At 40.8% G+C, this 121,896-nt stretch overlaps 1 protein-coding gene across 7 annotated transcripts; it reads right to left on the reverse strand.

Annotated features, from left to right (window-relative positions):
* Positions 1–14,826: 14,826 nt before the first annotated feature.
* On the reverse strand, positions 14,827–121,211 carry CDK5RAP2 (CDK5 regulatory subunit associated protein 2). 7 transcript variants are annotated; one of them, XM_077836192.1, is made up of 39 exons: positions 121,056–121,211; positions 120,446–120,513; positions 117,111–117,178; positions 109,444–109,554; positions 106,815–106,891; positions 105,052–105,175; positions 102,161–102,315; positions 99,709–99,871; positions 98,022–98,075; positions 97,460–97,579; positions 96,723–96,815; positions 94,059–94,277; positions 87,894–88,064; positions 86,747–86,920; positions 78,846–78,943; positions 73,655–73,785; positions 72,333–72,448; positions 69,504–69,632; positions 63,977–64,069; positions 63,172–63,219; positions 61,000–61,190; positions 57,763–58,222; positions 54,522–54,777; positions 52,651–52,767; positions 48,223–48,826; positions 45,100–45,332; positions 42,454–42,502; positions 40,925–41,112; positions 39,596–39,721; positions 35,185–35,301; positions 31,693–31,882; positions 31,366–31,487; positions 28,183–28,431; positions 26,197–26,331; positions 25,832–26,091; positions 23,431–23,577; positions 21,201–21,339; positions 17,027–17,073; positions 14,827–15,480 (listed from the first exon to the last, which is right to left on the reverse strand). In XM_077836192.1, the coding sequence occupies exons 1-39, from the start codon at positions 121,106–121,108 to the stop codon at positions 15,421–15,423; spliced, it is 5,955 nt and encodes a 1,984-aa protein (XP_077692318.1). In that variant the 5' UTR covers positions 121,109–121,211; the 3' UTR covers positions 14,827–15,420. The 7 variants fall into 7 exon arrangements, with proteins under 7 accessions (XP_077692318.1, XP_077692317.1, XP_077692319.1 ...); XM_077836191.1 differs by having other exon boundaries at positions 57,763–58,219; positions 61,000–61,193; XM_077836193.1 differs by having other exon boundaries at positions 26,248–26,331; positions 61,000–61,193.
* Positions 121,212–121,896: the final 685 nt, after the last annotated feature.

A 121,896-nucleotide genomic window follows, 5' to 3' on the forward strand; every position in this document is an offset into this window, starting at 1 on the left:
TGCCTCAGTTCCCCAGCACTAAAATATGGATTAAAAACACTTTTCTCACCACCTTTTATCTCCAGATTGTTGTGTAAGTCCTCTGAGAGATGGCTCGTTTCTTAGTAATATATGTGGTGGCTGCTGTCTTAGCCAGCACACCAAGGACTGAACCAGAGACCATCAGAGCTCAGTGTGTGAGTCTCTCCAGCTTGAGCAAAGGAGTGAGCCAGTTTAGCTGGGAAGCTGTAAAAGACGCTCATCCTCTGTGGGTCGGGCACGGAGCGGGTGTCTAGCACCGTGGCCAGTAGGTTACAGCAGCGCAATGGGAGCGCCAATCTTGGTTGCAACCCCTCGGCACTGCTATAATAATGACTGTCCTGCTCAAGCAGCCTTCATGCCTGTCTGAGGAAACTGCCCCCACGTCCATGGGAGCATTCACTGACTAGCCCTTTATTTGAGGGCCTAGAAGAATGTGTGGACCTGTGAGACTTGGGCTAAAGGTAGGTAAAAATTTCCACTTTTGTGAACATTAATATCGTGCTTACTCTGACTCAGTAGTGTCCAAGCTTTGGCTTCAATATTACCTGTCTTAAGAAGTCATTTCTTACAGTGATAAATCATGCTTAAGCCAAAGAATCAGAAATAATTGGCCATATACCCTATTAGCCATTTTATTCTCTAGGCCTTTCCCCTCTCCATTTATCCTTTTTCCTTCTTTCTTTCGTAGTCATTCTCTGACAGGTGGGGTTTTTTTGTTTGTTTTTGTTTTGTTTTTAATTCTTCACCCACTTGCCTTACATTTGTTTCCCCTCCACCCTTTTTTCATTCTGTTCTTAACTCTACTTAACTCTTGTTTCTGGACTGCTCTTTTCGTCCCCAGAAGGTTTTGTGAAAGCCACAACATAGAAATATCCTGGTTTTCAGAGGTGCTGATAGAACTCAAGCAGGGGTGTCTGCCTCGCTTTAGTGGCTGATCCACCAAACAGGAAAAGAGCCTGCTACAGCTGCTGGATGAGGGAGCTGAGCCCTTTAGCTGGAGCAGTTGAAGTCTGCTTTTAGCACTATGGGTCATTAGAGGCGTTTGAAAATGAGACCTAAGAAGGGAAGTTTGTTGTTCCAACCATCCACAATTCTGGTTGACAACTGGAAACTGCAGCTGCTCCATCTGGCGGCTCCATCTAAGTCTGTCCCATTAATGATGAGCAAAAATGCTGTCTGATACAACTGACCAAGGTGTGAAATCTCTCCCCTGGGACTCCAGTGGGAGTTTTGCCTAAGTCCGGACTAAGGAATAGATCATGCCCCAAGTAGAGGGAGACCCAAGGATGGGCCAGATAAATCCCCAAAATTCCAGTGTGGGGTTTCCATGTAGGTGGGCCACTCCCTGAACAGTAGTACAGATGGGTGGCCCAACTAATGTGCCCACATCCAAAGACCCCATGGAGAAAATATCATGGGTTTAGGGCATCGCAGCAGCAGCTACATTTCTCTGCCACTATTCCCTGGGACCCTGACTTCATAGGAGCCTTGCCCCAGTGATCTCTGTGACTGGTCCTCAGACACCTTCCCCCATGGGTTTGGAGACATAAGAGGCTGTGGAGAGCAGGTATTTCCCAGCTCTGCTTGTTCATCTCCTGCAGCTGGACCCCAGACTCCAGGGCGGGAGAAATGATGCTATTTTGACTCTACCACCTCCAGTAAAGTCAAGCCATTTCCAAGGGCTCTCAGCCCTTCCATGGGAAGAGCAGGCAGGATGCTGGCAGACCAGGTGCTAGCTCATGGCAAAGACCTCGTGTCTTAACTGAACGCTGACAAATACGTGGCTGGAATCCATCTGGCTCACATGTTTTAGTGGGGTTAAAATAGGTATTCGAATTCTAAGAATATGTTTAGACCTTAATGCAGGCAGCAGCAACTCACAGGCATTCAATAATCTCACAATAACAGCTGTATCCCATGTTGTAAGGTAATATTTGAGCAGCTTTTATTGTGCACCTCTATCACTGTGTAACTTACCAGACAGGAGAGAGAGATAGAATCATAGAATATCAGGGTTGGAAGGGACCTCAGGAGGTCATCTAGTCCAACCCCCTGCTCAAAGCAGGACCAATCCCCAATTAAATCATCCCAGCCAGGGCTTTGTCAAGCCTGACCTTAAAAACTTCTACAGAAGGAGATTCTACCACCTCCCTAGGTAACGCATTCCAGTGTTTCACCACCCTCCTAGTGAAAAAGTTTTTCCTAATATCCAACCTAAACCTCCTCCACTGTAACTTGAGACCATTACTCCTTGTCCTGTCCTCTTCTACCACTGAGAATAGTCTAGAACCATCCTCTCTGGAACCACCTCTCAGGTAGTTGAAAGCAGCTATCAAATTCCCCCTCATTCTTCTCTTCTGCAGACTAAACAATCCCAGTTCCCTCAGCCTCTCCTCATAAGTCATGTGTTCCAGACCCCTAATCATTTTTGTTGCCCTTCGCTGGACTCTCCAATTTATCCACATCCTTCTTGTAGTGTGGGGCCCAAAACTGGACACAGTACTCCAGATGAGGCCTCACCAATGTCGAATAGAGGGGGACGATCACGTCCCTCGATCTGCTCGCTATGCCCCTACTTATACATCCCAAAATGCCATTGGCCTTCTTGGCAACAAGGGCACACTGCTGACTCGTATCCAGCTTCTCGTCCACTGTCACCCCTAGGTCCTTTTCCGCAGAACTGCTGCCTTGCCATTCGGTCCCTAGTCTGTAGCTGTGCATTGGGTTCTTCCGTCCTAAGTGCAGGACCCTGCACTTATCCTTATTGAACCTCATCAGATTTCTTTTGGCCCAATCCTCCAATTTGTCTAGGTCCCTCTGTATCCTATCCCTGCCCTCCAGCGTATCTACCACTCCTCCCAGTTTAGTATCATCCGCAAATTTGCTGAGAGTGCAATCCACACCATCCTCCAGATCATTTATGAAGATATTGAACAAAACCAGCCCCAGGACCGACCCCTGGGGCACTCCACTTGACACCGGCTGCCAACGAGACATGGAGCCATTGATCACTACCCGTTGAGCCCGACAATCTAGCCAACTTTCTACCCATCTTATAGTGCATTCATCCAGCCCATACTTCTTTAATAATTAGATAATTAGAGGTGTTGTGTCCTTCCCGACAGGAAAGGTCCAGGGACACCAGGCTGCTGTGAGACGTTAGAGGACAAAAGATTTTGTCTGCTTTCCACCCACTCCCCGTGAAGATGAGTCATGCACATGGATTCCTCCCATCAGCTGAGCTTGAAGCTCCGAGCATGTGGTAGGAGGAGGATTAACAAGTCGGTCATCTCTATGCCACTTAGACTTTGCAGGGCAAGGATTTTCTAGGCATAAGCAAGAGATGCTTAGCCTGGGTTATCCCTAAAGGACATATAGAGCTTGCTTATTATAGAAGCTTCTATTAGTTTTTGACCTTAAGATTGCAATGCATTTGTGTATATATCTTCACTTGCTTTAACTGTAAAGACTAACAGATTTATTTTCTAAGGTAACTCCCTTCTCTTCCTGGGTCAGTATAATAATGCCTGCATCTGTAATTTTCACTCCATGCATCTGAAGAAGTGGGTGTTTTACCCATGAAAGCTTATGCTGAAATAAATCTGTTAGTCTGTATCCACAAAAACAATAAGGAATCCGGTGGCACTTAAAGGCTAACACAGCTACCCTGATACTTGCTTTAACCTTGTAACGAACTAGTTCCCTTTCCCTAATTAATAAATCTGTATGTAGTTTATTAGAGGATTGACTACAAAGCGTTGTTGGGGTGAACCAAAGATCTGATTGACTGGGGGTCAGTGACTGGTTCTTTGGGCGTAACCTAAATATTGCTGTGATCCTTCATGTAAGGGACGAACGCAGGAGACTGTCTGAGATCCATGGTTAGACCGTTACAGTCCTGAGGAGTTTCCACTTGATGATTAGTTGATGACATCGAAGTATAGAACTCACAGCCAATTTGGGGTTTGTGCCCTGCTTCCGAGCTGTCTGCCCTGAGGCTGGTACTCATGCTCTTGGGTGACTGCAGGCAGCATTCCAGAAGGAAGGGTGGTGGTCTGGCTGTGAGTAAGGAGGTCAGGGCTAGGCCTTGGAGTGCACTGATGAAGTCTGAGTCACAAAAGCTCATGTTATCTGGGGCATACCCCTGGCATGTAAAGCGTTCTCACCTCAGCATTCTGCCAGCTCCTACAGGAAGAGACACTGCCCGCCGAGACTGAGCTGTGATAAGTGCATGCAAGCAGCACCACTGGCTGCAGCTGGCATGAGGGTCTTGCTGGAGGAGGCCATCTTGTACTATATGAGAATCCTCCCTTCATCCATACCACTGGGCAGGCGCGTAAATGGCTACGCAAGGCGGTGGGGAATTGGGACCCGATTATAATGGGAGGTTAGCAGCAGCACCACAGTTAGGCTGTGAAACAGGCTTAAAGTGAGGCACATCTGAGGCACCTGTTTGTTTTTCTCTAAAAGTAGCCGGCCTGTGCGTGTGACGTGGAAAATTGAAGACCCATTTCACACAGATTAATATTTTTATGTAGTTTGGTTCCTCGTCAGAATTAATAGGAAGGCTCTGGCATTGGGCTCCGGCTGATATTTGTCCTCAGAAGCTGGTGACAGGGAAAGGTCAGACTGCTATCGCCCCGACGTACCAAACCACCCCATCCCAGCACTGTGTGCACTGCACCAAACACCCACTGCTGTGGTGGGAGAAGGTAGTTGGGTGAAGGGGTGAAACAGAAGATAGATGCAGTAATGGGAAGGCTCATGCCTGTGCGGGGAGGAGGAGTGCATCTAAACTGTTCAAGACGCTTAACTTTCCCATCCTTTGCCTTCATGGATTTGTGTGAGATGCATATGGAGCAACGAAGGGTGGAAGTCACAAGGGGGACTTAGGTGCCTAAAGTACCAGTTTGGGGCCTAAGTTCAAAAGATCTTCAAGACTGCCACTCAGTTGCCACCTAACTTTGTAGGCACGCAAATCTATGTTTCTGCCAGCTGCCTCAGGCCAGTGCTTTGTGAACTCAGCTGGGTGATAGGAGCCGCAGGTTCAAGTCCCTGCTCCATATTAGGCAGACTGGGGAGTTGTATCTGGGTTGCTCAAAGCCAAGCCTGGGCAAATGCTTTAGCCCAGTAGTTCCTTCCTGGTAAAAGATTTGGTGCGCAAGCCAGAGCAGTCTCCAAAGAGGGTTCACAGCCATGACTCCTCGGTGGAGGATGGTGCCACCCTAGAGTTAGGCACCTAACTCCCTTTGAAGCCGGGCTTAGGCCACAGTCCCGTCCTCAGCATTTCCTATTGGCTATTTTAGGTGACTCAGCATGCTGGCTTCTGGGAATCCTGTGTTAGGCTCCTCCCTTTCCCATGCATTGTAGGGGGAGCCTGGGGTTGTGACTTCCACTTGCGGGCAGGGTGCCTAAAAGTTAAGCTCTGCAACACTCAGCCTGGGGTGGGACTCACAAGTCCCTCTTGTGAGTCCCACCCCAAGCCCCTTCTATCACTAGAGTTCATACATAGGCTGTGAATAGGGCTACTTGCTGTTTTGTGCAACAGCAGAATAAATCCGCATAATTTGGGAGCGTGTGTGGTGTGCAGCAGCACTGAGAAATTCTGACTGTCCAGGATTCAAGAGTCAGTGCCAATTTTTCAGTGTGCTTTTTTCTATAAATGCACACATTTTTGGAGATGCTCCTATTCAGGGTTTTTTTTTGTGGGACTCTGACCCCTTTTGAGAAAGGACACCATTGAGTGCAAAATAAAGAGCACATCTCCTGAATAATGCATGTGGCACACGAGTTTAATGCATTATCCAAGTACATTAGTCAGGGGGAAAATATCATTCCAAATATCTTTTCTAAAGAAACAACACGACCACATTAAAAAGGGGCTCTGGTGCTCTTATGAATGAGGGGGGGGGGCCATTCACAATTAAAGATAAAGATTATGCAAGCACATGCTCATTGCAATGGTGGAATCGAAGGTCCAAATGCCATCTAAATTCACCCGCTGTCGGTCTGCCTGTGCGTACAATTGTTAGCTTGCCTCATATATGTAGAATAAAGCCCAAAGGGGCAACACCCACAATTAAAATAGTTCTATCAATAGGCCTAATGGCCCCTGTGATCCGTCTACTCGAGAAGCGACTTGCTTAAAATGGGCAGCTATCAAAGTGTTTTTTTGACGCCTGGTTTTGGAGGTGGTGATACATGTGCCTGTACTTTGAGCCAGACTCTGTCTCCCCTCCGCTCCCCTCCCCTTAGCTGTACCTGCTGTGATGCGTCCCCAGGAGGGGGAGCACAAAGGTGGTTTTACACACCCTTTAATGGCTCCCAGATTCTAGGACAGTCCGGGGCCTCGCTACAGCATTGCTGTCTGTTCGACTTGTCGCCAAAGGCTGCTTTAGCTCATGGCAGCTTCCCCAACCAACAACTGCTACGGGGCAGCTGACCCAGCCTATTGAGTGCAAGGTACTTGACCACACCCCCTCCAGTCCTAGCCCCACCCCTATGGCCGCCTGGGCAACACAGAGCCGCCGGTGCCTTTCCACCTCCAGAGCGCCATAAATGGGCCTTACAGTGGGACAAAATTTTCCCCATTGTGATTTCTTCTTCTGCATTATGTTAAATGGGTGATGTAACTATTCTTGACTAGCAAAACCAGCAATATTTCACGCCCGGGGGGACTCTGCAGGACTGCGTGCCTGCAGAAAATGCCCTCCCCAAATTCCTGTGCTCCCCTGCAGAAAACAGCAGAGAAGCCGCACGGTGGGGGAACAACCATGGATGCAATTTGGGGGTTGGGGGGAATGACCCTGGGTGCAGTTTTGGGGGGTTGCCCCCCCAACAGAGGTGAGGCATGGGAAGCACACAGGGTTGTGTCACTGCCCCCCTCATTTCTGCAAGCGCAGAGCTGCCCAGCTGAAGGAGGCTGTCTGGGCTCCACGGACTCTGCAGTTGAACGCTGCCGCCTGTGTCCTAGTGTGCTCCTCTTCTGTGTGCTGGGAGCCTTCTGTACAACAGTGAGTGCCCACGGTGGGGCTGGGTAGCGGGGAAATGAGGGAAGGCGGTAGGATGGGGGTAAGAGGCAGTGGGGAACAAAGGGAGAGTGAGGGGAGGGGGTGAGATGGAGAAGAAAAGGGGATAGGGGAAGCAGGAGCCCGGCATGTGGCATCCCCTCGGCAGCAGCTGGGGCTCCCCATTTAATCAGGCCCATCGAACCCTTACCCTGACCAGCTCTACACCTGCTGGACCCCCCGACAAGTTCCTTACCCTACTGACCCCAACCAGCTGCACCTGGACCACACCCCAGCAAGTTCCACTGAGCCCCCCCCAACACACACATACCCAGACCCCCTGCCGAGCCCCATCTCCTCACACCGACCCCACCACCACCACTTTCACCTAGATCCTCTGCAGAGTCCCATTGCACCTGAACCCCCCCCCCCCCCAACAAGCCCCCTGTGCATCCAGATCTCCCACTGAGCTGCCCACACTCAGCTTGCCCCGCACAGAAACCTCTCACCCCATACATGGATTCCCGCCCTCCCTTCCCCCCCCCCCCACACACTCACTAAGCCCCTCCATACTTGGATCCTGCTGCACTGAGCCTGCCCACCTCCACCAGGTGCACCTGGTGCAGAGGCAAAGGGCCCCAGGGTGTTTCTGGGGCAGGCCCAGCCTTTACACTGTGTCAGGGTCATGTGCAGCCTCATTGCCAAGTCCCTGTACCAGGGGAGGTGGGGGGCTTCAGGGTGATCTCCCACCTCAGTGAGCCAGGGGCCTATGCTCCCCACTGCCATGCTGGAGCCACATTTATTTATTGACCCAAATTCTGCACACAATATTTTAAAATTCTGCACATTTTATTTTTTGGCACAGAATTCCCTCGAGTAATATTGGAATACACAGCGGAGATTGTGAACTTCCCAGAGACATCAGAATTCCTGGGCTGCAGAAATTATTGGTGAGCTCCTCCAATTTGGAATTTATTCCCTAATGTGGGGTGGTTGTTGTTTTTGTTTTTGGTTTTTTTAATCCAATGTAGGCATCTTATTTTGGATCCAAATGGAAATCAACTTCCCAGCAGGACACATTGTTTTGGAAGCTGAACGTTCTGTTGGTGTTTCCTGTCCTTCCATTTCACTGGTGGGCCTATCTGATCAGAAGAGTCACATCAGCATCTCCTAGTAGGGAAGGGAAGCATTTGCCCACCTTTATTATGAGAAGCAAATCCCTGGTTGGTGGAGAACCAGGTGGGGTGGGTTGTTTTGGGTTTTTTTTCCTGCAGTGTCTGAAGCAGCTTGTATTAACGAGGCTATCTGAATAAATTTCAGATTCACCTTTAGCATGAATCAGGAGCCATTTCAGGATAAGAACAGATGGTATCAGACGCACAAAACTTCAGAAAGCTCTAAACTTGATACCACCCCCTTTTCCAAGTAATGGAAGGAAGGGGTTGGTATTAATGCTTGCCAACTGGAAATGGCTCCCTACGTGATTTCACTATATAGACCACACGGTCTGTTCCGATAAAGGGGCAGGCTCCTCAACGGAGTTGTGCAGGGGGGGAACAGCACAGAGTGAAGAGGACAGGTAGCATCCATCCAAATCTGCAGAACTGTTTCTTGCAGCCCGAAGACCCAAGCGACCCTGGGGGTGTGGGTGATATAGCAAAGTGATATGCCCATATTTGAGTGGCTGGTTTCCTGGTTAACATGACATGCTAGAGAAGGACTACTTCATTCTACAGAGGCTCCTTCACTGAGTAGAGCTGACTGGGAGGGTGGGGGTGTTTTTGACAAACCCCGAACAGTGGATAGAAATGAGATTGGACTTTGAAATCTGTGCTAAGCTGCGTATTTGTACATGCCCTTCCCCTGGAGCTCGGGGGGCTTCTGAGCAAGGATGTGTTTGACTAACATATTTGGTTCCTTATTCTCCATATGGGTGCAGATGTATAGAAAGACAAGTTTTATTTAAGTACATAAGACAGACCAAGAGCCCTGGCACCAAACGTCCTATTTAAATTTCAGAAATTCTAATGACTGGGGGCCTGAGTCTGCAGAGTTAGTAGGGGAAACTGGTGGGAGTAAGGAGTAGGACCAAACCCTCTGTGGTTGAGAATTTCAAAGCAGCACTTCTTTGCTGAAGGGCAGGCACAAAGCTTCCTTTTCGCAGCCTCATTTGAATGCTTCAATGCTAGCTTCCCAAGCAAATGTAACATTTTGTTGCCATCTAGTGGTTGAAAAGGGAAGGCTTTGGGCAACAGGAAAGAAATTGAGTTGGTGTGGGCTAAGGTTAGTAACACCTAATCACGGACCAGGACCCCCACTGTATAAACACAGAATAAGAAGCTAGTCCCTGCCCCCCTGGGGTTACCATCTATGTTTGTTGTTTTTATGGCAGTGATGGCCAGGTGCCACAATCAGGGTCTGTGCCCCATTGTGCTAGGTGCTGTACAAACTCAATGAACACACAGTCTCTACTTAGTAGCCTGTAAGCTATTTGAAGCAAAGATTAGCAGGGAACCATAACTTGAGTCCAATACTCAGCATCAGTACACAAGCCCATGACGCCCGAGAAGCCGGTTCACAATACGTGGTGTTCTGCAGCATGGCTCTGTACCTGCAATTGTCCAGCTACTTTTCAGTAGTGGCAGAACAGCTCAAAACCACAGTGAGCGACAGATACACAATAACACCTAGCTCTTCTCTGGTGCTTTTCACCAGTACATCCCAAAGCACTTTAGAAAGGAGTCGGTATCATTATCCTCATTTTACAGAACAGGAAACTAAGGCACAGAGGTGCTGGACAGAGTACTGGATTGGGCCTCAGGATACCTGGATCCTATTCCTGCTTCTGTCACATCCACCCAGTGCAGAATGCTTAGGGTAGTGACAGCAGCAGCAGAACGAGGTTCTTATGAAACCGGTGTCACAATTTGAATGATTAGTCTCTCATTAAGCCTCAAATAATGTCACTAGAACTTGTATAAAAAAAAATCATAATTTTTTTATAAAAATACAGCTTTTTGACACATGCAAATATTTGCAGAAAACTTCGTTTTGCTTTTTTGTGTGTGTGACAAAAGAATCAGGAAAATTGCAACCAAAATTAAACTTTTTTTTTGTTTTTGTTTTCATTTGTTTGTTTTGGGGGTTTTTTGGGTGGGATTGTTAACTTTCAGTTTTAGGTTTCAAAAACCAAAATTTACCAGATATTGTTGACAAAAACTGAGAAGAGTTTTGGTTCATGGTTTTTCATCAAAAAACTCTAAAAGGACCATGGGAAATCTTACAACCCTCCCTCCCCCAAATTTGACAAAACTTCCTATGAAATGGAATTAGCATTTTTAACCAGCTTTAAATATCACTCTGTTACTGCACTTTACCTGCTCTGCCAAATGCACGAGCTATGAATTTATGACACTTGTTACTTGCCTTCTTGGATTTTATTTGATTTTATTTTAGGTCTCTTTGAGACTTTAACAATGAAATGGCTTTTACGCTGTTAAATGCTGAGTGCCACTGAGGGAGGCTTTGAGGGAGCAGTACGCAGGAAAAGAGCAACAAGGACCAAAGGTATCCGTTGCAGGTCATCTGGCGAGCCAAACGAATTGCTGCACTGTAAGTGGTGGTAGCAGATGAGACTGTAACTGCGGTTACACAGTGGTTTAACCCGACCATAATTACTGCAGTGTTCTAAAGATGAGGGAAAATATGTTTTTTTTAAAGTTAGGGTTTCTTTTTCTATTGCAATGGTGCCTAGGCCCCAACTGAGATCAGGCCCATATTCAGGGCCAGAGTCGACAACAGAATCCAGGTCTCCTAACTCCAGTGAGCAGTGGCTTCATTCACAAACAAAGTGGCTAGAATGGAAATAAACTATTAATGTCTTTGTTTTATGGAATCGAGGGCAGCGATTACAAACAATTCTGTACAGTATTAAAGTATATGATTTGTAATCAGACAATGGAACTGTATCTAGCTGCTATCATTTCTCGTTAACTCATTGTTTCTGTTGGATTTGATTCTACCCCAGCTGTCGGAGTTAACTCAGCTAGTTCTATGCTGCATAATACCTTCCCTCCTGCAGTTCTCCCTCACTTTTGCCTCCCACCATAAGGCTTGGGGCCAGGTTCCTGTGCACTAGTCAACAGCTGCCGTGCTTTAGGGAGAATATAGACATTCTGGATGAAAGTACTTTGTGAAGACACACTCTTACAGCGCACCGAGAGACAGAACATTAACGTTCAGTGCTAGTTGTGGACACGGGGGCGGTCATGTGTTTGAGGTTACAAATCAAAGAAAGGCAATTGTCACCGCTTTGTCCTTCACTGGATGTGTTTCTCCAACACAAAACCCACCCCACAGTGCAGTGTGACTGGACCGCTCTCCTCACATGCAGAGCAGAGATGCAGCATTGGGCACAGGGCTACAGATAAGGGTGTGGAAGGGGGATAGTCAGCCCCCACACTGGGAGGTATGGATGGAGGCAGGCTCGGAGGCAGGAGCTGAGGATGACATGGGGGACACTATTGAAACACCCCGGTGTCCTCAGGCATATATCAAGGCTGATGTGAGCACACAGGGGTATCAGGGATATGGCGGGGGCGTGGTTCGAGGCTGCCTAGACCCTATGGGGGCATGTCGGGGGTGTTTTGAGGCTGCTTCAAGCCTTTGGGGGGGGTGTAGTGGGGAACATGTCAGGGGTGTGTTACGATGATGGCTTGAGCCTATGCAGGTGTGGCAGGGGCCTGGCGAGAGTGTGCCAGGGGAGTGTCAGTGGCTTAGCCAGGATACCTAGAGCCTCTGGGCGGGCCTATCAGAGCACGGCGGGGGCATATTTTGAGGCTACCTTGAGTCTGTGGGAGCATTTTGGGGGCATAACAGGGGGCGTGTCTTTTGACAATGCCTCTCACCTATGGGGGTGTGGCGGGGGCATGTCAGGGGTGTGTCTTTTGACAATGCCTCTAACTTATGGGGGATGTGGCAGGGGCGAGTCAGGGGTGTGGTTTGACCATGCCTTTAGCCTGGGGGTGTGTGGCAGGGGCGTGTCTTTTGATGATGCCTCTAACCTATGGGGGCGTCTCAGAGGCGTGTCAGGGTTGTGGTTTGACGATGCCTTTAACTTGCGGGGGGGGGGGGGTGTGTGGCAGGGGTGTGTCTTTTGATGATGCCTCTAACCTATGGGGGGCATGTCAGGTGCATGTCAGGGTTGTAGTTTGATGATGCCTTTAGCCTGGGGGTGTGGCGGGGGCGTGTCAGGGTTGTGGTTTGACGATGCCTTTAGCCTGGGGGGCATGGCAGGGGTGTGTCTTTTGATGATGCCTCTAACCTACAGTGGTGTGGCATGGGCATCAGGGTAGTGGTTAGATGACACCTCTAACTATGGGGGTGTGGTGGGGGCATGGCAGGGGCATGTCTTTTGACGATGCCTCTACCCTATTGGCGTGTGGCGGGGGTAACTCAGGGTTGTGGTTCGACGATGCTTCTGGTCTACGGAGGTGTGTCAGGGGCATGTCGTGGGGCTGTCTCAAGCCTATGGGGGCGGGGGTTTGTTTGGGGCATTGTTGGGGACATCACGTGTGTGTGCCCCAGCATTTCCAGGCTGCTTCAAGCTTGCAGGGTGCCTCAAGCCTATTGGGGCATTGCAGGGGCATGCTTAGAGGCTGCATTGAGCAAAGGCTCATTCGGAGGCTGAGGTGTGGTCAATGCTGGCCTTTCGTGAGCAGTAGCCAGTTTCTTTTGCATACAGTCCAGTATCATGCCTCTTTGCACATAGTCTGGGCCAAGCCCAGACACCTCTGTGGTATAGAAAGCTGACCTAGCTTCCAGACCATGCGGCCACCAAGTCCTCTACCCACCCTGAGCATAAAACAAAAGCAAGGTCAGCACTCAGAAACCAAATGACTTCTTTAAACCCTTCTGTCTATCCCTCCTGTCTTTTTCCCCCGTAGTTATTTTTAAAGAAAATTTAAACTTGGTTCTCATTAAACAAAATTAACACACCATAAGTTTTGTCTTTTTTGCAGCGTTCCAGCTGGTAAGGTTTTTCTTTTAATTATTTTTAAACTGCCCCAATAAATTGTGTGCACTTAAGAGGAACTTCTCATTAAATTGAAATACTTTGATCTCTCAGGATCGTCTCTTTTTCAAGAGGTAATGATATATTTGAAATTGGGTCAGCTGGAAATTCTTTTTCATTTCCCCCCCCATTTCCCCCATCCAAATGCTAGGAGAGGCACTTGTCCTTTTAAAATGGATGCATCCCTCACAACTGACAGTGGGAGCAAGGGATCAGGAGCAGCGTTCTGGTCTGGGGGAGTGGCAGATCGTCTAGGGGAAGGCAAGGCAAATAAGAAACATACAGATGGTGTGAATAAAAGCTGCAGGCAAACCAGTAGATACCGATGCACTATATATAGCTGCCCACCTGTTTCTTTCAGGTGTTGTAACACAAAAACGTAGGATGATTAATTTTGAAAGTTGAAATGTATAGCGGATTTTGATTACAGCTGAGTGTCTATAATTTAGCTACTTAGTAAAATTAACAATGTTTTTAAAGAGATGTGAGCACAATGAGAGTGAAGTGCAAGTTTGACTATACGCTGTTTTTCCTTTTGATTTGCAAAGGTTATTTTTAACTTTCAATTTTTTCCATGTATTCCTATCAACGCAGCCCAATGAGTTTGCTTCCCCCTGGTGTCAGCTAAAGACAGCAGCACTCCATTTTTGTGCTTTCGCTTCCCTTGCTGGGCTAGATTTCCAAGTACTCTTGAAAATCTGGCCCCAACGTTAGGTGGAGAGAGCTTAGCTCCTATTGAGACACAAAACACCCGTGTGACTTAAGAGCAAAACTCCCACTGAAAGTCACTGGTAAAAGAGAAACACCAATAGTTGCTGGGGTACAAGGGCTTTTACTATGAAATTATTTTGCTGCAGTTTCATACGTGAAATTTTGAGGAAATAAGGTGGTTCCAAAAGGCTCTCCAGGACAGGACAATCTGCAGATTTCCCTGGGGCCAAAGCACGTCTCATGACCTGCTCCAGAAGGTGCTGCTTAAGGCACAAGTCTCTTGGCACCTCTGTACTCTTCTTGCACAATTTACAGATGGAGCATCTTCCTTCATATGCCCCTCCAGCAGGCCCAATAAACACTAAGTGTGTGGTGCGGGGGGAGTCACTATTGAGGACAGCTACCCCACATGATGGATAGTGTTTAAAACCCGGAGAGGACATCCCACCAGGCTAAACTGTACGTAATTACTACCTAACAAAAACCTAAGGATACTACAATAATGAACTATAAACTACAATATAACAAAATCACAAACACAGACAGAAAAAGCATGAGGTCCAGTAGCACACGGAGTGCTCAGACTCAAGGAGCAGGTGTGAAGAAGGAACTGAGGGGGGCTGGGGCAGTGCTGCCCTTAAATACCTGGTGGGAGGGGCTGCTGTACTAGGAGTGCTGCCCCTGCAGCTACTACTAAGCAAAGTTCTCTGACCTTGATGTGCTGGGCACCCCCACAAACCTGTGTATTCTACTCGGGTTTACACTTGAACTGTACTTCTAAGAGGCTTGGGTTATGTAATGCAGAGGTGGTTGGAACTGAATGAAGCAGATCTCTGTCAACCACCTTCTCCAAGTGATTACTGAACACCAGAGGGGCAAGAACGCTTCCATATTTCTTCAGAGAAAACAACTGACCCAGCCAAAAATTGGGAAGACTTTGATCACAGGTGGTTTATGGTAAGATAGTGCTCCAAAAGCTCTGGAGTTGCAAACAAAATAATTAACATGAACAGGTTTAACAAATGTCTGATTTTAATTCACATTTTCAGACCTACCATCAGATTCTAATTGCTACTTTAGAATGTTAGCTCAACACCAGGTAGCTCTCAGCAAAATCCTTCATGCACATATTGACAATGCTTTAAAATACTGAAAGCTTCCCATAGTCCTAAAATCCAGTGATGCAAGGCAGACCTAAAGAAAAACTGTTACCCTGCTGCAAGTATTCATTGTAAAAGAAGTTTGGAGAAGGCTAACTACCTGGACTAAGTCTTTTAGGCACTAGGAAATATCGTACCACAGGAAGAAACAGAATGCATCTACTTAAAAAAAAAAAATTACAGCATAAGAAAAACGTAGAAAAGTTCAGATGAGCCCATTTTAAACACTTTCTGCACTTTTCTCCAGTACCTGTTCATATAATAAATATTCAAAACCAATCTCTACCCTATGTTAAATAAGTTATTTCCCAATAGTTTTGTCAAAGGGTGTCATCTACTGAAGTTCCAAGCGAACCTTTTAAACCAATCAATATTAAGGCTTAAACTGTAAAGAAGCCTACACAATGATCACATGAAGGAACAGGCTTTATTAGTGGAACTTTGTCCTTCACAGAATCCTTTTCTTGTTGGTATGTGAAGCTGCTTTTTGGTTTTCAGCTGGCTGAACCTGGTAAGAAAAGCACTTATTAATACATTTCATAGCACTTTAAACTCACATAGGACTTTCCAAGATCTAGAATAGCCCCCAAATTGACATATCTTATGCTCTAGGACTCTGATCTTGCAAAAGGACCATCTGCAAACATGGCCTATTACTTCTGCATGGAGACCTGCTGAGCGTAATACAATTCCTTGTAGGAATAAGGATCCTTTTGCATGATCAGGTTCTCACCCAGGCAAGGTAGGGACAACAACACAACATCTAGATAAGAAAAGCTTTGAGAAATCATTGGTGAGGGGGCTAATGGAGGAACGATTCATAAAAGATGAGAGTTGTAAAAGGATGGAGGGGAGTTGGTGGCGAAAGTTGGAAATGGTTTACAAGCAGGGGTGTCATTAAAGGGGTGTATGACTAAAAGAGTAGGACAGAGAGGGATGTTAATATGTTATGGTCTCCAGGGTGTGAAGTCTAAATGTGCTTGAGGAAAATCAAATATGAAAGGGTTGGTTTGCAGGGTTTGTTGTAGCCAGGTCAGTCCCAGGATATTAGAGACACCAGGCGGCTGAGGTAATAATTTTTTATTGGACCAACTGCTGTTTGTGAGAGAGACAAGCTCTCAAGCTACACAGAGCTCTACTTCAGCTCTGGAGATGCAAAAGGAGACCGTTTAGAACTCAAACTAATTTAAAAGGTTGCATTAGCAAATGTCTGTTTGCAGAAGCTTTCCCCACTGGGTCCAGATTTTAAAAAACAAAGCCAACTATGAAGACATGTTGAAGGCCGCACAGAATAAGATTTTCTTCATGAGCTTGGGCAGAAGATACGATAGGGCATTGGAAGTGAGGTTACTGGACTGTGGCCTTATGCTGACCGTGAACAACTGGATGAGGTGGGAAAGGATAGGACTACTAAGCTACGAAAGGCATAAGCAAGAAGACAGGGTTGAGCCAGTTATCTGGTAAACACTAATTATAAGTAGGATTGGCAGAATTTGACTGTTTTTTTATTATTTTGACAGATGTTTGATAAATTATTTTAAAGCATTTTTTAAATTTTTAACTTGGGAATTCTTGGGGGGGTTCATCAGTTATTTAATGAAAGTATATATTGAGACTCACAACATTAAAGCTTTATAACTATTAAACATACCATGTCAACATTTACAAGGTAAATATCCTTAAAACAAATGCGAGTAAGTTCTCAAAGCAGCATTTTTCTTACCTTGCCTATCTGTAAATTTAGATTGAAAACTATTTCCATCATCTGTTTGTGTGTGTAAGACAAATTGGCATTTACCGACAAAATCTAATCCTTTCAAGCCTATCATGTGCAATTTAAATTTTAACATTTAAACATTAAATATTAAGGAAAATTTATTAAATGAATGTAACCAACCCCTCATGTTTACACCAGGCCAGTGGGAAATACAAACCAAGCAACTGACAGTAATGCTGCAAAGTATATTACTAACATGGCAATTTATATTAAATGTACTTACAATAGCAGAGTACTACGTACCACAGGGCACTTCATGGAAACAGATTTTACTTACTTCTAGGTTTCCTCTAGCCTTCTTTAAAACATCATGGGTTAAAACCACTGCAAAGAGAGAGTATAGATTAGACACAATACTACTTAGCACTTACACTTCTTTCTTTGCATTTATTAGATGTGCTGTTAAAAAATAGTAAAAACACACACCAAGATCTACAAATTGGGCAAATGACCCACCACCCATCCCATCCACCCTTTTTCCCCTAGCCATTTCAACCTAGTTATCAAAACCTAGGAGAACTGACACCCCTTGATGATATAAATTGTTGTACAAACACTGAGTAAGCTTACAACAACCCTGGGATGTGGGTATAATTTCATGAACAGCTAAGTGACTTGCCCAAGACCAGAGGGGCAGTCAGTGGCAATGCCAGAACTAGAATTCATGATTGCCTATTTCCCAGGCCTGTGCTCAGTCCACCTGACTATTCTGCCTGTCAGATATACAGAACAAAAGGGTGAGAGCTTTTAAAATACTCCTCCCATAACTAGGACTAACCAAGTAATAACATGTATATTGCAACACTGCAAAATAATTTAAGAGAATTATTTTGAGCCATGGATGTGCATAGCCCTCTACAATACTGATCAAATGGATTCCCTGCTCCAAGAAACTTATGTTGTAAGGGCTCAATGCAGCCTCCATGGAAGTCAAAGTCTATGGAAAGGGGAGATGAAGCATGACCCAATTAAAATCAGTTCTCTGAGACTGAGAGGGAAGATATTGGGGGGGCGGGGGAGGAAGGACAGATGGCGAAATATGTACGCCAGCTCCTCCAGCATGAAGGAACTGGCAGTTCAAGGACATGACAGCCTATATACCCCCTGGAGAAATCATGCAAGAGTGACTTGTTCTGAAGGGTTCCAAGTTTTTATCTATTAATCTGGTTGGTTAGCCCCTGAGAGAGAAAAAGACCTAAGAATAGAGTGGGGGTTGTTTATATAAAGAACTGATCTTTGAAATGCCAGGTTAAAAATGTGATTCTCTAAGCTATCGGCTCAACTGCTCAAAAATATTGTTGAAGTAGAAATTTAATATTCCAGTCTTAAAAAACAAACAAACAATTTAGGCATAATAAAGATTTTTCATTACAATAATAAGAACCCACCAACTCCACGGATATAGCTGACGTGAGATAATTATAGCTCTGGCAGATTACAGCAATTTGGCTCTGCATTGTTACATGTTCAGATGAGGTTTATAAGCAGAGTTCTCTCGTCCTAAGAATGTGTAAGAGAGACTCATAGCCATGAGAATGTGCCTATCTGTGCCTCTAAACATATTTAGGAACACTCAAGCTAATAGTGCTAGGGGACTTGAAGGCAGACTGTAGACTTTTAGGGGTGCTACCCAGCTAGCAGGAATTTGGATTGTGGAGAATAAGATGGAAGGGAAGGTCACCCACTTTGATCTTGTGATTTCTTGCTACTTGAAATAGGAACTTTAAGCATGAAGATACAATGTAGCAGCTTCCTCTGATTCACCTAGCTTTCTTTATGCATGGTCAGGAGTTTGTGGAGAGATGCACTTTAGAAACATTTCTGAAATTGCTCTAAAAGGCAACAGTAACCTGACATCCATAATTCCCATAATCAACGAAACTTACAGAAAATTGTATCAAGGTCCCTTTGTGTAACACAGTGCTCTCCGCTCATAAAGAACTGTTAGTAAATTCATTTTACCTGACAAAACTAGATTTTTCCAAATCAAAAATATTAAGTTCCATACATGAACAGAATTTAGAGTATATGAAACGAATAGTAAGCTGCTATTAGCCAGGCAGCATTTTGCATCAGGAGATTTTAGAACATGATGGCTTCATTTTATCAAGATCTAATTCAGAACAGGTTGTGAACTGTTTGGATGTGTTTGGGGGAGGCGGGGGCTGTGTGTGGTTGGGTTAGCCCCAAATCTACACTATTTTACACCCTGTGTAACCGCACTGAACTACCCTAGAGGTCTACACCGGGTGTAAGTCATTAGAAGACAGGGACTGTCATCCCAGATAAGAGAGACTCCATCCCAAGGGTATTTTTTAAACAGACAAAATAATATAACTCTAGAATTCTTTTTGAAATCATAAACTGAGCTATTTAACTTCCAAAAAATTGAACAAAACAGAAATTTGGATTGAATAAAACCAATGTTAATGACATTTGTTACAATGACACTTCTGAAAAGACTGGTCTAAACACAGCCTATAAATACTGAGCTGCAGAAAAAAGATGCAGGTAACTTTTTTTTTTTTTTTTTAAAAACGTTTGCAGTTTTGGAGCAGAACAACACTGAAATGAAATGTGGTTGCCAATGATTTGAGTAACTCATGGCACTGATGTAAGGCCGTTTCAAACACATTTAGCGGATATTAGAGAACATTTTAAATTCTAGATTAATTACTCAAAAGAGCATATATGTCATGCTGGAAGAGACCTTTGAGCCATCGAGGCGATGATGCACCAAAATGTGCCATAATATAGCATGGGGAGAGGGGAGAAGTGGCTCCTTCCAGATCCCTGCTGGTGAACAGATGAGGTCCTGAAGCAGAAGGGTTGTATCCCATTGAATGTTCACCTTGCATTGTGCAGCTAGCAGATGCAATCTGACTGCCAATGAAAGTGTGTCTTGGGACTAGACAGGCTCCTCACCAATCAGCTCATTGGTGGGTAACATCTACATTTCTTTGCTTTAACGTTCACATTTTAAAAAATCCCATAAAACTATTGTAAAGCCATACGTGTGTGCACATGGGACTACAATTTCCTTAAGCCAAAAGTCTCCTTCCCCGCTTCCTTCCCTATTGCCTATTTGCTAATCAATGAGAGTTGTCAAACGAGAATCATTTAGTGGCTTGGAGATAGTGGGGCTTAAAGAATAAGTAGCAGGATGTAGGAGCCCCCCTACTGTCCAAGGGATGAGCAGAGTGGGACTGCCATCTTCTCTTGAAGGCTTGTTACTGCCAATTCACTGAGAGAAGTGGGGAGGGAGCAGGTGGGAAGTGGCAGGCATAAAACAAACAAAACACTGAAGACTGTAAGCCAGTAACCACAGGTCAGAGTTAAGGGTGGTGTAGTAGAGGTTAGTTTGGGTGGTGAATGGCACACATGAGTTAAATAGGGCTGGTTAAAGATTGTGCTTGATATAAATTGTTTAGTTGTTTTGTAGTGCATCTGCCATACCTATACATGTCCTGGTTTTGAATGTTTGAGTTGGCGGCTGTACTTGTGTAATAGTTAAGGTTCCTGAACGTTGTGATTTTGTGTTGGAACTGGACTGTTTGGTGTTTGATACAACTACAGAATATGCAGTTCTGACAAATTTTTGGAAGCTACATTAAAAGCAGGTGATTTAATTCATGTTTCTTATAAGTCTCTGGACATGGCTGTTAAGAACGAAATTTCATGTTACAGCCTGTCCTAGTTTTCCCCATCAGGACTGCCAAGCTTAGTAGTAAGCTCCCCATCCTCATGCTACCGAGTCCTCTTCAATTCTTCTGCAATCCTCTAATACAGTCTAGAGAGTATTCTAGACTCTTCCCAGGATGTTTCACATGGTCAGTTCTGCTGCTATGGCACCTCTCTTTGACTAGCAACTCTATTCCCAGTTACTGTGATAGAGGTGCAACACAGAAACACACCAGAAAACTCTCAATAATTCTAGGTTTACTAGGACTCTGGTATCATCACTATTTTGAGAGGGAAAGGGCCACAAAGATATAATGAACTAGAGAAAACATTGCTTCCCCTTAATAGACAGTCCTTGCAAGATAGGAAATTGGTACATTAAATGAAATAACTCAACAGATCTGTTTTGACAATGAGGATCATACAACAATGGCTTATGGGTGAAATTTCACCCCATTACAACAGGCCTGCACAAGTCCCTACATGACACTTAAGTTAGGGGAGTGACATGGGACATAGAGCTATGTGTCAGCCTGCCTTATGCACTGGGATGAATTTCTTCCTCATGGAACAAAGCCTCAAGCTTTATATAGTATATACTTTAGAGTCCAGGAAGCATTTAACACTGGCTATTAAATATATTCAGGAGCACTTCAACAGAAGTGGTTTTACTAGAAACAGTTTCTTCATTCATTTCATTTCAGTTAGTTAATCATCTACAGAAATAAAATAGAAGAAACTGAGGAACTAATAATAGATCATTCACTAACACTGATCAATGATGACTTTCTCCATGTTTTCCTTCAGCTGGTTTGTAGAGTGCAAGCGTTTGACAGTAATATGTAGCTTCTTCTCCTGCTCAGACAATTTCTTATGGAGTCTAAGTATTTCTGTTTTCATTCCTTCATCCTAAATTGAAAGAAGCAAATAATGACTTCAGAATTCTTATATAAACTACAGCATATAGTTAACTGCTAAACAATTTAGTGAAAGAGCCTTGAAACTTCTTCATAGTATGGACCTCTTAATGGAGTGTCTCATGGCCACCACCCCTCCCAATCTCAACTGTACCATCTGTAACCACAAGACATCCAAGAGGCAACTCCTTACACAGAAAACTAATTTGAGGAAAGTATTTGTGCATTTTTAGTTGTCTTTAATGCAATTAATGTTTTAACCTTTTGGGAAAAGGCTAACACCAATGTCTACTTCTGCTCTTTAATCTTCCATTCCCATCAGTTCTTTTGCTCTCCACTGGAAACTATACAGCAAGCCAGTACCATGTGACCAGCAAGTGCTCAAAAGTCTATAAGTAGTCCGTGGACCACTGTTTGGGAACCTGGTCTACTGTGTATTTCTACTTTCCATATATATATATATATTATAAAATGGCTTTTAATCAGAGGATCTGAATGCATCATAACAGTGACAGGAGCAGTGTGTTTGCAAGATTAGTTTACAATCTGTCCTGTTTATTTAAAGGCTTTATTTCCATCATCTTGGTGTGATTACTATCCTTTGGGACAGGGCTACTAAACGGAACGCCAAGGTCACTTGACAATGTCACTGATCTGGATCCTTGCACAAACTCCAGCTCTAAGTACAAGCTCTCTTGAACTTATGGGGCCAGATTTTGAGCAGGCCTTGATCCTTATCATCATGGTTTGGATGTGCATGCAAATGAAGTTTTTTCTGTATTTGGTGTATTTTGAGAGACAGTGGTGTATGTAGATAGTGTGTGAATGTCTACACATGTGCAGAAATATACATGTATGTTCAGATAAGTATGCGCATGTGTTGCAGTACAGGCTCATACACACACACACACACACACACAACGAACACATTTAAATACACACATACACAGTACTAGCTGAATTACACACCCTTCAAGGCTTTCTGATAGCATCACCAACTACAGGATCACAACTCAAGTGATATACTAGAGAGCACAGGTTACTTTAGTTTATAATTTTTTTAAAGATAGTGCAACATTTTAACAAAAGAATGTTATTAAAATAACCTTTGCCTTCCAACACATTTATTTTTAGTAATGTTCTGTCTCTCTCTCACGCATACACTCACACACAAAACATCTCACGAGAAAAAAAATTAGATTTTACAGCCACAGTTTGATTTTTAGCTTGGAACAGTTCAATGTTGAGTGGTGATATTGTGACACCTATCTATGCATTCCGTTTACGTTAGTTCATTTCCATATTGTAATCCTTTTCAGTTAAAAAGGTTATAAAAGTTGTTTTGGGGTTTTGTTGCACTTTAAAAAAATTTCTGTTTTACAGATCAGATGTGATAGTGATGAAGGTGAAACATAGCATTCTGATTACATCAAAGCCATGAGATAGGGTGCTTATCATTAACTGGAAAGGAGATTCTTACTGTGTTACTGTAATATATAATGACAGGTTTCAGAGTAGCAGCCGTGTTAGTCTGTATCCACAAAAAGAACAGGAGGACTTGTGGCACCTTAGAGACTAACAAATTTATTAGAGCATAAGCTTTTGTGGGCTACAGCCCCTAATAGTCTCTAAGGTGCCACAACTACTCCTGTTCTTTTTGTAACATATAAATCAGACTGAGTATGGGCCGATAATGGGGTGGCCAAATTTTTTCCAGCTGAAAGTCCATTTGCCTAGAACCCAAGGATAACATGTAATTTGCATAAAATAGAGCAGATGATAGCCTCATGATCTGAGCCACCTCTGCTTAGATCAAAATGAAGTATTGCATGCTGTGGACTGTAGTCACCCCAAAGTGGAGATCCATAGTAAAGATGAGAGCTATCACACATTTGGTCTTAAAGTCTTCATAAGCTGCAGCTGCATAGTAAAGGAGAATGTGGCCACAGGCTGCAGGTTGGCCAGACCAGGTTTATAACCTTCAAAAGAACTTCATGATTCATATATGACCGTCTTATGTAACTTTCAGAACAACCTCTGAATGGTTCATTGCTTTTGCCTTTACACTGAAACAACATCGTACCTGACTGCAGTGAGCAGTACTGTGTACAACTTTCATAGGAAGTGAAACTCTCCAGAGAAGTTTTAATAAACGTGCAGCCTCTTCTAAAATCTGCTGTACTGTGTGAATGTTTGCAGAAAAGTTATTCAGTGATTCCTGGTCGGGAACCTGTATAGTAGGATTAGAAACATGATATATTTATCTTTAAAGGATTATGAAAATGTAGGTTTTAATTAAAGGTATAAATCCAGTAGCTATGAATTTCATGTTTAAGATGAGGAACAAAGCTATTGTGTGCCAGGATAAACTAATTTAATAGTTGAGACAGAGAGTGCTGAATTATACATTTTTCAAGAATGGGGAGGGGGGGATTTATCCTAATCAATAATAGTGATTAATAATGGGTTACATTTAGTGTATTTGCTATAATGTGGAAAATACTTGGCATCTCTTTTCCTTCCCTATTTGCATTTCATGGCATGCTATTTGAAAGTCAAATGACTCCAGACATCAATTTAAGCAATAGAGATGTTTCTTCCTTTGCAGACCCTTTAAACTGTTCCATTTAATGCTAAAATAACTAACAGGGCACATTTAAAATGTTTTCCTCTGCTGACAGATGAGAAAACCAAATTGACGAAAACGCATAAACATGAAATAAAGGGAAGAGAGGAGGGAAAGACTGCACGGGGAGCAAATGAATTACCAAAGTGATGGCAATGGGGGGGAAGTGGGAGAAAACCATTTGTTCTGCCTTCCCACATCCAACATGCCATGTGAATGCTTATTTAGCATTGTTATCTAACAACAAGCCTCCTGTCATGTAAAATATCCCATTTGCTAAGTAGTTTGAAACTTCAGAGATGTAAAGCTTGGTGGTAGACTGCAAATTGTGAAACTTATTGCTTTTATCTTTACACCAACAAAACAAGTTACAATCATGCTGGGAGATTACTTCTTCAGTCATTATTAGTATCTTAACTAGGTCATCTGAAAATGTGAGATACTTCAGAGAGTCTTAAGTGTCATGCAGACATGACATCACTATAGTATATAAGCACACATACAATGCCTGAAAAAATGTTCAGAATTGTTATGGGCTCTACATTCAATGTCTTTGCTAATATGAAACTGGTAAAGAGATGCACTGCAATTTAACACGATATAATTATCCCCCCGTTTTTTAAAGACCAGCAGGGATTTTTCAACAACCTTAACATATGTGGTCTATTAACTGAATTTAGTAATGGATGTGCACAGGGTATAAGATTCTACATAGTCAATCAAGCACCCTTTCTTCTTTTGAATAAAAGGGGAAGTGGTGAAAAACTCAATACAACATATTCCTCCTACATCAAACCAAGCATTTTGCTTATTTAAGGAAAAAGCAGAATAGATTATTACATCTAGGAGTATAGCCCGGCCATGATAACTCTATATCAGTATGCTACAACTGGAAGCCTGATGAGTATCCAGTACAGTGTGTCTTGAAAGCTGAAACTTGACCAGTTGGGAAATTCCCAACTTGTTAGACTAGCTGCTGATTTCCCACCTAGACTCAACTGACACAAAAAAAATAAATAAATAAAAGGGGGTGGGGGGGAGACACGGCAATGAAAGATACTGTTTATTCAAAAATCAATTTAACTTAGTATGACAGCCATCATTAATATGTATCAATTATTTTGTGGAGGAGTCATTACAGGGCAGAGTTAAGGCACCCAATCAACTTTAATTTTGCATTTCTGTACTTCGACAAGTTTGGATTTCTTTTAAATTAACCTTAAATCTGAATTACACTCTGTTTCGGAATAGTTACAAAATCCCAATGGGGAACCTAAACTCCCAAGGAGTCATGGTTGGGCCTGGGGCTTGAATTTCCACATTTGCCTTTTTTTTTTTTTTTTTTTAATTTTCAAAACTAAACGCTTCAGTTATTTCAAAACAAAACGTTCAGATTTTCCTCTCCCCAGGGATTTTGAAAATTCTACTTTTTGTTCTGAAATTTCCTGCGGAATGGAAAGTCTGACTTTCAACCAGTTCTACTTTCCACCTTAACTCCATTTTAACATAGTTTGTCTTCATGTTTTCATTATCTGATTTCTGATTATATTTCCAATGTAATAAATCCTAACTTCTATTTTGAAGTAGTAGTTTCACCTGTGAGACACACAGGTTAAAACACATTTAAAGCCACAGATAAAAATGAGATTGTTCACTCAGGCCTAGGAGGAGGTCACTTGTCCACATCATCGTGCAGCTGATGATCTGTGTTCAAAAGGGACCTAGAAGTAGAAGAGCCGGAGTAGGACATGTCAAGGCTGAGGTGCTTTGGTGGAGTTGTTCAGGGAAGCTCATTTATCTGATCTACATGTTTTACACTAGGCAAATTCATTTCCCCCTGGTCATTCTCAATGTGTACCTTTACGCCAGGTTCCAGGTGTTTCATCCCAGTGCTCTCTCTAAGAGGAGCCTCCATTTCAGAAACCAGCTTTTGCCCTTCTGAGATCTGCTTCCGTAGAGCATTATAATCCTCAATCAAGCCAAGGATATGGCGTCCATTTTTGTCTGCCCACATCCGATGACCGGGAACAAGACGAGGGGTGCATGATGTGCCAGTGGATGAGCTGCTACTGCACCGCGAAGAGCTGTCTAAATCTTCTTTAGATGCTAGTTGCATCTCTAAAGTGGGGAGAGGGGAGGGAATAAGTTTAACTTAATTTTTAAAGCCTGATCCTTTCAAAATGTGAAAGTAATTTATACCGTACTAAATCTCAAAAGGCAAACCTGGGATACAGAACATTTGCTTATTTATGATGTTCTTGTCCTTGGGTGTACCTGCTTTTGCTGGTGATGTGCCATGTCCACAATTTTGTAATTCACATACATTACTGCCTGGAGCAGAGAATTTGTGACCAACATCTATACATCCAGAACAGAAAGAGAGTGCATCAGTAAGCAGGTAACCTATTTTCAGTAGAAAGTTCTCATTGGTCCTACTCCCTAAATCTGAGTATTTCAGCAGCAGGAGTCCCCGTAAAGCGAAGCTCTCCAATACTCAGGGCATGCGTATATTTATTTCTCTAGCACATAATCTCTGGGTACCTCTCAAAATCTAATCACTGGAAATGCATCAGTAAAATATTCTCATCCAATCAACAATTACAAACCTCTCACTGACACTCCACAAAAAGTAAAGCACCCTGCCCAGTCATCATAAGATCTTATTGACATCATCCCCCGCAAACACCTATGAGAAAAGACAGCCACTGGAGCATGGCCAGAAGGCTAAGAAATCCAGGCCTTGTCACAGAGCCTTCAAAGCCTGCCCTGTCTGCACTCAAATAACCCACACCTGGATCCTTCCCTCCCAACCCTCCAGTCTCAGCTGCAGCAGTATGGCAGAAAGTAATGGTGTCTCAGATAAGCAGGTCTCTAATCATTCAAGCTGATGTGGGGAGGGATAGCTCAGCAGCTTGAGCATTGCCCTGCTAAACCCAGGGTTGTGAGCTCAATCCTTGAGGGGGCCATTTAGGGATCTGGGGCAAAAACTGGGGACTGGCCCTGCTTTGAGCAGGGGGTTGGACTAGATGACTTCCTGATATTCTATGATAAGACCAGCATCTAGGACCAGTACACTTATCGGTGTTATGGGCTCCCTGCACGACCTACAGTATTGCTCAGCAAGCGAGCAGCAACATTTTGCACCACTTAAGCTTCTGAGTGGCCCCAAGTGGGCAGGCCCATGTAGAAAATGTTACAGTAATCTAGGTGCTGATGGCACGGAAAACCCTGCACAGAATTAACATACTGGTTCTTCTGCATTCAGGGTCTTCCTCACCTGGCGGGGAATAAAACCTGCCATTGTCTTTTCTCACAGGTGGTAGGGGAGGATGGGGGGATGATGTCCATAAGATCTTATTATGACTGGGCAGGGTGGAGAGTCAATGAGAGGTTTTTGATGGTTGATTCGTTGAGAATCTGTGTATCTTATACAGAGTACAAGGAAGATTGGGCTAGATAGACCCACATGGGTGCATGTGTGTGAAACTCTCCCAATCCCCCTGTGGCTGGTGTAACCTGCTCTCTGTAGTGCAGCAGGGTGTTTAGGCAGGCTAGTGTGAGGGAAGAGAGGTGGGTTCATTCCTCACCCCTTTATTGGGTGACTTGTGTCTGCAGGGCACTAAGAGGAAACAGTCTGTGCTCTCCTGAGTGCAGGGTCCATGAGGGACACAGAGGAGACAGGATCCTTGTGCCTTCTGTACTCTCCGTGTAAAATACTTCACTATATTTTCCCCTGAATTCTGATTTGTTACAATGCTATCACTGAACACCAGTGCAAATAAAGATAAAATACTTCTCAAGGTATAAAGGGGACAGCTGATTTACACAAAGACCAGCCAGTGCACTTCCTGATCATTCTTGAGTAATGCACAGTCACCTCTAGCAAATGCTGGAGAGCTCTGCATTAAATAAAGAACCCCCAGGTAAGCAAAATTTATGGAAACTTAACCTCGTCATCCATCCATTCCAGAGACCATCCGCAAACCTTTTTCTGAATGAAAAGGAACTGACAGTTAGAGGCGAACAGACAGTGTTCGTTTCACCTCTGCGTCCACTAATAACTCTAAAAGGAAAGAGATTTGAAAAGCTGATGGACAGCGCTCAAATAACATAGCTGATGTCATATAAGGCCTTAGGAGAGAGAGGCATCTTTGAAGAACAAGGCGCAGGTTTCTATACAGTGTTATAACAGCAAGTACTGCACAGTACCGTTCATTCCCGTATAATGCTGTGAATCTCGTTTGAAACGGTAGTTGATATTCACAGCTGACACTGAGGCTGCTTCTTCTCTCTTTTCTTTTGAAAGCTGCTCCTCCAATTTTTCATGCAACGTCTTGTTTGTCTCTATGCTTCTTTCAAGCTGCACTCGCAAACTCTGTATTTCAGTCAATAGTTCATGTAAATCAAGTGGATTATTTTGATCTTTTCGGAATTCTTCATGTCCAGGATCCAAGATGTCTTTAAAAGAAACACTTAATATCGTTAACAATTAAAATAATGTTAGACATTATCAAAATGCTTAGCAAGTAAATTATAGCCAGCTTTATTCTCAATCTTAAGAATTAACTACAAACAGCGTTAAGATAATGGTTTGACCAAAAAAAAGGAAATCTTAATTGCTTCTACCCTCAAACAATTTAATAAGAGCTGAAAATTATTTTTCATTTCGTCAATGAAAGCTAATACGTCGCACGCCAAAAGCAAGATGATGACTAATAAGAGACTAGAATGGAAAGGATTTATAAAATCTGAAGTGCATTAATGCACAGTCAGGGGGAAGAAAAAAAAGGAATGGGTAATCTTGGCATGAAGAGAAGGGATGGAGTACCACTGACAAAGGGAATTGTGATCACCTGGCAACTAGAGGAACCAATCTGAAACTGACAAACTCTCAGGGCACTGTTCTTCCCTTTCATAGCAGGGGCAAAGCACAAAAAGGGCTTCCTGAGGTCCTGCACCCTAAGATCCAAAAAGGTTCTCCACTCATCAGGAAGGGGTTTGCAGCTGCATGAGGAGGAAGTTTGCTGTGATCCTCTAATTATGTGGATGTTGCAAGTTCTGCAGAGAAATTTAGTTCTATCCTTGAGATTTCTCCCTTTGTCCCTTTGCAACTGGGTTCTTCTGCTGCAGCTGGGCACTAAACCAAACTATAAAGGGGATTCAAGTTAACATAGCAAGGAACAGCATTAATTTCTGCAAAGATTTCCGTTGGATTTTGCAGAAACCGTGCCACGAAAATGAGGGCTGTTCCGTACCTCCACCAATGTGATGTTCATTCAGAAGGGTTTCTGCCCCCTTGCTCCTGGAAGGTGGAAGAAGCAGTCAGGTAGGTTTCATTCCCTTCCCCTACAGCTTTAATAACCACAAGTGGGCAGGGGTTCAATTTTACATACCATTCAAACAATAGTATCTCCAGCAGCACGCTATCCCTGACACAATGTAGGAGATGTTCTCTTAATACTGACTCTGAGGGAAGAGGGCCACTTGCTAATAAGGCTTTGTCTACACTGCCAATTGAATGACAAAACGACAAAAGTTTCGTCGTTCGCAGGTGCTTAAAAAAGCTCCCCCCAACCCCAAAAGACAAAAGTTTTGCACGGGAAGCAGCAGTGTAAATGGCTCGGTGTCAGCAGGGGCGTTCTCCTGTCGACATCGCGAACCCCGCTCATAGGGGGTGGAAGTATTTTGTCAGAAAAAGTGCCGACAAACAGCGTTTACCCTGCCTGACTTTTAGCCACATGGCCGCGTAGCTAAAAGCTGTGTAGTGTAGACAAAGCCTAAACTATCAGCAGGAGCTGACTGAGGAGATAGCTGAGCCATTAGCGATTATCTTGGAGAAGTCATGGAAGACGGGAGAGATTCCAGAAGACTGGAAAAGGGCAAATATAGTGCTCATCTATAAAGAGGAAAATAAAGACAACCCAGGAAATTACAGACCAGTCATCTTAACTTCTGTACCTGGAAAGATAATGGAACAAATAATTAAGCAATCAATTTGCAAACATCTAGAAGATAATAAGGTGATAAGTAAAAGTCCGCATGGATTTGTCAAAAACAATTGTGTCAAACCAACCTGATAGCTTTCTTTGACAGGGTTACAAGCCTTTGGATAGGGGGAAAGCGGTAGATGTGGTATATCTTGACTTTAATAAAGCTTTTGATACTGTCTCGCATGACCCTCTCATAAACAAACTAGGAAATGTAACCTAGATGGAGCTACTATAAAGTGGGTGCAAAACTGGTTGGAAAACCATTCCCAGAGAGTAGTTATCAGTGGTCCACAGTCATGCTGGAAGGGCAAAACGAATGGGGTCCTGCAGGGATCAGTTCTGGGTCCAGTTCTGCTCAATATCTTCAACAATGATTTAGATAATGGCAAACAAAGTACACTTATAAAGTCCGTGGACGATACCAAGCTGGGAGGGGTTGCAAGTGGTTTGGAGGATAGGATTAAAATGATCTGGACAAACTGGAGAAATGGTCTGAAGTAAATAGGATAAAATTCAATAAGAACAAATGCAAAGTACTCCGCTTAGGAAGGAACAATCAGTTGCACACATACAAAATGGGAAATGACTGCCTAGGAAGGAGTACTGCAGAAAGGGATCTGGGGGTCATAGCAGACACAAGCTAAATATGAGTCAACAGTGTAATGCTGTTGCAAAAAAAGCGAACATAATTCTGGGATGTATTAGCAGGAGAGTTGTAAGAAAGACACGAAAAGTAATTCTTCTGCTCTACTCCGCTCTGATTAGGCCTCAGCTAGAGTATTGTGTCCAGTTCTGGGTGCCACATTTCAAGAAGGATGTAGACAAATTGGAGAGAGTCCAGAAAAGAGCAACAAAAACGATTAAATGTCTAGAAAACATGACCTGTGAGGGAAGATTGAAAAAACTGGGTTTGTTTAGTCTGGAAAAGAGAAGACTGAGAGGGGATATGATAACAGTTTTCACGTATGTAAAAGATTGAAAAATTGTTTTTCTTAACCTCTGAGGATAGGACAAGAAGCAATGGGCTTAAATTGCAGCAAGGGCGGTTTAGGTTGGACATTAGGAAAAACTTCCTAACTGTCAGGGTGGTTCATAAACAAATTGCCTAGGGAGGTTGAGGAATCTCCATCATTGGAGATTTTTAAGAGCAGGTTAGACAAACACCTGTCAGGAATGGTCAAGATAATTAGTCTGCCCACAAATGCAGGGGACTGGACTAGATGACCTCTCAAGGGCCCTTCCAGGTCTATGATTCTACTTTCTGTAGCAGCAATGGAAATTTAAGTAAAACCAAAGAAATACTGAATCAGCACAACTCCTGTCTTGTGTAATCGGACAAGATCACAGCCAGAGCTGGTATGGCTGCAATAACAAAGCAGAGACATGACAGTGCATTTTATACCTGTTCTCCTTCTCCTTGCTTCGTCCAACTTTTCATACACCTTTAGCTCAACTCGGAGTGACTGCAGTAATTTGTCATTCTCAGACAGCTGATGTTGCTTTACATTCATTTCTGTCTGCCACCTGTTAAGTTCCAATGTACTCATAAGTCAGAGGTGAACTTTGCTTATTCATTTCTTTAAAATCTAAAATTCCCCGCCCCTCTAATTTTCTCCCCGCTCCTTGAATGTAATTATGCAGCTCTCAGTAACGGCCACTGCTAAACACATGCATGACACACAGTGTTCATTTGGAGGAGAAAATAGTCAAATAGAGACAGGATCAATACCTGTTTAATTCATTACGACTGCTGTAAATCTCGTGAGTCAAATGTCTATTTTCATCCTCCTTTTTGCCAATTTGTTTTTGCAACTTTTCATTTTCTTTCTTGAAGCATTCATAATCCTTGTGAAGATGTTCAATGATTGCATTCTTCTTAGAGAGGGATTCTCTTAACTTTTCATTTTCCTTTTGTTTATCTGCAATAAGAAAAAATACAAGTTGGTTGCAATTCCCACAATGTACTCAAACAACACTACTCCACAAATTCAACTCGTTAAGCATTGGCAGAGTAATAATAGAAATAAGATGCTCTTGTGAGTTTTATGATTTTAGTACTCCAGTTTTCTAATGCATTTTTGGTAGATAAATGTGCCTGAATGGAGTGTAGAGTTTAACCCCTAGAACACTCATGGCCCAATTTTATGAGAGGCTGAGCACTACCTTACACTTGTCGACACCCTCCATCTGACAAAATCAGCAGGAAAAGGGCTGCTCAGTTACTTGCAGGATTAGCCTCCAACGGGGAGCGTATTCATCTTGAGTGCTCTTACTGAGTAGTAAACTTGTCTTCTGTTGAAGGGGAGAAGGTATGAGTAAGGCCTCTCCTACCTTTCTCGCTGTCCCACAATGAACCCTCCATCCCCTCCACTGAATGTTGAAATGCTCTTTCCCAACACTATCCGCATGCATGCCATCAGAACCTTGCCAGTTTTCCCCTGCCTATGACATGACCAGCCTCCCCCACACTGGCTTCTTAACTGAGAACTGTCAGTAGGGGCAGTTGGTCATGTTAGGAAGCTAGTGCTGGTAAGGAGCGAGGAAGTTCCCAGCAGGAGGTCAAGCAGGGAGAAATCATTCCACCTGCCAGCCATTAGAAATCCTCCCTTCTCAACAGAGCAACCTAGCTGAAAGTCTATGAAAATGGAAGTTCCCAAGGGCTTTTAAATGCATGGGTCCCAATCCTCTTACCCCATGATTTAAATACCTTCCATTGACTTCATTGACAGTTACATTCTGCAGCAGGACACCAAGACCTCTGGGAAGTAGCTAGGGTGCAAAGGGTTAATATCACTGGAATCTACTATTCTAGTTTTATATTAAAATACTGGTATAATTCTAGATCCCAGACCTTTGCACAGAGCTATAAGCCAACTATGAATATATGCTAGCAAAACAACAGGGTGAAATAAAATACTGGAATTGGAAAAGGGGTCATTTTCAGCATGGTCGGTGGGGATTCAGCCACATGATTCCCATTCATATTCACATGTATTGTGACTAAATCCTTTTGCTTTGCATTGGAAATAGAGTGCCTTGGTTCAGAAAAATCAACAGGAGGTGCCCATATGGCTTCATCTAACACCACAGGAGTAGAGATAAGGCTGAGACTGGACAGATACTAGGGACCAAAAAACTCTGCAGCAGGAGGTATTTATTCTCAAGATAAAAAGGGGAAGATGCCCACAAACCCGGGGGGAAATTGACTCAGTACTAAAAATAAAAGGCAACAATGCTTTGCTGTGATGGTCATTACTTAGGGCCTGTCTACACTTACAGCACTGCAGGGATGCAGCTGCCCTGGTTCAGATGCGCCGCTGTAGCACTTAGTGAAGATGCTACCTATGCTTCTCCCGTCAACATAGCGCTGTCTACACCGGAGTTCAGTCGGTATAACTGCGTCGCTCAGGGGTCTGGATTTTCCACACGCCTGAGCGACATAGTTAAATCAACATAAACGTTTGTCGTGTAGACCAGGGCTTAGACATAATTCTTACAAAACCTAAGCCCTGACTTTAGAAACATATTGTCAAACAAAGCAACACTAGCTTATGCAGTATGAAAGTGTCATAAATATAAAGGGAAGGGTAAACCCCTTTAAAATCCCTCCTGGCCAGAGGAAAAATCCTCTCACCTGTAAAGGGTTAAGAAGCTAAAGGTAACCTCGCTGGCACCTGACCAAAATGACCAATGAGGAGACAAGATACTTTCAAAAGCTGGGAGGAGGGAGAGAAACAAAGGGTCTGTGTCTGTCTATATGCTGCTTTTGCCGGGGATAGACCAGGAATGGAGTCTTAGAACTTTTAGTAAGTAATCTAGCTAGGTATGCGTTAGATTATGATTTCTTTAAATGACTGAGAAAAGAACTGTGCTGAATAGAATGACTATTTCTGTCTGTGTGTCTTTTTTGTAACTTAAGGTTTTGCCTAGAGGGATTCTCTATGTTTTCAATCTAATTACCCTGTAAGGTATCTACCATCCTGATTTTACAGGGGTGGTTCCTTTACTTCTATTTACATCTATTTCTATTAAAAGTCTTCTTGTAAGAAAACTGAATGCTTTTTCATTGTTCTCAGATCCAAGGGTTTGGGTCTGTGGACACCTATGCAAATTGGTGAGGATTTTTACCAAACCTTTCCCAGGAAGTGGGGTGCAAGGGTTGGGAGGATTTTGGGGGGAAAGACATGTCCAAACTACGTTTCCCAGTAAACCCAGTTAGAGTTTGGTGGTGGCAGTGGATATTCCAAGGACAAAGGATAAAATTAATTTGTACCTTGGGGAAGTTTTAACCTAAGCTGGCAAAAGTAAGCTTAGGAGGTTTTCATGCAGGTCCCCACATCTCTACCCTAGAGTTCAGAGTGCGGGAGGAACCTTGACAGAAAGATAAACCTTGAATAAACTGCTAAAGACCAAGTGATTCTAGATCAGAAAACATGAAACTGGGGGAGAGTTCATGTGCTTCTTTTATGCAAACGGTCCATATACCACTCTGCATACACAGAAAGGCATCTGACCCAAGGATTAGCTTTACATGCTTTAAAGAGTTTCTTGTTAAGGGAGCTGAATTAATTTTACTTTGTTGCTTAGAGCACATGTGGAGCTGAGGAGAGTTGAGAGCCAAGCTCAGAAGGTGCAAAGGGAAACTGATTATTCAAAAATAATGGAACTGAGGTAAAGTGCTTGCAGAGGGAAACTGACTAGAACTAACCAGTTTTCCCTCTGCATCAGGCTCTAGAACCTTAAGAGAAATTAGTCTATTTCCCTTTGCAGCCAGCTCTGCCTGAAAGGAGCTCCATTCAGAATGAAACTGAATAATTTTAGCCAATTTCCTTTGGCAAGATCTTTAAACACAGAGCTTGGGAAAGTGGGCAACAACAAAATGGGGTGGAAGGAGAGAAAATAGCAGAAAGGAAAAGAGGAATGTACACACATGCAAAAAAGAGGGAGAGAGGAAATGAAAGAGGACACAAAAACAGATAATGCTATGGGCAGAGAGAGAAGCAGCACAATACTGGTAGAGTGCTGCTATTCCAACTCCTCCATGCCTATGATCCAGCGTTTGAATACAAAGGCTGGTCATGCAATTTCACGAGTGGGGAGAGCTGTGGAGGCAATTTAATGAAAGAAAAGTAAATACTTTGTTGTTTTCTGATTGGAATAAAAATGCATGGTGCTTTCCAAATTGCAAGCTGCTCCTTTAAAGCAGAGTTTCATATTTTACCTCTAGATCCTTTTGCAAGCATTACATTCAGAACTTGATTTTGCTTCCTCAGGAAATGAATTTCAGAAGTCAGGGAATTATGTTGCTCTGAGCCATGGATAAAAATGTTTGAAGAACCTATAAATATATACATAAAAATGATTTATGAGTCATCTCTAGGTCAGTAAAGATTAAACTTTCCAGACAAGAACAATTTAAACAAAGCAGAAAAACATGTTATGAAAGATATTTATCCACTATATATTTTGAAGGTTATCATTGCTGCAGACTGAAAGGCAATTCAGGTAAACTCTAAGTAAACCAAAGCTCTGCATCCTAAGTACCATCAATCATTGTGCTAACGTTACCAAAACTGCTAAATTATCTCGGGAAGATTTGGTACGCAACCATCTTTGGGCACCAGCCAAAAAACGTAGTGCGTCAAATTGCAAGAAGTCCTGTGAGACCATCACACACTTTTAAATTGAAGAGTATTGTACTGAAATTTAACATGTGATCAATTCCAGTACATCTCCTTTGTTCAAACTGTATTACATTTAGCCATACCACCTCGGCTGAGAGCCATTCAGCTTTCACAAGCTAAGCAGAGTGTGACTGGATTAGAATTGGCATGGGAGTCCCTCAAGGAAAACCTGGGGTGGTGCAGGGAAGTAGTGGAAGCAGAAGTGTCATCAATACCAAGTTAATGCTGAATCATTGACCCAACACAGTGCTAAAGGAATGTGCTGCTGGAGTTGCTGTCCTTTGCCTATGATTAAGAACTGAGATTCTTCCTGGCCACTTGTAGTCACTAAAAATCCAATGGCATTTGAACGAGCAAAGGAATTAACTCTGGTGTCCTGGACAAGCCTGGGGAATCATTCTACCTCCCTAAATGCCACGTGCAGTTTGAACTGGATATAACATTATTCATGTGCCCTACAATGCTGTGCCATGTTCCACTCCCGGGGTGGCTACATTTCAATGAGGAATGAAGCTATAGTCCTGTGTAAAACGCGTACATCTGTTTAGACTTGCAAAGTTCTTCAGGATCCACTAGGATTAATAGTGCTATTTAAAATATATTTTTATTGAATGGTTGACCCAAACGCTACTGCTTTAGCAAAGATCAAGACAACTAAATGGGCGCCAACTGCTCAGTTGATAGACAAATAACCGTGTGGCAAAGAAATAGCTGAATGCAGACAGTGGATGCCTTTCAGCTACAGCAATTCAATCTGACGTGCTGTAGTTTCTCTGACTAACCTCATTTTACTGCAATCCCAACTGAAGCTCTTAGCCACTACCTAACTGGGATGCAGTGTGCCATGAGACACGCTTCTTGTCGTTACTGAAAGATTCAAAGGCTCTAGGAGCCTGGCACTAATGGCACTTTACTATCTATATATTAGAATTAAGGTAGCTATGTGAACTCAAAAGATTTTTGCCTTTCAGATTTTAACAAAGCAATTCAACTTGAAGTGTCTGAACTTGATGATCTCATCTTGATCTCAATTTAATTTATTGCATGTCACCCAGCTCTCATGTTAATTGACAAGTTACAGTGAAAGGCTCTAGACTCTATTAGGTCTCTTACCCAATAAAGGGGAAATGTAGCCCCAATAGTAATAAGGCCACGATCCTGCAATTAGACCCACTAGCACAGAATTCTGCACCTGTGCAGAGCCCCTCTAACTTCAGTGGGGCTCTGCACAGGTCAGGTGTCTGGGTCCAGCTAGTAGATGTGAGTGTAAGATCAGGGCCTGTGACTGCAGTTATGCTGAGGAGTTTTGGTTAAGTCATGTATCGCAACAGTGAACACAAAAAGGTTTGTGGACCTTATAGGTTTCCAAGGGAAGACTGACTGAGAGATGGGCACCATAGAAAATAGCAGCAAAGATAAATAAACATTCCCCCCCCCACAGACAAAAAGTACTCTGAAGTTGCAATTGAAGCATGAGTGTACATATCAGTAACATGAGGATAAAAAGCCTTACTGTTTTTACTATATTTAAAAATGCCGAAACAAGCATTAGAAACCTAGAAAATTCAGAATTAACCGTTAAATGTTTTTAAAGTCTAGCATTTGAAATGATGGAAATATTTTAGTCCTGATTTTAGTGAAAATTTCAGCTCAACTCTGGTTGACTATGGAGTCTTTCCACCACCTCCATGATTCATAAGGTGCTACAAACCCAGAGGCTTCCGAGTACTTAAGACAAAGTAAATATTACAAATAAAATGGCAACATGGCAAAACATGGCATACGTATGTACAAATATAAAATGTTTATTAGACAGACTAAAGTAATTCTTTGGTATTAGAGTCTAGTGAATAAACAACTCGATATAAAATGAATTTAACAGGTTGCCTATCATTTAAGTATATGTTTTATCTTGTTTGTTTTTTAAGGAAAACAAAATAAAGATATTAAATAAAAACATGTTTTAAACCATCTGTTTTAAAAAATACATCTCCCCAAGGCCTAAAACTAGTTCATGTTCAGCCACGAGTTTATTTTAATAGCCAAATTCAAAATTAACACACAAAACAGTGTAAAAATCTTGAGCAACGTGGCAATCATTATTATCTGAAGACAGAACACACATCTCTATACCCAAAACACATCTTTAAAGCAATAGGAAATGCTGAGAGAATAATGTAGAAAAGAGGGGCTTGTTGTAATAAATAGCTACTACTTTTCCCATTCCTCTCCAAATTTTCCCTCTATGCATTGGTAAATCTACTAAAGTAGTAAGGAGACAGATGGAAGGCATAAGACAGACAGTTTATAAAGAAAATATACTTTCACTGAATGAATGGATGCCCTTTCCAGCATCTTTATGAAGCTGTAAAACAGTTGGAACTGTTTCAGTGTGGTTATTTCATGAGAACAGTATGGCTTTCCAGCAGCATAAATACTTCATGAATGAAATGGGTGCCTTTTATACACCTTTCCATCAGTGTAAATTATTCTTGAAAGCAAACTGCCATTTGTAGGTAGTATCCATTTAAATAACAACAGAAATGGATTATGGGGATGATGTAAATGTAATTAATCTAATACTAGTATTCGTGAAACTGAGTACGAGGAAAGCATGCATGTACTTGTTGCCTGCTTCTGATATAAGTAATATTGCAGATTAATACATTGCTCTAGGGGGAAAGTGTGGGGAAGGAGAATCAGAACAAAGCTATGTGTAGAAAAATATGCCTTACTATAAAAGCCTGCTTGGTTAAAGACTGGCTGATTCCTTGTGAAAAAACTTTAAAAATGAACAGTATGGTTTGCAAAGATGCTGAGCACTCTCAGCATCTGTTGACTTACATATTTTCATACACTAACATTAGAGAGATCTGAATAAAAACTGACTTTTTAAAAAGTCCATCCGTTTCTGCTGCGTATTCCTCAGTTAAAGTCATAATACTGTTTTGTTAGGAAAGACCTTCTCATTGCAAGCAATTCTAACAACAAGCTGCAGACAGTGGACCACGTTCTCCATTCCATAAAGGCCTGACTGTGCTGCTATGCAGCACACAGTGGCCTTAAAACATCCAGAGACTTCTGTGGAGAACGTCCCCATCATGTAGGGGACTCTCCACGGACAGAGAACTAGTAGTGGTTGTGCAGCCATACCCTACGCTAACCACTCCCAGCACCCCTAGTATAAAAGGGAGGAGAGGGAGAAAGATGAGCTCTACGATACTCAAACCTCAGGGAGAGTAAGAGACCCTTACGCCATCAGTGGCGGCAACCAGCATTTGAACAGGACTCCTCTTGCTCTAATTTACACCAGAACTGGCGAGCCCTAAAATTAGGTAGCTGCAACTAGCTCCCTGCCTCTGCCCCTGTCTGTGTTTGGATGCAGTGAAGACTCAGAGCAGGTAACTCCAGAAGACTATAAGGAGAAGGCATGCGAAACACAAAGAAGTCTGGTTTTATTCACGTCAACCATAAAAAACAGAAGACAAATCCAGAAAATCTACGTTTTTACCTGACAACAGCGCTGTCTAAAAGCGCTTTTCAGCTCCCAGGATGAAATTCACCCAAGGTCTAGAGAGCTAGCACAAAGCCTTCCACAGCATTTAAACCCTGTTTTGGGAGAGTGTGTGAAGCTGTGGGTGGAACAGCCATACGGGATGCTTGTACACTATAGAAGGGATCTCTGGATTGGATACCTCATGCAATGGAGGAAGTCAAAGACAAGGGTCATGGGATCCATATTTATGGAAATAAACAAGCAGTGTGGTGGGGCTGCAGCTGCTAATCTAGTTCACTGTGGAGTAGTGCCAATGGGGTGGTTGCATGGCACGCATATTGTACCCTCGCTTTGGGTTTTACCCCTCAATCCACCCACACTCCTCCAGCAGAGTTCAATCACTCGGGCTTTAAGCAAAAGTGTATTTCACTCATGATAAAATAAGGTCTTACCTTGATTTAGTTCTATATCTGTTACTTGTCGTTCAAGCTGCAGCCTCAATCTCTCATTAGTTTTAATGGAGTCTTCTAAACGTTGTCTCAGAGATCGAATTTCTTGAAGATGCTCCATTAATAACTCTAAATAAATCAAGAGTTCTCTTTTCATTTTGATTAAATGATATTATTTTACAATGGGTACAGTACATAGAGCAGTGTGTGTGATGTGGTAAAAGAGCTAGAAAATCTTTTACAAAAATCAGTGAGAAAGGCTAAATGAATGGTATTCACAATGGGCCTTTTCGATAACTTACATGGTCTTACTGAATACTGTATTTTGTGATTTAGATTTCAACATTCCTTTCATGAACTCCTTATTCTATGTTCTCAAATAATCATAGGTGCTAGTTTTAATCTTTTCTAAACGTCTATTTAAAAATAGTGTGTGATTACACAATTTTCTAGTTAAACTGTTCTATTTATTTGGTAATGAATCTTAAGTTTACAATACAACTTCATTTCTAGACTTAGTATACTAATTGTATATGATTTCCCATAACAGGATGATCACTAGAGTAACTCACGTATAAAATAAGTCATTGACATACACTATGTTTTATAGACTCCATGCCTTAACAAATAAGTCTATTCTATCTAGTTTCAGTACAGTACCTTTTCCTTTTTGCTTTGCCATTCGACAATTCCTCTTCCTTTGCTGTATGTTTCAGCAATAATCAGGAACGTATTGTTCTAATTGTGACTATCTTGTTTGTCAGTTTATCCATGTCATCTACTGCTGGTTTATTTTGAAAAAAGTTTCCTGAACACCGCACTCTATTTCAGCAGTTAAACTTCCATCTCTGTCTACAGCAAACTACTTTAACAATCGGTTGCACTTACTGAAATTATCCAGGTCGAACATGACACCACTTATTAATTATGCAGCACTTACAATTCTCAAGGAAACACAAGACTGGGTTTTATAAAATTAGAAAATCTGTCTTTTTTTTTTTTTTTAATTTAATAATCTCTTGACAATGTCTGTTTTCCCTCATGACTTGTCTATTTAAGGACCATCTAGAGTACTGTACAAGATGACAGTTCAAAACAACAAAGGCACGAAATATCATAGCTAACTTCATTTCAAAGAGAAGATAGCTTCTTGGTACGCATGATTGTCATCTTGGTACGCATGATTACTGAAATTACAATGATTATGCAAGATACTGGAAAGATGAAACAGATATACATTCCACATTATTTCTTAATTAGTTCCCTTATGAATTTATTTATTTATTTAATTTTCCCCAATATATAGTAAATCTTCAGTAGGGAAAAAATTACCTGGGGGAAACTTGTTTGGCACAAGTGCCAGTTTGTCATGTTCTTCCTCCACTAGGTCTTGTTGATGTTCAGGTGATCCAATAGATGACTTTTCTGACATTTCAAAGTCAGACAAGATATGAAAAGCAGATGGTATAGGTGACTCATCCTTAAGTTGCTGGTACATTGTGGTGGTCTTCTCATTATCCCTTGTGTGTCAAGCAAAATATTTTTAAATGTACAATGATAATTATTGCTTTAGAAGCACAATGAATAGAGAGAGATTGGTGTCAAATTCACAGGATACATGTATAGTAGCAGATTTTTAAAGATACATAGTGATATACCTCCACATATCAGAGATAAGAATCTAGGGTGAAATCCAGGCCCTACTGAAGTCAATGGGAGTTTTGTCCCCAATGGACTTCAGTGGAGCCAGGATCTCACCCTTAAAGTTCATTTTCCACAACTGATCTATTTTAAGTGCCTTTAGTGGCAAGGGGACTTGCAGCTAACTTAAGGCAGTTGAGGATTGCTCCAGCACAAAATAATCCTGGGCTGACATAAAACCAATTTAGGTAACGTCACAGCACCTGCTCTCCGCACCTCTAGTGTAAGGATGTTTTGAGAATGAAGTCGAAGAGCAATGCATTTTGGTAATAAGAACTTAAGAACGGCCATGGTGAGTCAGACCAATGATCCATCTAGCCCAGTATCCTGCATTCTGACAGTGGCAGGCACCAGAAGCTTCAGAGAAAATGAATAGAACTGGGCAATTAATTGAATGATCCATCCCCAGTCGTCCACTCCCAGCTTTAGGGCAAGGGTCAGCAACCTTCGGCACGTGGCCCGTCAGGGTAATCTGCCGGCGGGCAGCAAGAGATTTTGCTTACATTGACCGTCCACAGGCACGGCCCCCCGCAGCTCCCAGTGGCCGCAGTTCGCAGTTCCCAACCAATGGAAGCTGCGGGAAGCGGTGGCCAGCACGCCCCCTGTGGCCCATGCTGCACGGGGTTGCGTCCCTCACCATCTTGCCTAATAGCCACTGATGGGCCTATCCTTCATGAACTTATCTAATTCTCTTTTAAACACATTTATACTTTTAGCCCTCACAACGTCCCAAGGCAACAAGTTCCTTAGCTAGTCCCTACAGTTCAGTCCCAGGGTGAGGGGAAGCAGAAAGATAACTTAAAGACACCTTTGCCAACCCTCTTCTCTCAGTTGTGCTGAGCATTCAGCCTAAATACTTATGCTAATATGTCCTAGTATGTTATTCTAATTTTATTTATACTAGTAAAAGTAACAGAGTCTTAGTAACCTGACACCTCACTTTAGTGGCTCTGCTGTTAAACCTTTGCTGAAAAGCAAGGAGAGACGGCTTGTTTTCTATGAATATTTTATTAACAAAATGGATATTAATGGAACACAAGATGTATAAGCAACAGCCATCTCAAAGAGCAATAGAGTTGAAGTTGGGCTATAAAACATGTAGGCTTTTTATCGTTTAAATACACAACAAGTTTAATGCCAGTCTTCAATGATACTCTTACCTTTGTGCTAATTCATAAAGTTTGGCAACTTCTGCATCCAATGATTCTCCTGCACAATAAAAATATGTTTTTTAGAAGGAAGAAAAAAGTGTACTCAAAATAATACTAGTTATCTAATCTTTTTCTCTGCATTAACGTATTTGAATAACTTAAGTGCTAATTGAACAGTGACTTGGAAAGCACAAATAGATACCAGCCTAGGTAAGAAACACACACTTGTTCACAGTGCTAAGTCTCCATGTTATTAAGCACAACTGGCAGTCCTGGGTCAAGAAAGGCGCAGAACTTGAATTTCAGAGGTCTGTAGTGAAGGTCAGGATTGAAATGCACAGGCAGAAGGCTATTTATGCTACTGCTTTACAGTCAATTCTTAGTAAGCCGAATGTTCTTTATAATCCTATAGACCAGCGGTTCTCAAACTGTGGGCCAGGACCCCATTTTAATGGGGTTGCCAGGGCTGGCTTAGACTTGCTGGGGCTTGGGGTTGAAGCCCGAGCCCCACTGCCCCAGGCTGAAGCCGAAGCCTGAGGGACGAGGCTGACGCCTTTGGGCTTTGGCTTTAACCCCTTCCCCACCCAGGGCAGTGAGGCTCAGACTTTGGCTTTGGCTCCCCCACCCGGGGCAGTGGGAATCAGGCGGACTTAGGCTTCGGTCCCCCCTCCTGGGGTCGTGTAGTAATTTTTGTTGTCAGAAGGGGGTCACGGTGCAATGAAGTTTGAGAACCCCTGGTATAGACATTTTATTTTAATGTGTGGTTCAGTACAATACCATTGTGTTAGATGTATTGAACTGTCTCAGTTGTCAGTGACTTTTCATAGTATATAGGATACCATCTGCTGGTTGGGGCAGGGGTTTAAAACATTTTAATGCTTATGCAGTACAAAATCTCCTGATTTGTAATGCAAATATCCACTGAAATGACTGAATACACTCAATCTTTTGTTATATTGGTATGACACGCTAGTTACAGCATCTTTTTCACGTATACGGCCTCTTTAGTATGAGTCATCAAAGCTACAACATGCTGAAGCTATTTTTAAAGAAGGACAAGACAGGGACCATTGTTTGATTGCCTGCTGAATGTTTCAGAAGAAAGTCTTCTACGGGCAATTACATAAAGATGTTGGGGTCAGTGTCCCCATTTTAAAAGACTACCTCAAGTGTTTGCTTGAAGATAACTTTGCAGCTGACACCTGCAAAAATGCTGTCAGTTGACTGAGATATACTGGGAATGGCCTTCCTTGAGGAGCTAGGAGAAAGAGCTTTCTTGGTGGACTTTGCTCTCTTAGTATTGCTTTTTCTCTTTGCCATCACTTTGTCACTCAAACTTCCTCAGTAACAAAGAATGAAGATTATGATAATGGCTATGGCACACTGTTCCTTTGGGTGACAAATATCAATTCCAATGACTATTTTAGGGAACAGTATTGCATTTTAAATAGCTATGATTTAAGGTGTAAATCTGTCTTTTCTTCAGCATGCTGTTGCTATGCTTATGTCCCCAGGGACCCTTCTACAATAAGATTCTGGATCTCAACACACCTTCATGATTAAAATAGCCTACAAACATAAGGAACAATACACAAATGACTGACAGCTTCTGAGAGCTCTACTGCTTGGATGTTCCAGGCACCTGCTCTGCAGCCTAATGCCTTACTGCAGCCTGGGTGCATGGAGACTGAGACTAGACTGAGAGAGATCTCAGAGCACCCAAGAAATATCTCCCCGCAAAAGACAGACATTTTTCAGAAGGTGTATAAATGCTCATTCTTCATAGTATAATCCAACCTTCTAACTGATGACGGTTAGGGAGGGACTTCCTCTACTGTCAGGTCATTCCACAGTAGTCCACTAAAGGATTTCTTGCACCTTCTCAAAGCATCTGTACTGGCCACAGTCAGAGACTAGATGGCCCAGAGGTATGGCAATTCCTGTATTGCAATGGAAAAGCTCTACCTTATGTAATGCATTTTCCACATTTATAAATGACAGTCTGTGTTTATGATTTAATGTATGTATAGCCTTAAACAAAAAAGGCACATTTTTCAATTATATTCTAAAACCTCTGAACTTTCTATGGGCCCAATCCAACTCCCACTGAAGTCAATGGAAAGACTCCTATGAATACTTCAATGGGAGCTGATCAGACACATAGGCATGATTCAAAAGGCCTATAAGTCAAAAGTATTGCATTGACTTTTACTTGCATTAACCTCAATGGAAGCTGGACTGGGTCCTATATTAAAAGATCCTGGAGTCCATTTGTTGTTGAAACGGTCATTGGTTTTGCAGTACCATGTGGCTTTAGTCCAAGTAGTTTTGGTTGCTTGGTGTGTTTGTCTTGTGACACAGGAACAACTTGAGATGGAAGGATCCAATTGCAATGACAATTACAAAGTTAAAAATCAACCACTGCATGAGCACTAGAATTAAATCTGCCATGCAGTGGCAGGGACAGCAGCTGTCTGCGTGCCATTCTGACTGAAAGAACTGTAGCGGGAAGGTCCCACTGTGAGTGACATGACGACAAACATAAGAAAAACACACAGAAGTAGATATGCAAGGCAACAATAAAAATTCTTCAGATTTCAATAAAATATTTATGTACCATAGACAGACAACAGGCTGGGAAATATAACTACATACCATATAGAAACTTCTTTTCCAGCTTTTCAAAAAGTTGCACGCTTTGATTCAGCTGTTCACGGAAACCCTCAGCAACATAATAATCAACATCACTGGCTTGAAGCAGCTCCTCAAAAGCTTTAATAAGGCTGGTTAGATGTTGATGATAGGTAACACAGATGCTGTGGATCTCTTTAATTTGCTGGCGTTGAAAGGAGAGCTCTCGAGCTTGGGAATGAACTAATGAATCATATCTGTGAAAATGAAGTTATCTTTTAAAAGAATTTTTTGACCATAACTACCATTTAAAAAAAACTAAAATGAATTACAATTCTAGAACAGAATATCATGTAAATCCAATTTCTCTAAAAATGCCCTATAGCAACAGTGACAAAGATGTCTTGCCCTTACTACTAGGCAGACAACTATTCATGCAGACAACTTGCAGGTTATTATGCATTATGTAACTGCTTAATTTAGAAGATAGGCAGGAATTGAAATGATGAATTGGCTTGTAGGCCACCAAAATACCCAGTATTAACCTGATTCTTAGAATCTGACAAACAAGCGAGTCAGATGGCACCTGAAGGAGTTACAATGAAATAAATGGGAAAGAATGAGTAAAGAGGCTAAAAATATACATTTCTACAATGGTTGTCTGTGACGGGCCAAGGGAATCAGTTGGGGTCCACCTTCTTCTGAAACATTAAGTACTGTCGACTGCCAGAGGCAGGATTCTGGACTTTGTGGACTAATGGTTTCATCCAGTATGACAAATTCTAGGTTACTATCTCCTATGTTTATTACTACAGATGTGATCATGACAACCAACTTACTGCCTAAATTCTTGTACGTCAATAGGCAGGATATAAATTTCAGCTCAGAATAACTGATTTGATACTGCACTTGTGGATATAGATGTCCACTTTATATTGCAATTGTCCCTGTCATTGATATGCTTCTTTCTACAGAAGCATGCACCTTGGGGGAGGAAGGGACTGAAAAAGGAAAAAAACATGAACAAAATATGGGGCATAAACAAAAACTATGACAGTGTGGGTTGCTATAACATTTTATTTCTACTTGTTTAGGGAGAGATGTGTAACTCCTGTGTGGCACTCCCACTTGTGAGTCATGCAGTCATACCAAATCCATGGCAATAAAAACTTTATGCAGCCCATGCCATCCCTTAGATTACATAGTTAGATTCATATGTGTGAAGTGTATTTTCTAGGCATGCAAGTTCATATATTTTATGGAGCAGGTGGGTATTTTTCTAAGCTAACATTAAAGTGCCACATCAAGGGCTTGCAAGCATCATCAATCATGAATTATGGAGAAACCTAAAGGGTTGAAGATATTTCTGTGTTCCACCTGCTGCCATCAGGTATTCCCTAGGGGGAAGAGTGTCTTGTTGCTAAACCACAGGATTGGGTATAAGGAGATCCAGATTCTAGGATGGAGAGTGTCAGTCTGATTTGTGGATAAACTACTTAACTTCCCTTGCCTCAGTTTCTACATATGTAAAATGATGATACTTCCAAGCCTTAAAAGGAGGATCCACTGGTTTAAGAATTTCTGCTGTAAGGCTTCATTCATTAATTTCAATGTATAGTGCTTTCAGATACTTGAATGGAAGGCACTACTGATATAAGTGCAACATATTGTCATTGTAAGTGCTAGCATTACTATTGCATACATAAATGTAGACACACAGCTAAGAAGGTTCCCAGGAATTTGGCAGCCAACTGCCCATAGACTTGTTTCAGACTATTTCAGATCTGATGTAGAATGTCCTTACTCTTGCCACACAAATTAGAACGTGAGTGCTGCAAAATTCCAGGAGCATTGATTGTGGCTTATACTCATAGACTTTAAGGTCAGAAGGGACCATCATGATCATCTAGTCTGACCTCCTGCACACTGCAGGCCACAGAATTTCACACACACCCTCCTCTAATAGACCCATAACCTCTGGCTGAGTTACTGAAGTCCTCAAATCATAAGAGCATATGAAGAACATATGAAAATAAGAATGGCCATACTGGGTCAGACCAAAGGTCCACCTAGCCCACTATCCTGTCTTCTGACAGTGGCCAATGCCAGGTGCCCCAAAGGGAATGAACAGAACAGGTAAACATCAAGTGATCCATCCCCTGTCACCCATTCCCAGCGTCTGGCAAACAGAGGCTAGGAACCATCCCTGCCCATCATGGCTAATAGCTATTGATGGACCTACTCTCCATGAATTTATCTAGTTCTTTTTTGAATGCTGTTATAGTCTTGGCCTTCACAACATCCTCTGGCAAAAGAGTTCCACAGGTTGACTCTGCATTGCGTGAAAAAATACTTCATTTTGTTTGTTTTAAACCTGCTGCCTATTAATTTCATTTGGTGACCCCTAGTTCTTGTGTTATGAGAAGGAGTAAATAACACATCCTTATTTACTTTTTCCACACCAGTCATGATTTTACAGACCTCAATAATATCCTCCATGAGTTGTCTCTTTTCCAAGCTGAAAAGTCCCAGTCTTATTAATCACTCCTCATATGGAAGCTGTTCCATACCCCTAATCATTTTTGTTGCCCTTTTCTGAACCTTTTCCAATTCCAGTGTATCTTTTTTGAGATGGGCTGACCAGAGCTGCACGCATGATTTAAAGACTTCAAGTTACAGAGAATCCACCATTTACTCTAGTTTAAACCAGCAAGCAACTAGTGCCCCATGTTGCAGAGGAAGATGAAAAACACCCAGGGTCTCTGCCAATCTGACTTAAGTCATCCCCTCCCACAGAGAAACCTGCAAGAGGGAGAACCTCACTCAAGAAATCACACAGGAGACAGCATCCTGCAGGGAGGATTTATATGCCTGTGGAGAGAGAAGGGCATGTGGCATAAAAACCATCATGGGAGGATGATATGGATGTATTAGAAGCAGTTCTTAAATAGTAGAAATATTTTTTTTTTTTACTTATAAGGCAATTTCTAAGTACAAATCTTTGTCACTTTACATTAATGTTAACGAATTTTAGCCTTCACCACTGCACTGTGGAGGTATGTAAATATGAATATCTCTGGAATGACCTCTTACAGTAGTGGTGCTTGCACTTACTCATGGGGCTGAAAATGTGTTAGCATTACTCACTTGGATGGTGATGTTTCTCTAAGTTTGTTTTGCAGACGATATACTTCATCGAGAAGATGCATATTTGCAATTTGCTCTCTTTCAAGTTCAGCCTCATTTTCTAATAATAGCTGCTTAAGATTTTGTGATGTTTGTTCATCAGGTGTTTCTGTAGACTGTGAATTCAGGTTTTCAATGTGGATTTCATAATCCACTTGCTGATGTACCGTAGAAAATGTTTTGGTCTCTTGTCTATCAGTATCTTGCATTTGTATGACATGTCTTTCCATGGGCAATTCAGCATCATTCAAAACTATATTAAAAATATCACTGGACAAAAAAGGGTTAGTAGGTTGCAAATGAAATATGAACATTTTGTACTTTTCAAGCTCAGACTTCATATCCTTAATTCTTTGTCTCAATTCTTCTAAGTCGTCTATGACTTCATAGTCATCAAATGCATCTGTACTTGCTATACTCAGTTTGAGAGAAAGCAGACTCTTGGAACCTGAATATGTTGTAGCTGAGTCAATGTCCTGGTTATCCATGGAATAAAATTCTTTATTTAGCTCTTTCAATGAATGTAGAATATTCACGTTGCTAATGTTATGAGGAGTTTCTGTTTCTGAAAATAAAAGGATTGTATGTGAGCATTAATATTTATTTGACATTCAGCTCATAACGGCACTTGAACAAATCTCTTCACTTCCACAACAAGGGAATAAAATAAACTGCATTTAGTTTGTATCTTTGACCTCATTATCTGCACCCACTAATCCATCTTACACTTCTAACATTCAAAGCTCCCATCAGCTTCCAAATACCAATTTCCAATACATAAAACCAGCTTTCTCCCCAAGTAGGGATTTAAAATTACACTCGTTATATTCCGTTCTAGACAAGTGACTATTGCTAAGTCCAATATCTTTCAACCCACCAAGGTGGGTCCCTAAACACAAGGCATTATAACACTGATTTACAAGCCGACCAAAATACTTTTTTAAAAAATCTTCTAAAAAATTCATTTTATTTTCTCTCCAGCTCCAATATCCATATGCAGCCAAGTGGAATTTAAAGTCCGAGGATTTTAAAAGATTGCTAATAAAAATAGTAAGTTGGAAAAAGAAGTTCTAATAAGTTCTTTTTAAAATGTGGCCTAAATAAAATCCATACAACCATGTAGTGTTAAAGGTTTTATTGATACTCATTTGGGATGCCCTAAACAATTCACATTTGGCTAACCCACTCATGAGTAATGCCATCACCAGAGATTCATGCCAGTAAAAACTGTATACTTCTATACATCATATATACTTCTTTAACTTGTCAGCAAGTTAAAGAAGTATGGGCTGGATGAATGCACTATAAGGTGGGTAGAAAGCTGACTAGATTGTCGGGCTCAACAGGTAGTGATCAATGGCTCCATGTCTAGTTGGCAGCTGGTGTCAAGTGGAGTGCCCCAGGGGTCGGTCCTGGGGCCAGTTTTGTTCAATATCTTCATAAATGATCTGGAGGATGGTGTGGATTGCACTCTCAGCAAATTTGCGGATGATACTAAACTGGGAGGAGTGGTAGATACACTGGAGGGCAGGGATAGGATACAGAGGGACCTAGACAAATTGGAGGATTGGGCCAAAAGAAATCTGATGAGGTTCAATAAGGGTAAGTGCAGGGTCTTGCACTTAGGACGGAAGAACCCAATGCACAGCTACAGACTAGGGACCGAATGGCTAGGCAGCAATTCTGCAGAAAAGGACCTAGGGGTGACAGTGGACGAGAAGCTGGGTATGAGTCAGCAGTGTGCCCTTGTTGCCAAGAAGACCAATGGCATTTTGGGATGTATAAGTAGGGGCATAGCGAGCAGATCGAGGGACGTGATCGTCCCCCTCTATTCGACACTGGTGAGGCCTCATCTGGAGTACTGTGTCCAAGTACAAGAAGGATGTGGATAAATTGGAGAGAGTCCAGCGAAAGGCAACAAAAATGATTAGGGGTCTGGAACACATGAGTTATGAGGAGGCTGAGGGAACTGGGATTGTTTAGTCTGCGGAAGAGAAGAATGAGGGGGGATTTGATAGCTGCTTTCAACTACCTGAGAGGTGGTTTCAGACTATTCTCAGTGGTGGAAGAGGACAGGACAAGGAGTAATGGTCTCAAGTTGCAGTAGGGGAGGTTTAGGTTGGATATTAGGAAAAACTTTTTCACTAGGAGGGTGGTAAAACACTGGAATGCGTTGCCTAGGGAGGTGGTGGAATCTCCTTCCTTAGAAGTTTTTAAGGTCAGGCTTGACAAAGCCCTGGCTGGGATGATTTAATTGGGGATGGGTCCTGCTTTTGAGCAGGGGGTTGGACTAGATGATCTCCTGAGGTCCCTTCCAACCCTGATATTCTATTATTCTATTCTACGTTTATTGGGGGAGGGGAAGTACATATAAGTAGCCAGGGAACTGGAGTTTTCCTGTTACCAGGAAACAGAGTTCTACTATCAGGCTAGCTCTGCAAAAGATCACCAATATTTGAGATTGTTTACCTCCCTCTTTCTGGAGTATCTTGAAGCAAGACCAGGGCCCCTTACATGTATAGTCTGGACAAGCATAGCATACTGGTAAAGCCAAATTGTTCTAGAAGCAGGGCACCCAAACATAAATCCTATGATTTCAGTGGCAAACTGTCAGATGGAAATGAAGAAAAACCAAAGCCTGGAAATTGCTGATAAAATAATGAAGGATTCTGAAGGACTAGTGACAGATCAGTTCTGTGTTCCTTAGATAGTGTGTATCTGGCCCTTTGGCTGTAGAAGCCAACTACAGACAACGTAGTGTGAAGACCCTATAGTAATTCCATTTAGTGTGAGGAAGCCTGTCAACCATCTGTACTGCCTATCAGAGTTTGTCTACTGTCTTGAGGTGAGAACAAGGAGGTTCAACAGCCTCCTTCACAGGGACTGGAAATAGGCAATACTGACAGGAGGAACAGCACTGTAAAATCCCAACATTCACCAATGGATACATTTAAAAAAGATCTTTCATTCTAATTTGTTAATCCTGCAATGTGTTTAACACCGTCAACCACCACTGGCTTCAGTGAGAGTTGAAGATGCTCAGCATCTCACAGGATTCAGCCTTAAGCCAATCCAAAGTCTCAATGGACTCCTAAAAAAAAAATGGAGTGGAATGGATATGGATGCCTGAGCCAAGAATGAGCACAAGCAAATAAAAATAACTCTGCAAGCTGAATCCGAGGTTGGGAAAGAAATTAGGTGGTTACACTGCGCTATCTATCCCATGTGCACTGAAGGGCAGGATGATGCTCTGCAATTGCTCCATCTGCTTACTTATGTTGTTCAACGTTCTAAATGCTATTGAGTCACAAGACAGCAATACGCTTGAGAAAACTTCATTGCACCAGAATTCATGGGCAGATCCCAAGCAGAAGAAAAAGATATGTTTCTTAAGAGTTCACTGGCTACTCCTACTTATTCTCCACCAGAAAGACAATCCTCTGTGACTTTGCAGTTGGTTGCTGTAATGATTAAGATCTCCCAGAAGGTTGTGAATTCAGGTGAGGAACAAAGAGCAAAATCAGATGAATTCTTAAGATCAATAATCCTGCCTTCACATAAATGTCCTACATACTAAAGAATAAGGGGGGGGGGGGTAGAAAAATTGGAAGTAGTATTGTTTTTAATTAGAATGCTTGTTATGGTTTTTCACAAGGCATTAGTTGCTCTTTAAAGCAGAAACTGCTAGCACACTTTAATGTACCACACACAGGTAATAAATGTATATCCTGCAATCCCTTACTGACTGGCTTCAGGGAGACTACACCTGTGAGTAAAGTTAATGTGAGTAAGGGTTCCAGAATTAGTCTCCTACTCAGTACGCTGTATGCAACTAGATAAAGAGGTCATTCAAGCCCTCTCAAAAAGACAAATGGATTATGGAGAAGCACATGGTACATGGAATTAACCCCATTTACATTTTCACTCAATGATTCAGTTAGGTTTCAACTAAGCCAAATGCCTTCAAATAATTCAGATAAGCAGAATGCTATCATTCTATTGCTTCCTCCTTGCATTTCATAACAGTGTGGCAAGTGCACAATAATGAACATATTTAATTCACCGAATGGATCAGAGGAACTGAGGAGGTTTGCAGTACAGTGTTCGGGAGTTAGGCACACAACTCATTATTTTTTATTGGAAACTGTGCTCATAAATCCGTGTGACCCTTCTGAAAACATAACCCTTAAGATACTAACTTGGGGACCATTATTCTATACTAATTAAGTAAATAATATTTAAAACCAACAAGTAATGGTAAAAAGGGGCAATTATCTACAGTAGTCAGTTATGTATAATTATTTATAGAAAACAATAAGACAATATATTTTAAGATTAGTAGCTTTCATAGTGCTGCTTTCTCATTATCACTTTGTGTTCATGCTCTACCTTGACTGTGTCTCTGATCCATGATCATCTTATTTTCATTCTTGTCACAAGTATCAAATCCAACAGCCTGTGAATCCACCTGGATCTCTTTGCAATCCAATCTGACCAATGATTCAGCTAGAGAAATAGAAGGAAAAAAGTAAAGAAAACTTAGCTAAGTGACTTTAAAAATAAAGAAGTAGGATAGTAAAACAACTGATACTGCAACAATTCAGAATGGTGAAGTCATATAAAGAACTGCAGTAGTAAGCATAAACACACAAATATGCAGATCATGTGAAGTAGCCTAAGCACATATTTTTCAAATACATAAATTAAGTATCAAGATAATTACTATAAATTTGAATGTCCAACACTTTCTACCCCCGATGAAGATCTTACCACAAAATTCTGCATCACATGATGAACACATGCAAGCAGTCAGTACACTTATTATATACTCAATTGATTTTTAGTGTTTTATTTTTCGTTTTTTGTGTACATTTACAATGAAGATAAATAATTTCACCAATTTAAGCAATGATTCTAACTTCATTCTCTACAACCTCTGAGAGCCCCAGGTCTTGGGATTCCAGCAAGTGCAGAATGCTGCTACCCATACTGGCATACATGCAAAAATAATTGAGTATAGGGGACAAAAGGACTGCAGCCTTCCATTTCATTTCAGAATCCAATATAAAGCTATTTTCATTCTTAAAATTCTCCATGGAACTTTACTCCTGCCTACTTCACAGACCAGGGGCTAGATACTGCTCCCACTGAAGTTAATGACCAAACTCCCGTCAGTTTTAATGAAAACAAATAAATAATAAAGGGAAGCACTGTGTACATAGTATTACTGTGGCTTAGTTGACAGAGCACTGGACTGGGAATCAGGAGACCTGGGTTCTGCTCCTGGCCTGCTGGTGACCTGGGGCAAGTCATTTCCCTTTCTATGCCTCAGTTTTCCCATGTGTAAAATGGGCATAATGATGCTTACCTCCTTTGTAAAGTGATTTGAGATCTATTGATAAAAAACACTAGATAAGAGCAAAGTATTAGTATTATTAATAAGAGTGGGATAGGGTCCCTTGTTCTAATTCTACTCCCCAATACACTTCACTTAAGCACTTGGGTCATCACTGTCCTTTTCCACAACATTATTACTGTTGGGGAGAGAGCCTTCCACTCCACAGCTGTTGCCTTGTAGAACACACCATACTTTAAAACTGACTCTCTCTCATTTCACATCCTTAAAACATCTCTCTTCCCCTCTAGCCATGCCTTTCCACCCTCCCAAGTTATTAATCTTACAGCTAAATGTACTTTTTCACCATACTGCATCTTTATATAATATATATTGTCAACTGTCTTATCATTTATAATATTTTGCAAATATAGGTATTTTGTTTATGGTTAGATTTAAATTAACCTCACTAAACTGGAAAAAGCCACTTGACACCTTGACAGATCAATGGTAAAATCAGGTACATTCACATATACGATATGAACAAGTACAGCACATCTACACTTTCATCTCTCCATGTTTTCCATTAGGTTTGGAATCCTATAAATGAATATTTAAGGTAACCCATATTTATATAAATGTGCTGAGACTATCATGTATTGTGTATTTTATGCCATATATACCATGCACTTTCATAGCATACCAAGCTGTATTATGTTTTGGCTGCAAAGCAAATCTAACTAAAAAAAACCAAAACACTAAATATTTTTAGGATATATATTTGTCCCCAAGCAAATTGTAAGATAAAGCAGTATTGTATATATGTAAAAGTGATTTTTTCTTTCCTCTATAAGAAAAGAAGAAAATATTTCAAGCAGTACTAGGTGTTATTTTATCTGCTCTTTAAATGCAAATGTTTATTTACCTCTCACCAATACTCTTTCTTGTTCGGGCTTCTCTTGCAGATTTTCAATTACAGATCCGCTCAAAGATAACTCTTTGTGAAGTTGTCTGTTTTGTATTTTACATTCCTTCAGACCTTCATCAAGTGCCATGAGCCGGTGCTGCAGATGCATGTCTGGCTTCTGTGTACAGGAGGTTAAAGGAATGTTTCCTAATGATCTAGATGATTTTAATGGAATGGGTATACGGGATTTCTTGAATGGATAAATGAAATCACTCTGAAAGACAGATGCAATAAAACATGGGGTTTGGTAATGGGTATGAGATAGTTGGTAAGGGGAAATAAACAAGATCACCAGGAAAAAAATACTAGTAAAACTTTGTGCATACCAATTAAGAGCTATATTATGTAATTTTGGAAACAAGACAGTGATATCCTTGCAAAGAATTTGAGCAGTCACAGGGAAACGAGATACCTGGCCCAGGCCCTTATAATTTTCTAAAGATAAGTGCTGTTTATGAATCCAAAGCCCCGTGCCATGTGTCTTCTAGGGCATGTAACCAAGACGGCAGATTAACTGTCTACTGGTAAAGGCCTTTAATCTAAAAGTATATCTGTTAAGTCTACGCTGTGTGCGCCTTTGAGGAATATATACTCATCTCATTTGTCTTCTCTAACCACTAGTTCCTTTTGGATCTCTGTGCCTTTCCCTTAACTCTTTGTTTCTTTTCACAGAGAATCCTCTCAACCCTCTACAAAGACGTGGGCAAACTGCGGGCCGGGGGCCACATCCAGTCCTCCAGCCTGTTTAATCCAGTGGGGAGAAGGGTCTGGGGCTTACTCCGCTCCCACACTCCAGCCGGGGAGCAGGGTCAAAAACTGCTCCGTGTGCGTGTGCCAAGGCTCCTGGAAGCAGCATCATGTCCCCCCTCTGCTGGCTCCTCCGTTTAGGGGTAGCCAGGGGGCTCTGTGCGCTGCCCTCACCCCAAGCGCCACCCCCCGCAGCTCCCATTGGCCGGGAATTGCAGCTAATGAGAACTCCAGGGGCAGCGCCAGAGGACGGGGCAGCACGCAGAGCTGCCTGGCCGCACCTCCACATAGGAGCCGGAGGAGGCACATGCCACTACTTCCAAGAGCTGCTTAAGGTAAGCACCACCCGGAGCCTGCACCCCGATCCCCTCCTGTGCCCCAACCCCCTGCCCCCTCCCGCACCCTGAACTCCTCATTTCTGGCCCAACCCGAGCCCAGACCCCCAGCCAGAGCCCTCTCCCCCTCCTGCACCCCAACCCAAATTTCGTGAGCGTTCATGGCCCACCATACAATTTCCATACCCAGATGTGGCCCTCAGGCCAAAAAGTTTGCCCACATCTGCTCTACAAAGTCCAGAAGGTATTTTTTTCATTTCCTCTTCTCTTCACCCCAACACTAGTGTGGTAGTGTTATTGGATGTTTTTTTAAGTCTCATAAGAAATAATAATCTATTGTCACATTTTCATCCTGGCACCGTTTGGTTTTTCCCCTAAATGTGTCCTAGTTGTCCCAACTGGAGAAACAAAACAGTGAGATCTCAGAATTGAGAACTCTCACACTATGCTGATGAATGCTACAGAATTGTGTGCAATAATAATAAAAATCAATAATATTTTCAAATACATCTGATTTACTCCTTTTGTTATGTAGTTGCTCCACCAGCATCATGAGTGCTGTAATTTCTTTTATTATTTCGTATTCTGCAATATTTTTCCATATTCATTTCCTAGCAATTATAGTCTTTACACAATTTAAAATAATAAAAAGTTCCATTTTCCTAATGATATACTCAATGCCTTTGGTACATATGAACACAATATCATTTGGAGATTGGAAAATAAATCCAATGCTGATAGCTTCCTCATTTTTTTATTAAAATGTGTTAATGACCCTGAATTTCTTTCAGATCCACGTTAGGGTTGATCCAGACAAAAATAACAAGCTGCTGATACTGTTACCCCACAGAAACCTCTTAATCAATACAAACGCACAGGCTACTCCCTATTCAGAAGAGATTACAAGCTCTCTATTAGTAGCCCACAATACCAAAAGCTGTTCTTGTCTGTTGCACAGGGGCTAAATCTTCAAAGTGGCCTCAACACAGCTCCCAAAGTTGCTAATGCCACTATACATGCATACATTTTTGTAGACACAGTTTTTCACACAAATATATATACAATGTTTGTAGCCATAAGCTATATGCATGTGCAGATCAGGCAGTTCGGTGTCCAACACCCGACTTACACATGCAAACGTAGTCTGCACTCGAAAATTAGAGTACTCGCCGTTTTAGAGGCCAGTTTTGAAAATTTGACTGTACTTATCTAAGAATAAGAGGCAATGTAACTGGAACTCAGGACTGCTTGTTGTGAGGTATTAGGCAAGTCTCTTCAATTCTCCAGGCCTAATTCTCTGCTTAGACTTAAAACAGTACCAAGTCAGAATGGTATACTTTCACAAACACTTTACACATCGGGGTGGCCAACCTGTGGCTCTGGAGCCCCATGCGGCTCGTCAGACGTTAACACGCGGCTCTTTGTCTAGGCACCAACTCCGGGGCTAGAGCTACAGGCGCCAACTTTCCAATGTGCCGGGGGGTGTTCGCTGCTCAACCCCTGGCTCTGCCCCAGGCCCTGCCCCCACCCCACCCTTTCCTGCCTGAGCCTGCCGTGCCCTCGCTCCTCCCCCTCCCCCTCCGAGCCTCCTGCATGCCACGAAACAGCTGATCAGGAGGGAGGGAAAGGCGCTGATCGGCGGGACGGCCAGTGGATAGGAGGTGCTGGGAGCACGTGGGGAGCCGATGGGACGGGCTGCTGACGTATTACTGTGGCTCTTTGGCAATGTACACTAGTAAATTCTGGCTCCTTCTCAGGCTCAGGTTGGCCATCCCTGCTTTACAGTCTCATGAACAACTATACCAAGTAAAAAGGCAGTCAAAAATCAAGACCCATATGCCATAATTTATTCACCTGTAAAATTGATACAATATTTATTGGTATCAAGTCCTGGGAGATTTGAGGCTTAATTAATTAATATTTCTAAAGCACACTGAAGTATAGGATGAAAGGCACTGTACAGTAAGTACAATTATCTTGAATATATTTGGCACAAATCCCTTTTACTTATTTTTAAAATTACATGAAAAACAAGATTAACTTCAGAAATGAAATACACTTTTCTCATCTCTATGTCTGCCCTGAACTGTTATAAAGGGAATCTCAAATAAACTTACTTTATTTGTTCTACTTGCAACAGAAAGTCTCTCATGCTGCTCATCCTTCTTATATGCATTTTCTTGTTGAGGTTCTGCATTTAATCTTGAGTATTTTGTTTTTTCTTCTAAGGCGCCTCTTTTGCCTTCATGTTTGAGTCTCATGACGTTACCCTCCATAGTCATTGTTTGTGTAGCTGTATCTTTCAATTCCACTTTTAACAATTCAATAACCTTATTAACCTGTGGAGCTGTATCTGGATAAAGCCTCTCTTTTCCATCAAAAGTTGATTTCAATTCTACTTGCTGCTTTAAGAACGTATTGACCTGCTTGAAATGTCTCAGCTCAGCTCTTAGTTGAATAACCATTTGCCTAAGATCTTTTTCATCCTTATTCTCTATATCTTCACTTGAACATTCTTGCTCAGTTGTGCTCAGATGATCTAACAGTGCAATTACAATTTTCACTTGTTCTTGTCTGCTTTATCCAGGGAGAGAGAGGAAAAAAAAAAAAAACATGTGTTTTGCTTTTTTGTTTAAGGAAACAAGAACACCTCCTAAGGAACACTTTTGTAGAGCCATGATATACTGTAGACTCCTAGGAGATTCCATTTTACTTTCCAGTAGATTTAGGGAAGAGCTTCTCTTTTTCATAGAGAGATTATCTTGTGGACATTTCCCCCTCCCATTTATGATCATGTAGATCACATCCCTTCCTCCCATTTGTGATCATATAACAAACCACAGCAATTGCTTACATGAAATAAAATCAGGAAAGTATGTAGGACCAGATTTTCAGGATCTTACCCTCCCTTATAGGCATCTTAATGATGTGCCAATTGGAAACAAGGGAGCTGCTGGGTGCTGAGTTCTTTTCAAAAATCTGGGCCTTCATATATAGTCAGCTGTCTTTTAATAAAATGCAGAAGCTGGAAAAAAGCAGGAGCAGCCAATAGAATGTGACAGCCTTGCCCTCCACAGACCATCAGCAAGTGTTCCACAGATAACCAGTGGACCAGGGGCCACAGTTTGGAAAGCTAGATTTTAAGATGAAAGAGAAGCTACACAACGGACATTAGATTATAAACAACCCTCAAATTCTACAGCTGATTTCATGTGTCCAATCAAGAACTGTTTGTGCCGCTAAACATATAAACAGGCATTTAAAAACAACTGCATTTACACAGCTGGCATTTGAAATGGAGGATGCTAACTATGCTTTTTATGTCTTTTTTTCTGGTATCTAATATCATTAATGAGAATTAAGTTACCCAACAGCACAGGCTCATCATAGTCAATCTGGTAATTTATACTAGGACACAGAAGAGATTACACACAAGAGTGCTAAAGATGATTGTGAAAGAATTGCTCATTACCAGACTTTTAAGTAAGGTTAAGAAATAAAACAACATTATATATTCATCTTTTAAGACAGGAATATTGTCTCATCTGCCACTCAGTATTTTCTTGATGACTAAAATCATTTATGTTTCTTGGCTGGCTTGAATAGTAATGTAGAAACACAGGACTGGTTGAGTAGACAACTGTGAAACTGATTTCAAATACAGAAGACAGATTTGGGGCTTGTGTAGCTGCCTATAGGCAGTTTAATGCCTTGCCACATGATGGATCAGAGTTTGGACTTTGAGCTCCTGGAGGTGGGACCACTGAGAACTTTGCATGAAGAAGGTAGTTCACATCACTCTCCACAAACATTTCCTGGTTTGCTAAAGGAATAAAGTTGATGACCTCTGAAAGAAATCATTGTTGTATAGCGTTTTTCACCGGTGGGGACTGGTTTTACTATACCTGTACAAAGCACAGCTTTGCCAGTATAGTTCCAACAGCAGTAGGAGTGCTTTGTCCCATAAAGTGTTCCTAGTGCAGACATGACCTTAGTTCCAACTCAGCTACTCACTGTGTATGAGTCATTTTCACCTCTTTGTGCCACAGTTTCTCCATCTGTAAAGTGGGGATAATAATCCTTACCTACTTCACAAGGATGCTGTGAACCTTTATCAATCAGTTGTATTGGTAAAGTGCTTTGAAATCTTTAGATGAAGTGAACATTATTATTAACGTTATATCTTTACTGCTCTTTTGGGGCTGCATGCTGAGGAACAGGTAATTATTTCCAGCAGTCTTTTCTCGGTAGATTTTCCTGTGTAACCAACTACAGTAAAAGGACAGCATGGAGAGTTCTATACACAACATTGTAAGACTGTGGAATAAATTCAAAGCTGTAACTCACTTGAGGGTCTCTATTTGAAGTGAACTGGACAAGGGCAGACTGAGTGACTCATGAAGTTCACCTCAGCTCTGAGAGTGAATGCAGCCAGAGAACCATTGGAGGGCCATCTGCTCTTATTTAATGTTAATTTACATATATTTGAAAAAAAATCTATTTAAAACTACCCTCTTCTAAAACTCTTGCTTTTGGTAGGGGTTTTTTAAAAGAGATTTAATGTGTTGTTGAAAAAGCTAAAGGACTGATGCTGCTGTAAAACAGTCAGAGCTGTAAACTTCCTTTTCAGTGATGTCAGTAAAAACAAGTATTCTCACAAGCAAGCAAAACAAGCTCACCAATCAGTCAGCTATAGTGAAAGGTACTTGCAGTTAAAGGCATTTCATTTCCCACCAGACTCTAGGGCCACAGCTTCCAGCTTAAGGCCACAGGGGTTAAAGAAATTCCTATTGAAGGATGCAATGTTGTCTAGTGGCATATTTAAAAGCAGGGGACTAAGAATCAGAACTAAGGGGTTATATCGGCTGCTCTATCATTCTTGAATAATCTTGGGCAAGTCACTTCTCCCCAGTTTCTCACACACAACTTTCTTACACCAGTGCAGGGTTTGGGTTTTTTTTTTTTTTTCCCATTTAATTCACTGTGTGTAGAGTGCTTTGAGATACTTGGATTAAAAAAAAAAGCACAAAGTATTATTATTATTATTATTTTAGCCCTTTAAGACTACCAGTCCCACATCTTGAAAAGGATCAGTTCCCATAGCAAGGCTCTATGAAGCAATACCTTTAGAGAAACTTTTCTTGTAATGGATTTTTCATAAGGATGTCTTCCTACTGATAGCATGTTTCGTAATTACTTAATTGTATGATCGACTGAAATGGCTCTGAAGGAGCCTTGCCAATCTCTCAGGTAAATTAGACAGTGCCATTATCTAAATTCACTTTAGCAAAATTATTTTATTCTCTCCTCAAATAGAAATACTGTCAAAAGTAGTGTCTATCCCTCAGGCTTACCTAGATTCAAGTACAGATGTTCCATTTTCATTTAAAAGAGATGTGAGCAGGTTCATCTCTTCTGCTTCATGTTCATTCATCTCTATTCTGCCAGAGTGTTTGCCAGCTATATCATGTTCAAACCGAGGCTTAGTTGGATTCCTATAATGTCTATCTTTGCAGACACCATCTGAATAGTCTGAAGGAGTCATCTGCTGGGAAAAAAATTGCAAATGTTTTCTTATTAGGCAGGTATGCAGTTCTATTATGTTCAGGGCTACAATCTTTTCATAATCATGGTTTGTAATCTTTGATGGTCTTAATCTACATTATAAAGCAGTCACAGACATTCAACTTACTGTTTATTAATACAGGAACTAATGAACATCAATTTGATATGGTTAATTCATAGAGATCAGTTGTTTAGCGGTAAGTAGATTTCCCTGGTGGTGTTTATCTATGGATGCTCTCCTGGCTAATGAAGCTGTTGGTATGTGGCCCCCACGTTGTAATTCATTCCATGATTAGATCACATTTGAATCACGTGTCTTTAAATATAAAATTCTACCCTCAGATGCCCACGTGCAGGCCAGTTAGCATGAATGTCCAAAGGCAGAATGTCGTCTGAAGTGTTTGGAATTACCATTCTTGTGTGTGTAAAATTGGGTTAGTTGCCTCTAAAACTCTCCATACATATTGCCATAGCATGAATCAGCTGTACAACCTATCTCAGAAGCCACAGAACTACCAAAAGCAGTAGAAACCATTAGAGGTGTCATAAATATAAAGGGAAGGGTAAACCCCTTTGAAATCCCTCCTGGCCAGGGGAAAGCTCCTCTCACCTGTAAAGGGTTAAGAAGCTAAAGGTAACCTCGCTGGCACCTGACCAAAATGACCAATGAGGAGACAAGATACTTTCAAAAGCTGGGAGGAGGGAGAGAAACAAAGGGTCTGTGTCTGTCTGTATGCTGGGTCTTGGCCGGGGATAGACCAGGAATGGAGTCTTAGAACTTTTAGTAAGTAATCTAGCTAGGTATGTGTTAGATTATGATTTCTTTAAATGGCTGAGAAAAGAATTGTGCTGAATAGAATAACTATTTCTGTCTGTGTATCTTTTTTGTAACTTAAGGTTTTGCCTAGAGGGGTTCTCTATGTTTTTGAATCTAATTACCCTGTAAGATATCTACCATCCTGATTTTACAGGGGGGATTTCTTTATTTCTATTTACTTCTATTTTTTATTAAAAGTCTTCTTGTAAAAAACTGAATGCTTTTTCATTGTTCTCAGATCCAAGGGTTTGGGTCTGTGGTCACCTATGCAAATTGGTGAGGCTTTTTACCAAACCTTGTCCAGGAAGTGGGGTGCAAGGTTTTGGGAAGTATTTTGGGGGGAAGGACGCGTCCAAACAGCTCTTCCCCAGTAACCAGTATTAGTTTGGTGGTGGTAGCGGCCAGTCCAAGGACAACGGGGGGAATATTTTGTACCTTGGGGAAGTTTTGACCTAAGCTGGTAAAGATAAGCTTAGGAGGTTTTTCATGCAGGTCCCCACATCTGTACCCTAGAGTTCAGAGTGGGGGAGGAACCTTGACAAGAGGGTACAACAGTCAGCAACTCAAACATTCCAAACTGCAGTAATAAAAGACTTCCCCGATCAACTTCCTTCAATACCTCTCCACCTTGATGAAATCTAAGTATAAAATTGTGAAGACGTGGGAAATACAGAGGGCCAGTGCAAATCTGCAGAGGCAGTCTGGTTAAAGAACTCAGCAAAAAGGGAATGACTAAGGATCAGAGCTGGTTCTGTAACTACTCAGAGGATGACAGTTAAGAAAGGCCATTTCATAACTATGGTTTGGAACATTCTGATGCATGCTCAAAAAAACGAAGCTTTTAGTGTTTTTAATGATTCACAGCTTACAAAGCATGGCAAATTTAAGATCTGCAAAGACTATTTCATGAAGCAGAGCGATTTTTCTCTGAATTAGTAAGCTCCACAGATCCACACATGGGGCATGATGCAACTCTCATTTACATCAACGGGAGTCTTTCCATTTATTTCAATATGATTTAGATTGGGCCCATTCATGATGAACCCTGTTGACTTTGGAGCCATTAGCAATGAGAGATTTAATTACGTACCTACTACAAGGTTCTCCACACATAATGAGAGGCTATTTATTTTGTATCATTTACCTGCATATCCAGATCAAGATGATGATCCAAAGGCAACTGAGGACATGCCTAGATAAGTAGGGATATGTAGAAGTTATAAATTTTGAGGCACGTCACATTGTCATTTTTTTTTAATATTACCATTTTGAACTGAACAGAAAACATAGTATTTATCTTAGTTATGTGTTTTTCACAGTATACTATATCTTGTTTGAATGCCAGTAAAAAAGGATGTCAGATTCTAGGACCCTCCACAGGAATGGAGGCTTTCTGTTGAGTCACGTTGACATCAGGTGTTTGAAACCTATACGAAGATGTACAGTAATTTTTGCTCAGTCATAACAGCAGGTGGATCTTACTAACTCCAGCCAAGCTCTGGGCCTGATTACACAGGCCACTAAAGACAAACAAAAGACTCCCACTTACTTTAAGGGGCTTGGGATCAGGCCCTTTAAGAGAGGCTGAGTATCATTCTGGATCAAAGGGAACTAGGGACTGTGACAAAGGAGATCCTGCAGGGAAAAACCTAGGAACAGACAAACTTGAGGAGAAAACTTAGGCTGATGTTTATGATTTATTTATGCTAAGAAAAAAATCAAACAGGAAAAGATGTTTGCATTATATCCAGTGAGAGTATCCTCTGTTCAGAGCATGGAGGGGACTCTACCTGCTTACAGGGAATTGCAGAGTCTAGACTTGTATACTCTAAACATACAGCAAAAAGAAATCCAGCAGTAATATATCAAGTTAAACAGCTGTAACTGTGCACCCAGAACATGTAACTCTCTGGTAAAATTATTATACAATGATATTGACACAATCCTACCTCACTGGTCCTCTCAGAACGTTGACAGCTCTCTGCATTCTTATTGTCAAAATCTCCAGATTGAGTCATGGTTTCCTCTGTTCTTTCAAGAAACTATACAAAGTATGGAACGATGTGAAAATGTAGCACAAAAATAATGTGGTATGAAACATGCATAAATAAGTCAGTGACATGTCTTAAAAGAAAAATAAAAAATGCCTGTAATACAAAGTAACAAACATTAGATTAGATTTATCCAGTAAGATCAAAAGGGAGTTAATACAAAAAACAGAAATAATTCATACATAGTACACTGAAATCTGAATTTTTACATTCCCTCGCTGCTGCACATCCTTCTGAACTGTACAAAAATGCTAATTTAGCCCCTTTCTGCAAACACCTTTCCCCCTCCCCAAGCCATATTTCCATTGTGCCTGTCGTATTTTTCCATTTAATGATTATTTTTATTTCCTACTATTTTATGATCTTTTTCTGCATTCATGGAAAAAAAAAACCTCTTGCTAAACAGGGCAGACCCTGTCTGGCGTAACAATAAAAAGATTTACTATTACACTGTAGGCTAAATACTGCTTTGTCCTTCACTGATGGACCATGGGGAAAGAGGAGGGGAAATGAGGGTGCCAAGAACGTCTTCTTTCCCCATGTCCTACCCCCCTCAAGACCCAGTCAGAATGCTGCTACTAGCAGTCCATGAATAGAGAGGCAGGAGGAAAGCTACTGTCTAGTGTTATCCAGTAGCACTCCAAACCTCCAAGAGGGCTGACCAGCCAACCTGGGAGCAAGGCCAGGAACCCCTTGCATTGTGCCTGTTAGAATTCAACAGCAGGAGTGACAGAGGCATGCAGGCAGAATGCTCCCCCACCACAGCTCAGCTCCCCCAGCCAGTTTGCCTCCGGCAACAGATGTCAGAATTTAATCTTTTGTCGAGAGGCATCTAAAAAGGTTCCAGTGACAACAATACTAATTTAAAAATGATTAATCTGATTACATCAAGGGGCAATATTCTGGCAAGTCCCTGCAAGAAAGCCTTACACAGCAACTGGAAAGCGGGGAAGGAGTTTTCCACCGAAAACTTGGCTCCCCTGAAACTAAGCTGCAGTGAAGCCATTCCACTATTCTGTGACCAGTGCCTCAGAGTAGAACTCCAGGAGAGGCTTTGGCCCACATCTTTGTTCATATACATCTAAGTTCAACAACGGTTTCAATGCACAAACCCTCATATTGTTTATTTATGTTCCTGATTAGAATGGCTTTCAGGCCAGGGAAGAGAGAGAGAACATTGGGCAGATTATAAGTACCCAGTAATGCTGCTTTTGCAACATACACACCAAATGTTTAGGGCCTTTCAGCAGAATTAGCCCATACTCTGGTATCGATATAGTCTTATTCTACAGCAACACCTCTCAGTAATTTGATTAAGAGATTTTTGTAAAGGAACTTTGGTGCTGGAAGCTCATTAAGAAATGGAAATGAGACACAGGAGAATCTATTACCTGTAAGTAGCATTTTCTGAAGGTAGTATTGTCTGTCTAATCTACAGACAATACATGGTATTGGGAGAGTGGATTCATAGCTCTGTTACACAAGGATTTTAGTCTTGGAGCAAGGCTGTAATGTACATGCCTTAAAGGCAGTAATATCACACTAGTGCGTCTAACAGTCAGTTCCTTTGTGACCTAGACTAAAGAAAAATTACCCTAAATTCAATAAAGACAAAAAGGCAGATTCTTAAGCATAGCCAGGGGAGCAGTTGTTCATTGAGCCCTTGGGCACACAGCATTTTAGAGGTACATTGGGAGGAAAGGAGCTAATGACTAAAAGTAGTACATGTTGAATTTATAGCCTCGATGCATACACAGGGCAGTGCTAATGGTTATGATGTGAAGAGATAAACCTGCTTCCCTGACGTCACACACTGAAGACACAAGGCTCAAGGCACACGGATCCAGTCTCAGACTAAGAGAATTCTGCAGATGTAGTGGGGATGTGTGTATATCATTTTCTCTCTGAGCAGTGGGGAGCATATAAGTGGGTTTCTTACTGCGACTTGTTTACCATGTATATATTTACTAGCAGTGAATGAGAAAAGCACTTTTGCCTTCTACCTCCCAGCAAAGTAAGCCACACTACTTTTGTTTACACATGAATTGTAAGTATTAATTTAAGAAACAAAATAATAGTGGGAGCTGGATGATGCAGTGTATTAGTAGTTTTCCCTTTATCTCTAGAGCCCTATATTCACATCCTGCTTTGGATCTCAGGTTTGAATTAATTTGGTATTTTCATCCAAATTCCCATTTTCGGCAGTCTCAGAACTGGAGTAGCAGGGATGCTACATATCAGGACTGTGATGTACAGGCAAAGTTGTGCTTTGGAAAAGCTTGTAATTTGTCTGACTGTAGCCACTGACTTCAATGGACATTAAGCTTACTCACAGATTATTAAAAAATTGGAAAATATTAGCTAATTATAGCATCCAAAAATTTATACCCAGGGTCTGATTTTCAAAATGTGGCTGTAGGACCAAGCTTTATTTTTAAAGCTAGTTAATTCATTTATGCTCATACTCACCTGATTTATACAGCTTCCAACACAGCACAACTATCCTTTATTAATCAGCATAATTTTCAGGGGTGTATCCCCCTTTCCAGGCCAATATGCGAATCCATAAGTTATGCTGTTCACAATTAAACTATTAACATTTACACGAAACAGACTGCAGTATAGCATTACAGCAACTGGCTGCAATTTGAGTCTTTTGCTGCTAAAGTCTCAGAGATTGAAAAGAAACTTTCTGTACTCAAAGGAATACAATCTAATGTTCAACAAAATATTAAAAGAAAATAAGTGGCTTAACGCCAGGAGGAAATCTATTGAGAATAAGATGCCTATTTAAAATATTTCCTTAGAGACTGAAAACCTTGAATGTTTTTCGTAAATGAACCACTGATATGCTTGGATTGCAAAGATCCCTGTAGCCCTGAAGGCTGGAATCAGTGAAGCCGCTTCTCTCACAGAAAGCAGATGTTCAGAGGGCAGAGCAAAAACAGCCCTTTTATCTTTACACCTCCACCACTTGGAGCCAAGAAACAGACTACTCAGGGCTGACAGTCTTTTGAAAGATGCCTTGCAGAGGATCTAAGGTGCAGATTTATCTGGTCTGAACTCCAGTTTTGTTAAAGAAAAGAAAGGTTTGTACATTTTAAGAAGCACCCAAGAGGGCTATATCTTGTTATATCCTGCCAAATTTCATACGGAGGACAGACACTGGTGTCTTCTTAGCAGTGCATGCTAACAGATACCAGTGAAGAATCCAGTATTTTTCTCATTTATATTTAGTTTGTAAAAATGCACCAATCATGGCCCATAGCCCAGAATCATGAAGCAGGTCTTTTACTGACAGGACTGATTATATGGCCCATAAAAACCTTTAAAATGAAACACACTGGATTGCTGAGCCTTTAACTTTGGGATTCAATAGTACCTTAGTCACTCTGGCACTGGCTTGAATAGCATTTTTTACTTGCCTCCTGGCCTTTACCAGCATTTTATACACAGGTTATTTTACAAATGTCTCTCTTGTTTATTCTAAAGCTAGGTCCATGTATACAATTCTTTAGTGAATGGCCTTTCATGTTCCAATTGCACCAAGACAAGCACAGGAGGGGACAATATTCTTGGCTCTGATATTCTCAGCGCATACCGGTGCTGCTACCGGCATCAAATGTAGAATCAGTGAGGGGGCAGTGCCCTCTACAGGACTGCTAAGCAAATTGCTGGAAATATGAATATATATGTACTAACCCCCATTTTTAAAATGTATATTTTACCTACTAGACTTTCAGTGCTAACCTAGTTAGTCTATAAATCTGTAAGTTAACTGTTTTTTTAAAATGGATGTTATCCCAAGAGTACCTAAAGCAGTACCGTTAATCTATAATTAAAAAGACATTTAAATTAAAAGTAACCTGAAAGGCCTGACTTAAATGATAAAAAGCAAGGAAATTTAGTCTGAATTTTGATAATTGTCTTTACAATTCATCTGCAGCATATATGATAAACTCATCCTGTGTTGCCCAGGGATCTATGCAGCACCTAGGCAATACATGACACACTGCCCTCAAATGAGTTCAATACCGAAACACAACTGAAACATATTATTTAAACATTGTAGTTTCTGTTCTTTGTGTTTAAACAGATTTAGAAATTCAAGATAGAACATGCTGGTCACACTCATTGTTCCTTTTGCTCTTGATCTCATCATCATTCAGCACGTAGTGCAAAGGAAGGTGAAATTAAAGAAGCAAAAGAAAGGTATTAGCAATAGCATTTAAAGCAAGAATAATCTATGAAAAGCCATGGAAGTGAACTGGACATGTACACTATTTCCCTTATCTTCTTGTATAACAGGACAAATATAGGGACCCAATATCCAGAATCTTTTCCATCAGACTGTGAAGCTGCTATGCAGAGAGTACTCCAGCCCCACTGCTGAAGCAGTCCTAATTAGTGAGCAAATAATTGATTTTTCAGTTTGATGGCTGAATCAAAAAAAATAAAATCTAGTTTTGAATGGAAACTTAGATTTTGTATTTTCTTTACTCACTGAAACAAAAAACAGAACATTTTTGTTTGGGTTGAAATGACATTTCATTTAGAAAATGTCAGTTTGAAATTCCATCATTTCAAAAAATGTCAATTTGAATCAAAACACCAAAATGAACCACTTCAACATTTCCAAAAGGTTTGTTTTCAGGGTTTTTTTCCAGCAGAAACTACTTGCTAAATTTGACCCAAATTCACAAATAGTTTTGGCACCTTAAGAAATGCATTTTTTGGTAAATTTACTATTTGCCGAATGTCCCGTGCCCCACAGTCCTACTCCTAATACACCCCAGCCACAGGCAAAAGAACAGAGGACCCAATGGTCATTCCTCTGCACGTCTATCAGCCCAATCTTCTACAACTCTCCTTCTTTGTACGCTGCTCTGTGTTGCACCGATCCCTAAAACACAGGTTCCTCTCCTCTATGCAGAGTGGAAACACCCCAATTTTGCTGCCAGAGAGACCTACATGGCCTCAGAGATGGAGCAGATATGGTCTACACCCTAAAAGGACTACACATTGAAGTGAGAACAGTTCTCAGATAGCTGAGGAATGCATAAAGCAGCCACTGAGGGATACCTAAATGTTATGGAGGTTGCAACTTTCTTTGAAAAATAAGATCAACCACTCCTACCTGCAAATTTATAAAATAAACAGATCATAGAGCCAATTAATATTTTAAAATATATGTTGTTTTCTTAAAAATCAATTGAAAATATTGCTGAACACTAAAAACACTTTGGGCCTGATACTCAGTTGCCCTGCACCTTGTACAGTTATTTATATCATTTTAAAATGGAGTATAAAATATTAGCAGTCTGATCTAGCAGTGTTTTACACCCACTTTGCATGGATATAAGTGACCATACAAGGTGCAGCGCAACTGAGAATTAGGCACAATATTTTAATATAGAGATCCTACCTCATTCTGGTTTAATATTTTCAGTGTCTCTTTCCCCTGAGTCTCTGATCTGGAGAGTCCAAGTTGTTTTTTCTTTAGCTCTTGGTTAATTGAATGCAGGTCCTTAACCATCAAGATGAGTTCAGCAACCTAAATACACACAGGGAAACAATCAGAAACTATAAAGCTCTTCCTAAAACATAAAGAAGCAGATTTAAATTTCTTTAAATAACGCGATACAATATGTTAAACTTCAGAATTATAATGTTAGTTACTTCCAGTAAAGCTTAATGCTTCCATCTCTGCCCAAGGGATTGTATGCATTTGAACCAGGAACATTATACAAATATATTAGAAGCTAGTGTTCAAGGAATGCTAATTTGGAAGACTTCAATCGTGAAGCTCAGATTTCAAAATTCACTAGCAAGAAAAAAGTTCAGATTCTATCATGCCTGCAGGTTGACTGGGGAAAAGGTTATTTTGATGCAAGTGAAAGTTGTGTTATAGGAACAGAGCAGCAGCATTCACTGAGAAGCACTAAAAAATAAGGAGTCTGATTCTCCAGTCTATTACCATTTCTATGCCAATATAACTTCATGGAGTTGCACTTATGTAAAAGTAGCAAACCAGAGTAGAGAATCAGGTCCCAAAACACTTTAGCAGACATTAACAACCTATATTCACCTAGTGTATCAAAGTCTTCTGTTAATAACTGTGCCCAAATTTAGAGCCATATATATACTTCAGAGACACAGGAGGCATGGTTTAATGGTCTGAGCATAGGACCGAGAGTCCATCTGGATTCTGCCACTGACTCTCTGTATGATCTTGGACAAATCACTTAATCTTTCTGTGTTTCAATTAACTAATCTTAAACGTAGATCTATTAATACTCAGCTATCTTTTCACTGGCCATGACTGAAGTGAGATTTCATTAATATATATTTGCCAAAGACTTTGATATTAAGAACATAAGAATGGCCATAATGGGTCAGACCAAAGGTCCATCCAGCCCAGTATCCTGTCTGCTGACAGCAGCCAACACCAAGTGCCCCAGAGGGAGTGAACCTAACAGACAATGCTCAAGTGATCTCTCTCCTGCCATCCATCTCCACCCTCTGACAAACAGAGGCTAGGGACACCATTCCTTACCCATCCTGGCTAATAGTCACTAATGGACTTAACCTCCATGAATTTATCTAGTTCTCTTTTAAACCCTGTAATAGTCCAAGCCTTCACAACCTCCTCAGACAAGGAGTTCCACAGGTTGACTGTGCGCTGTGTGAAGAAGAACTTGCTTTTATTTGTTTTAAACCTGCTACCCATTAATTTCATTTGGTGGCCCCTAGTTCTTATATTATGGGAACAAGTAAATAACTTTTCCTTATTCATTTTCTCCACACCACTCATGATTTTATATATCTCTATCATATCCCCCCTTAGTCTCCTCTTTTCCAAGCTGAAAAGTCCTAGCCTCTTTAATCTCTCCTCATATGGGACCCAGTCCAAACCCCTAATCATTTTAGTTGCCCTTCTCTGAACCTTTTCTAATGCCAGTATATCTTTTTTGAGATGAGGAGACCACATCTGTACACAGTATTCAAGATGTGGGCGTACCATGGATTTATATAAGGGCAATAAGATATTCTCTGTCTTATTCTCTATCCCTTTTTTAATGATTCCTAACATCCTGTTCGCTTTTTTGACTGCCGCTGCACACTGCAGGGATGTCTTCAGAGAACTATCCACAATGACTCCAAGATCTCTTTCCTGATTAGTTGTAGCTAAATTAGCCCCCATCATATTATATGTATAGTTGGGGTTATTTTTTCCAATGTGCATTACTTTACATTTATCCACATTAAATTTCATTTGCCATTTTGTTGCCCGATCACTTAGTTTTGTGAGATCTTTTTGAAGTTCTTCACAGTCTGTTTTGGTCTTAACTATCTTAGGCAGTTTAGTATCATCTGCAAACTTGCCACCTCACTGTTTACCCCTTTCTCCAGATCATTTATGGGTAAGTTAATAGGACTGGTCCTAGGACTGACCCTGGGGGAACACCACTAGTTACCCCTCTCCATTCTGAAAATTTACCATCGATTCCTATCCTTTGTTCCCTGACTTTTAACTAGTTCTCAATCCACGAAAGCATCTTCCCTCTTATCCCATGACAACTTAATTTATGTAAGAGCCTTTGGTGAGGGACCTTGTCAAAGGCTTTCTGGAAATCTAAGTACACTATGTCCACTGGATCCCCTTTGTCCACATGTTTGTGCATTCTTTAGGATGAACCCGTGCATGGTTTAGTGGTTAAAGCACAGGATGAGGAGAGAGGAAGGTATGGGTTCTGTACCCTGTCACAGCCTTGATGTGTTACCTTGCGCAAGTCACTTAATCTCTCTGTGTCTCAGTTTCTCCTTCTACAGAATGCAGATAATAATTCTAGTCTACCTCACACGGATATTGGAAGTCTTAATACATCAAATTTGTCAAAGCACTTTGAGATGCTTGGATGGAATGTGCTATAGAAGTGCAAATCATAACAATCATCACCATCATCTTTTATTATTATTAAGGAGGAATTTATGAAATGTTCTGCTCTTGGAAGGCTTACGGATAAAAGAATGTATTTGAGGTTTATATAGAGCCATACAGTTTAAGGCCAGAAAGCACCACCAAGTCATCCAATCTGACCTCCTGTCACAGATGAGAATTTTTAAATACTTTCAGAATACCTCAACTGTATCTAAATGATCAAAATGGTTCTGTGTGAGAGAGACAGAAACAAACTATAAATGTAGGAGAGTTACGCCATTAAAAACAGTAAATAATAAAACTGATCTATACCTTTTTTTTAAGTTCTTCAAGAGACAGATGGTCTACCTGTAGGTTTAAATGATCGTGCTCTCCTAGGCAAATACTCATATAAGATGTTTGATCGCCACAAAAAGAAAAGGTTTCATCTGTCAAAATAACCAAGAGTGGGTATCATTTCAGATACGTTACTCCTTTATATGAGGATACAACAAAGAAATGCAAAATAAGGACTTTTTAAAATAAGTGCATACTGCTAAAACTGTAGGAACTATAGAGTTAAATGTTTCATCCCTCACACTAAGCTTTCTGTTTAATTGAAAGAACTTTCCCCTTACATTCCTTTGTGCCTCTGACATCTAGACATGCTGTATTTTCCATGGTTATCAGCATGCACTGTGAATCTAATTCAGAATTATAATTTGCATATTTAGCATTACATTTAGAAATAATTTTCAGTGAGGAAAAGTAAGGCATGAATAGTTATTCCGTTTTAGCCAGAATTTTGTGAAAATGAACTGTAAGTCCCAATGGTAAAAGCCAGCTTAAATAAAGTTAGTGAATTTTATTTTGCCATTGGCTCAACAGACTGAATAGAAGATAGCTGCTTATTCCTTTCCTATACAATTGCGTTCAGTGATTTGTTTATGGAAACAATGAAACACCAGTTCATATCCAATACAGCTCAGAGTACACAGTAAAACTTTATTTATATATGGAGGCTATAGTCCAGTGGTTAGAGTAGGAAAGAGACATCTAAGTTCTATTCCATTGGTTGACTGGTCAGTTTGTAACTCTGGTGTTCATAACTCAGAGGGTCTACTGTATTAAAAAGCTCTATCATGCTTCAAGGAAATTCCAACATAATAGAACTGGCTATTTTTTTTTCTGCTTCTGAAAATGCATGTCATGTTAGGAAGAATCTATCCATTTCTCTAAACAGAGGCTGTTTATCAAATATGGTGAAATAATTAGATTTCATCGCCAGGAAGTGATCCCATGCCCATGAAATTATCCAAAGCCAGGGATCCTTGACTTCCGCAGAGAACAGTAAATTCTGTGGATATGAAATTGTAGGCAGCTTGAAATGATCACTGCAGCAGAATTGCCATAGAATTACTAACACTGGCTGCAGGAGAAGATAAAAGCTGTCCCTATACTCTGAATGCTCAAAGCCACTCAGTTACAAATTCCCAAAATGATCATCAGTGTAAGAAAACAGACAAAAGATCTTTTTACACCTTTATCTACTTTCAATGTTTTTTACATGATCGCAACAAACTGAGTGTAATAAAAACAGTTCTCTTGTGTGCAAAAGATAAAGGACCGGGCCATGTTACCACACACAGACAAACCTCCTTTGTTTTTTGCGTCCTTAATTTGATCCTCCAGCACCTTCCGTAGATTCCGATTAGCTAGAATATCTTCCTCCAGTTGTTTTCGCAACAAAAAAATGTTGTTCAACTCTGTTTGCAAGCTGTTTATACTAAAGAGAAGGAAGAAATCAGAAAATTTTAAATAATTCTTTTAGGTTTCAATTCAAAACTTCTAAAATGTTTTGTTGTGTTACCTACCATAGCATCTTTTATACATCAGGCTTCCATAAAGACTCTATTCCACAGTAGCAATCATTGTTTTTCATCACACACTTATCTTAATGCATAAACAAATCCCTACATAGCAAGTTGAAAATAAACCTTTATGTCTATGCCACCTCTCTAGCAGTTTTGAGAACTATTATTTGTAAGTCACCCTGAACAGGGTAGATATATTTTACAGGCCAACTTCTAAATAATTCTTTTTCAGGAAAATCAAAATCACTAGCTTATGAAAAGTATATCCAAAAGATATCACTAATGTACTATATTGATGGCTCTGTGTATTCCATCATACTTCAGTCATGGAAATTGTGGCAAAATCCACCCCTTGCCATAGAATTGTTCTATAGAATCTAAGATTTTGTTTTAAAAAAAAAAAAAAAAACAAGTATCTAGCCAGGTTATAAAGATTGTGACACCCCAGCACCCCCTTATTCACCACTGTTATATAATTAGGATATGTTTTGCACAAAGTATACCTTGTGAGGTATCATTCTAAAAGTCTTGCTCTGCTAGACATTCATATCTCATTGGATTGTATGTGCTATCATCATATGTGACGTTATGAAGTTTGGCTAGGTATGTGTTACTGAACACAGGTTGCGAGGTTGAAAATACCCACAAGAAGCCTTTCAGGTACAACAGTAAAAAGGCCAAACAAGGTTAATGGCACACAAGTACAAGGATTACCCCAGGAACTGTGTACAATAGAAACCTCTCCGAGATAGCACTACACCATGGGAACTGTTTTACCCAGGTCACAGCAAAAGAGCTTTCCAGCAAGTGGGGAGAAGATATAAAGCGGGGGAAATGACATCATGATGGTATCTCACTCTCCCTACAACAACACACCTGGAAACACCTGAGGAACAAAGACTGAACTGGGGGAAGTGATGGTCCCAGGCTAAAGGGATTTCTAGCCTGTGTATCTAAACCTGGGAAACCCACGCTGCAAAGCAAAGGCAGCTTGTGCCTTAAGAATCTGCCAGCCTGTTTATCACTCAGGGTGAGAATTTGCTAATTCATATCCTACCTATTTAGTACATTAAACTCAGTTTGCAGTTTTGTTTATTTACTAGGTGATCTGCTTTGATCTGTTTGCTATCACTTATAATCACTTAAAATCTATCCTTTTGTAGTTAATAAATTTATTTTATGTTTTAATCCAAACCAGTGTGCATTTGACTAAGGTGTCTGGGGAAAATCTCAGCTTGGTCACCACAAGTGTGCATGGTCCTCTTCACATTGAGGGAGAGGCGGACCGGGTGTTAAACATATACTGGCCAGATTTGATGGTACTGCTCTGGGATCCTAGGCTGGTGGCTAGAGCATCTGCAAGTAACTTCAACTGGGTATGTCCATACCTGTGTGAATCTGGTGAAAGCAAAAGCTTGGAGAGCTTTGCAACTTGTCACAGCAGCACAATGTGAGAGGGAGCCCAGGCCAGTGAGTCAGAGGGCTCAGTGGTACCCCAGTTCCAGGTGGCACTCTGGGGGGAACCAGTCACAAAGATAATCTTGAAAATGTGAACCAAATGTAGATTGAAGTGTTGTTTTTCCCTCAGAAAAAATAGCTCTGAGAAGTATAAATTGTCTCATTTGTCTCAATGGGATGTTAACGCCAAAACCTAAAGATGACAATTTAAGTGCCAACATTAACTAAATTAATTACAGAGCATTTTAGCAGGAACATCCCCCTAATGTGCTTGTCCTAGACTCCCAAACTGCCTCCTGGATGTCAACAGAAGCAGCTGTCCCCTATCTAGCTGACAAAAGCTTCAGTTTACTCCACCACACACCTCAACAATTTCAATAATACATTATGAACAGTCAATTAAAAAACCCTTGCAGTATATTGAAAATGAAACCGGTTAAAATAATTTGAATTAGATATTAAAATAACAAGGTGCTACTGCACTGATGATATATTTATTTTCATATTTAATTCATGCAGAACCTCAATATTTGAATATAAATGAAGCTGTTGCAGTATTTCCAACCTACTGCACCAAAGCAGCTCAGCATCCAGGGACATTTCAACAGAATTTAGGTCCAGCTTGCTGAGGATTACACTGGGGCACATTACACTTGTGTGAGTGCAGTAGCATTGCATATAAATGAATAGTAAATAAAATTGTTTCAGCAAAACTCATGCTATTAAGAACCTGTGTACAAAGAGATTTTCATTCCATCTCCCAACAAAATGACAAGAATGCTGCTGTCAGTATTTTTTCCACAACAACTGCTTTAACCAACTCTCCCTCACTCAAGAATATATTCTAAGAGAAAGGTCTCAATACTATTAAATGCTCAGCAAAAATAAAACACACTTCTAAAAGCTAAGTAAGCACACATCACCTCTTCACAGCTTAATGCTTTTACTGGAAAAAGCAACGATTCCCTGTGTGGGGAGACAAAAGAGATGTCATGGTCCTGGCTCTGAGAAAGGGACCCTTCCAAAATGAAACCATTAAAGTGGTTTGGAATAAATAAAGCCTAAAAAAAGGACACACGTCAACCAAAACCAGGATATATTCTTTGTCTAAAACCCATTTTGTTAATGAAGGTCAGCACATGACTGTGGAAATTATCTGCAGGGCTTATCTAATAGCACACTGGACCTTCAGGTTCCGGCTTCAAGCCCTACCTGAGGAGTTAAGCAGCATGATCCAATGTACACAGCATTGGATTGGGGTCAGAAGACCTGGCTATTATTCCCAGCCCTTCCACAGGCTCCCTGTGTGACTGTGAGCCAGTCACTTCCTCTCTCTGCGCTATACTTTCCCCATCTATATAACGGGCATGTTCCTGCTTCCATTGAAGTCAATAGCCAAACTTCCTTTGTCCTGAACGGTGCAGGATCGAGCCCAATGATACTTCCTCAACTTTGTAAAGGGATTTGAGATCTATAGATGAAAAGTGCCACATCAAAGCTAAGTACTGATTATTAGTATTACATCTAATCCCTGCAATCTTCATACTAAAAAAGGGAGTTTCAGTGTTAGAAGTCATAACACAAGAACTAGGGGTCACCAAATGAAATTAATAGGCAGCAGGCTTAAAACAAATAAAAGGAAGTATTTCTTCACACAACGCACAGTCAACCTGTGAAACTCCTTGCCAGAGGATGTTGTGAAAGCCAAGACCATAACAGGGTTAAAAAAAAGAACTAGATAAATTCATGGAGGACAGGTCCATCAATGGCTATTAGCCAGGATGGGCAGGGATGGTGTCCCTAGCCTCTGTTTGCCAGAACCTGGGAATGGGCGACAGGGGATGGATCACTTGATGATTACCTGTTATGTTCATTCCCTCTAGGGCACCTGGCACTGGCCACTGTCAGAAGACAGGATACTGGGCTAGATGGACCCTTGGTCTGACCCAGTAAGGCCAGTCTTACATTCTTATGTTCTTCAAATGAGATGTTAAACAGAACTCTCTTCTACATGTATCAGATGACTATTCAAAAAGAAAATCAATAATCCCATTACAGTAGGGAATAATCCCTGTTTTCTGACCACCAACTCCTCTCTCAACAAAACAGATTCTACTGTCTAAGGGCATGTCTACACTAGCAAGCTTACAGCAGTTCAGCACTCATGTAGCCACTCTATGCTGATGGGAAAAAGAGCTCTCCCGTCGACATAATAAAACCACCTAAACAAGTGGCAGTAGCTGTGTCCAGCAGCAGAGTGTCTCCCGCCGGACATAGCGCTGTGCACATGAGTGCTTATGCTGGCAAAATTTATGTCACTCATGGGGGGCTGTTTTTCCCAGCCCAGGGTGACATAAGTTTTGTTGACATAAAAGGTAGTATAGACATGGCCTAAAGATGTATGAGAGCTATTGTGAAATCCAGAAAGGCTATCATGCTTTGCTACACACTCATTCCACCGCCAAAATCTTATCTAACTCATGCTTTGTAACACACTTTGGAATACCTTAAAGAAAACACACTCTATAAAAATACAATCATGTTGTTCTTTTTTAAACGTCTCCAAAAATCTGCTTACCTCCTTTGCTATAAATTTAAAGTTAATGAAGTAATTTTCACACCTCAAATTGAGTTAGGTAAGTATTAACTGTATTTTAAAGAAGGAGAAACTAAGGCATATTGGGCCAGATTTTCAAGAGGGCTCAGCACCCAGCAACTCACACTGTGATGGTTTTGGTCAGATTTTCAAAAGACCTGGCCCTTCAATAGGCTAGGTTCTTTTGAAAATCTAACCATTCGTTTTGGTGCCCAAAGAGATTATGGATACAATTTTCAAAAGCCTTGAAGTGATTGATTTCATGGAAGTTAAACCCACAGGCACTTTTTAAAATCCCAGCTGTGCATCTTTAGGCATCTAAATACTTTTGACCATCTGGCCCTAAGGGACTAAATAATTTTTGAAAATTTTACCCTAACTGACTTGCCCAGAGTCATACAGAAAATCTGTGGCAGAGCCAAGGATAGAACCCAGATCTCATGTCGTCCATGCCTAGGCTTTTGCCACTAAACAATGTGTCCTCTTAGGATTTATTTATTTCATTTTATAGAAGTACTAAAAAGGCACATCAACATATGTTTGTACTAAAAAGGCACATCAACATATTTAGATGCCCTTCACATAAGTTGCAGGAATTGTATTTTTAATTTTACATAATGCACCACAAATCCCCTGGCCCCTTAAGCAATTCACAGTCCCAATTGTTATAATTCTTCAAGTTTCAAATGTTTGGGGGGAGAAAATGAGCCTTCCGACAAATCCTGAAAATCATCAGAGTTGGACTATTTTGAACCATACAAACCAGTCCACGCATCCCCCTCTTTTAAAGGAAGTATTTGGGGCCAATTCCGGCCCGGTATAAACCCATGAAACTCCACTGATTTGACAGTGGAATTGCACCATCTTACCCAACTTGTAGCGCAGATGACGTTGAAGCAAAGAAGAAATAATATTTACCTGTCTGAGTCTTTCAGAGTCTTCACTAGAGTAGAATAAATGTGCTGCTCTTTTCTTAAAGCAAGAATCAACTCTTCATATTCAGATTCTTTTTTTTCCTGAGTTAAAAATAAATTCATATTAATCCAAGAAAGTGATTTTAAGTGTGTGTGCATGCGTAAGAATCTCTCTCTATATATATATAGATTCTTACACATGCACACACACTATATATATACACACATACACACACTCTCTCTAGAGATGACAATTATGTCAGTCTCTGCTTTTAAGAGAAGGCAAAAGAACAACTAGTGCTGGAGTAGCAGAATAGAATCAGAGTTGAAACTGAAAGCTATTATAGAAGGCTAATAGTGCTCTGTTACTTACTTACCATGAAACAGTCACATATCTAAGCAGTGGTTCATCATTTTTATCACAGTATACAAAATAAGCTTCCTACCCCTCTCCCATTTCCAGTCTCCTCACGTCCAAGTTTACACACTAACAAACCAGGGAATGATCTGGCAGGCAGGTAATTTGAGGGTTTCATGCTCCACTTTAGCACAGGCACCAACTTTCTGATTTCCCCAAGGGCGCTCCACCCCCGCGGCCCACTCTCGCTCCATTTCTTCCCGCCACACCTCTTCCCCTCCACCTCTTCCTGCCCACGCTCCTTCCCCTCCCCCCTCAGTGCTTCCTAAACAGGGGGAGGAGCTGATTGGCGGGGCCCGATGGCAGGTGTTGAGCACCCCCCAATGGCAGGTGTTGAGCACCCACTAGATTTTTCCATGGGTGCTCCAGCCCTGAAGCACCCACAAGGTCGGCATCTATGGCTCAAAGAGTACTTGCTATATTTTGGATAAAATTAACTTTCTATTGGCAAAATGAAAAGGGGTACTTGTGGAACCTTAGAGACTAACCAATTTATTTGAGCATAAGCTTTCGTGAGCTACAGCTCACTTCATCAGATGCATCCGATGAAGTGAGCTGTAGCTCACGAAAGCTTATGCTCAAATAAATTGGTTAGTCTCTAAGGTGCCACAAGTACTCCTTCTTTTTGCGAACACAGACTAACACGGCTGCTACTCTGAAACCTTTCTATTGGCAAGGGATTCTGGCAAAAAACTTTGATCTATTATTTAAGAAAAGGGATTGTAAATGGCTGACAAAGCCTGAACATGTCAGATACATGCATCCATTGAGTCAACTTCCTGAACAATCACCCTGATTACTACGAGTCAGATACTTTAATATCTGTTCCAGAAAAAAAAATGATTTACCTTTTGAGAGCAAGAATTGCAGGTATGCTCTTGTAAAACCACACCACTTATAAGTGTATGTTCCCACTATGTGCCTCATAGAGATTTCTATGAATTTTGAGTTCTCAGCTGTCCCTTTCAGTAGGTGGCATAGCTGCTGCCAGCAACATTTACTTGCAGTTACCACATAAAAATATCTGAAATATCAGAGATTTCCCCATGCACAGAACAGGAAGTAACTGGAGTAGCTGTGGGATATCAGTTGGCAAATTTTGATTTTCTAATGACAACCACTGTATTTTCTGCTCTTGTTGAGGGAGAACAACAACTCCTAGTGCCTGTAATCATAAGTTTTATTCTTTGACCAAAGATACAGAAAGCAAAAATCAAATCGTCCAGCTTTGTGGAGAAAATTAAGAGTTGATCTATTATAGCAACATACGTCTAGAGAACAAGAATTAAAGGTAATTCTGTTTTCTCCATATTACATCCACAACCTTGAAAACTACATTCTCCAGAGACACTTTATCATTAGTGAACAGATCATTAACAGAAGAGAAACCTACACTGTGGATTTCAACCAGCTGTTAGTACTTCAATTACAATCCCAAAGCAAAGCATTGCAACAAGGACCCAGTTACAGTAGAACCTCGTTAATTCATACTAATGATGCAAAGAGTCATTGCAAATTACTGAATTTTTCAAATTCACAAAGTAACCAATACAAAAAGCAGGGACATTTGCAGTTTACTTTTCATTATTTATGCTAAAACTTCATACTTTGTAAATATTCAATATTCAATTCATTCTATATTTTGAAAAAGTAATAATGTTTTGTTCAACTTAGACCTCATAATAGGAATCTGGTTAACATTGCTTACTAAGAAAAGAGGATACGACATCATTTTAAAACTATAAGATCTTTTGGGAAGGGACCATATCTTAATATATGTTTGTACTATGCCGTACCACAGTAGTGGTCCTCTCCTGACTGGGGTCTCTGGCCACTACTGCAAAATACATATTAAAGGGTAATTTATATCCACAAACAACAAAGTATTCAGATTAGCAAGATCTATTGTATTTAACGAGACATGCTATAATCAATAAAGTAAATATAATAGGAGGTAGCAGAGATGCTGACTCTCAACCAAAAATTGAGTGCTGAAGACTTAAAGGGCAAATCTACACTTTCAGTGGATGGTTAAGAGTCTTCAAAAAGTATCTTGTGAAAGTATATAGGAAAATTAATTCAGGTTGCCAGACATAGAGCATCACACCAAAACTTTGGAATTGTAGTGTGTCAAGAATAATCACGAAGCATGGAGGTCAGACAGCATTTAGACCATGATTCACAAGGAAAAGTTTGATCAGTGAACCGGTGGCAGAAGAAAACAACTTCAACTGACATTCCTGAAGCTTTAGTCTGCTCTAGAGAGATGCCTAAGGACTTTTATACATCAATCTTGGTTGAAGCAAAAAGTACGATCTTGGTGGAAAGGGTGTAGAGGTGAGGGAATATCTTTCTCTGAACAAGCAATATCCATCTTTGACAGCACAATTAGAAAAGGAGGATTCCATGTCTGTGTTGGAAGCTTCCACACTCCATTGGCTGTGGTCATTATCACCGGAAACAAAATCCACAGACACAGCCAGGCTGTACAAGTATGTGAGGAGTTCAAGGGAAGATTTCATTAGCTTAGTACTGACCATCCTGTATCTCCTAGTACTAGGAGATTTCAGCAGAATAAATCCCTCATGAATACCAAGACCAGGGCTGTTAGAGAACGGAAACCTAAACACCATGTATATTATTACTAACATGGTGCACGAAGTTCAGACGAGAATAGTTTTAGGAGATATGAACACCACAAGCCTCATGGCACCAGTCAGGACTCTGGCCAGTTTGTTGTGACCTGTAAATTCAACTAGCTAGCCAGAAGTTAGATAAAAATGTGAAGAAATGTTGTTACTTTTACATTTCTGAAAATCAAGAAGGATGAAGAGACATAGCATGATCCACCCTCTCCTTTTCTGTGTACTATTACTGTCACTCCTGTACAATGTGTAGGAGTAAATTATTCCAAGCAAATCCCCAAAGGTTCATGAAGAGTAAGGCAGATATCCTAGCCTAGACTGCTATGTTATGGGAGATAATGAAACATTAAAAACTCACGAAAGCTTATGCTCAAATAAATTGGTTAGTCTCTAAGGTGCCACAAGTACTCCTTTTCTTTTTGTGAATACAGACTAACACGGCTGTTACTCTGAAACCTGTCATTAAACCTCTTGACATACAGTGTTAGGGCAAATACTTTAGTGCAGATAGCTGCAAGACATGTAGGACAGAAATATTAAACTTTCACTACAAGACTATGTAACGAGGCAACCTAATCCATTCAAGTCTGAACGTAAGTCTGAAAATCCATTGCTAAGTAGAGATGCTAGAGGACTTGGAAGGCTATTTCCATCTAAAGATTTCTTAAATGGCATGTGATGGAAGGAAAGGATATAAATTTCCACAGTAGGTAACACAACAGCATAGTCACAAGAGTATCCCTTTTCTTCATGCAAGCAAGAGAGTTTTCTAACAAAATCTAGATCATTTGGAAATGTCTGCAGGTTGAAGTCTGAATGACTGAGAGGAGGCTACACTTCCCCACTGACTAACTCCTATGTGACTAGGCACCCCAGAAGTTGGCAGCTTCCTCCAAGACTGCACTGAAATGAGCTCAGAAAAACAGTGTGAAGACCTTAGGAAGAGCGGCGCTGCCAGATATCACTGAGCCCTCTGTCTAGAGAGGAAGAATGGCATAACAACTTGTTCCTATTGGTGACTCTTCTTGGTACATGTTATATTCCCAACAGTTGGAAATGCCATAAGGCTGAGGGCTTGACGCACCAGTCTCCTGTTTCTGCTTTGTAAGGCAGGAGAAGTGGGCGATATATGCATTAGAGGTGTTACTCCATTGGCAGAAATTCCTGTATAGGGGAGTTAGTCAATGTGTAAATGCACTAGCTATGCCCATTTCAATCATCAGGCCACATGCAGGGTAGTGAACAAACAGCACATTTAAGTGTGATGATGCATGGACATCAACCTCAAAACGGTGATTTTTTTCAGCAATAAGCTCACTTTACCAAAATCAGAAACTGAATCACTTCCCTGGTAATGCGTTTACAACTTCAGCTTCAACAGGCTGAATGCAACGATTGCAATGTGCTGATCACAATTTAATAGACAAGACACATGTTTTAAAAAAACATGTCAACCGCATCACTTTCCATAGTCATGATGACTCAGCAACAAAGTGCACACTGCATCAATTTCAATAGTTGAGACACGTCTGCAGTACTGCAACAACTGCCTCAATTCCAATTCTCAGGGCACACATCAACGGCTATCCTCTAGCCATATCAATAATTTTGGTGCATTGACTATAATTCTCTGACTACAGCAAATTAAACACCACAGTTGTGTGCACACAGGATTCTTCAATTCCCTGATCACACAGCATTAACTCCCTAAATACTGAAGTAATTACAACAAAAGACAAACAATGAGCTGATGACAGGATTTGCAATGTGCTTTGTGTCGGCAGAGAAGTCAGTTTTACTATGGGGGTATCAGTTAACGAGATTTCCTATTTCAGCATCAGGTGTTGCACCTTCTTGGAAAGGTGCATTAGCACAGAAAAGCTACATTACAATAATTATACGGATTTTATTTACACCTACAAAATCAATTTTGAGTTAAAAATGGATACCTCTGTGCCCAGTTACTGAAGCACATGCTTTACAAAATGGGCACCCTGTTTTAACACCAGAGCCCAGAAGCATAACTAAAGGATTGAGCAAGAGACTCATCTCATAAATTCTGTTGCTTTTGTTGGTACTAAAATGAACTGCAAAGTTGGAACAACTGAATTAAAATACATTTGTGTGACAAATGGCCCTACTAACAGGGCTGTGTGGAGAGAATGGGGAAAAGGGCATTAAGTACAGAAATAAATATTTTCAGAATTACATAGGAGTCCACCATTCTCTAGTGGTAAACCCCACAATGCATCATTCTGAGACTGCACAGATATCAGAGGAGTCAGAAGTTGCATGACTAACCTAATTACCAGTGCACACATTCTCTCTCTCCACTAGCTCACTACTGTGGCTCATGAATCCAGACTTCAATTAGAAACTGCCTTTTATCTCCCTCATCCTGGCCAAGGCACCAAGCAGTGCTTCAGATGAGTTGCTTTAAAATTTATCTTTACTTTAAAAAAGTAAAAAGATATTAAGAGCTAAGTTGCAGCAAATTAGTTTCTTAAACTTTAAAGCAGCAGCTAGGCTAAAATATGGGATTTAGTGTCTTGAATTTCTTGGTGATGAGATTCCAACTTCGCACTTGGCTGGGAGATGGTGCAGCTCTGTAACTTCATCAAAGAGGCCAAATCAGCCAATGAGAACACAGCTTTGGATAATCAGTATCCAAGGACGTACTATTAACATGCCATTATGGGCTCTTCCAGGGTGTGATCTTAGACACTGGTGGAGCTGAGAGGAGAATGAGTTTTGATTAGGTATTGTTCTCAGTCAAGGAGTGAACTAGCACAAGAGAATGGACTGTGATGAGAAGTTGGCATTGGGTCATTACTTTGCATAGCTCCATTTGTCATTGTTCTCGTTTCTGGCTGTACACCTGTATGGGACGGTAGGGTTGAAGAGGGGGCAGTTAGTTTTCATTTTCATTAATTCTATACGAGTCCATCGCTGTAGCATCTTAGCTGCCCCCATGAGGAAAAAGTATGTGAATGAAGTGTAGTCGGTTTTATTTGACCTGTTTCTCTTGCAGATAACTATTGAGGCAAAATCTCTGACTTTTCACAGGTTTTATTTTTTCTGTTTATGGGTTTGCAGCATACTATGGCCAACACTAATACGTTTCCTCAGTTGTGAGTTTACCACCCATCCACTAAGTCCCAGTCGGTGCTTATGAGTCCCCTGTTAATTAATTTTGGGTTTGCCAAGGGCAAATGGTGTTGTTACCCTCATAGGGAATTAATTCAACAGTCTACATAGCACAGCAGGTGTATGTCCTTAAGCAGGTTTCACTAAAGACTGGCACATTGTGAAACAAGTGAAGTGACTACTGCTGCATTATTTGGAAGTGGCTGTGCATTTCTTGTTGATCTATTTAACTGCCCTTTTGGAGATCTGAATTTAAACAGTTCTCGGAAATAACAGGAAAAAGACAAGAAACTTAATGTGTGCCTTCAAATGAAACCGATTTGTTCTCTATCTGCACACAATAAAAGCACTAAAAGAACAAAAACATACATTCATAGAGACAATAGGTAATGTCTTACAATAGGATTAAAAACTTCACATCAGTATGTGATTGTTTTGCTGGTACCAGAGTACTATATACAGTAACCAAAATGTATATACTGTGATTTTGTATTATGATCTCAGGTTTCTGGTGACACGTATAAGCCACCCTAACTCTTCTTTATTTATATTGTGAATTGAAAAGGACAGCCATGTTATCTACTCATCCTTCAGTTCTCACCACGTCCCCACTTCTGAAGTCTCTGTACTAGTTTACGCTTTTAACTTAGTACAATATTCTTTCCTTAAATCTACCTTCATTACCTACATCTTCTGCCCCCAACTGTCAACAAAATTCTTACTTGACTTCTCCTTTTGTCTCCTTTGCTCACTCAGCTTTGTACATTCTTTCCTCTTCCCTGTTAGAAGTACACCAAGCTCCCCTCTTCTTCTCCTTCAGTAACATGTCCAAATATTCCAGCCATAGTGACCATACAACTATGTGTTCTGCGTTATACAGAATTTTGCCTTCTCGTGCCTTCAGATTTTAAACTCTGTGGGGCACAGACTGGTATTTTCACATAATTCACTAGTGTTCAGTGCAGAGTATGCTTATGGTACTACATAAACAATAACAGTAATATACAATTTTATAACCTTGACGTCAACTACTAGAGAAAATATATGATGAAATGATTAATCAAGTGCTGGTTTCTTTCCTCCTGCCACACAAAAGTTTCATCAATTGCACAAATTATAATAATCCTGATCTGAGTTAATCCTGGTTTACACTGGCTAATTCCATTACCCTAAATTATCATGGGTTGATTCTATTACCCTATGTCAGTGTTTCTCAATGTGTGGCTCATAACCCGCAAGAGGTCAAAAAGGGTAATCGGGAGGTCACAAGGTATTGAAAATTGTATGATGTTTCAAAGCAAATAAAATCTCGCTCCCCCATTCCCTTATCCTTCAAGGTCATGTATTCTCTCTCTCAACCTTGTCTTTCTAAAAAACTGGGACCAACGTGGCTACAATAACACTGCAAACAGCCTCTTGAAACACATACAAAGTAGAGCTATTGTTATCAAAGATACACTTTTTACTCTTACATATACCATAAAAGGGGTCTTTTATTTTGTTTTTACCCTCCAAAATAAGGGATGTCATCCTGAAAAGACTGAGAAACACTGCCCTATGCTATACAGGTTAATTACAATTTACCTGATCCCACCTCTTTGAAATCTATGGGAAAACCCCAGTGGTTTCAACAGGAGGCAGATCAGGCCCAATGTTTCTATTTATCTGTAGAGGTGAAGGTTGAGTAAAACTTACCTCCAACTCTTTGACAATCTTGATGATTGACTGTTGAGACTCGGAAGCACATTTTTCCTTTATTAGGCCTTCATTCTTCAACTCAAGATCTTCTTTAGCTTTTAAAAGGTTTTTACACTTATTAAAAAGTTCTTGAAGTTCTACATCCTTTTCTTTAATTGCTGCATCGAGTTTCTAGCAAAACAAAATAATGGATGTAATTAAAATCCTAGAAAGCTTAGTATTACTACAGCAAAAAATGTATAACCATTAATATAAACTTCAAAAGCAACTTATTTCAGGTATGTTCTTTGTTGTCTGGTGAAAAAAAGTCCAATGTAAGACCACAATAGGAGAAAAAGATAGCATATTGATTGCCCCTCTTTGATTGCCCATTAATGTCCAAAATATTCAAAATTCTTTTATATTTAAATAGTTAAATTAGAGAGCGTAGAAAATGCCAAATTAGCAGCACTGATACACTAAAGTATGAGCCCAAACTGAGTACCAATCCTGTAGGTGCAAACACTCTCAATTCCTACTGACTTCTGTAGTAGCTAAGGGCACGTGGGACATTGCTAGAGAGCATCTTTTATCCGCAGAACAGGTTTAAGCAGGAGCACTTTCAGCATCCCCAGAGCTGCCCATCAATGCACCTTAATCCCGTTTTGAAGGAACTTCCTTATAAGGATGAGAGAGCAGTTCAGTATCAATACCCCTTCCTTAACTTCTAGTTTCTGGGGAGCAAATTGAAACAGGTTACCAAGGGAGGGTGTGGAATCCCCATCATTGGTGGTTTTAAAGATGAGGTTAGAAAAAACACCTGTTCTGCCTTAATGTGAGAGGATGGACTTGGTGACTTCCAGCCCTACATTTCTATGAATACCCTGGACGCTTTGGGAGCTCTTAAAGCATCTCATTACAGCAGCAGAATCTCTTCATGAACACGGGAAAAGTTTCCTCCCTCCCCCACCCTAAATTTCATAAACCCTAATAAGAACTCTTGTTGAAAGCCACACAGCTATGTATCTATTCTGCAAATACAATATTATAAAATGTAGAGGATCATCATGAAAATCAACAGTAATTCCAAACAAAAATGGGATTTTGTAATCATTCTCATACAAAATCAAGTGACAAGTTTTCATTTCAGCTTACATCTACCTACCTGAAGCAATAGATCCTTTTGATTGACACTGTCTGTTAGTCGCTTGATAACTAGTTCTTGACTCTGCAACTTCTGATTGCTTTCACTCAAAAGAATATTGTAATGATGTTCCACTGCTTTTTCTCTCTCAATCATTTCCCCGTGTAATTTCTCTAGCTGATTTCTAAGGTCCTACAAAAAGATGAAACTGAATATTTAGAAAATCAGCTTCACAAAACACTTGAGTGACAACCCATGCTATTAGTTTAACTTTCCACTGCTTTAAATTACTCCTATCACTGAATGTTCTAAAGAATTTATCCGAGTCACTGTCTTCCTTTTAGCATCTTAAGTTTAGGCAATAAAACTTTAAGAGTGAGGTGTCAATACTGTCTTACATTAATCTATGATATTATTGTCTTAATGCCTTTCCTTCAGAATGACTGGACTCAAAGGCAGTAGAAAATCTCTCTCTCTCACACACACACACACACACACACACACTTTGTCACTGTCAGTCAGCATGAACACTCATTTCTTAAATCAAAGCAATTTTACGCCTTTGCCAGAAATAGGAGAAAATGGCTTAGTGGTAATTCAGTTTGTCATCTTTTCCTTCTTCCATTCACACCATGGAAATCCTTGCACTAAGGCTGTTTTACTAGTTGCTCTTGCATTAACCAGAAGGCAGAAGTGTTCAATCATTTCCCTTCCCTTATAGCATGAGCTTTAGACACCAACCAGGGAAGAAGAAATGTTAGTCTTGTGATGAAAGCACTGGAGTGGGCTCCACAAATGCTTCCTGTGTGACCCTCACTTACTCTCTCTGTGCCTCAGTTCCCCATCAGTCAAATTCATGTCTTGCTTAAATAAACTGTAAGATCTTCAGCACAGGGACTACCTCTAACAGGATCCATGTACAATAGCAAGTATAATGAAACCAGGATCTTCGCTGCTGCTTCTAGGCACTACTGTAGTACAAATAATACTAACCCCCTTATTTTGTCAGAGACACAGTCACAAACTTCCATATGTTCTACCTATTTAAGTTCCTAATTCTCCTAGCAATCATTTCTCTTGTCCGTTTGAAGTCTTTCATCTACAGGTGAGGCTACATGTGAGGGTCAAGAGGGCGCATCCCCATCAGAAGTCTTTGGGCAAAGTGTGTTTCAAACAATAATATAAGTCCACTTCCTAACATTTGATTGCTAAAGGGATCAATCGCAAAGAAAATGGAACTATATGTGGGAGTGTTTGCAGGATCAAGCACCAGCACAGTATATCTTATTACTAGACAAATTCCAGTCACAGGATGGAGGAAAGAGGCAGGATAGGACAAGGGAACAAAACAGAACGGTAACTTGGTTTCTCATAGTCTTCCTCTTCCCCCCCACCCCCCATCCTACTTCCACCATCAGTCATTAGTTGCTTCCATGTAAAATGATCTGTTTATGGTGATTTTGCTAGAAGTTTCAAGACTAAGAAGGGAAGGAGGGGCAGCTTGTTCCCTATAGTGGTCTTGTTTCTATATTGATCTTGTTTGACAACTCCTATTTCACAGTAGAGAGCAAAAATGCTCAGTGCAAGGATTGTATAATAGAATGGAGGAAGATACCAGTTGTCAAAAATTGCTTTGATGTCATTTAAAATATACACTAGTATGCATAACTTTAACTGTTTTTAAAACCCCGTAGAGCCACATGATCTTTAAGGAACACTAGTTTGACTTTCATTACTAAAGAAGTGTATGTGTTAAATATTGTATGCTCTAAATATTTTACATATTGCACACACAGTAGTCACCCATAAAGAACATTTACCCAGACTGGTATTTAACACATCACAGTTACTTCCTATTCTAAGTATAGAGAAATAACAATGGTTATACTTTAATGGCAATCTGTTCATTAAGGTTTGTGTGATTTTCTTGACTTAATTACTTGCTTTATGCAAGTTCACATCAGACCCTTATTATTTTGTTTTGTGCATTAAATACCAATTATTTACACTGCCTTTTGTTTTACTTTATTGAGCTTAATATTGGCACTCACTTTAAGAAATAATTAATAGACACTTCAGACCCCAAATCTGCAAACTAACTAATACAAGTAGTCCACGTGAGTTCAGTGGGATTACTAGCTTGGAGTAGAGACTATTTAAGTAAGGACTGCAGGATCAGTCCCAAACTTTGTGTTTGCTGAAGGCACTATCACCATTGCTCTCATACATACACTTGCTCTCAAATGCATTTCCATTTCCACCAAGTTAGTGACCAAATTAATACAGCTTCCAGTGCAGGGACAGAATGACCTTTGTGAAGGTAGTATGAAATCGCAGGACTATAGTTGCTTTTGGCTCCAAGTTACAGAATTCCTTATTTGGGTCACATCAATCATATTCATTTGCAACATGTAAATTGGCATTCAAGGCCTGACTGAAGAGCTATGATTTTAGTGATGCATTCTATATATAGCTCACACCTTGACTTTTATTTTTCCCCACTACATTTGGAGTCTACATTTCATTTTAGGCAGCTAAGACTTTAAAGTTAAACACTTGTGCTCTAACCCTCTCCTAGAACTCCAATAAAGCCCAGAAACTTATTAGCTTTGATAAAGAGAAGTCAGAGAGAGCTTTATAGATAGAAGTCATAAGCAGACATGGATAGAAAAGAGGTTGCTTTTTCCTCCTCCTTACATGATGTAAAAAGCAGTACTTGTCAAGAAAGGCACAGAGACTGCTTCCTCCCTGGAGTAACAGATGTTAACGGCTAAGGGGGAAAAAATTTTGAATGGACAACATGTAGTGGTTCCTCAGAAAATGTAAAGGATTCTGTATGTCCATCTGTAGAGATAGTAGTTCAGCCAATGAGATTTCCAAATCCCTGCTACACTAAGCCATGACCAGAACTGAAAATTATTTTCTTTGCATGGGCTAGGCTTCTATAACACACAAAACTATCCATCACTACAGCAGATTGGTTGAACAGAAGAAAGTCTATTGTTTTCTATACATTGAGTTACACGTATAATATGGTAGCTACAGCCCTTTACAATGCTTTCTGACAACCTCTGTCTCAAGGGATTTTTCCTATGATTAATGATAGTTAGTTGAACTTAGAAAAAATGAATTTGAAACATTATAACTAATGTTGGTTGAACACAGGAGTGAGTGCCTCCCCCCGCCTTGTCAGATGGAAAACAGGTTGGTGAATAATTAAGGCTTGAAGCCTTGAAACCTCTCTTTCAGTTTCATTTCAAGAAGGAAGAGCAGGTGGTAAATTCTGGCTAATGAGTTATTGTGCACTTCCCAACCAGCTGATCAAATATGACTATAACTGAGAAATAGACCTTAATTGCCTGTATTTAGAACAGGGTAGAATAGCTACTTAAGATATTTCACCATCAAAGCTTGAACAAACTTGTGAATTTTACCTAATATTGAGACCATGTTGTATACACACACACACACACACACACACACAGAGTAGATGCCCATGATATTTAAGATGTGTCCATCTTTATTCCTGGTCATTCTATATGAAGCACTTTGTTAAACAAGGTGCATTTCAGTAGTTGATTGTTTTAGCAACCAAACTATCCAGAGCTGATAATGCTGAGATACTGTCTAAAGACAGTTCTCTCTTAAAGACAAAAAATAGATGATTGAGCACCAGCTAATACATAAGGCTGGGGTGGTGTGTTCTTTTGTTGCTGATGTTCCTGTTTTTAATTAGTTGAAGCTAGCTAAAAATCCACTGAATAAAGAGAATGTGAAAGTAGGACAGGGTAGCCATTTTGAAGAGAGGCCCTATTCCTATTCATCATGAGGAAGATCTTAACGGTTTATGTTGATGGTTTGGGTGAACAGATCCCAACAGTCTTTCACATACTGAACTTAACTGATCTTTTCCACTTTTTCCAATGCACAAGCCTACCCCGCACTCTATCAAAATATTTCCTTGACCATTCTTTACTGGCCAGGTCAGAAGTTGGGTGGAAGCACCCCTCATGGGCTTTTCTCCTGGACACAGACTCCCACTTGCTTGTTTTGATATTATTTACAAAAATAGATTATGATTATTCTGTGTGAAAGGTCATTAAAAATATCCTAAACAAGGACAGAGATGAAATGGCATCTAACTATGAATTTGGATAAGGGTTCCTATACAGTTCAGATCCATTTTGTTAGTTTTATGTCTATTTAACTGTATGCCAGTCCATATGAAAATAATAATAGAACAGCTTTTTTAAGGCTGCTCACATAAAATGTTTGCATCAGATCACTAAAATGGTTTTCTGTTTCTCAAAGAGCAAGATATTATAGCACACATTTTTACTCCCACGTACCTTCTACTCAGTGAGCCACAATTCATAGGCAATATTATATCCAAACGTACTTGCAGCTCCGAAACTGAAGCAGAGGTGGTGAAACTACATAAGAGCAGGAGTAGATCAGGGACGTAATTTTTAAGACTGCTCATCTTTTGGCAGGGACACTTTTCCCCAAGGAACTTAAACACTTAGATGAAGAACTTGGCCATAATTGAGTCAAACAGACTTCTCCAATGGATGTAACTATGTGAATCCCACCTCAAACCTGTCTTTCCTGTATACATTTATATTCTAGCTCCCTTAAGAGAAGATGAAGGTTCTGGGTAGAGAAGACGGTTGAAGATAAAATACTTTAAATCAATAAAATGTGCTTTTTATGGCTGTTGTAATGACAGGAATCATCCATTGTCTTTTTTTCCCCCTAACCTCAATGCACAGAAGAAATTTCAAGGAACAGCAGGGACAGAGATTCTGTGATGGCAAATGAACCACACTTGAGATCAAACTAAAGCTACAACTAAAATAAACGGATATTGTAGAGAAAAATATATATTGTTTACAGAGAAAGAGACCCCTCTACTGGATTTAGACAATATTGCAAGAGGTCTACTGCAAATTTTGTATATAATTAGTACAGTGAGAGGCCTTTAATAATTGGAGTACAGTGCCCCCAGCAGAGAACATTTAACAGTGGCTGAAGCTGCTGTAATACAGAGCATAACCTCACTGACACCTTCATATGACTAGCCTGTAACTATGCACCCTTTAATAATAAACAGAGTTCAGCCTGTCTATGCAATCTTTTTTCTCTACAGATGCAAGTTCAGTAATTCAACATGGCTCAAGGTCAGTCCTTGCTTAAAAGCAGCAATAGGGATTTTAGGAGTTGACCATCCCCAATGGAGAAAGATCATCCCCTTTGTTTATGCTGTTGCCAGAACAGAAGAACCAGCCCTCACTGAACCAGCAGGTGAGAAGTTCAAAATAAAATCCACATGAGAAGCCACGCAAGAGGACAAAAGTTGTGCTTTAAGCTAGGCACTCAGCATGAGGCACAGCTTTTACTCAAAACGAAGAACGAAGGAAACCTGCTCTCGCTTTGTTGCTGGAGCCTTGCTTGCTGAAACAGAATGTGCTAGTCTGGACAAGAAAACAAGGTGAAAGGTCCTAAAGCAGAGAACTGCAGAGAAATTAATAAATAGACACCGCACTTAAGGCTTGTTTTGGATTGTGAGCAGCCAATCCTTTGTTAATGAGATTTTTACAAATAGAAACTGAAATTAAAAATTATAGAATTTACAGAGAACAAGATGTGATGGTAAAAACAAGCAAGAATTCAGCTCAAGGTTGTAACCCTTAAATACTTTACTATCATACTATTACAGGGCTGAAAAGAAAAAAAGTTTAAGTTAGAGTAGTGTAATTTAAGATAATTTACAAAATATGTAGTCTGCCAGATACAACAGAATTATCATAAATGTACACTACTAGATAAGTTAGAGATTCTACCTTCAGGAAGATTGAGACTTTCTAAAAATTAACTTTTTCCATTTACCACTTATTTACTGATTTTATATAGGACTCAACCAGAGGGCTTTAATTAAAAATAAATAAAAATAAGATCTGAAGAACATGCCCCAGTCAGTTAGAACAACTTAAAAGATACACCCCAAATCTTGTCTTAACCCTCTCAACCATGTCCTTCTGAAGACTGACTTTGGTCACTGGCATTTAACTTTCAAAATGATTCAAATGAAATTCAGAGTGCAGAAGTGAATACATTAGAAAAGAAAGACATGCTAGATTAAACTTCATCCACTATTTTAAAAAACGAGAAAAATGTGATAACAACATTAATGGTTTTGTCGCCTCTACTCTTCTGTAGTTGTGCTTCATCCAGTTCCCGCTCCATTTTCTCTCTCTCTAGATTCAAATCATTTAGCTCTTGATCAGTCGTTTTAATCCTCCTTTGTAGTTTACGGTTCTCTGTATCTTTTGTAAGGTTTTCGGAACGCAGCTCTGCTAGGAGGGTTTCTTTTTCCATCAAGAGAGCTTGATAATCCTCAGCACCCTAGAAGAGAAAGCAGCTTTCATAGTCTGTACATGTACTTTATGAAGCTTGGAAGTCTACACTCCTGCCTATATTTCCTCCCCTTTCTCCCTTCAACAATTTCATTCAACTTGCAAAATTCAGTGTAATATCAATTATCCAAATAGCATAGGAACATTACCTTATTTTGGGTAATTAAGATCATTTTCAGAGTAATAAAGACCTTCAGTGAGATCCAGGTTGGGATAACAAGTAGTTCGGTAATTAAGGTTTAGACCAGTGATTCTCAAACTTTTGTACTGGTGACCCCCTGAGGGGTCCCAACCCCCAGTTTGAGAACCCCTGGTTTAGACAATAAAAGTTAAACTCCAAAGGAGTCTAGAGTGAAAATGAGAAGAATTTGGGGCTTTTAGAAGTGATAATAGTACATAAAGCTTTTCACATCCAGGTCATTAGTTTCAATCCAGGCTATCAGTGGCGACCAAGTCATAAGCATGTTGTGCATATGAACTCGAAGGCAGTCACTGTTCACTTCAGAACATATACACCACTGTAGTTGGCCTCCTTGTTGATGATCACAGCAGAAATGATAATGAAGGAATGGGCCATGCAGCTTGATTTACTGACTGACCCAGAGCAGGGGTCCCTTCAACGCAGTGTTGAAATTAACTGGCAAGATAATGAGGGGAAAGGTTTGCTTTGCCACCCACCATGCTACATTGGTTCTGCAGACAGGAGAGTTTAGTTTTCAACTTTATAAAACTAACACCCTTCACAAGACCAAAGTGGCCCGACTGTATTTCTCTAAATGGGACTCTACTGGTGTAAAACTGCAAGGGTTCCAACATGTAAGCGATATATACATTCAGGGGCCAAAAGCTATTTGAAACAGAACTGGGGATAACAGTTTATATTTACACAATTTTAGTGTTCTGCTTTTTTATTTTAAACTTTATCTTTTCTGAGATCAATTTATAAAGCAATGCTAATTTTTGAGCTAAAAGATCTTGTTTCATTAGATTGTGACTGCTTCAATTCAATTCAAAGCAAAAATGCCAACAGTCGCTAACATTCAGGGTATATCTACACAGCAAAGAAAAACCCATGGCTGGCTTGTTGACTCGGGCGCATGGGACTCAGGCTGTGGAACTGTTTCACTGCTGCATAGACTTCTGGGCTTGGGATGACAGTCTAGGACCCTGCGGAGTGGGAGAGTCCCGCAGCCCAAGCAAGCTCCAGTCCAAGGCCAGAAGTCTGCACAGCAATGGAACAGCTGAGTCCCGTGTGCCCAAATCAACTGGCATGGACCAGCCGCAGGTTTTTCTTTGCTCTGTAGACATATCTCAGTAGCTTTGGTGCACACACATTAGCGCACATAACACTCCTGGGACTCTTTCCACAGAGATCAGGAAGAGAAGGAACCTCATGACGGAACATCGTTTTCTGTTTTTAATGAGTGCTATTTTAGTTACTCACTTTGGGAATCTTAGTTTTATTAGATTTTGGATTTAAGACAAATGCACAAACATAAAAGATAAGATGTGATTTTTGGTTCTGTGATCTATTTTGAAGTCCAATACTCATTTTACCAAAGGCTTCCTGTTCCATAAAATGAGCCCTTTATATTGCACAACCTACCATAAAGTCCTTTTCTCCTCTGCACACGTGGAAGTTATTAAATTCCACTGTTTTATTACAAACATTCCACTGTTCTAAAATAAACATTTCACACCTATTACAAAAAACAAAATAAAACAAAAACGCCAAGTCTCACACACCCACTCCTAGTCTGCTTATGAAAAGGAGACAGCTATGTGCCATCACCACACTTATGGCAATGCAGCCCAAAATCTTTCACTATTTTCCCAAGTGGTCTCATCATATACGTGAATAGAAGAAACAAAAGAACTCTGCAAAAACCCTCAAGAAAGACTTCTGTGGTAGATGAGAAGTTACTCAGCACCACCAGTTGAGAGGAAAGAAAGAAGCCACTCGAAGTCTATCTTCCCTGGCATGGTTCAGACTAACGTCAACGTGTGCAGTAAATTTTCATTCAGCACTTGTGAGATCATCAACAAATTTAAACTGATCACTGGAGTTTACCAAAGCTAGTGATTTTTTTTCTTCCTACACTAAATAAGAAAGCTCTACACCATCTAAAATATGGAGTTTCTACCCATGCCTCCAGAATATTGGAAATTTATGAAAATCTATTCTTATTTTACATTTAAAGATTACTCTCTTTTTAATTTAATTATTCATTCTCACAGTTGCTATTAAGAAAAAGAATTGAGGAACAAGATAGTCATGAGACATCTGTACTTTTAGTGTTCCATAATTTAAAAACTGAATTACTTTAGACAATTTGCTTAACAATTAGACACTTTAAATTAGTTTTAGTTTCTTCACCCACTGCACCTTCTGCATGAAAATACTGAAAAGCAATTGAAATTGTTTGTATCTTACCTTGAATTTCTGGATCTGAGCTTTGTGGGTGGCCTCTCTTGCCTTAGTCAATGAAACATTTAGATCTTCAATTTCAGAATTAAGATCTTCATTCTTTAGACAAAAGAAATACTCATGGATGCATGAATACAAGTATCAAAAAAGTGACAGTGTCAAAACAAAGATCTTTCTAAATGGGCAGAGTTGAATAATAAATTTATTCACCCAAAGGTAAACAAACAAAAAACTTTATAAAACACTGAAAATGCCCAACTGAGCTTTATACGTAAAAAAAAGCAGTACAACAACTATACATACAAGTTCAATAACTTGTGCTATGTGTCCACACTGTTCCACAAATATCTGACCTTCATTTGAAGGTGGCACCCCACTACCCTGGCTTTTGTTAAAATTAAGCTCATTCTCACAACACATAAGGTATTATAGCTTGTGCCTTTCTGCCAGATCTACAATTGCTTCTGAGGATTCAGTAAGAAATTCTCTCTTCCCATCTCTCGCAAGCAAGTGTATCAGCTCAGTCATGTATCTTTTTTCCATGGTCCAAATATCAAAACTCCAGCCATCACACTCCAATTTCAAGTAGCAAATATGACACACAGTCTTGCACAGAACTGTTTGAATGTGCACTACTGGCCTGCTCCAAGGCCTACTCAAATCAGCTGAAAGACAGCAGCTTCAGATGGATTAGTTCCTCAATTATCTGGATAGTTCTAACCAGAAACATACAATCAACATACCTCTTTTTCCTTTGTTTTTAATGCAAGAGTTAGACCTTGAATGGTTTTATCCCTTTTCAAACCATTTTTCTTTTCAACACTAAGCTCATTCTCCCTCTCTCGTAGTTCTTCTTGAAGAGACTAAATAGATTACATTAGGTTGCACTAAGTTAAAAAGGTTGTACCAAAATACACCATAAATGCACAGTATATATTAAATGCACTAGCTCATGCAGTTCTTACATCTCATTAGTCAAACCATTAAAGCAGAATATAGACCAACTCTAAGATGTCTCCTTACAGATCTGTGACAGGAATACGATGAAGAAAAGCTGATCTACCGGGATGGGCATGAGTATCAAGCGTACTGTCTCAATATTTGAGGAGTTCTCCTATCTACTTTGCTGTTTGGAAATAGGCTGAGCCTTTGCTTTGTCTCCTAATACAACAAAAGAAATTTGCCAAAGGTTCTGCATTAATCCAATTTGAATTACTAACTCTTCACGTCTAAGAAAACATAAGAGAAAAGACTCCCCAACATACAGGTTATAAATGTTCAAAGAGAAACAAGTTTTAAACATACCTGGATTTTTTTTTCCAAGCAATTTCTCTCGTTTCTAAGTTCCATTTTAACAGCCTATAAGAACAGAATAATTGTCACCCTGAAGTAAAAAATACTCTAAACTTGTGGGTACCATCATTAAAAATCAGACAGTTAGTACTTCATATACAGACTTTCTTTTGGAACTTGTTAAGAGACGTATTCCTCCAAACTAAGTTAGTTAATAAAATGTATAGTTATAGGACTCCAACATTATGACAAGACTATATTGTAGACTTCTAGAAAACAACCTCTCCCAAATGAGATCTTTCTACAGAACTGTACTCTGGAAAGTTAAAGAAAAGCCATGTTCCTTGATGACACATGACAACTCTGCTTGACAAGTTAACAAAAATGCATTTTTAAAGGGGCAGTTATCTATGACAGCAGGGCACACTTAAAGTCAATTTACTAAAAATTGCTCTATTTTAATTAAGATTTTTTGAGGGGTAATTTCCCCAGAAAAGAGAGAGACATAAGCAGCAGCAACTTATACTTTTACATATCTTTAAGAGGACAGTGGAGTAAAGGTTATTTATTGTACCAGTAATAGGAGTCAAATCTCTCTCATCACTATTACACCCCGAGAAAAGAATACTGTTTCTAAGGTGGACATAGCCACGGTCACTTAATAATAAAGGAACTGATTTTGGCCCACACGCCATAAACTGGTTTTAAAAGAACTATGTTAAGCCTGATAAACGTAAAAAATTATATTCCTGATCAAATCAACCCAGGGTAGATTTTCTGAAGGTTTCAATCCTTTCAATGAGTTTCTATAAAGAGCTAGAGCTCTTCTGAGCTTTTAAGTCCACTCCTCAGACCAAGTGCTCTCCTTCCTATTATTTGATTTAGGGCAGAAAGGAGGGAAAGGTACTGTTTTAAATTGATTGGAACGTAAGACACTATAATGAGCAGAAAAACCCAAAACCTACCAAGGATAAAATTTCTTAGACGCTTGACAGCTTCCATTATTTATCATCTGGATTCTACCATCAATCCTCATTTATGGTTTGAGGAGAGCCCTGAAGACCTCAAACTAGCCTTAAGACTCACTTCTGTTTTCCAATCTTCAAGATAACATTTGACTTTCTCCACAAGGCAAGTAAAATAGACAGGTGACTGGTAGATAGTTCCCTCTGTAGAATTTGGGGGTTGGCCTTCTCTATTTTCATGAGACCTGGTTATGCCTATCAAAGCCTCTCATTCAGACCACAGCAGTGAAGAGATCATTTTAACTTTCACGTGATATTCTGTATTACATGAGGAGAGTTCTCTATTAAGGGGGAAAGCCTTAATAAGAATTACATGCCTATTGGCTTCAGCTCAAAACATCTAGCAGATTATTTTTGGATTTCTATTATGAGACAATGATATATTATGTGTTACAGAATTGGGTAGAAAACGTAAAATTACTAAAAAAAAAAAAGTAACCACCACCTTTGATGTGACATCTAAACAATGAAAAGCATGAAGTGTGGTACTGATCAATACTGGCTGCCAAAACTACAAGGTGACCAATGAAAGGAATTTGGGATGGAGAACTTGAAGGGTGGAGGAGGCCACTAAAAGTTAGCTCGAGTCACTTATTTACAGTTATCCTTAAGACCTTTAAAATCCTAAACCATGTTAGATTCGTAACGTTCAAGTTTTCAGTCAGTTTCCTCACCTCTATCTCACTATCTTTTTCATGACTCAAAGCAACAGTAAGTTCTCTGATTTTTTCTGCTGATAAGTTCCCATCACAAGATTCACTTTGAGACTTCTCCTCTTCAAGGTGCTGAATTATAGCTTCTTTACTTTTCAGAGACAGAGTCAGCTGCTCTATAAGTCTAAAATTACAAGATGTGGATATTAATTTTGCGTTGTCATTGAAAACCAAATCCCAAACCATTGTGGCAGATTTTATGGGCAGCCTCCCATAGGACAAAGAGTACTGGTAACATTTTGGAAAGCACTCTCAAAATACCAACCCCTCTCTTTCCCTCCATAGTTACCAGAAAATTTAAAGCAAGCAAGCAATACAATCAAGTTATCTAAAAAGAGTTTTTATTTTTTAGGAACAATACTCTTTTTAAGTACTGGTGAGAAAGCAAAATGCTTAACCCTGTCATCCTAACATTTTCCACATGAAGAGTGCTGCATCTAAACGCTCTCTAATATTTAAGAGCCATCGGTACAGACCACTTCCTACCAATTTCCATATTACACACACAAAGTAATGAATGGCAGAACATGCATATATTAAAAATATAACTGGAAGGAAATATGTAAACTAGAACACATATTAGAATACTTATGTCTTTACACAGAATGGGACGACAAATGTCAGTTACAGTCCCTTCGTTAGTCAAGTGCTTGTATCACACCTAAATTGCTTCTATTGATTTAACTAAAAAATAAAAATAAAAAAAATCACAGTTGAATTTTCAGCCCCATGTGACAGCAGTTCCCAAACCACTGTCCCTGGACCACCAGGAGTCCACAAAGTTCTTCCTGATAATCTACAAAATAAAATCTTTTGATCAAATAATAAAGGGATTGGGAGTACAGTCTCCAATGAAGTGGTCTGCAGACTTTAAGAGCTGGAGATCCTCTGCTGTGTAGCAAAAGCAGTGGATCACCACCGGTGTTTGGTGGAATAACATTTTGAATGTATCCTCATATAGTTGTGGTTGTAATTCAAGACTGACGCTCCTAGACTCTTATATTGTCAAACTCATGCATAGTGAATATTTCAGTCCTTACAGTACACTTTCTCAAGTGTTCTACTCCCGAAAGTATTTGTGCTGATCCAGCATCCAAGCATCTATCCCTGGTAGATCAATGCAATACTGGACCATAAAAATTGAGACATTCTGATCACCATCTTGTTCTCCCACACTTTAGCAGCTGCTCTCTCACAAGCTACTAGAGTTAGAAATTAGTGCTTTACATCATTTGAAAACAGCAATTTAAAAATCTCAGGAATTATCAAGCATTTGTTTCCAGGTCAAGGGATTCAGGACAGTAGCTGGTAAAAATCATGATGGAATTGAAGTGGTAGGAGGAGCGCAAGCAGAAGCAAGATAGTATTCAGTATGGCAGGATTTAAGGTAAAGTATCTTATTAGGGCAAGTGAGTGACTTACGCCACTAAAGAGTTCAGATTCACAATTTTCCAACTGTACAAAACTTTTATATCTGACGATTTATGAAATATCACACCTAAACCTGTCATTAGTCCAGTAGTCTGTTTTAGGCACTACTCCAAGAACACACATAGGAAGTTAAAGGACTCGGACAAATGTAACCTTATATCTGTTAGTAGTGTGGACCAACTGTGCAATTTACCATCCAAGAATCAGAAGACCTTCTTTACAGTTAAGCCCGTGATGACAAATTTTAAGAGCTCGACTAGACTTTCACTGACAATTGACAACTTTTGCCGGGACCTCTGCTGACTAGATATACATTTTTATCACACTTATTCACAGAAGTTCTGAAGTTTTAATTCTAAAGGGGAAAAATGCATAGAACCTGATATTCCTCTCCCCGCGCTTGTGCCCACGTTCACATTGCCTCATGGTCACCAACTCATGATTCAGGCACTTTTCATCTCCCACCAACTCAAAGACCTCCAAAAACTAACCAAAACATTTACAGTCCAAACTGCTGCACAATATTTTGTATTCCTGCTAGAATGACTAACCTCAATGGACGTGTCAATGGGATTGAACACCATGAAAGCAGGAAATGGATACAAACATACAAATCACAGCACACACACCCCTTAAGCAACAGCTCAATAAGCATATTATTCTTGCACACAGATAAAAAGCAATGTGGCCACAAACATGCTTTAAAGCAGTACACGCGTTTCTAGGTCACATGCTCTCCCCCACTCTTCATTTTCAGACCACATTTAAGGCTCCATTTTCCTATCAAACATGTAGCTTGTAACACTGGCTGCTGTGTTTGTTCAACAGCTGATTTACATGTGTTAACACTCCTGGATCTCAGATGTATATGAGGGTAGGATCAAGCCCTTAAAATCTATTTCATATTGACTGGTTTGTTTTTATCACCTTTTAACAATTAACATTTTCCATTAGTTAGAGAGATTACCAACAGACGTCTGACCTGTCTTTTTCTGGCAGTTCTGTAATACTATCCAGCTCCTTCGGATGTGTATTTGTAATTGTAGAGAGTTTTTGTTCGACAGCCAGTCTTAGAACTTTCTCCTTCTCTGTCATGGCAAAGGCTTTTTCCACTTCTTCTTGGGCAGCTTTAAGATTCTACACTCAAAATAAACAAGCATGATGCATTGGAACATTAACACAAAACATTTAGCAAGTTCTTCCATGCTACATTTCCCTTCCCAACATTGTATATGGTCAACCATTAAGTAAGTTTAACATCCTTAACATACTTTGCACCTCTAGCTCACCCATCACTAAAATCTGCAAGTGCTCTATAAACATTAATGAATGAACCCTCAACATTCACCCGTGAGTAATGAGTATACAATCTGCATTTTACAAAATGAAAGAAAATTAGGTATAAAGAGGTGAAGAGACTTGCAGCAAGTATGTAGCGGACCTGGAAACAGAACGGAGCTCTCCCAACTGCAGTGCTTTGCTTTTTCCACCAGACAATGCAGGCTTATCCTACAACTCTTGAACTTGAGAAATAAATATTTACAATCAAAATCAAGGAGATGTTAAAGGGCCTTTTACTCTGTAAAAGATCAAATCGATATTCATAGCTATGATGGAAGCAAGAAGTACCCTTTCCAATATACATTGTCCGCAGTGTTCATCAAGAACTACTATCAACACACACTGTCCACAGATACGTTTTTCTCCCCAACACCAACCAAAACATAGGCAAGATCACTAAACTCTCGCCAAGTTCTTCAGGAATTTTCTGATGACATTGGCTGTGATAAAGAGAATACATACTCTCCCAAAGTACATGAAGCAACTGATCTGAGTGCTTATGTTGAAAATAACAAAATGGCTAGACTACTTTCTAGCATATCCTGTAGCCATTTCCCCGACACTGTCTTTGTCTCCCTGTGCACTTCTCAATCTTCCTTACTCCTCCCATTCTCACTTTTGTGCCTTCTATGAGCTTTGCTCCCTATGCCCAGAACAGTCTCCCTGTTATCTGCCAAGTAAACTCGCCTACAAATTGCTTCTATTTTTAAAAAAAAAAAAAGCTTCTCTAGGAAATCCTTCATCATTAGTAATGCCCAGACCCTTCCACTCCTGAAAAGTTGTTTTAGGTCTTGTGTGTGTTTACTTTTAAATCAAAACCTCTTCAGGACAGAGAACATGTCTTGGCTATGTCCTTTGGAGCTGTATAAACTTAGGGTGCTGTATAAACGTATGACGAATAATATTCCTATGTTCGTCTGATTCGTCCGATTCAGAAGCATAAAGAAAATTAGCCTCAGAGGCCCACACCATTCTTTCCAAGTTGCATGAAAACACTAAAATAACCTTGATATTAGAAGATTTGCCAATCTTCTGTTTGATGAAGTTCTAGGCAAACAATGGTTTGATGGATCCCTTTGGCACAGAGAGGATTCTCTCCACCCACTGACATTAAATTACTAACACGAATGAAATGCAAAAGAACACTCTGAGAATACAAATGTTAAGATTCCAGCAAACTATAGGGAAGGTTAGAGTGACTGCTATCCCTCTGAAGGAGCTCTCCCCCTCTAGGGATACTGCTAAGTCTTCCCAACGGAGAATGCAATCCTGAAGCTCATAACAATACTGCTTAAAGTATCTTTTCTCCTGAGTGGGAGAGCACAGCTTTGGAATATGTCAGACTGCATCAAGTACACATCTTTTGGGAAATCTTTTCCCAGAGAAGGAACCCATACTCACCCACAAAATCTCACACCCCTGGACAAATTATACAAGTTCCAGGTTGTGATAGGTTATCAATCTATGACGAATATATATTTCTGGAACTAGGTACATGCATTTCCAGCAAAGGACACTTAATATAAATTTGTTTGCCAAGTGGTTCTGCCTCCCTTCTTGATGATGAGAAAGCATTTTTGTTCGAGGGGGAGAGGGGGAAGAAGGACGATCTGAGAGCTCCCAATGTCAGGCCACTCAACTGTGAGCACATATCCCAGAACAGCAGGTTTTATCATAAATTAGTTGTGAACACTTGGGGAATCCCCTTGTTAATCCTTCAGAACCATATCAATGACCAGTATTTGGCAGAAGTAACCCATCACTGACATAGAGGAGTTCAAGAAAGTTTTGCTAAGATACGTTCTAGGAGACATGCAAATTAATGTGCTACCAGACTCCAGCTGCAGTCAACACTTGGCAGACGGGATGTCATAATCCAATTCCCACCAGCACCAAAGCAGATACTGGAGTGGAAGGTGAGTGAGCAGAATACAGGAAATCCATCCATCTTCCCAGGAATAGGTATTGCAGGTGACCTCTCACAACCCAGTCACATATACTGAGCACAGGCTTTACAAGTCACCATGTCACAGACTCAGGCCGGTATATAAAGGTCTCTAACCCCAGAGTTAGGGGACCTGTGGAAGGACACCACCTCTTGCACCTCTTTCACTTCCCTGGCAAGACCTTTCAGAACCCAATCCCTCATTACTCCAAGTATCACGGATAACCTTTCACCTCTCCTGCAAAGGCCTACCTTGAAAGAGATGGACTCCCCAACCCCAATTAGGAGATAATATGCCTTGTTCTAAACATACTCAAAATCCACTAGAGAAGTAAGTACTTTGTGGGGTTCTGCACATCTTCCACATTCCGAGATTTAATAATATTTGACAAAGCTTCCCCATTCATGGCATTTATTCTTTTTTTATTCTGGCTATTTTTCCAGTGAAGCTGAAACAGCAGCTCTGAAAGCAGCATTTAAGCAGGGCACAATGGTAAATATCTCAGCGGAGAGCACAAAGGCACTAGGGAGCTCTGCACAGTAGAGTCAATAACTAATTCAATTACTCTTCAATATTGGAGACTTGCCTCTTCCAAAAGGTTTATTCTGCTGGTGAGAATTTCTTCCACTTCTTGTACTTTCTTGTGAGCCTCTTCTTTCACGCGCTGTATTTCAGCATCACCGCCTTGAGCCAAGCTTTCAACAGCTTTACTGCATGAACAAGATGTAGAAATCTCAGCATTTAAAAAAAAAGAGTGTGGATCATGCTCATAATTAGTGCTTGTACTTTTGAGAAATAACAAGGTAATTGGGCATCTTTCTATTCTTGCATAGGTGACAGACATGTACTAGCACGATCAGACTATGGCTGTACAGTATGACACACTTAAAGCATGGGGCATGCAGATTATATAGGCAAAGGGATTCCAATGTACCTGCATGGTATGTATGTTATTTTACGGATTAAACAGAAATGTCTACATTTATATAACAACGATTGGGGTATTGTCTCTGCTTGATATAAGGCAATGAGAGTTCGCTACACAAGTCTTGTCACAGTTGATAAGAAAGAGGCTTTTATCATTTCTTTGATAATATATTATATATAAATTAGATACTATCTTGATGGTTTTAAGCTTCAAAAAATTCTCGCAAGCCTCTGGCAAGGTTAAAATTTCCACAGAAAGCAGCATTACAACAGAAAATGAACTAGTTGAAGGGTACACATATCTATAAAGCCCTGCCCAATTCTTTTTTCCCTAGTTTTCCACGATTTTGTTTGTGATTCTTATATAATGAAGTGGCAACCCTACCTTAATTGTGCTTTACCTACTATTTTTCCTCAATTCTGCTTTCTATCATAAGCTTCAGTAGTGCATGCTTCCCTACCCTGACCAGCAATATGCCTTAACCATGATCTGGAGGGATCATATTTAAGGGTAATTGGGCAATTCAGTCTTCGGGGCCCCATTGGAAACTAGGCCTCTCTCAGGCTGCCAACAAGAGGACTCATTAGTGACAATTTGATACTTTGTGAGGTGAACTACACGGAGACCTAAATTCATTGAACAGATGCCACTTAGCAACTGTTAGATAGTAACAGCTTTCAGTCACTACCAACCTAGATTGGTTTTCAAGCAGGCACCTGGAGGTGAAGAGTTTTCTATCCAATTACCAGTCCTCCCAAGCCATCCAATTTTTCTACAATACACATCTCTTCCAGTTATACATAGATCTGAACAACATACTGATAAAGTCAGAATCCAGTTAAATATTCACTGGATAATACCAATTGGAAGAGCTTATTCTAATCAAATCTAATTAAACCCAGATTTAAAATAAATAAATAAATAAATGTGCACACTTTTTAGATTTTTGAAGAATGGGAAGTGGCATGTTTCACTTTGAATCAGTATTGAACCAATGTCCTCCCACTAATGACAGTGACACTTCAGGTACCATCTTTTGGATGAGATATCAAAACAGATGCCCTGATGGCAAGTGACCATTAAGCTCTGGGGACATCTTGATCTTTTACAAGCGTTGGGATGTTAATCCAGTCCCAAATTTTGGCAATTACGTTCTATCTGCTCCTGGAGGTTCAGGATATGATATGATATTTGATATGATATTCTTCACTGCCTATTCTAACTATGTCCTTTGTGCTTTTAAACAATTACAGTATTTCACTTCAGAGATAGGTGAAGCAATTTCTACACACAAGTTTGAAAAATCCTCAGGGATCCTCATGTACAAAAGATACCAAGACAACTCATTATATACATGGCAAGTTCTTGGCAGTCCTAACTTCTAGAAAGGTTGCAGACCCTTAGAGAGACAACATACTTACGAGGCTTTGATGAGCAGTTTTTCCCTCTCCTGCAGATCACGTTTCAGACTTTCAACCTCAACCTTCAGCTCAATATTCTACAAGACAAAGTTAGATGATAAGATGCCACACAAGCCAGTGCAATGCACAAAGTTAACCCTGCATGTTGATTACATTTTCCTCTAATAGGCAATAACAAATTAGGTCCAGAGTATGATGGAAATAGGAAATTACTTCTGATTCTTAGCCTTTAAAAGAGTCTTTATTTTACAAGGCTTGAAAATAGTCTCAAAAGTCTCTAAAACTTCTTAAAAATCATAACATTAAAACACCACAGTATATATGTCACACGACATTAAAGACTATTTGCCTTTTTACCATATTTACAAGAAAATTTACCATTTTTTTAAACAGATCAAACCAGACACCTTGAGTTGTTCACAGCCATATAAGTGGTTTTGCCTACACAAGGCATTTAGGGTATGTCTATACTACAAACCTAAGTCAACCTATATTATGTTAACTTACTTATGGTAATTACTTATGGTAATTACTTATGGTAATTACTGCGATAGTGCATGTCCACACTACCCTCCTTGGGTCTCTGGTGTGTTTCCTCACCAAGAGCACTTCCACCAACCTAAGAGGGGCAGTGTGGGGTCCTGAGAGCCCGGCCTCTCAGCTCTGCTGGCAGCTACCTGCCAGGAGCCTGACTGCCCCACAGGCTCCCAGTGGGCTGCCCCCTCTTACCTGCCCGTTCCCCACAGGGAGTGGGGGGAGGGGTAGGAGGGAAACTGCCCAGGGCTTCTCGCCCCCTCTCCCTCCCCTGCCCCGGCTCCCAGCTGGGAGCAGGGTTCCAAGCCACCCAGCTCTCCAGGGAAGCAGAGGCTTTCTTGTCAATTTCACATCGCCTGTAAGTAGCATAGCAGAAAAAAATAACTTAACATTCAGACAGACGGTGTAAGTATGACATTCAGGTGGTGTAGGAGCTTAGAGGAGAGGAAAGTGATCAGGAACAGTCAGCATGGATTCACCAAGGGCAAGTCATGCTTGACTAATCTAATTGCCTTCTATGATGAGATAACTGGCTCTGTGGAGGAAGGGAAAGCAGTGGACGTGTTGTTCCTTGACTTTCGCAAAGCTTTTGACACTGTCTCCCACAGTATTCTTGCCAGCAAGTTAAAGAAGTATGGGCTGGATGAATGGACTATAAGGTGGACAGAAAGCTGGCTAGATTGTCAGGCTCAACGGGTAGTGATCAATGGCTCCATGTCTAGCTGGCAGACGGTATCAAGTGGAGTGCCCCAGGGGTCGGTCCTGGGGCCAGTTTTGTTCCGTATCTTCATAAATGATCTGGAGGATGGTGTGGATTGCACCCTCAGCAAGTTTGCAGATGACACTAAACTGGGAGGAGAGGTAGATACGCTGGAGGGTAGGATACAGAGGGCCCTAGACAAATCGGAGGATTGGGCCAAAAAAAATCTGATGAGGTTCAACAAGGACAAGTGCAGAGTCCTGCACTTAGGACGGAAGAATCCAATGCAAAGCTACAGACTAGGGACTGAATGGCTCGGCAGCAGTTCTGCAGAAAAGGACCTAGGGGTTACAGTGGATGAGAAGTTGGATATGAGTCAACAATGTGCCCTTGTTGCCAAGAAGGCCAATGGCATTTTGGGATGTATAAGTAGGGGCATTGCCAGCAGATCAAGGGACGTCATCGTTCCCCTCTATTCGACATTGGTGAGGCCTCATCTGGAGTACTGTGTCCAGTTTTGGGCCCCACACTGCAAGAAGGATGTGGAAAAATTGGAAAGAGTCCAGCGGAGGGCAACAAAAATTACTAGGGGACTGGAACACATGACTTATGAGGAGAGGCTGAGGGAACTGGGGATGTTTAGTCTTCAGAAGAGAAGAATGAGGCGGGATTTGATAGCTGCTTTCAACTACCTGAAAGGGGGTTCCAAAGAGGATGGCTCTAGACTGTTCTCCGTGGTAGCAGATGACAGAACAAGGAGTAATGGTCTCAAGTTGCAGTGGGGGAGATTTCGGTTGGATATTAGGAAAAACTTTTTCACTAGGAGGGTGGTGAAACACTGTAATGCGTTACCTAGGGAGGTGGTGGAATCTCCTTCCCTAGAAGTTTTTAAGGTCAGGCTTGACAAAGCCCTGGCTGGGATGATTTAGTTGGGGATTGGTCCTGCTTTGAGCAGGGGGTTGGACTAGATGACCTCCTGAGGTCCCTTCCAATCCTGATATTCTATGCTTCTATGACTTGAACTTTCATTTTCTTCCTGCTATGACTGGTCTGGTAGATTACATTGTGAACACTAACCATCAGTGATGTAACTGAATGAGAAGACTCCAATAATCACAGGAACAAGTTATTTAAATTAAGATTTCAGAGGAGAAGGAAGCTCTGATTTATTGTTCTAATAATTTAATTGTTCATTGGCTAGTACTAAAAAATTGAAGTTAATCTTTCAGATTGTATAAAGATCATTTTAATCCCTTTATTATTGCATATAATTAGACTGAAGTGAAAAGAACTGGCAATACTAAAATTTCCAACAAAGGATGTACATCAATTTTTCAGACAGTAGAAACTGTTTGGAAAGATACACAATTACTTACAACGATTTTAAATACCTACAATTTTGTAGATATCTTCAGTTGGACCATCAAATTTCTGCTGCATTCGCTCCTCCAGAAAATATATACGAAGCTTTAGATTGAAGTTTTCTTTTTTCAGGTCAGTTATTTGCTGTTAAAGAAGAAAAATAAACCAACCATGTCACATTTCACAAGTAAAATTGATATTGTATTTGCTTTAGTTCCTCACAGTGCAAAAGGCAAATAAAATGTAATAAAGATCATGGTCTGTTAATTTGTGAAGATATGAGATCTTTAAAAAAAAAAAAAAAGAAGCCCTACTTAAAAAGTTATCCAACAATGGAAATGGATACAATCATCTTGACACCATCCTAGTCAAAAGTAATAAATTAATATTCCGCAAGTACACTAAAATTGTGGGACCATCTCACATGCACACGGCTCCCTAAACCATCCTCCCTTAGGCTACTTCTGACCTTCTAAACCTCTGAACAGCTTTCAAATCAGCTGCTTCACCCCTTACATCGATCCAAAGAGAAAGAAAGAGAGACCACCACCTTTTCCCTCTTCTCCATTATGTGGAATTCCTCCTGCCTATTGCCCCCCGCCCCCCCAAAAAACACACTGGCACAAGATCTAGCATAGGTAATACACTTATTAGTAATTTGGGACTGGATAAGGGCCAGTATCTTGGCCCTTTCTAAGATAGAAACACACCACTTCTAATGATACAGCTCCCTGCAAGGCCATGAGACACTGGCCCTTAGGGGAAAAAACAGTTATAAAATAGGTGTTTGTTTTTGTTTTGTTTTTAAAACACAACACATTTTAGCATGACATTTTGCAGACCAGAAGGGAATGCCCCTGCCCCAAAGGGCTTATAAATCATGTATTAAAGCAGCCTGGCTTTATAGACAAAAGGATTTTTTAAAAAAATAGGTTTAAAATTTTTTTGTAGTAGTTATTTTCCTATAAAAAGGAAACGAACAAAATACATGGAAGTGTGGAATATAAAGGTTTTATTGGTAAAAGTTTGGGATGTCGCTACATCAATCTTGAGGCAAAGCCACGGTAAGCCTTGTCATCTCAATCAAATGCCAATAAAAGCTTTATCCTACAGAGTCACATACTTTATAGCACACCTGTTAGCGTATAAATACACGCAGGGTATTAAAACAAGTCTTCTTGTACATATGTCCTTTAACAATTGTGACTTTTAACTTTCCCAATAGGTATAAGGCATATTAGTTAATGATTTAATTAAAGAGAAAGTCTCCTTTTAAATTTTTTAAGAGATCAAGCATGAAACATGTATTCAAATAAAACAAGTGTCTCCTGCCAGCTGCTTTCTGGAGAAAGAAACCGAATATGTAACTGAGCTACTAATAAAATATTTATATAGGCTTCTCTAGAATGACAGTGTTGTGCAGCTTGTAAAAATTATTAACAATACAATTTTTTAAAAGATGATTGGCCTGTAAAAGTTAATTATTTTTGCGGAAAAAAGTAACTCAGAGCCCCAAAATGCAATCTCTTCCTCTAGACTAAGTCGTTCTTGCTCAGTGAGTAGCCTCGTAGTTACTTCCAAAAGTAAGGACCACCCAAGTGAGCCTGGGTTTTCAGGATTGGGCCAAAAGTCTGCACACACATTGCTGCAATAGGAGGAACTTTATCAGACTTTGGAAGTCTTCACTCCACAGTACTAAAAAGCAAAATGAATGATGACGAAGAGCGATAGAGCCAAGCCTTGTCTACACACACACACTCCACTGATTTAACTAAGGTGTGTTGTTGCACCAATTTAGTTACACCAATGCAAATCTGTGGAAATACACAAACCAATTTAAGTGTTCACACACAAAGCTGCGCTGATTTAATTAAACTGGTGCAACATCACACCTTAGGCCTGGTCCAACATCACACCTTAGGCCTGGTCTACACTGGCGAGGGGGGTGGGGGAAGGAAATCAATCTAAATTATGCAATGCTGTTAAGATATAGATATTCAAGCCTGTCTGTAAAGACCTATACTTTAAGAATTTAGGTATATTTTTATAATTTAGCTAATTATAGAGGTATAAAAGAAAGAATCTGTGTACGGGCCTTCTCTCACTGTGACAGTCTGAGGCCCTGTTCTTAGGCTAAGGCCTTTGGCAAAGCAGCAGAGGCAGCCATAAGCTGGGAAGCGTATCGTCACATCCAAACATTCCAAACAAGTCATACTGAAATAAGGCAATCTGGGGCTGTTGGAAAGGTGATCCAATCTATCACCTCCAGAGAAAGGAAGAGCCTAGAGCATTGGCCTGCTAAACCCAGGGTTGTGAGTTCAATCCTTGAGGGGGCCATTTAGGGATCTGGGGCAAAAATTGGGGATTGGTCCTGCTTCAAGCAGGGGGTTGGACTAGATGACCTCCTGAGGTCCCTTCCAACCCTAACCTTCTGTGATTCTATGATTCTATGATTCTATGTAAAAGGCAATTTAGTTTGATAGTTTTTTGTCTGGTAAGAACTCACTTATCAATAGACACAGCTGGGAAACCCTTATGTCTTTATAGATGTCGTTGTGAAATCCTCACTTCTGTATTGGTTTGTCATTATAGTTCCTCCTTTACTATTGTTTATTTGCATGGTCTCTGCCTGGTTCTGTGATTGTTTCAGTCTCCTGTAGAAGTAATTTTGCTGGGTGTAAACTAATTAAGGTGGTGCGATATAATTGGTTAGCTAATCATGTTACAATACGTTAGGATTGGTTAGGTAAATTTCAGTAAAATGATTGGTTAAGCTATAGCTAAGAATATTACTATATAAATTAGGGGCAAACAGGAAGTAAGTTAGGATTTGAAAATAAGGAAAAAGGAACTTGGATTAAGCTTGCTGGAAGGTCACCCCAAAAAACATCGAATTATTTGCACCTTTGGACTTCGGGTATTGTTGCTCTCTGTTCATGCGAGAAGGACCAGGGAAGTGAGAGGGTGAAGGAATAAGCCCCCTAACAAATGTTACATGAATAATGTAGCTGAAGTCGACGTACTTAGATCTACTTAGCATGCTGTCTTCACTGCAGTAAGTCGACGGCTGACGCTCTCCCGTCAACTCCTCCTGTGCCTCTCACCCTGGTGGAGTACCGGAGTCGACAGGAGAGCACTTGGCAGTTGATTTATCACATCTAGACTAGACGCAATAAATCAACTCCCGCTGGATCAATCGCTGCCCGTCGATCCAGCGGATAATGTAGACAAGCCCTTAGTTAAACCAACGTGACTTTGTGTGAAGACCAAGCCCTAGAGCAATGGTCTCCAAGCTTTTTACCTCATCCCCCCATACCGCTGTCTACACCCCTCCGAGCCAGAACTGGGAAACGGACAGGGATAAAGGGACCAAGGCCGGGGCCACAGCTGGGGGTGGGAGCAGGGCCAGGAGCGGAGCCTCAACCAGGAGCCAAGCCCAGCAGCCAGCGTCAGGAGTGGAGCTGGTGCTCCCTCCCCAACCCTGTGGGGGCTGGACTGGGCCCCAGCTGTGCCCCCCTGAACTTTCCTTCGTGCCCCCCTAGTGGGCGTGCCCCACAGTTTGGGGGCTTCCCGCCTTAGAGCATACGAAGATACTGAAACCCTGTTTTACAGTAGTCCCAGAAATCAAGAACTTCTCATAAAAGAGAAGGCTGTAGAATTGGGCCCTGAGGGACCAAATCTACTCACTTTACTCAAGCAAGTAGTCCCACTGAGTTCAGTTTGACTATATGTATGAATCATACAAACAATATTTATCGCTTAATTGTTTAAATTGCCAACAGATTATTCCAGGTTGCCATTATTTTAATTAGCTCAGCAAATAAAGACACTAAAGTTAAAAACATATGAACATAAGTTATGTTAGTGAAACTTTTTTCTAGTCCGACATTCATCACACCTGCAGCACAGAGCAGAGCTAGGACAATATTGAGTGTTTTAGAAAATCCCATCCTAAATGCAAACAACAATTAAAATGCAATAATAAACTAAGAACTTAAAAACACAAATGCCAAACAAACTCAGAGCAAAGTTAATTCAGTCATACCTACAGAGTTTTTAGATTACATAATGCAGTTAAAATGACAGCTCAATAAAGCTAAAATGTAAAATGTGAGCAAGTTAACACAGTTGTAGGAATTAACTCTGAGTCTCCAGTTTTAATTTATTTTTCTTTAAACTTTCTTATTTCTAAATATAAACAAAAAGAAATAAACCTGTTGGGGACACTGGGGCATGGCCACTAGGTAACTCAAGGGGATGGAAGACCACGAGTGTCGATGAAGCCCCCTTGCAGTAGGCCCAGGTGTCCTTGCCTCCCCCCCCCCCCCCCACCTGGAGGCACTCGCAGCAGCTCTGCATACTAGGCCCAAGTGTCCTTGGCCCCCCCACCTGGAGGCACTCACAGCAGTTATGCTGAGGATCTGCAACAATATGTTGCAGAGTCAGACTGCCTGAAACTAAACAAGGCCAAACAGGGCAAATATAAAAAACCAATGCTGAATAAAGCAGCTTTATGTATAGTTTAACAAATGATACAAAAAACAAGGGAACTAGCTGGTAACTGGATTGGCTGGCTATATGCATACTTAGGGCAGCTTGCTATTAAATAAGTATGCTAAAGAAAGAATGTATAAAAGCCTGTGTAACTTCCTGCTCTGGGTGCAGGATTTGAGATTCTATTCTCCCTGTACCTTTTTGAAGCTTCAAATAAACTTTTCTGCTTCTCCACCCTGTTGTGATTATTGGGTGAAGCACACCGGGTAGCAAACCAAACCCTGCTGTTGTTTTGCCTCTCGGCACTGGGTGCCAGCAACAAACCCAACAGATTTCTTGAGAGAAACTGACTCTGCGATTCAAGTACAATCTATATAGCAAGGTTCCATACGACAGCGTCAGCAAGGAAAATAGCACTTGTCCTTTTCAATTTAGCTGCAGTTCCACTTTTGCATAAAGCCACTTTTATACAAAGTGACATCTGTCACCACAGTCTGTGGTTTCACTGCACAGTAACAGTTCCTGCCAGCAGAGGCCATTTTACAACAACAAAACTGTAGTTAAACGGTTGAGAAGGGGAAAAAAAAAAAAAAAAGTCCTTAGACTTGTAACCAGACATTCCTCCTTTCTGCTTACCAGCACAAAGTAAATGGGGAAAGAGCACAGTTAAAAAGTTTTTCTCTTTTCATTCATTTACCTGCATTTCCAGTTGCACACAAAAGTAAACTCGGAGCAAAAATTCCTTCTATTGCAAAGACCATACGAGCATTTAAATTCCTATTTCTATGCATGTTCAAACTTCAAACTCTACACTCTAATTCCTTAGGGCTCAGAACATCCTGAGGGCCTGCACAAAAAGGGAAACTTCTGTGCATGAACCTCTCCACTGCCCATGAAGGGGTCAACTGCCTCCTCTGTTCTGTTCTCCCTCTCACATACAGATCAGGGACATCATGCACAGGGAGAGCAGCATACTGGACCATTCCCCTCACATGTCCTGCAGAGAATCCACTGAAAGGTTAATGCAGCCTCAGGATGCATGCACTACAGGCAGTAACTTTTCTTCACAGCCGCTCTACGTGGGAAGCTGCAACTGCAAGCATTATCTGTAGCTTTGCCCGCAACTAGGATTTAAAGGTGTGATGAGATCACACTTCCAAATCGTAGTCTAGACAAGGTCTGCACCTGCCAGGGAACTGGGAGTGGAGAAAAGACCCTAGGAAGGGGATATCTGGAGCAGGCATGGAGGCCCATGCAGAGATTGCCCTAGCCTCTAACACAGGGGATGGCAACCTGCAGCACGCATGGTCGGCAACCTGCGGCTCAGGAAGCTGTCGGTCCGGGGTCCTGGCCGCCGGCCCCTGCCAGTCCGGGGGCCTGGCCGCCGGCCCCGCTCAGCCCGCTGCCGGCCCGGGGTTCCATCCATCCATCCAGGCTGGCAGCGGGATGAGCGTAGCTGGCAGCCGGGACCCCAGACCGGCAGCGCGGGCAGAAGATGGAATCCCAGACCAGCAGCGGGCTGAGCCGGTCTGGGGTTCTGTCTGCCACCCATGCTGCCGGTCTGGGGTTCCGGCCGCGGTCCCGGCACCGCTCAGCCCGCTGCCAGTCTGGGGTTCCATCGGGGGGCTCCTGTAAAATTTATTACTGGCAAGAGAAACCTTAAATTAATGAAGACTTGGCATGCCACTTCTCAAAGGTTGCCGACCCCTGCTCTAGCAGAACCCAACATCCATGAGGACTACCTTGAGAATTTGAGGGTTCCGAACCATGGGAAGGAAAGAAGGATGGAAATCCTGTGCTCATTCTGCAAGGAGGAAAACACAACCCATCCCTCTTTTCCTCACATGGAACAATCTGGGAGAGAGACTCCACAATGGGAATCTCATGGAGTTTCCCCAACTCTCCGACAGCACTTTTCCTTGGAAATGGACAATCTGAATCTTTAAAGTTACCAAGCCACCCCAAAGTGACTATTCCTCACTGGGTAGTCACATGCTATGTTTAAAATGTTGAGCTGATCTGAATGCAAAAAACAGTAACAGTTATTTTAAGCAGGCTATTCCTACTCCATCTAATATTTGATGGCTCAAAAAAAGAGAGTCAGACAGACAAGGAGTTTGTAACAGCTTTCGCCAAAGCTTTCCAGAACAATTCATGTTTGGACTGACATCAAACCTGTGAACTGCCCAGAAGAATTTGAGAAGGTATAAGAAGCTGAAAGAAGGGTTTAGAATGGAGATAAACACTCATCCATAACAATGCTACAAAATGCAAACAAACAATGCTAAATTTTTAATCAGTTACACATTTTAAAATCATATGCCCTAAAAAGTAATTAAGTCTTATCTTTTGAATACCAGAAAGATCCTTCAACATATGTGATGGTTTAGTTATGTTACAACCATTCAGAGATCAGAAATTGCCAACTTTATTAAAAACTGCTAAATAAACTTATTCAGTTGAAACCCCTCGCATCTGGGAAAGTGGCAACCCCTCACCACCACATTTTCATGAAAATGTTCATGATATTCCAATGAGCTCCAGTGACAAGTTTTCCAAACCGAATCTGACAACAGTACGATTCTGTCCCACATAGTCGATCGGTTAAAATGACATTGCCTATTGAGTCAAAAATGCATTTCCTTATTTGTGTTACACAGACATTTGCCTAGTAAATCTGATGGCGGAAGGTATTGATATAGCACTCAACCATTGAAAAAATTATGCTGTCCCTAAATCAATGCACATTCAGTAATTCTTTGAAATATGAGGCTGCCATTGATTCCTTTTAAGTAAAATGATGAAGTCAGACAAATGCCATATATTGCATTGTAAAGATATGCACTAATACTATTCTTTAGGAGGAGTTTTGAACACGGAGCTGTGTCCACTGTTATTCAGCAACTAAGATGGGAAACTTGCTAGCCCGAACAACAGAATTGTGCTTCAATCTTGAAAGTTACAGTTCAAAAATGGGCACTAAACACAGATGACCAGATTCTCAGATGGTGTTAATCATGGACTTCAACAGAGCTATGCTAATTGACACCAACTGAGGTCTTAGCCCAGAGTCAGCACGTATTTATTTATGGGTCCCCATGAAGTTATTGTACATCTCTGTCCTGTCAGTAGTCCATTCCGCAGCACATTGCATAGGATTTAGTAACCAACTTGGTCACTAAATTTTACATTACAAATTTACTTACATTTTCGTAATCCTTCATGGTCCGAGCTCTGGTTGGTGAAACTGCATCTTCCGCCACATCCAGTAACACTAGACATTTGAGAAGACAATTAAAATAGATCCAAATACCAAAGGATGCAAAGGTACGATTTTATTTGGAAGCAGTAAAAGCTTATTTTAATAATCAGAATGTATTAGAAGCATTAAATACATTTGTCATTTCATGTCCCCTTTTTACATTATGGACTAAACAAGTTATTGTGACAGAAACAAGAAAATCCAGACAAAATATACCATAAGCATCACTGTATAAGGTGTTGAGCACCTGCAACATCCATTTAAATCAATGGAAGGTGAGGGTGCTCATGACTGCACAGTATTGTCCCACACAAGACCAAGATTTCCATACATGGAAGATGCAGCAAAGAAATAGTAACTACTTCTCTCTGTATATGGAGTATAAATAATCAAAATGTTTCTCTCCCATGTACTCATTCTGCAAGAGCCAAAATTTATCAAAGCATGTAAATGCGGCACTAAGGCTGCTGTTAACATACGCAAACTTTAAAAAGAGGGGGGAAAGAGGTTCTATACAAGAGATTTCAAGAAGCCAAATAATACACAAAATAAAACATATTTTATATTGTCTCTCTGTCATTGAGGTACCAAGGTCAGAGTTGTCACAATTTAGAGAAAATATTGAAATAAATACTTCCAAAGTTATCAAGTAATTCTATATGCACTAAATAGCCTTTCAATAGTCCCAGGAATGCCAATCAGAAGTCTTCAAATGTGGAAGATTTGATTAACCTGATGAGATACATAGTTCGTACAGCACCTACTGTAACAGGATCACAGCCATATTGCAATGTAGGTATATTTCTTATAATTGCTTGCTTCGTATTCAATATTCTTCCAGAGAAGGTATATGTAAATTGCTTTCATTATTGCATGGCAGAAGTTCGTTGAAATTAAGTTACAATAGTTTTGGCTAAATACACAAAAGAATAGTGGGCAGAATAACATTCAAAATACAAGGCCAGAAAACTGGCTACCAGAACACAAAAAATTGCTATAATTGTGCTTTATTAGTTTTCATAGAATCATAGAACTGGAAGGGACCTCGAGAGGTCGTCTAGTCCAGTCCCCTGCACTTGTGGCAGGACTAATTATCTAGACCATTCCTGACAGGTGTTTGTCTAACCTGCTCTTGAAAATTTCCAATGATGGAGATTCCACAACTTGCCTAGGCAATTTATTCCAGTGCTTAACCACCTTGACAGTTAGGAAGTTTTTCCTAATGTCCAACCTAAACCTCCCTTGCTGCAATTTGAGCCCATTGCTTCTCGTCCTATCCTCAGAAGTTAAGAAAAACAATTTTTCTTCCTCCTCCTTGTAACAACCTTATATACTAGAAAACTTATGTCCCCTCTCAGTCTTCTCTTTCCAGATTAAACAAACCCAATTTTTTCAATCTTCCCTCATAGGTCATGTTTTCTAGACCTTTAATCATTTTTGCTGCTCTTCTCTGGACTCTCTCCAATTTGTCCACATCCTTCCTGAAATGTGGCACCAAGAACTGGCCAAAATATTCCAGTTGAGGCCTAATCAGAGTGGAAGAATTACTTCTCATTTGTCCTTATTGAATTGCATCCTATTTACTTCAGACCATTTCTCCAGCTTGTCCAGATCATTTTGAATTTTAATCCTATCCTCCAAAGCACTTGCAACCAACCCCTCTCAGCTTGGCATGCTCCGCAAACTTTCTAAGTGTACTCCGTATGCCATTATCTAAATCACTGATGAAGATATTGAACAGAACCGGACCCAGAACTGATCCCTGAGGGACCCCACTAGTTATGTCCTTCCAGCATGACTGTGAACCAGTGATAACTACTCTCTGGAATGGTTTTCCAACCAGTTTTGCACCCACCTTATAGTAGCTCCATCTAGGTTGTATTTTCCTAGTTTATTTATGATAAGGTCATGTGAGACAGTATCAAAAGTGTTACTAAAGTTAAGATATACCATGTCTACTGCTTCCCCCCTATCCATAAGGCTTGTTACCTTGTCAAAGAAAGCTATCAGGTTGGTCTGACATGATGTGTTTTTGACAAATCCATGCAGACTGTTACTTATCACCTTATTATCTTCTAGATGTTTGCAAATTGATTGCTTAATTATTTGCTCCATTATCTTTCCAAGTTCAGAAGTTAAGATGACTGGTCTGTAATTCCCTGGGTTGTCCTAATTTCCCTTTTTATAGATGGGCATTATATTTGCCCTTTTCCAGTCTCTGGAATCTCTCCCGTCTTCCATGACTTCTCAAAGATAATTATCTTAACTAATTAGCCTCTCACAGTTCGTATGGCAATTTCCAACTTATCTGTATATATATCTTCTTACTATATATTCCATTCTATGCATCCGGTGAAGTGGGCTGTAGCCCACGAAAGCTTATACTCTAATAAATTTGTTAGTCTCTAAGGTGCCACAAGTACTCCTATAATTATCTATGTTACTTCAAAATAAATATTTCATGCTGTATTTTCTCCCAAACCTGAAGTAAGATGAACACACAGCCACCACACCATAAAGCAAAACATGCTGAATTACTATCCCTGCTCAATACAATTGAGTAATACCTGATGGTAATGTTTTTTAAAAAACAAATATGTATAAAGAATCTGCAGTTGGTAACTGGACTACAGCTGGAAAGTCTGGTGAGAGACTTTCATGTGATATCCCTAAAACAAAGCACTAAGTGAACCACCATCATCTTCTCTGATGATTAGTACAAGAAGTTCAGGACCAGGTTCTGAAGGCTGCTGAGTGTCTTGCAGGATCAGGACCGTAACAACAACAGAAACTTAATCTGTTGGTATCTTGGACTTATACCAGTTTCTGCAGCAATAGCTTGAATTTAATAAGGTTTGTTGGTTTTTTTAAAGGGACATTCAAAAATCATATGTTGCAAATATAAAGATTTATTTGCCTCTGTTACTAACATCTATTAAAAGTGAATAGGAGTTTCATGTTTACTTTTCACTATTTATGCTCTTTGTTAACTTTTGACATTTCTACTGCCTGGGTAATTAATTCAGTTTCACTTTGTGATCAGTTTCACTTTCAGCTTCTCAGTGCTGCAATATCTGGATTGCAAATGCTGTGGGAATGATTAATGGTTTGGAAAAATGAGCACTTATCACAGGAACATTACAGAAATGTTTCTATAGGTCTTCAGTGCCGTAAGAACAAGTTAAGATCTTTAAAACCTAATTTTGCAGTCTCCAAAAATTAACATTTGAAGTGTTCCGGACCCCTTTCTTTTCACCATCACATGGCAGCTGCCCTTACCTCCACTAACTCCCAGGCCAATGCGAGGTTCATCTCTGGAGACATCTGGCAGTCTGGAAATACTGACGCTAAGAGTGAGACAGGAGGCAAATGCAGTGATGGAAAGTTTAGAAAGCGCACAAAAAGTCCCTCCTCTGTCAATATTTCCAGCATCTCCCCCCCCCCCCCCCAGCAGTACATGACAGATACCGAGAGGGAGGGGAGGGATCCAGGTACCAGCCTAGCACCCCTTCCCCAATCTCAGACCCGACAAGATAGGAAGAGCCACGCAGCCCCCCCCCACCGTGTCGAATCCATGGGATGGAGGAATATAAACAGCACCCCTGCCCCAGTGTGAGACCCACGCAACAGCAACCTCACACTCGGGAGACGAGGGGCTTCAACAGCGAGCAGCCCAGCCCCCCATATTAGATCCAGCCCAGAGAAGGGGGGAATCCCGAGCGCCCCTGCCCCCCATGCCAGACCCGGGGGGGGGGGTTAATCCCGAGCGCGCCTGTCTCCCCCGGGAGATGGGGGCGTTGATCCCGGGCGGCCCTGCCCCCACCAGACACGGGGTGGCCCCCAAACCAAACGGTCCCAGGCTGCCTGTCTCGCTCCGCTCCGCTCCTACCTGCCGCTAAACTCCACGGGCAGGGTGAGGTCCTCCCCCGGCAGCGAGTCCATGGCGGCCCCGAGCCCTGCAGGGACACGGCGGCGACTCCGGTTGTTATTGTCCGAGTTTGGCGGCTTCGCTGGAATTCAAACGGCCGCAGCCGCTTCCGCCATCTTGTATAGCCGACGGTGAAGCCGCTGAGGCCGCTCTGAAAGGGCACGGGAGGCGGGCACGATAGGAATCTATTGGGGCGCCGCCATCTTTGCTGAGGGCACAGGCTGGGGATTGTGTGGGCAAGCGCCATCTTGCCTGAGGGCAGCCGCGTTCAGGACTAAGAACAAAGGAGGTAGTGATGGTGGGCAGTCGCCATCTTGAGTAAGGGCAAAAAAAAGGGGGATGGCGTATGAGCAGCCGCCACATTTAACAGAAGAGCGAAGGAGGGTGTGACCCGGCGCCATCTTTAGTCAGGGCACGAAGGTACGCATGGGAGTCGCCATCTTTAGCCAGGGCACAGTTGGAGCAGGAGGTATAGGGTGGAAATGCTTAAGATCCCACAGTGCGTCAGGCGCTGTCTAGCCCTCCAGACTCACTAAGATACTACGAAAAAAGAAAAGGAGTACTTGTGGCACCTTAGAGACCAACCAGTTTATTTGAGCATGAGCTTTCCTGAGCTACAGCTCACTTCATCGGATGCATACTGTGGAAACTGCAGAAGACATTATATACACAGAGACCATGAAACAATACCTCCTCCCACCCCACTCTCCTGCTGGTAATAGCTTATCTAAAGTGATCATCAGGTTGGGCCATTTCCAGCACAAATCCAGGTTTTCTCACCCTCTGCCCCCCCACACACAAA

The sequence above is a fragment of the Eretmochelys imbricata genome, chromosome 16, assembly GCF_965152235.1.
Source record: "Eretmochelys imbricata isolate rEreImb1 chromosome 16, rEreImb1.hap1, whole genome shotgun sequence".
Taxonomy (NCBI): Eukaryota; Metazoa; Chordata; order Testudines; family Cheloniidae; genus Eretmochelys; species Eretmochelys imbricata.

What these genes read in the sequence shown, in the direction of transcription:
- CDK5RAP2 (XM_077836190.1), bottom strand. Translation starts at nt 121,108, where the DNA reads ATGGACTCGCTGCCGGGGGAGGACCTCACCCTGCCCGTGGAGTTTAGC. An exon ending in CTCAGATCCAGAAATTCAAG is followed by an intron (nt 94,278 to 96,722) that starts GTAAGATACAAA and finishes TTTCTCTTCTAG; the next exon opens with GGTGCTGAGGATTATCAAGC. An exon ending in AGAGAAACATCACCATCCAA is followed by an intron (nt 45,333 to 48,222) that starts GTGAGTAATGCT and finishes TCATTTTCACAG; the next exon opens with ATATGATTCATTAGTTCATT.